We start from the raw sequence: 144,179 nt of genomic DNA, 5'->3' as shown, positions 1-144,179 counted from the left end.
TCATGGAAGTCAGTAGTGATACCTGCCCTCCAGCAGATATGACAAGGCAACTCAACTTTATTTATTTGTTTATTTTATATTTAACTGAAAAAAGAAAAATAAACTTGTGTATTAAAAATTGTATTTTCCTTTAAACCTAAAGAGTTTTAATGGGGTTTTATATCCAGCTGGCTCTCACGAGTGTAGAAACCTGCCATTGCTTAGAGATCCTTTGATGTCATGAACTCATCATTATGTTGTTTTCTTTTCATGCCTCTCCTTTTGTTTCCCTCCACTGCATCACTTTGTTACTTCACTTATGTTTCCTCTTTTTCCTCTGGCAGCGAGTGTCAGCAGTGCCATTGTCATGGTGATCTGAAGGATGGAGCAACAGAGACAATGAGGCTGTGGGGGAGAAGTTGATGTTGATGTAATTATAATGTTGTTCACACACGACACCCGTAAATGAATACATTGTAATGCATTTACAGAGAGAGAGAGAGAGTATATTCATAGACTGACCAAAATTAACTTTTTGTTCCAGTAGGGGATCTGGAATCAGTGTCACTTCAACATTTGCCTGTGTTCCTTCATCATGAACACACACACACTGTTTATTCTGACTAGAGAACCAAATGTGAAATAATCCGCCGCTAAAAATAGTACCTAACATATGGGCTATTTCCTTCTGTTTGTTTCATTAAACACTACAATGACCAGTTCTTGTAAAAATTCTTGTAAAAATGATTTATATATATATATATATATATATATATATATATATATATATATATATCTGTGCAGCATCTGTGTGAGACGTTCTGGGGCGTCTTGTACAGGCTGGAAGTGCTAGCTAGCGCTACGTTCGTGTTAAAGGTGTTGACAGCCCCCCGAAGCCCCCTACCCTTACAACAAACATCAGAAATGTTAGTACCCAGGGCTTGACATTAACTTTTTTGCTCACTAGCCAGTGTGGCTAGTGGTTTTCCAAAGTTACTAGCAACACAACATTTTCAGTAGCCACATTTTTGTAGTTGGGAAATTATGTTTTATACGATTTAAGTTGACTATGGTGTGCTAAAATTTACTAACATTAGTATTGGCTCTGATAAGGTTGTGTGTAAAGCTCCTTTTTTTTTGTAAAATATGTCTATTGAGATAAAGACATTAAAAGAGTAGCTTCTTATTTTATATAATGAAAGTGGTGCATGGGTGTAAAATATTTAAATCCTATTTATGTATTTATTACAGCAGTAGTCTAAGTACTGTACAGAGCAGAAAAAATGATCTGCGTTAGAAATAAGAGCAAAGATGAAAAAATACACAATTATCTATCTCATTTTTGTGCACTGTTGGATAGTTTGTTTTGCATCTGCATTTCCTCAGAGCTTTGACTGGATTTATGTTTATCAGTATGAAGCTCCAACTTTAACTGGAGATACGAAATGAGTATACAGGTCTTTATTTTCCAGATTATTCAATTTTTTCAATTCAATTTTATTTATATAGCGCCAAATCACAACAACAGTTATCTCACAGCGCTTTTCATAAAAGAGCAGGTCTAGACCATACTCTGTGATGTTATTTACAGAAGCCCAACAGTTCCCACCAAGAGCAAGCACTAGGCGACAGAGGCAAGGAAAAACTTCCTTTTAAGAGGCAGAAACCTCGAGCAGAACCATGGCTCAGGGTGGGCGGCCATCTGCCTCGACCGGTTGATATTATTGCCATATAAACGCATCTTCTGCTTTTATACATGGCATTACAACTTTTATTAAAACATAGAATCAACTCTGGAAAGGTAGTTGTGTTATGGCCATATGATGTGATATGAGGGCAGCCCTGCTCACCATGTCCCTTAATCATGAAGATCTCTGTAATTTACAGCATTTAACAGTACTTTCCTCCTGCATTTTCTCTCTCTCTCATTCTCTTGCGCATTTTTCTCCACACTGCTCGGCAACGCACACTCAGATCATACCATCAGGTTAAAAGCAGGCGGGAGGCTGACTCTCAACAGGTCAGAGGGACTGTGGCTGCCCTGTGACGGATTCAGCTTTATATTCTTGTTTGACAAAAGTCTGGATGTCGCCGACTTGGGAAGTCAGAAGAACCGCACTACCCCGACTTTGTGATCCAAGATGGCTGTCGGGGTATCAACAGTTAGTGAAAGCTGTAGTTTATACTGTTTATTAGCACTTCTGTGTACTTGTGACTCATAAATGTTCGTACACAAAGTGCTGTCCAACAGCTGTCTGTGGACGTGTTGCTACAGTGTTTAGTGTGAGTAAATACTGCAGTTTTTAATCAACCGGCGTATCAATGGCTAACCAGGCTAGTTGTAAACAAACAGCTCACCAAGCGAGGTCTTCCGACTTGTTAACTGGAACGCCGGCAACTCGGGTGTGACGTCATTCCCAGGTCCCAGCTCCGACCTCCGAGGTAAATGGAATGCAGCATTAATCTCTACAACGTCTTCTCGTTTACAGTGTTGTCGGTCAGTAGCACTCAAGTCAATAGGCTTCACTAATGGACCAATGAGCAAACAGGTTGTGCAGGGAGTAGTCATGGGAGATGTAGTGTCCTAGTGTCAAATTGCAATTAATTTGTTGTTTCAAATGCCTTTTGAAAAGACTTCAATTTTTCGACACGCCAAATTGGCTAGTGGGAGTGACTGTGTTACAGAGGGTGACCACACGTCCCCGTTTTCCGGTGGCCTGTCCCCGTCTGGAACTGTCCCCATTTGTAACTGTGTGTTAATCATACACTGTATAAGGTGTTAACAGACCTGAAATCAGATTTTACGTGGCCAGAAACTGATTGTTGTCCGCGGGAGCACTTGTAGCATGTATCGTCTTTTTACGTCTAGAGCTGCTTTTATCTGGATCAAACATCACTTTATGTTGCAAAGGTATGTCTTTGTGATACTTTCACAGTTCTTTTAACAGAAGAATCACAATTGTGGCCAATTGTGTTTGCAGTTCATAGCGTAATCAGGCCGGACATTTACGTGATTATAGGCAACAATAGAAGCCTGTTGTTGCCGATGGATTATGGGTTTGGTAGGCCTATGTCTAATATCCTTGTTTACATTTACAAAACGGACTGTAGTCTATAATTAACATGACTTACTGCTGAAAGTCATTGCAGCTTCTTATTGACTGAAAGGTAGATTGTGCCTCAAAATGACTTGATTATATTCATGAGGGTTATATTTGACCGATTATAACTCACCCAGAACTTTTTACCTGTTAAAATACCTTTTAAATGGCCAAAACAACACATAAAATGCAGTATTCTATTTTCCAGAAAGTGATTGAAGCCCCTACTTACTGACTGAAAGGTAGATTCTGCCCTGAAATGAGTTCATTATATTTATGAGGGTTATATTTGATAGATTATAACTCATGTAGTATTTTCATTTAAATGTAGTTAAATATCAGCAGTAAAAGTAGTGTGCAGTAAATGTCCCCTGTAACTGCTTTAAAGCAAAACACAGAGAAAAGTGAAGAGGACAAATGGGTCCAATAAACTAAAACTCACTTGTCACTTACAGCAACAGATACTAGATTGCTCTGCACTTCATACCAGAGAGGAAGCTGGTCGACAGGAGCAGACCACGTTTGAAACTTTCAGTGTTATACTGCAGACTGAAGTTAAACACCATGACTCAGACTGAATCATGATGTTTCCACCCTGTCGCAAATGTCAACACACTGCTGCAACAGGATGATTCATCCAGGTGGAAGTGCAGTCTGAGCAAACTTGTTGGTAATTATCATTTTCTGTGTCCTGATATTTCCAAGTAAGCACTGAGTTAATGACTTCCAGATCAAAAGATGTCCAGGTTCGAATTGGGCTAAATGAATTTATGATGTTTCATAAATGATGTTTCAATGACTGCATTTCATCATGAAGCAATATTGTAACAATAATTTAAATGTTTTCAATCAAATTTAGACCCCCATTAAAGCAATCTCCGACATCTCTTCAGGGTTTTTGTCTGTTAGTTAGCAGGAACAAGAAACAGCTGCAGATAGTTCAAATGTGGTGTAATGTTTGGCTGTGGGCCAAGAAATAATTGATTCGTTTGGGAGGGAGCTGGCTGCATCTATATTATAAAAATATTTCTTTATAATAATAAATGGCAACGGAAATCCTTTCCAAAAGGATGTAAGAAAAATGCTGTAAACATTTCATGGACATCTTCCCTGACCTTTGGTTATTGTGAAAAGACTTTTTAGTAATTTTTCATAAATTCTTCTTACTTGTTGATAAAAGGTCTGATTGTTTACCATTAACTGTAAAGCAAACAGGACATTCTCCACATTACTTTTAGTGTCTCTGTTATTATTTGACAGTTTGTACATAAATGTCAACTGAGTAAAGGGATGGGTGTAGGAACATAAATATAAGCTTTATATATATATATATATATATATATATATATATATATAGTGCAGCATTATAAAAAGTTATATAACAATGTATTATATATTATTTCCAAATTCAGAAACAGAAGTTTAATGGCTTCTCTATTTTCCAAATAGAGAGTCATTTGGCTGACAAACAGCAAACACCTCCACAGACCGTGTCCTCCTTTTTTAGTAGTGCAGTTGAGGTAATGATATTTCTCTCTCGAAAATTGATATGTAGCATTCTGAAAATGAAGTCATCATTTGTACGTTGGGTTCATTTGGGTCATGATGTCACGTCCCCTTATTTCCTGAATGAAAGAGACGTTCATGGTTCTTAATGACAGCAGGTGTGAATGTCTGCTGTTAGAGTGAGAGCGTCTCATGCATACTGATCAGTGATGCAAGACAGCAGATTCAGTTAATGCTTTACTGGACACTGGAAAGCTTTCAGAGGTTCAGTATGTGTATTTATAAGCTCTTGGGTTTTGTTACAAAACAAGAAGTCATCTACACGCATGATTGGACCCCTCAGTATGACTGCGGCTTTTTTATAAGTACACATAAATTTTTCTTAAAGTAGGTGATGAATAAAGCCAAATTTGTTCAGTTGGCTTGATACTCTTGCCAGGTCAAAAATAAGGCTGGTGTTGATGGCAAAATCATAAACTCTTCTTTAATTCTTCAGTATTACATGAAGACACTATTGGAGCCCAAAAATCCACCAGAGTCAGTCAGAGCTCAGTTATACCGATTACATAGCATGCAAATATATTGTATAACAAAGAATATACTAGGCATTCAAAACATACAATATTGAACAATATATGTATTTAAAGCAACATTCTTCTAATTCTACCAAAGTGTGTATGATAATTAAAACACATTGGGATGCAATTAATGGGATGCCACAATTTACACCAAAATGTACTTCTACACGCTACCAGACCCGGTCCAATATGGACTCTGTTTGGCTGAATGTTAGGTCCCGTGTCCACCAAAGCATTTTTTGCCACCTGAAAACGCTAGCTGCTCTTCTGAAAACACCCAGCAGGGAGTGTTAGCGGGCGTTTTTGAGGTGCAGCGTTTTTTCTGACTGCTTTGGTTGCTATGATACATAAAATCCGTGGAAGTGATGTTGCAAGAAGTTCTACTTAACTTTACTTGATGTAAAAATGTCAACACAGAGTAGAGCGCTTGCTCTGGCCTTTGCTCTGTATGAAGAGAAGGCTGAAGCAGGTAGAGAGAGAGGACAGTATGTGGGTTCATGAGATTTTGTGGGCGATGAAATATCTCGGCGAGTACCACCATTTGGGTCAAGAGCTGAGGTTGGACGAAGCCTGGTTCCAGGATAGTAACCGTTGCTATGGTGTGGCATTTGTCCCGCTCCTCCTCTACTGTAATTGGACAACTGGGTAAAAAGTGATAGTGACGAGCGCAGCGTTCTTCCCAAAGTTCAACTCTCGGCAACCAGAAAAAAACGCTCAGCGCCTCGTCACGCTGCTAGCGTTTTTAGCGGGTTGTAAAAACACGACGCTCCCATTGCAGTGAATTGAAAAAAGACGCTGGCGTCAGAAAAAAAAAACGCTTTGGTGTACACAGGGCCTTAGTTTCTATAGATGCTGTGCTCAGTTCATCCCAAATGTTATTAATGTCATATTCATCAGTGTTCCACAATCTTGTATGATTCTTGCTCTGAAAAGGAGTCTTATCTTGTCAAAAGTACCAATCACACCTTTGGAGGGTTCTTGGTTTATCTCTCTTAATGTTAAGACCAGGTCCTGTATAGTTTCAAGCTGTCCATCTACAGCTAATAATGGACCCAATGTCGAGTGATGGTTATTTGTATATCACAGTACAATGTCTCAGGGGGCATTGTAGGCCTACAAAAAAGATGGAAGACACTTTCAGAGGAGCAGCCAGGTGTGACAGTTACAAACAAATGAACAGAATGAACACATTTCCAAAAAGCACCTAAAGGCTAAGATGATCTTGGCTCAGATGTAAGGCCCTTAACGACTGTGCAGTACGTGTTAATTGCATGTCAAATTGCGTGAGATTGTCCTACAAAAGGATTGGTGTAGCGCAGACTGTAGGACCGGTAGGACTGAATGAGCAATTTTGTTTTTGGCACACTTATTGTGCATTTTCAGACATTTGTTCACATCCAAAGCAAGTATGGAAATTGATTTCCTGTTGCACCTATTAATGTATAAAAACTTGCAAATAGAAAGAATTGTGCCGTGTTTTTCATAAAGGCAGTTTTTATATTTTTGTGTCACAGACTGTATATAACACATTGATCAGTAAAAGCAAATAAATGTCTGGAGACCATAGATAGACACATTGTAAATATATGATGCCCGTCTGTCTTTCTGTCTGTCTGATCTCTGCCCACACAGCCTTCTCTCTAACCTCATGTCATTCTTTGAACTGAATAAATCCAATTTTCTCTCCATAATTGAAATCCGCTCGGTTTAACTTTCTTTCTCATTCTGCCCTGTTGGCATCTTCTCCACCTTTTCTCAGCGGTCCTACTTGGTAATGACTTCTCGGTGCATCTTTTCTTCATCATTAAAACTCTTGTCACTCTCTTTCCTTCTGACCATCCCTACCTCTCACCACACCCTCATCATCCTATTTGCAATTATCTTTTTACTCTTTACAATTCATTTCCACACTCCATCCCTCTCTTTCCTCTAAACTTCATACTTTTTCGCTGGTTTCTCAAAAGCTCTATTCCGGATTTTTATATTATCCTCTTCTTTCGCTTTTCATTTTTCCTTCTGCATCCAACTTTTTCACCCCGCTCCTTATTTTGCTCCCTTTTCTCATGAGGAAATATCATGTTAATTTCGGAGCTCATTCAATTTCCTGGATTGCTTATCAACGTGCTAATGCAGCCTGAATTTTGTGAAAACTCTGCAGCTCTCATTGTGTGTGCAAAGATTTCATTCACACTGAACAGAAGCTATGCGAAAGCAACGTTATCACCCCAATCTTGTCTGTGAAGATGCTCAGTCATCCAGGCCATAGTTAATCAGTCTTGTCTTTACTAGATTTCAAAACAAACAAGAGTCAGTATAGTAAACAAGAATTGGTGTTGGCTGAATATGATTGTCACGGTATGTTATTTACATTGTTGTGTATTTTATTTAAATTGTTCTACAGTTTTAGATGGAGACCAAAGAGATCCTAATATGGGAAGTGAGTAAAGCAATGCTGTTTGGAGAATATCGTTTATAAATTCCTTGTAGTTTTAGGAGGCTTTACATGTTCCCAGAGGACAATGGACAATCTTCCAAAATTTGCTTCGCCGTATCTCAGACAGTCGTCTCGTCATTTCACTGCCTCGTTTCACAGACATTGCCAATTAACTTATTTTTGCCAAATCAATTGAATTGTTGAAAGTCACAATGCTGTCAGTGGGGCTTTGTTAATTAAAACTCTGAAATGTCTCTACTTACCACAGCACTACTCAGCGCCCCTGGGGAGAAAGCAAATGTCGCATGGCCTTTTTAATTTGTGAACCCTATTCGATCTTTGTGAGGGAGAGAAAGACAGTCTCATTAAAGTCTTCCCTATTTTGTCTTTTGTACCATTTCTAATTTGTCAGTATCTCTGTGTGACTGCAAGCTGCTTTTGTTAAAGATTAAAGGTTGTTGGGCTCAGATAAACAAGGCCTCCATTTGTAATTAATAAGTCATTTCAAAAGTTTCAAAATCACAATCAGGATGTTGAATACAGGATAATTAATCCTTGGAGAGCATGAGAACCCCATGAGTGACAGCCTGTGTGGAACCCACTCAGACGGAAAAACAGCATGCCTTGGCCCTTATTGCACTGGGAAAAACAAGCAATCATGATTATCAAACTCTAAATCTCCAAAATAACTCATTCTGTCTTTTGGAGCTACTCTGGATCTAGTTTTGTTTTGTGGAACTCATCTGGGTATTGACAGAAACCAGTTCCATTTTTGTCATACTTCATCTGGTTCTTTACAGAAACCGGTTCCAACGATTGATCTCAATAGGAACAAGTTTCACCTGGATCAAGACACAAAATAGTCCTCTCTCTGGAACTGACCTGTTCACAATCTACTCGGGTCTTCTGCAAAATTAAATCATCTGGATCTTGAAGAGAACTAGTCATATCTTCTGGAACACAACTGTAATTTAAAAGTATCCAACGAAGGTTGAGGTCAAGGGCAACTGGACTTGGCAGAAGATTCTTCTCATCCAAGAGACTGCTTCAGTTCATACTGACTCGTAGGGAAACTCAGCTATTTAACCTCGTTAGCTAGGATCGTCAATACCGCTGGTTCGTTCGTGCTCCTGGCTGTGGTAACAACAGTCATCATGGTCGTTTGAGCCACCCATGGCCGAGTCTGAACGACCATCACTGGCATCTTCACCTGAGGCCAAGAGGAAATGCTTTTTAGTAGTTTCCTGGGAAGTGATGAAAGGACAGTATTGTGGTGGCGTAGACGCCCTCCTCTGTTCAATGGCGGCTTCTCGATCCGGGTGTCAGTCAGAACTGAAGAGGTCTCTTCAGAGGTGCTGTATTTGATGCTCTGTTGATGCTTGTATGTTGTTCCTCAAATGTAAGTCGTTTTGGATAAAAGCGTCTGCCAAATGAGTAAATGTAATGTAATGCAAATGTAGATCACTCTGAAAAATAGTCCTGTCTTCTGGAACCCATTTGGATCTCAATGGAAACTTGACTTCTTGACTTCTGGAACCCATGTGGATTTTGGTGGAGACCAGTCCAGCCTTGAATCTGGGTCCGGTTACAAAAAAACCTAATTAATTAGTAATAATAAGTACTTTTTTTTTTCTTAATTATTTGCTACATTGATAGAGAATTTACAGCAGTAAAATTGTACCGTTACCATGGAGACTCACCAGCACTTGACTTGCTACCACCAAGTCGGAAAGAAAAGAAGAAAGAAAGAAATGGAAGAAAAGAAGACGAGAACACCAGATTGGTCAGAAGAAAAAAAGATTGTACTGCTGGAGGAATTTCATAAAAGAAAGTAATAAATAGTACTAAAAAGTAAATTTCATCCGCAAATAACGGCAAACAAAAAACAACGGATTTGGGAGGAAATCGCTTTAAAAATGAATTCAAGAAGTCTTGTGAGGAGATATAGAAATATGAAAAGAAATGTGACATCTTGTCTGTTATCACCAGATAACCAACTATAGGAGGGAGTCCAATAAAACTGGTAAGAATAACTTTATTTTGGCTACAAACTAGACTGTGTTGGGCTATAACTTTGACAGCCTTCTTGATTAGACAGCAACTTCATCTATCTATCTATATCTATATTTATCTACACATCTATATATAGATATCTATAGATAGATAGATAGATAGATAGATATCTATATAACTCAGACTTAGCTTAATCTTAACTTAAGGTTTTTTGTGTGACTGGCCCCAGGATCTTAATATATACTGTCTTGAGCTCTTCGCCTTAGCGGTTTTGTTTTTAAGACTAGTACCAAAGAAAAGACAATTTCCCTTGTTACAGTAACTTCAAGGTTCCCAATCTCTGTAACAGACTTGTTGTGAAATACATTTTTTTATCTCAATCCTACATCTCTAATTGAAAATCTGAATAATTCAGTGAAGCAGCATAACAAATAAAGATGCTTCCATTCACAGTATGAGGGCTCTGAATTTTTGAATGAATGTAAAAAGAACGATGTGAATCATATGCTATGAATCCTTGCATTTAACACATTTTAACCCAATTTAACACCTATGGGAGATTTTGGAGCTTATTGCTCTCTACTAACGTCATCAAAAACATTAAATGAGGGAAAATCTTGTAGAATAATGGTGTTTATCCCCCTAGTTCAATCTAAGGAGCATTGAGGCTCATAGGCAACTAATGGAATTAGTATAGCCATATACTAAATGCATTAGTTGCAATACATGCAATACAATGTATTAAATGTACCTTGTCAGACCATTTACCTCCACTCAGATATACAGTATGTCTGCTGCATTAGTCTCCAGCTGCAGTAAGGTTGAGATCTTTCATCATAATAGGCTAAATGAGGCTTCACAGATATCCAAATGTACATATAACATGCATTAGCCTGAAACTCCAGGTGACATTGCTGACATCAGTGACCTCCTGTGTCTTTACTTCTGTGTTAATGGCTCTTAGTCAAACAGGTTGTAATATCAGGCTTCAGGAAGTGTTAATGTGTTGTAAGTGCATTAAAAAAGACTTTTTCATAAAGTTATGAATACAGTGAAATGGGACCCAGAAGCACGACTGTAGGCAGGGACTGTTCAAAGTGCAGAAAGAGCCATAGAGGGGTGTGGAGATGGTAACTGGTCTGAGCAGGGAAGGCAGTGGCTGGTGGTGGTGCTGTGTGCAGAGTGAGGCAGGGAAGCAGAGGGATCTGATCACACAGGAAAAAATACACAAGTTAGTCGCGCTGGAATAATCACAAGAGATAGCACAAAGAACTAAGAGCTGGCTGTTGCGTTAACACAACATAGGTAAACCGACGATCTGGCGAACACTGGAGCGCTAAAGTGGGGTTGATATTCTGGTGGACACCAATTACAGGAGCCACACCCCGCTGAACACCTTGCAAAGACAGGAGAAACTGACAAAAACTGACAGAAATATAAGGACAGGGAAAACTATAGAGAACACTGGGAAACAGTGCTGCTGGACTATGACAGCTGAATTCTCTGTAGCAAATATTATGTTAAAGTACACTTTAACACAAATGTTGCTCATTAAGATGCTACACCATTGGGCATTACAGAACTTAAATGTAATTCTGTCAGCGTGTGTTTGTGTTCATGGTATTTAGCTGTAAGTGGAGGATGGGATTATGTGCCTGTGGATAATTGGCCCATCATTAATGGAGCTTAAAGAGGTGACAGACAACAGCTATACTGTCCTCTCCCTACTATTTTTTTCATCCACTCATGATTCATCTTTACCTTTTCATGTCTTGCTGATTTGGAAAGTTTTATTCATATATTTTCCCCCCATCTATAGCTCCTCTATTCTCTTCCTTTTCCTCTCTCCATATTTGTCTCTGAAATTAATCCAGTTTTTTTTTATCACTCCATCTCCCTTTGCCTTCTCCCACTCATGTCTTCCCACCCCTATGACATTTCCATCTTGTCATTCTATCCTGCTCTGACATTTCTATTATGTCATTCTATCCTCCCACTCCTCCACTTCTGTCTTTTCTTGTTCTGTGTTTGCACTTTTGAGTTGTGACTTTACCTACTTTCTTTCCACCATATGTATCCATTAGTCAGCTAAAAAGCTGATATTTTTCACATGCTGTCAAGCCACACACTAATCTTGTCATGCAGTGAAATACAAATGTAATTATAACCGTTAAGATTACTCACAGAGCGAATCAACTCCGGCCATCTGATGCAACATTGGCGTACGCCCTGATAGTAATCAACTGAACCGCATCACTCGCGCTGTGAGTCCAGACAGTTGTGACGAGTGGTAACGTAGCTGGTAGAGTTTTGCAACATAAACATCTAAAAACTGAGATGCCACCTTGCCGTGTTTGCAAATTGTGAGCTGCACTTTATCAGAGCTGCTGAAGTTAACATGTGGATTTATGGTGAGATTTCTGCCTGATCTCAAGTGTTTCAGTTACTTTTGGTTTCACATGCAGTCTCAAACTGCGTCGCTCAAATAGTCTGAAGGGGATACTACTACCAGCAGATCAATGACATAATGCACCACAGACTAAAGGGCAGGTAGAATTTAGTCTGGTATTATAAAACGGGTAGCTGAAATCAAGCAATCTAATTGGTTCATAGTAGTGATATAATGAGCGTACACAACGGGTATGACGTCAGATTCCTTCGCACAGATCCGTATCACTCCTCGACAAACAGGGTTTGAGTTATAATCTGAGCTTCGTGGGGGTTTCACGCCACATTTACACCTGGTATTAAAATGCGATCTGATACAGACTGCATTTTATTAGCGGCGATAACTAAATAAATAAATGAGGGAGACAGAGAGAAATTGCTTATTACGTGATTCAACATTTCCCCAGCAGCACACCACAAAGCTTGTTCAATCATGTTTTTATCAACTTAGATCGAATTTTTGCTATATTTCTATGTTAACTTTTAAGGAGACCATTTTACACGCCTTCATCTCATCACGCCTGGATTATTGCAACAGCCTTTTCACCTGTTTAACCCAAAAATCTGCTGATCGACTCCAGACTGTCCAGAACTCAGCTGCCAGGCTTTTAACCAGAACAAAGAAATATGACCACATTACTCCTATTGTAGCTTCATTACACTGGCTCCCAGTATGTTATAGAATTGACTTTAAAATTTTATTGATAATTTTTAAAGCTCTTCATGGCCTCTCGCCTTGTTAACTATTGAAATTTCGCAAAAAAAAGAGAGATGCAAATCAGGTGCGCTTCCATCAACTAGTTTGTAGCAAATAACCAGGCTACGGAAAGCGTAGTTACATCAGAAGTTGACAGTACACGTGGCTGTAATAAACAAAAAGTATAGGTTGGAAACCAGAAACGAACGTCCAAAATGGAGAGAGGTCCTCATGAATGTGTTTCAAGTGGGCAAGAACATCCGGGAAGACACGGACAGTGGAAATAGAACTTATTCGGCAGAAGTGTTTTTATCTCCCATTCAGCGCATTAACTCTTTTTCGACAAAAAACACCTCAATTCAGTGTAAAATCTATATAATATTCAGTAAAAATGTTAGGAATTAAGGAAGTTTTTTTGAATTTTGCCATTTCCATCAACCTTTTCTACAAAATGAGCATTAAACAAGGTTGATGGAAACACAGCTATTATCTGCTGGTCTCTGTGGTATGTTTAGATCTTGACTGTTTCTGGTGTCTGTTCAAGCCCCGTGTCCTGTCTGCTTGATTAGCTTATCTGTGTCATGTGTGTATTTCTCTGCCTGCCAGAGTGAGTGTGTGTGTGTGTCTGTCTGTCTGTTTTCCCTGTCCTGATCATCTGATGTGTGTCACCTGGTTTTGCCCCGCCCTGCTTTTTGCTCTTGTTTAAATGGTTGTCAGCCCCTGTCCTGTTGTTGTTGTTGTTGTGTTGAGTGTCGCCATGTGTTCTGTGCAAGTTAATGTTGGATCTTCCTGCCTGGTCTGGAACTTGGATATATTCAGTTTGATATTTCCTCTTTGGTTTAGGATTTCTGTTTATGGACATCTACTGCTTGTGTTTGGACTCTTGCCTGCAACACATGACATTTATTTTTTTAACACATGACAATGCATTCAGTATGCCTGAAAGTATCGGCAGAAAATTGCCAGGAATGGATCAGACATGCAAAAGGACCTTCCCCAGGTGGATTGCAAGAGAGGACATGAGGTGTGATGTGGAAGAAGAATGCAGCAGGGTTGACTGTTTCATTTTTATATCAGTAGCTATCCTACTGAAGTATGTACAGTGAATATGTATATTTTTGTATTGCATTACTGGAATTAGTTTAGTTTACTTGTGTGCACTTTTTATTTACCAGGTGACAATCATGTGCACACCTTTAACTCATCCCACAATCATGACATTGCAATATATCAACCCCAGCTTTTTACCTAATTCTCCACCAAATCGTTCTCGTACGTGGTACTTACGCTACGACCATCATTGTAGTATCTACTAGTTTTGTTGCTCTTTGTGTTGCTTGCCTTGGATTTGACTCTGCTTTTGCTTGTGTCTCATGAGTGTACTGCCTGCTGTGGATTCCATTCAACCTGCGCCAATCTGAGTCACGTCAGCTCATTTTTGCCTTCCCAGCTCACATCACTTGCCTGGATCTCCATAAAACTCTAACTGCCCGTCACTACCTGCCCGGACCTCTTCACTTCCCCGGCACTCTGTGGTTTCCTCCTCACATTTAGGTTTTTTGTAATAATTCTGATTTATCTATTATTTCCCTCATCTGTGTCCTGCTTTTGGGTCTCTTGGATCACAAGTTATAACCCTGAACTACGTAACATTTTAGGCTAACTTAATTTATTACTGCTATCCGAGGGCTCTACCTCTGCTTGTCCTCCCATCCCTCAGTAGTAGAAGGGAGAATTATGATTAAAATATCCTGTTTATGGTATGCAAGAGCAGAACCTAAGAGAAGGCCACTATACATACTGCAAACTCTGGCAGAAGCCAGTTCAGTGACTGGAATACTCATTTATGAAGGTAGGCTATCATAGGGCTAGGAATGATGTGGATCACTGAAGCATTGAATTGAAGGGAATTTCTGTGGCTCTGGGCCCAAATAGATCTGACATGTTTGTGCCATATGAACCTTCTAAGACCCTTTGGACATCTGGGGACATCTCCCAAGAGTTAAAGCAAACACAATGAAGCAGCATTTTGTTATCACGCAACCCGACCTAGAATAACCTCCCACGTGATAGTAGCCAAGCCACAATTCAAGAAAAACATGGGATGACTCACAATGTGCTTCTAAAAGTGGAAGACTTTCACTTTTAAATTGTAAAGCTTTTACCTTAAAAACAAACCAAGAAAAATTAACATTTTTATTTTTTTTAGTTTATTAATATTTTATAAACATACAGAAGACAGGACCAGACAAAACAACAAAACAACTACAAGCCAGGAATAACAACACAAAAACCAAGAACCCAGATGGTTCCAGGTAGATGTGACAGGCACACTATGCAGTATAAAGTCAGATACAATGAGAGCTGAATAAGCAGAAGAAGAACGCAGAAATAAATAATCCAGTTTTTTATACAAATGCTCTTGTAAGTATATAGCAGAAATATTTACATTTATATAGTCAAATGGTTTCCATATTCTTTCAAAGGCATTAGCTTTTACCTTTTTAAAGTATTTATTACTTTGTAAGGCATTTTGAATTTCCCCAGTGTATGAAATTATTTATACAAATGAAGCTGACTTGCCTTCAACTATTGTCATTATTTACATTTAGCCAAATAACTCCTAAAGGTTTAATAAAGATGCTGACCATGTAATCTCAACATCCCCGGTCCGTGTCCGGCTGCATTTCACTCCTAATGTATCTCTCCTCTAATTTCATGAACATGTCTCATTCTTTACTCTCTGATGAAAGACAAAGTGAAAAAAATAAGTAAAATAGCCACCGAAATGGCTCTATCCAGGTAACCCTGCTGCGAGCTTATAGGGATGGATCTGGGGAAAAATATCAAACTGCTGGTTTTAACGGTTCATTACATCTAACAGCGTATATGTTAACACATCAATCAGATGAATCAGTGATGAAAGGATTATTCAAAAACGGATGGACATGAACCAGAGACAAGCAGAATGGCTGCCTGAAGGACGTTACATCACCTGAACTCTCTCTGTCCTGTTGCTCTCACCTCTCCTTTTATCTGTGAATTAGTTCTCTTTTTTCATTCCTCCATCTTATCTCCCATTCTACCTTTATTTGCCTCCCTCTTTCTATGTCTGTCTATCTGGCCCTGCAACTTGCGGCTTCTTGTATAATAGAAGCTGAATGGTAGGGCACAAAGGGAGGTTGGAGGAAGAGAAACAGCAGTTAATGGCGCACATATAGAAACAGAGAAAGAAAGAGAGAAACTGGATAACCGAAATATGACATTTTTAATGGTAGAATGTGGAGCCTTTAGGGGCCATTAATCCACTGCAGAGGGCCAAAACAGATTTGTGGAGGCTACAAGGAGGCTGGCACAACACTCACTAAGACTGTGTGTGTGTGTGTGTGTGTGTGTGTGTGTGTGTGTGTGTGTGTGTGTGAAGCAAACATGAGAGTTGTATTTTCTATCTCTACCGAAGGAAGACAGCTACTGAAGCAAACAGCCTGACCAAATGCCAAGAACCACACACACACACATTTTCTGTGCCGCTGTAGTGTAGTCAGGCTTCATTCTACGAGGGGAGGGTGAAGAAAAGGAAGCTATAGAGCACAAATGAGTGAAAAAGCCTCTGGTATAAGGGGACAAATATGTCTTTTTATTTTTATTTTCTGTCGGCAAGAAAACAGTGGATAGCTGGAAGAAGGGATACCGGTGTGGTCTAAACATGCTGCTCAAATATTTTACCATTAAACCAGTGCTAGAGTTTACTGGTGATCTTGTCCTTTGTAACCTCACACACAAGCACATTGTGATGCAATTTGTGGTAATATAAACATCAAATAACCAGGGGAAGACTACTGTGAAGCAATATGTCAATCTGCAATTGTCATGTGAGATTAAAGGAGCTGTGTGCAACAAAACACCATATTTTTCTCATACTGCACATTGCTGCAGTTCCTCTTTTCACCCTATGTGTTGTACGCTCTGCTCTTGAGCTACAGATTGATGCATCTTACTTGTACAAAATCTTTGTTGGGAGTTGCACATGCACAGTTCCCAGGTAAGGACTACTAGCCAATCAGAAGCAGAGAAGGGATCGTAAGAAACAAGGTAGTTTGATAAAAACCGCTTCAGACTGCGACCGTAACCTAGTAGATGGTATAAGTTACTCTCAAGTCCACAACCACACAACATCATTGTTCCACATCTTACCATAAACCACTACAAAAATCACCATATTTCAACTCAATTTTACATAAAAATTGGCCAAACAATTTGAAGGTTTGCTCAGTAGCTTTCACATCAGGTGTAACATTAGTATTATAGCTATAACTTTAGCTGTTTACAACAACTCCGCACTTGAACAGTCTGTGAAGTTACATTGCCGTGTTTATTTTAAATATAATTCACAACCAATAAAGCATACTTACAGGTTGTGATTGTGAATTTCCAGGCCCAAACAGAGTCGGAGTTGCATCGTCTCTTAGGATTAAACGTTGCTGCCTTGCCGAAAAATACTACCATAGCGCAAGTCTATAGACTGGACTGTACTCGGCCCTGCTCCGTTTTCCATTGCAGACAGTACCCAGAGATAGTACGTAGCTTGTCGTTATAGCGACGCCACACACAACTGCCGCGACGTAATGTTCAATGCGACACACACCAGTGATCCACACAGCTTTCTCTTTTTTAAGTTAAAACATTTCAACATTACTCAGAATGTAAAGACAGATAAGCGGTATGAAAACCTTACAGCTGTGTTTTCCTCTGCCGTTGTTGCTGCAGCGGTCTGTGTGACAGCGGGAGCAGAGGGCTCTGTGAGCGGGCGGCTGGCCGGCCTCATACGCTCCTCCCGCGGGTTGGCACAGGCTTCCACCGCAGCCACTTGCGGAGCTCCTCATGAAAATATTCAAGCACATTTTTGTTCCGCCATCACTTCTCGTAAAACTGTAAAGTGGATTTAGTGATGAAATTACATACGAAAACTGTAATATATAAAACTTTCTGTTGCTGGCCTCTGTCTGGTGCACGCAATGATGATGCAGTGAATAGTGAATATTCTCACCAATCAGCAGTCTGTCGTGTTTTCACGTTACATTTTAGTATCACTCAGCTCGCTTGGAACCTAGACGGAGGTGAGGTGTACCTGGAAGCAGGTACAGGTACAACATTTCTACAATGGAAAACCAAACAAAGGCGAGTCGAGCCAAGTTGAGCTGGTACTGTGCAGTGGAAAAGGGGCTTAACTAAAATCAAAGGGCCTCCGCTCAGACCAACTTGGTTTGAGGGCGTGTCTGACCCCGCTAGCCGCTTGGCAAGCTTTATGATGCGTTTTCATTGTGACGTCACAGTAAAGGAAGTGAAGGGCTCGACCACAAACGAGCTGTTTTCAAGCGGTACAAAGCAGAGCTTTCTGTGGGAGATGGGAACTCCTTTTGGGCTGGACTTTGGGCTTTTTCACTTTGCAAACCTATTACATGCACAAAAAACAGATAACTCAATAAAAGGAGAGGGGAAAAGCCAAAAAGCATAATACCACCTCTTTAATGAATAAGAATATAAGATGGGGTGTGGAGATATGGAAGGAGTCAGTGGCAAGGCATTTGGATATGTATGGATGAATGAAGGTATGTGTGTTGTATAATGTGTAAACTGAATTTAAACGACAACGATGTGAAGGCAATGATGCAATGTTGAGGCTGGCGAGCATCAGAGCACAGCTTAGGAGAGCAGCATGTGTGCTTGTGGGTCCACCCACCTTTCAGGTGCAACCAGTCACTCTGATGACCTGCCGAGGCGATTGCCACAAGAAACAACAATACAGGACGATATCGATACAAGGATTATGGATATTTTAGAATAAAGAAAATGATTTACAAAACATAAGATTAAGAACAGCGGATGGGGGAGTTTAGGTGTCCAATGGCGAGGAAGAAATAGGTGCTTGGTATGGTTTGCTTCTAATATTTCTCATGGAGAATCTTAAAAGATTAAGTAATTATGAATGAACTGTTATGTTAGTGTGAAATATAACAAAATGCTTCTGAAATAAATTAAATCAAGAAAGCAAAGAAGTAGTTAGTACCTCAGTACCTAGTCCCTCTGTGTTAACACTGTATTTATTGTGTGTCCTTGGCAAGGAGCCAGAGGAACAGCAGGTTCACGGTCTATGAGGTATTGAGGCTGGAGTTCTGATGTATCACCTCCATCATCTTAAGTTACACAGATGGAGGACTTATTTTCTTGTCACATTCAGGTACAATTCAGCAGGGAGAAAGAAGGAGAGAAAGATTTGTGCTCCAGTTACACACCAGCACTGGGTTGCATCAGTCAGACACGTGTAGAGGGGGGTGTGATGGGTGCTTGAGCACCTGCTATTTTGCCATTTCATGCCCAAAGTTCCCTTTTATCAATACAAAGTGTCCTTAATTTATTTATTTTTAAATTTCTAACTTTTGTGAAGGCCTGCCCAATCAAAGAGGGGTTTACCACAAGAAAGATGTAAAGAGAGCAGCACAGTAGTTGTGTACAGTGGGTACGGAAAGTATTCAGACCCCTTTAAATTTTTCACTCTTTGTTTCATTGCAGCCATTTTCCAAAAATCAAAAAAGTTCATTTTATTTCTCAGTAATGTACACTCAGCACCCCATCTTGACTGAAAAAAAACAGAAATGTAGAAATTTTTGCAAATTTATTAAAAAAGAAAAACTGAAATATCACATGGTCATAAGTATTCAGACCCTTTGCCGTGACACTCATATTTAACTCAGGTGCTGTCTATTTCTTCTGATCATCCTTGAGATGGTTCTACATCTTCATTTGAGTCCAGCTGTGTTTGATTATACTGATTGGACTTGATTAGGAAAGCCACACACCTGTCTATATAAGACCTTACAGCTCACAGTGCATGTCAGAGCAAATGAGAATCATGAGGTCAAAGGAACTGCCTGAAGAGCTCAGAGACAGAATTGTGGCAAGGCACAGATCTGGCCAAGGTTACAAAAAAATTTCTGCTGCACTTAAGGTTCCTAAGAGCACAGTGGCCTCCATAATCCTCAAAAGGAAGACGTTTGGGACGACCAGAACCCTTCCTAGAGCTGGCCGTCCGGCCAAACTGAGCTATCGGGGGAGAAGAGCCTTGGTGAGAGGTAAAGAAGAACCCAAAGGTCACTGTGGCTGAGCTCCAGAGATGCAGTCGGGAGATGGGAGAAAGTTGTAGTAAGTCAACCATCACTGCAGCAATCCACCAGTCGGGGCTTTATGGCAGAGTGGCCCGACGGAAGCCTCTCCTCAGTGCAAGACACATGAAAGCCCGCATGGAGTTTGCTAAAAAACACCTGAAGGACTCCAAGATGGTGATAAATAAGATCCTCTGGTCTGATGAGACCAAGATAGAACTTTTTGGCCTTAATTCTAAGCGGTATGTGTGGAGAACACCAGGCACTGCTCATCACCTGTCCAATACAGTCTCAACAGTGAAGCATGGTGGTGGCAGCATCATGCTGTGGGGGTGTTTTTCAGCTGCAGGGACAGGACGACTGGTTGCAATCGAGGGAAAGATGAATGCGGCCAAGTACAGGGATATCCTGGACGAAAACCTTTTCCAGAGTGCTCTGGACCTCAGACTGGGCCGAAGGTTTACTTTCCAACAAGACAATGACCCTAAGCACACCGCTAAAATAACGAAGGAGTGGCTTCACAACAACTCCGTGGCTGTTCTTGAATGGCCCAGCCAGAGCCCTGACTTAAACCCAATTGAGCATCTCTGGAGAGACCTGAAAATGGCTGTCCACCAACGTTTACCATCCAACCTGACAGAACTGGAGAGGATCTACAAGGAGGAATGGCAGAGGATACCCAAATCCAGATGTGAAAAACTTCTTGCATCTTTCCCAAAACGACTCATGGCTGTATTAGATCAAAAGGGTGCTTCTACTAAATACTGAGCAAAGGGTCTGAATACTTATGACCATGTGATATTTCAGTTTTTCTTTTTTAATAAATTTGCAAAAATTTCTACATTTCTGTTTTTTTCTGTCAAGATGGGGTGCTGAGTGTACATTACTGAGAAATAAAATGAACTTTTTTGATTTTTGGAAAATGGCTGCAATGAAACGAAGAGTGAAAAATTTAAAGGGGTCTGAATACTTTCCGTACACACTGTATATTGCTGTGTGTCGCCTGTAGAAGAAACGTTAGCTGCCGGCTAACACTATGCTGACAGCTAACGTTCTATCTACACACAGATAAACAAAGGTGCTCTGTTCACTTCGTTCTTACTGTTTGAGGGAGAAATGTTTCACGGGCGCCGAGAGGTCTGATCTTTTTAATGTAATTTGACTAAAAATGTTTCACTTGAACTAAGATTATTACAGTAACTTAATAGCCTTGTGCCTTAAAATAATTACAACAGCACTGGCAAAAAAGGCATTCTTATCAGCCCTTTCTTTACATTATCATTTAATTCAGAACAGTATTTGAACAGATTTACATTTTAACAGCAACAGTAGTGTTGACAACAGCAAAACTACTATAAAAACTCAATAACCGGAAATACATATAAAGATGTCAGTGTAAAATAAAAAATATTCCTGACATCAAACTAAAGAGTGAAGAAAGGACCCTATTAGATATCAGGAAAAGATATGAAATTTTAAGGTGGAAGATTAATGGTGGTTTAATTATTTAGATTTATGATTAGACATATAGTCAATAAAAAATCCAAATATCTCAGATTCACAATGCAATACATCACAATATTAGATACTGAAGACACACAAGCAAACAACACACACACACACACACACACACACACACACATACACGCGTACCTATCCAACAGTGCACCGTCGGAGTAAACTGCCAAGTGTGGACCTGTGTTTCCAGTCCTTTTGAAGTAAAATAAATATAATACAAAATTTACTTTTACTGTCTTTTAACATAATATTACTGCAAATTTGCTTTTTTTTGCTTTTTAAAGAAATTGCCAAGAGGGGACTTAGATCCTTAAACGATAGCTACCTATCCAAGAGGGGACCTCCATTGTTATGCAGTGGAACTGTCTGTGCTCATTCTCACCTAATGAGTGTTTTTACCTTCAAAGACTTTCTTTGTTTCTTTCAAAAATGGATAATTTAACTTTAATGTGAGCGATGTGTAAACATTTCACCGTGATCCAAACTTTAATCACTTTAACTGAAAATAAATAAACTTTAAACTTTAATTCAGAAGTAACTTTGCTGCATGCATTGATATCAAGCACTACAGTATTACCAACAAAAATTACTTGATCTAGGTTTCAAATACCGTTTAAATAATAATAAAATATCTTATTACACTAGTGCACTTATTTTAATTTCTCTTAGGGGAATTCATATTCTTCTGTGTGGGATGGTCATTTTTATGACCTGTGTGGAATGGAGATGTATGCATTTTAAAGAGTTACTTTGTATTTGCTCTTAATAACTGAATCTTAGACTGGTTTTGAATCACACATCCACTAAACTCTGTTAAGGCTATTTGGATATCTTTAGGGGCTAAAGTCATTTATGAATATAATGAGGTCAGACAACAGATAATGAGTTATCCTTTTTCTAATAAGGATAATTTGACATTCAAACTATAGCATGTATGACAAACGAAAGCAAAAACAATAATACTTATGAGAAAAATATAATCTCAACTAAGCAGTCTGTTGACACATGATTTGATAATATGCTTTTGAAACAAAACTTAAAGGCTCAGCAATAGTAGATTTCCTAACTAGTATTAAGCTTCAGACTGTAAGATAAAAGGCTACCCAAATAAATTGATGTCCTGATGGGTTTTCATCAGGAATGCATGGTATTTTCATGTTTGCATTAGGCCTACAGAAAAAAGGTCCACACTTGTATGGCATTTAATGACATGAATCCACTGTTGGTTGCTACATAACGACACATGTCCCCTCTTAGATAGTATGGAGCAACAGTCACACTCCAACATCCAGCATCAATAATTATTCCGCATGATTTGTTATGTTTTTGTAATGAAATATAAAGTCTCAGCTTTAATGGATGGCTTAAACATTTTCACTCTTGACACTGTATTATAATGAAGGGCTGCCCACAAGTTTGGGGAGTCATAAGTAAAACTTTACCAACTTAAACCTTCAAGAGCCTGAAGTTTGATCCTCCACCTGAGAAGCTGCTGTCCTTTGCTAAGAAATGTGTAACCCACATTACCCATGAGAAAAAGACTATTACCGATGACATGACATCCAGAGGCAAAGTCGATCCCTTGTTGAAGTGTGGAATGAAAATGCTGGTTTAGTTACAGACTTGCAAGCTTAAATGTACCTGTGTACTTTATGGACAAGCCCTAATATAAAGGGCTACCCAAATTAATTCATGAAGCATTAATGTCCTGATGAGTTTTCATCAGGAATGCATAATATTTACTGGTCCGCATTGCCTACAGAAAAAAAGGTCCACACTTGTATGGCATTAAATGACAGGAATCCACTGTTGGTTGCTACATAACGACACATGTCCCCTCTTAGATAGTATGGAGCAACAGTCACACTCCAACATCATTAAATATTCCTCAAGCATGATTTGTATTATTGTTTTGTAATGAAATATGATGTCTCAGCTTTAGTTGATGGCTTAACCATTTTCAATCTTGACACTGCATCAAAATGAAGGGCTGCCCACAAGTCAGGAGAGTCATAAGTACTTTAAGATAAATAAATAAAAAGTAGGAACAACATGGTCAGCAGCAAGATACTTTGTATTAATTTTTTATTAATTGCTAAAAACATATTTATTAAGTTTTACTAGACCTTTGAAATGGTTTAGCCCCCAAATCTTCCAAATATGATATTGACCAATTAGGACATGATTTTAATCAATTTTACAATGTACTTGTTTCTTTAATCTATATTTATAGGTGTGCATTTTGTTTGTTGATTTGCATTACAGAAATGTCCACTGTTGGCTGGTATAAATGACACAAGTTCCCTCTTAGATAGCATGAATCGACACTCACACTGCAACATGGATGAGTAAAAAAGAAATGTATGATTCTTAAAAGAAAATTATAATGTAACCTAAATAGAATCTTTAGTTATACTTGTAAATAAGGTCTATTGTTATGTAACAAGTAATAGTTTCCAAATAACTCTCAATTAAGTCTTTTCCAACTCATAATATGTTCTTCATTCAAAAGTATTGCTCATAACTAGTTCACTGGTATTTGACGCTTTTGACCCACACACATTCCCTATTCTGAACTTGCCTCCTTTCTCCAAACAAAACATTAAAGCACAAAACTTTACCAACTTAAAAATTCAAGAGCCTGAAGTTTGATCCTCCACCTGAGAAGCTGCTGTCCTTTGCTAAGAAATGTGTAACCCACATTACCCATGACAAAAAGACTATTACCGATGACACATTAAATGACAGGAATCCACTGTTGCTACATAGGGCACATGTCCCCTCTTAGATCCTATGGAGCAACAGTCACACTCCAACATCATTAAATATTCCTCAAGCATGATAAATAAATTTAAATTAGGAAGTAAATGGTCAGCAGGAAGATTCTTAATGTTCTTTTTTTATTTGCTAAAAACAGATTTATTATGAACTTTCACCAGCCCTTTGAAAGGATTTAGCCCCCCAATTTTCCCAGTATATTGACCAATTATGACAATCACAGGATTTCAATCAATTTTACAATGTACATGTATCTTTAATCTATATGTAACGGAATGCATTTTGTTTGTTGTTTTGCATTACAAAAATGTCCACTGTTGGCTGGTACATAATGACACAAGTTCCCTCTTAGATAGCATGGATTGACACTCACACTCCAGCATGAATAAATAAAAAAGAAATTGATAATTTCTAAGAGAAACTTATAATTTAAACTAAATATAATCTGTAGTTACTTGGGGTTTGAAGAGACACTAAGTTTACAAGACTAGGCGAGACACAATATTGGGTGCAAGTGTGAAATGTTAAGTAGTTCAAGTTCAAAGGCCTAACGATCATCATTGGTCGCAAGAAACCCTCCCCCACACTGCAGACAATCAGACACAGATTCTCACTGCAGACAATCAGACACACGTTCACACCCCTCACCTGCTCCAGGTCACCTCTCAGAGACAGCACTCACACTTTCTCCAGGATTTTGTATTTAGCTTAACTCTGCATTGGATGCTAATTCATAACACAGTTTCCTACAACCACAAAAAGAAAACGGTAGAAATATATGTAGACATATGTTTAGTAAAAGTGCCCAAACACCCAATTCTAATAAAAATCTGATGATGGTACAGCCAAAGAGAGAAAATAAATACAGGAGAGAGGAGATGCATGCTAATAAGCCACAGGTTTGATTAGAACTGGGCCACTGCAGTAAGAACTCATTTGTGTATGGTGCACATGCTCCTGAAGACACACGCTCATAAACTGAAAGTTTCTTGCTCTCTTCTCTCTTAACTTTGACCCTCAATTTACTGTATACTGCACTATAATGGCCACTCTACATTTTGGGTTTCAACAATACGCTTAAAAGAAATGTATGCCAGTTTGTATAGCATATTTACAATATTGGTAAGCCTGAGAGAAGTTCTCACCACTGTTAAATTATAGTATCCCTGACACAAGTGGCATGTAACACAAAATAAATTAAACAATCAATAAACACAATTAAGGCAAATAAAACAGAAGCCTTTTAACTACATAGCCTAAATACCTATGGTAGAAGCACAAAAAGCAAGGACAAATGACCAAATAATAAAAATCTGAGCAAGACAATAAGGCATTATGTTGGTTCTGAGACAGGCTGTAGGTAACTCCACCACTACACTTAATGTACGTAGAAGTTTAAATTCATCAGAAGAGAGTGACCTAGAATTTGAATGACTATGAATGCCTGGTTGACATTCATTGTAAGCCTTACATATTAAATGATTCCCACTGCTTGTAAACCTTTTCAGTGACTTTAAGCATTGTTGATCATGTGTCAGACCAATCAGAGAGACCATCAGTCTTCCTTCTTTTGAGATAGATTTCCATCCAAATACACTATATGGACAAAGGTGCTACCCCTGTCCTAATAAATTTGGTAGGGGCTGTGTTTTCATGGGTTGTTAAGGGAAATCTTGCCTATGGATTTAGAATGGGATGTCATAAAAGTAATGCGTAGGTGTTGCTGTATTTTTGTCCATACTAGTGTAATAAATTAACTCCATATTATACACAATCGCTTTAAAATTCATTTGGTGATATTTTAAAAGTTATTCAACCCCATTATTTGGGGGGTGTACTAAATCGCACATATGTATGGTTATTATACTAATTCTTAGTAGATGTTTTCTGGTGTAAAACACCTTATTTAGCTACTTTTTGTGAGTAGCTTGTAACATAGGGTACAATTTTCAACAAAAGTGGAGTATTGTACATCGCTCTTTACAGTTTCAAAATATCTCCCACAAGACTCCAGAGAAGTTGCATTACCAAAGGCCAAGTCACTGGTTTGCGATCTTGACGCCCTAACGACCATCGTCAGCAACAAGAAACCATCCCCCACGCTGCACACAATGGAGAACAATGACTGAAACTTCACAACCCTCACCCAAGATGACTTCTCAGAGACAGCTCTCAACATTTCAACCTTAAAACATTTGTGAATCACATAGGCTCTGGTCACTTAAATGTAGAGGATTTTTTTAAATCTACATCATTAACTGAAGACATGTGTAACTCTTTCTAAAAAATCCACAACAATACCTTCAAGCAGTATGTCTGACATGTCACAGTAAACAAAAGTAAATCAAACCTATATCTAATTGCCAGAGAACATTTGCATTACTATGCCAGCAGTAGTTAGCATTTGATGTCTTATCCTAAGAACCAATCACTGTCCAGATAGCTAGTCAGGATTGTGATAGATATTCTGGGCTCCTCAGAGAAGGTGCATGGCAGTCTTTGGTGTCTTGTGGAAGTGTTGACAAGTATGCAGTTTTTTGAAGGAGAAAACCAACTTTAAAATTTCTTTACTATTCTTACTAATCGTTTACCAGTCATCCATTTATCTATCTGTCTATCTTAACGGTATGTAGACATATTTCACCTGTGTTTTCTTTTGAAAAACTTTTTCATCTTTCCATCCTGAAGACCAAAGCGAGAGGTAAGTTGAACATTTTTACCAATACCCCTTGTATGTTTTCATCAAGGCTGTTTGTAACTAAACTATCAAATTTAAATATAAACATGTATATATATATATATATATATATATATATATATATATATATATATATATATAGTATAACATAGTATATTCTGACTGTATCAGATTGTACAGATAGTTTGTTATTGTATATTGATTGCTTAGTGTGTAAATATTTTTACACCTATGTAGAATGTTACCTGTATATTGTATATAGGGTGTATATAGTATGAATTTATTTATACTAATACATAGAATTTTAACTGATTCTACTTTTATTGTATTTTATTCCTTACATTCCTATATACATATATGTACACAGAAAAAGTACTGATAGCTTATATTGTTTTACAAAGTCACCCAAGTTATCATGTGTTCTTCTCATTGTATAAACAATAATCTTAAATTAACTTGTTATAAGTCAAGACACCATATGATGTATAATATATTGTAAAACATTTCACTGGAAAATGAGAACCAGAAGGGTTTTTCCTAAAAAGGAAGCCTTGCAACTTCACTGCATCTGAGAAAGAAAAAGCCAAATTTCAGAAAGGATTCATCTACAAGGAGAAAGGTATTAGATCAGAACATAAGATTCTCTATTCAATACTGTATTTAACTACAACTTTCTTGGTTGCTAATGAATTATAAGGAAATGGAGCATTGTTAAGTGTGTGCATAGTATTATACAATATATAGTTATATGTTGCCATGTAAGGTGCAACCTGAAAATGGTTTAAAGGCATAGCTTGATTTTGTGTTCAGATATGAGAACAATATTGATCTTGTCATTCAACTCTCAGCAAGTCAGTCAAGCTAAGCAGGCAACAATTAAAATAAGAAATACCCACTGCCATCATACATAGTGTACAATTTTGATGTGTATTATATAAATGTAGATACAAATCCAAACCCTTAGGGTGACATTGCATAAGATCCTCATCGAGTGTTAGAACTGCTGAGATAGTGTTGGTCGTTCATGAAATTTGATGACAGACAGACTGACAGATAATTCATTTATTCAGTATAAAAATCACCACTAAAAACACTGAGCCAGGAGAATTCTTGCAGGAATATATTTGAAGACACATCACTGACTCCAAAGAAGGGGCCCGGTTCTGAGAGTACTCCTTGTTATGGTACTAAAGAAGTCCTCAACGATTACACAGTGGCATTAAAGTACTATAAAACAAATGTCTGGGTTTGATAACAAACCGATTCTCTATTCCCTCAACAGCCCAGGACCTCCACATCCAGCATCTTCACCACCAAGATTGTCTGAGACCAGCCAGCCGGACAGCTGCTGCAAGAATCGTTTAGCATCCTCAAATAATTTCTGCACAAACTGTCAGGAAGCATCTCAGGGAATCTCATCTGCATGCTCGTCATCCTCTTTGGGGTCGCGACCTGACTGCAGTTTGCCATCATAACCGACTTGAGTGGGCAAATGCTCACATACGATGGCGTCTGGCACTTTGGAGAGGTGTTCTCTTCATGGATGAATCCCAGTTTTCACTGTGCAGAGCAGATGACGTGTGTATGGCTTCGTGTGGGTGAGCGGTTTGTTGATGTCCTAGTTGTGGATCGAGTGGCCCATGGTGGCGGTGGGGTTATGGTATGGGCAGGCGTGTTTCATGGACAACAAACACAGGTGCGTTTTATTGATGGCATTTTGAATGCATAGAGATACCATGACGAGATCCAGAGGCCCATTGTTGTGCCATTCATCCACAACCATCACCTCATGTTGCAGCATTATAATGCACGGCCCTATGTTGCAAGGATTACAATTCCTGGAAGCTGAAAACATCCCATTTCTTGCATGGCCAGCATACTCACCAGAGGAATTCGGGCAAAAACAAAAGTGTTGCGTTTATAATTTTGTTCAGTGTAAGAACACAGAAGAGGGTGGGCACATGAGGAACTTTCAGTTTAGGAGTTTGTGTGTGTCTTAGCTTAAAAGCACATTCAATAAAGTTTGCTTCAACATAGTTCTGTATATTTTGTACTGTTTTCTATTTGTGGTTGAACAACTTGTGTTATGAATAGCCATCCAACGTTGTGATGGTTCTGAGATGATCTATAGGTAACTCATCACTATTTCAATGGCTATTAAAATCACTAACACACATTTAAACTGTACATGCTAAAGAAAGAAGTTGAAAATACTGAGATGTAAAAATCTATAAAGACAAATACCTGCCAAATATCAGTGTGAACTTAATGCAGCACTGGTTGTGTGTTCTCCAGTTGATGCAAACTCTAAGTTCCATTTCCAGTTCCAGTTCAAATATGCTTCTCTATTCGCAACAAATGTTTAACCCCACATTTCAAAAAGCTACAATGAGAATATTGCTGGAGACACTTTTCTAAAAAACAAAAACAACAACACTACAGCTTATATATTTGGTTTAGATTATAATTTTCGAATTGTCCATTTTGCTTATTTCATATTATTTGTAAAGTGTGTCTGAATGTCTCTGTGGACCTTTCTCTAAGGCTAAGAACAAATGTACTGCCGAAGCATTTTAGAAAGATTTTCAGTTTTTCAGAGACAGGCTTCATTTAGCCCCTTAATTACCACATCATAAAACCTAAACACACACATATGAACTTGTTCATTTGTAGCTAAACTAACCTTTTCAACATTTCACACTTTAGTTTCGACATGATGTGATTTCAACTGTACAAAAGTAGCTCATCTCAGCCACAGCGTTCTAACTTTGACAGCTGTATTCTAAAACTAACATAGCTATCCTTATTAGCTAGGCTCCTTACATGCTTGCTGATAACTTTTTTGAAGGTGGGTCTCCGACATTGACAACATTGTGTTGAATAGATTTGTGCAGCGGTGTTTAGGAAACTAACTATTCAATTGACAGACAGGTCTGTTGTCAATGTGTTTGCGAGCAACAACTTCCTAAATATAGATTTAGGACACATACAAACATTGGTCATGTATCATGATAATTAACAGCATTAAATCCATTGATTAAAAATGAAGAGATCTTGCAGCTGACCTTTGTATTCATTTTGTTTTTACTTTCACTTTTTGTGCTTTTTGTGCTTTTAAAATACTCATTCTGCTGTCTACTGGGTAGTCTATCATTTTAGTAGTCTGAAGCTTGAAACAATTTAGGAATTTCACTAAAACTCAACCTTTGTATTTTGTTGAAAATAACTTCAATACAAACTCAGGCTTTATATTTTCTTACAATAACAGATTATACCAAATAAAGACACTCTGTAGTTAGTTTCTTCTCATAAGTATGATTAAATTTGCTTATTTATTTTTTTCTCACAAGTTGGAGTGTGATTATCGCTCCATGCTATCTAAGAGGGAACTTGTGTCATCATGTACAAGAGAACAGTGGACTCCTGTCGTTCCACACAGTACAAGTGTGGTCCCTTTTTCTGTAATTCAAATCAATAAATAAAATGCATTTCTGTAAGTGTAGACTAAGCACATAGATATGATGACAAAATGTATTGACATTCAGTGGTTGTGAAAACTGGTCAGTTTAGTGTTTTAGGACTGAACAAGTTTAAAGCTGTAGTCAAAGTCTGATGTGAAATACTTTTTAACAATTAATTAAAACTGAATAGAAAGTATCTTACCTCTAATCATTTAATTTATAATTCAACTCTGGTTGTTTTTCTATTTTTGTTCCTTTTTTTAGAATCTAAAATCCATTTTACTCTCCAGGCCTTCAGTGTAGCCCTTTATTTTAATACATGTTGATCTTAAAACACAAGACATCCACTAAAACTCAGCCTTTATATTTTGTTTTAAAAGAATGTATAGAAAATAAAGAGACTATTTAGTTAGTTTATTTTGTCTCAAAAGTATGATTAAATTTGCTTATTTATTATTTTCACACAAGTTGGAGTGTGATTATCGCTCCATGCTATCTAAGAGGGAACTTGTGTCATCATCTACAAGCGAACAGTGGACTCCTGTCGTTCCACACAGTACAAGTGTGGTCCCTTTTTCTGTAATTCAAATCAGTAAATGAAATGCATATCTTTAAGTGTAGACTAAGCACACAAATATAATGAAAAAAAAATGTATTGATGTCCAGTGTTTGTGAAAGCTGGCCAGGTTAGTATTTTAGGACTGAACAAGTTTAAAGCTGTAGTCAAAGTCTGATGTGAAATACTTTTTAACAATTAATTAAAACTGAATAGAAAGTATCTTACCTCTAATCATTTAATTTATAATTCAACTCTGGTTGTTTTTCTATTGTTGTTCCTTTTTTTAGAATCTAAAATCCATTTTACTCTCCAGGCCTTCAGTGTAGCCCTTTATTTTAATACATGTTGATCTTAAAACACAAGACATCCACTAAAACTCAGCCTTTATATTTTGTTTTAAAAGAATGTATAGAAAATAAAGAGACTATTTAGTTAGTTTATTTTGTCTCAAAAGTATGATTAAATTTGCTTATTTATTATTTTCACACAAGTTGGAGTGTGATTATCGCTCCATGCTATCTAAGAGGGAACTTGTGTCATCATCTACAAGCGAACAGTGGACTCCTGTCGTTTCACACAGTACAAGTGTGGTCCCTTTTTCTGTAATTCAAATCAGTAAATGAAATGCATATCTTTAAGTGTAGACTAAGCACACAAATATAATGAAAAAAAAATGTATTGATGTCCAGTGTTTGTGAAAGCTGGCCAGGTTAGTATTTTGGGACAGAACAAGTTTAAAGCTCTAGATGTCAAATGTCAAATATTTTTTTATTAATTAATACATTTTTTTTAATAATTAATTAAAACCGTAAAGAAAGTATCTTTATACTAACCATTTTATTTCTAATTCTACCCTGGTTGTTTTTCTATTTTTGTTCCGGTTTTTAGAATCTACAATTCATTTTACTCTCCTGGCCTTCAGTGTAGCCCTTTATTTTAATACATGTTGATCTTAAAACACAAGACATCCACTAAAACTCAGCCTTTATATTTTGTTTCAAAAGAATGTATAGAAAATAAAGAGACTATTTAGTTAGTTCATTTTGTCTCAAAAGTATGATTAAATTTGCTTATTTATTATTTTCACACAAGTTGGAGTGTGATTATCGCTCCATGCTATCTAAGAGGGAACTTGTGTCATCATCTACAAGCGAACAGTGGACTCCTGTCGTTCCACACAGTACAAGTGTGGTCCCTTTTTCTGTAATTCAAATCAATAAATGAAATGCATATCTTTAAGTGTAGACTAAGCACACAAATATAATGGGGGGGAAAAAGTATTGATGTCCAGTGCTTGTGAAATCTGGTCAGGTTAGTATTTTGCGACTGAACAAGTTAAAATCTCTAGATGTCAAATGTTTTTATTAATTAATTCATTTTTTATAATGAATTAAAACCATAAAAGTATCTTTATACTGACCATTTTATTTATAATTCTACCCTGGCTGTTTTTCTATTTTTGTTCCCTTATTTAGAATCTAAAATTCGTTTTACTCTCCAGGCCTTCAGTGTAGCCCTGTATTTTAATACATGTTGATCTTAAAACACAAGACATCGACTAAAACTCAGCCTGTATATTTTGTTAGAAAAAATTAAGAAATTGTGTTTCAAGAGACAGCTTTCTTTACTGAGTAGCTTGTATAATAGCCCCTCTACAGTCTGATAGACTCCCTGGGGCTGCAAGCCATTCACTCTATAGGGGAGTGTTAAGAACGACGTGTGTGAATGAGTCGTTAAAATCTTTGCTTGATCCACTAGAGGCACTGCTGAGTATGGACTTAAACACTCACACACCTGCAGGTCCCCTCTTGACAATAGTTTAAAAAATTTACCAGATGGTTTTAGACATGATTTTAGCATGATTTAAAGCATGTCCAACAGGGGACCTAAAAAATGTCCCCTGTTCACTTTTTAGTCCCCTCTTAGTGGGTGTGTAACGACGTCGAGGTCCACTGTTAGATAGGTTGGTAAGTGCACACACACACACACACACACACACACACACACACACACACACACACACACACACACACACACACACATCTGGTATCGCAGCTCTCGGTGTGCAGCAGTGTCTGTGAGCATCTCCCTCTTATTTTCTCGTAACAGTCAGCCTTGACAGCGGCTGCAGCACAGCAGGTCAGTGACTGTGAAACCAGTCACAAACATTCAACAATCTTTACACCTTGTCATGGTCACATAATTTAATAAGTTTAATCAGCTAATATATATCCTATGTTTGTTTTAATATCTGTAGTCACAGCATCTATATACGCATATCAGAAAGGAATACATAATATATTTCTGTATCAATATTTTGAGGACAGCCCCATTTAAATCCTTGTTCCATGTGCCCTTTTTATACTTTGAGCACCTGCCCTTCCAATGGTCTCTGCACGGCCCTGCTGTGTATAAGCAAAGTCATTCCAATCATTCGCTCGCACAGCTTCTCTTACCACTGGCACGCGGACGATGCGCAACTCTACCTATCCTTCCTGCCAGACGACCCACTGTCTCGGCGCGGATCACAGACTGTCTCTTGGACATATCTGCATGGATGAAGGCTTACCACCTTCAACTAAACCTCTCTAAGACTGAACTCTTGCTCATTCCAGCCAAGCAATCTATCCACCAAACATCAAACTACAAATTGACCCCGCAACCATCACTCCAACCAGGGTGGTGAGAAACATGGGTGTCATGATTGATGACTGCTGTCCTTTTTAAACCATGTTGCTGCTGTCTCTCGGTAATACCGCTTTGCTCTATACAACATCAGAAAAATCAGGCCCTACCTCACTCAGTACGCCACCCAGCTTCTGGTACAGGCCATGGTTATCTCTCACCTCGACTATTGCACTGCCCTCCTAGCAGCAGGTCTTCCAGCTTGTGCAGTGAAACCCCTACAGATGATTCAGAAAGCAGCAGCGCTTGTTTTTTGATCAGCCCAAAAGGACTCATGTCACTCCATTACTCAGTGACAATCCACTGGCTCCCCGTGGCCTCCAGAATCAAATTCAAGTCACTAATGCTTGCATACGGAGTGACTACTGGATCTGCACCAACTACCTAAACTCCATAATACAAACTTACGTTCCTTCTTGGCCGCTACGCTCCTCCAATGAATGCCGCCTGCCATCCCTTCACACAAAGCGATCCCACTGTTCTCATCTGTGACACCACAATGGTGGAACGAGCTACCACATGCCATCAGAGCAGGGGCGTCCCTCTCTAACTTCAAGAAGCTCTTGAAAACTCATCTCTTCCGAGAACACTTCCTCTTATAACACCTCTAACTCCTAACCTCTAACATGCACTTCCTGTGCTCTTCTTCTTCTATCCCCTTACAATTATCTTGTATTGATTGCACTTTTTTGTTAACTCTCATGTCTTATTTACCCCATTGATGCGATATGTGCCATTAGCTCTTGCTATTATTTATTGCTGCTCTTACTAGTAATGTATTGTCAGTTGTAGATCTCGTGCTGCATTTGATGCTTTGTTGATGCTTGTATGTTATTTCTCAAATGTAAGTCACTTTGGATAAAAGCATCTGCTCAATGAGTAAATGTAAATCCTTATAGGCAAGTCCTGCCACTTGGCAGCCATCTTCTTAACGCCTCCGGTCAGTTATTTCGGACTAACAAGACCGGGCCCCTATATGACTGAACGAAAATGTTTGATGCCTTTGCCCAAAAATAAGGTTTAAAAGTGTTTTTAAAATGCGTGGTAGTAGTGAAGAATGCATAGTAGACGCTAACATCTGTGGAACCACAAGACTGGCTGAAATATATTTCCTGTCTCGGCTGTTAAAAGCAAATTATTGGCTTTCTAGGGGTGGAATAACCACCATCTCTTTGGTGTTACGGGCTTTCGTTATAGAGTTGTTTTGGGGATTCTTGAAGTGGCGTGTGTCCTCTATAAAACACCTCTGATGTAAATTCTCTCCTAAGTTAGGGAGTAAAGTTGACACTATAGACGTTCAAAGTTAAGAGTACTATTAGCATGGTTACTGTGCGCTTTAGCTTTCCGGCTGACATAAGCCACATGGAATTGTAGCACATCATAGTAAAGCCAGATCGATAATGAAATAGATTTTACTATAATGCAAAATGACAGTCAACGAAAAATTATGCTGTTGGGCCAGAAATGGCTGCTTAAACTATTAGTGAGTATAATTCTATGACATTTTATGATTTACAACTCTGGGGCATGTGTAACTATTTCGATTTTGCTTAGAGTTATGTTATAACTAATCTTTTATTTGGTGTGAGAGCTGTAAGTCCTTCAGATTCAAGATTGAGGGATCAAATCAAGTTCAGGGCATGTTAACCAAAAGGAGCAAAACTGAACATATAGATTTGATGACCAAGTGTGTGGCATGATAGATTATTTTACCTGTAGGTGGCGCTACAGGATTTGAAAAATTGCCAATGGAACAGCAGTTTACAGCAGCAGCTCTCACACGCATTTTCTTCAGGAAATGCCAATTCTAGCTTAGTAATGGTATAAATTACAACTTAATAATAATTTACATTTGAACTTTTACACAGGTGGTGCAACAGCCTGTTGGACTATCAAGAGCATGTATATATTTTATATTTTTACATTTTGTGACAAAGTGTATGGTTTGGTTCTCTTTTCTCACAGTTTCCTCCTTTTTTGTGCTTGGTGTTTGGTTCTTATTTTTAATTATTCAGTTACAAACATCTCCTTCATCCTCTCTTGGCCCGTGTAATGCTCATCAGTTTAATTTTCCATATATATAAATGAATAGCGGAAAATTGGTAAATATGTGAGATAAAGAAACACATGCAAGTTTAAGGGGAAAAAACATGCCGATAGTTGCACAGTTTTTAATTAATTGTGAAAGATTATGTTTGGTCATGTAATTAAGTATTTACATGAGCACACCCACATTAATAAAAAATGTTACTCCTCAGTTCCTCTTTGCATGTTTGGGCCCTTTCTTTTCTCCTCCCCTCTTCCTGTTAGTTTATTTTTCATCTATTCTACTGCACTGTACTCAAAATGCTCTTTAATTAACTAATCTTTCCCTTTTCCACTCCTCCTGTCTTCCTCTCTGCACTTCAGTTTTCATCTTCTTCCCCTCTCTCATGTTTATATTCTTTCTCCTCAATGCCTGTTTTCATGCCTGTGTTCCTCTCATTCCTCTATTCCCCACTCTGTCTTCCTGATTCACATTCATTTGTCATCTTATAATCATCCTTTTGTTACTTTCAGACTTGTATTTCATTTTCATGGAGGAACTCAATTAATTTGATCAGCCTTTTTCATTTGCAGCTTCTCTGGCACACACAAACAAGAAAAAAATGTTATTTACCATTATTTGATTTGTTTCTTTTTCTAAATGTGATATCATTATCAAGCAATTTTCATTCTTCCATGTTAACCAAAGTACTGCAAGGAACTTGTTTTTAATTGTCCATATGAACAGGTAGTAACTGGGTTGTTCAGGTTTATAAATCAAACAAACTAAAGCCTTTGAGAAATAAGATGAATTAAAAAAAAAAAAAAAAAAATATATATATATATATATATATCTCACCAGTACAACCTCCCCGCTTACCCCGTCTAAGACGTTTCTTACGGGAATAGGCACTGGGTAAGCGCCCCAAGCCTATAGGTATACTGGATTAGAAGGGAGGGAGATTTGAAGTTTGGTCTCCCAGATTGTATTTTGGAAGCAACGATTCCACTGAGGCTCGGATGTTGAGAAGAGCTTGGCGATCATACACAAATAAGGCCGAGACATCTCTGCGGCATACACAGAAAAACAGCGAACAAAGCACCAAGCAGACGATTCGCCGCACACACTGGCGCCGTCTTGCTTCAGGTGATTCAGGTGCTTAACCATTTATCTTAGTTAGAGGTGAGGTCCCCTTCTGATCCCGTTATCTACAAATATTCCACATCCATGCATCACATCAAATGCAATATTAAAACACTTAAGGTCACCTCACAAAACATAATAAAACAGTACAGCAATAAATCAATACAATTAACTATAATTACAGTGCACAAAATTAGGGTACAAAACAACTGGAAACAAAGATTGAGAAAGAGTCATCACGTGGGACATGCCAGTTTAAAATGTGTTTTCAGGCGGGATTTAAAAATGGAAAGCGAGTCAATGTTGCGGATGTTTGGTGGAAGAGATTTCCAGAGACGAAGGGGAGAGCGGCTGAAGGCTCTGAATCCTATGGTGGTCAAACGAACAGGAGGTACACTAAGGTGAATAGAAGTAGAAGACCTAAGAGTACAGGTGGGTGTGTTAATATGAAGGAGGTCAGTGAGGTACAGAGGAGCGAGGTTATGAATGGCCTTGAAGGTCAGGAGCAGAATCTTGAAATCAATGCAGTATTTAACTGAGAGCCAATGAAGCAAAATATGTGCAAGTAGCCTGTGGAAAATCCCCTCACTGAGTGTCAGTGGTTGTTAAGTTATTTCTCTGTGCACAACTTAAAGACAGTCATCTGTCAGCTCAGGAGCAAAGGATGGATCTTCTTTTTTTTTTTCATGTCACAATGCAAAAACCCTTATCCTGCCTTTGTTTTCAGCCAATTGGACTGTTGTAATTTGTTATTTAGTGGACTGCCAAGAAATCAATCGCCTCAAGCTTGACCAAAACAAGTCTTGTTCGTGCCGATAAGAGCACTGGATCAGAAGACGCCCGTATTGGTTGGTATAGACGACAAAGAACAACATTTTTTATTAATTTTGGACATCTTGTACCCTACATGATGTTTATACACACTAAATATTAGTATTTCTATAATTTCCTTTGTTTTCTGTTCACACTGTATCACACTTTTTATTTAGTCTTTTTTTCCTCTCCACTTCTTTCTCAAGTCCTCCAGTGCTGTTTTCTATATTCCTCTGTCATACATAATTTAACTCTAGATGTAGGAGTGAGGAAATCCATTATGTTTCTTGAAGCAAGGCACAGCTCGATTTAAAGTTTGGCCATGAAGACACAAATACAACCCTGCAGGCATTCATATATCATGTTACAGTACATTTAGATAAGATGGTCTCTAGTGTACACACCACAAAAGGTACAGACATACACAGTATGAAAATCAACACGCACCCACATAGCTTGGAGATAAATTAATGAGGCTGAGTTTGATTGGGTTGAAAGGTCACTTCACGATGTGGTCAGGAAATAAAGCTGCAGGCACCAAAAGTGGACAAGAGCAGCAAGATAATGCAACAGTAGTGAATCATGCGGAAACAGAAATAACACTGACAGGACACAACAGGCAAAATAAAACAAACTGTGTTTTTGCATCCTCACAGCAAATTCAACATGATAACATAAAGACCTGGTCAAATAAAATGTCAGTTCAGCAAAATATTCATCATATTTTACTATAACGGACATGACTTTGGCTCCTTTCAAGAAACTGTACAGTTCAAACAAAACAAGGAACAGAAACCAGCTTCTGACAAAACTGTTGGTGACAGACCTACAAGCAAGGGCATAAAAATCTGCCTCATCGCTCATTTTGACAAGATTTGACAAAAACTCAGACATCATGAATTGCAGGTTGCATCTTGCACTTTTGATGCTGTGACACAGACTCTTCTCTCAGCTCACGCACCTCCATGATAGACTTCCCTCCCTATAGGCGAATCTTAATGCTGGCTGGTGAGGTTGAGAGGGTTAAACTGTAATATTGGGAGAAGGCAAAGGTGTGGTCTGAGCAGTGGTTTTCAACAGAAGGGTCGCCACCAAATGAGTTTGTCCAGAGCACTCCACTTGACTGTGTTAAGTTGATTACAGAGCCAGTTGCCAGAGTCCATGCGGTCCGTTTCTTGGCAAACGTACTACTTGAAGAACATGAAACTAGTTTTTGTATAATTATTTTTTATGAGATGAGAAAAGAGGAGAAAATACACACTGTCCATGAACCTAAAGTCTGTTTCCTGAAGAGGAGGGAACATCACAAAGAGAGGTGAAAGTGTCTCAACTAAAACCAAAACACTTTCCACTATGGATTAAGTAATTTGACCAGAATGTAACCTTAACTTTGAGCAAAATACTTTTTCCAAACAATAGTTTCACATACATACACGCTTATTTGCTTTGTCGATGAGAGTAACGTGAGAACATTGATACCACTCATGTCTGTGCGGTCAATTTTATGATAAAGCAAGCCACTTAACTTAGCTTAGCTTCAGGAGCTACGGACACTCCCAAAAGTCAGAAGAAGTAATATGGCACTAAACAACTTGTAATACAGAAAATTGTCCATTTTGTTTTTTGTACAGATTAAACAAATCCATAATACTGCTAACAACTTCATCAAATGTTGTAATGTGTTGATATGTCAATGTTGTGTTCTCAACTTTGCATGGCTGCCAAAGAAGTCATTTAGTGCAGGTTTAAGTTTGTCAACTCCTGTGGAATTGATTATTAAGTCAATATAGAATATGCATTTCACAGATGTTTGCCATCTATTTCTGACCTCATCACTCCCCAAAAGAAAGGGCAGGTAGTGGGAGTGACAGTAGCTCTTGAAATGGTATATGAACAGCGGCAGCAGCAAGTAATAGCATAGCCTTAGGCATGGCGGCAAAAGAGTAAGCAGAACGCCGCTGGCTTAAGTACTATAATCAAAAGGTTGCATCAGAGAATCAACATCTAAAGCAGTTTTGCATTATAGAGCCTAACTGTCCCTCACTGATCCCGACATTAAACTCACTCAGAGTCTGTGACTTCCCCAGCAGGCGATCCACTCACGGCCGACTCAGCGCGATTCATGTTCGGCCGTCAACCCTCTGACATTTTCAGTCGCTAAGCAGATTATGGAGACATATCCATGTATTCAGAGCCTTATTTAACCTGGCGGAGTCTGTGCGCTTTGCTATTTACAGCAGAGGAGGAGGAGGGCTTCAGTGAGACATGCATTTCAAAAGCTCAGTTGGAACCATTAGTCAATTAATTTGTTCGTAAGATGGAAGAAAATGAAACAAATTAACAGTTTGACAATTTATTAAACCAAAATGCCATTTATACTGTGCTTGCAAATGTGAACACTGAAAAATCATAAAATGAATATCTTTAGGCTTTGGGTGTCCTAAACAAAAACTCAGGGAAAATGTGACCTTTTCATTGTTTGAAGATAGATAAGGAGACATAGTTTGAATGGCACAGGAACTTAACGTTTATAACTTTAAGGGAATAATTCTGCATACCAGCACCTCTAAAGCTCATTATTAAACACATTATCTCTTGTTTGTTCAATCCGAACAAAAACAGAGATGTAAAAATAAGAGTTACTTCTTGGCAAGAGGTGGACCTGTAAAACCACAACATGTCAAGTTTTGTATGCATTGTAGATTTCCAAATTTCCATTCGTTTGGAACATTTTAGGGAGTACTCGTTTATGTTGGCTTAAAAGCTGAGGTACATCTTGTAGAATTAATTAACTTTAATTGGTTAACTTGATGTACCATGAATTCCTGAGATATGATGACTGTTTTTCGTCGTTCTGTAGAAAACCAACCAACCTAGGTGACTCAACCTGCCACTCAGAGTTTTCCAGCAGCTGCAGTGAAGACTGATGATGGGGGAACATCTAAAAGATCAAACTGTAAATGTCAAGCTTTGTAGGCAGTCCTGCAGAAAGTCAGAAGTCGTTCTGGGTAAATGATGAAAATCAGGACATGAAGTAGAGCCGGATCACTGAACATCACCGACTCATACTGATAACTGCAACATTTATTTATCTTTTTTATTACTATTAGTATGATTTTACCATCTCAAACTGCATCACATTGACCTTTAACCAGACCTGACAGGTCCATGTACTTAAAGGATACATTTCCAATGTCCTTTCTGCCTTCAGGGTGGATTCAGTCAGCACTGCTCTACTTCACACACAAACACACATTACAGTTAGAGTGTGTGTGTGTGTGTGTGTGTCTGGAGACCAAGAGAAAATAGACTGTGTGCGCCTTTTGTGTGAAGGTCTGCATTAGTGGGTGTTTCAGAAATCATTGTGTGTTTGGGCACTTTTCTATTGCCAACTTTGTGAAGACCGGTTTGGGTTTTAGACCTTGAGAGTGACATTTTTGGAAGTGTGGACCATTTGTGAAACTGAGGAAAGTTTCTTGAATCTAGAGGCTTTTTTTTAAATTGTAATGTCCTACACCGTTCATTCTCGTTTTTTCCTTAAATTGTATTTGAAAAATAGGACTAACAATGCTGTGTGTTACATATGTGTGGATCAATGTCCATCTTGCTTTTTTCTCTGCCAGTCCCCCGCCCCCCAACTAAACTGGCTTTGTGCAAACCAATCAGACAGCAGAGAGATTGCCTGTCTCTGCCAGAAACCATTAAAAGGCTGACAGGGACTGATTGTACATATCTGTGTAAGTGGTTGGTTGGGGAATGAGCGCTTGTGGCTGTATGTTTGCTTCCCTTATCGCTCCATTTCAGCGGCTGACAACATAAAGCTCTGATAAGGAGTGATAGAGTGAAGGAGAGAAGGAAAAATAGGATTGTATCTGCATACAGGCCGAGAAAACAGGAGGTAATGGAGGATGTAGGAACACTTGCTTGGTTTCCATCCAAATGTGTTTTTTCCCCTTATTTGCACATCATCATGTGAAAAGAATGAAAATAGCTAAATACAATAAAAACACCCTCAAATGGTCCCATACCAATTTTCACGCTTGTTAGATTTGAAGGAGATTAGATTTCTATTGTAATGGAAACTTGTGAAAAAACAAACAAACAAATGAAATGAATGAGTGGCCTGAAATACGTCGTGTGATGTTGTTGCATTTGGCTGCTTCTCGCATGTATAAAAGGTCTTACCTGTAGTTCCTGCATGGCCATTAGCTACTGTATTAGACAATCACACAGCATTTTTCCCTGTTTCCCTGAGTTAAAGAAGAGATGGCAATTAGATTGCTAATGCTGAGCCATATTGACACTTTAGCTGAAAAAACATCTTACATTTGGAACAAAACAGTAACAGGCTGAAAAGGGAGATAACACAAGTAGAAAAAAAATAATATTATGACCAAAGCCAAGGAGGGCTGAAAAACTGCTAACTGACAGATAACAGTTTTCTCAAATAATGGCAAGGTGGTGATATTTTATTGTTTAAAACGCAGCATCATTCACTTCATCAAATACAGTAGAAACAGAGAACGGAGACTTGACAAGGGCCAAATTTTGATGACTAAACAGCTGGGAGAACCTCCAAAACTGCAGCTCTACAAAAGTGGTCTAAGAAAGGAAAAGCGGTGGACAGGCTTATAGGTGATCGAGGCTCACTAATGCATGTGGGGAGCAATCCAACAAACGAGCTACTAATGCTGCAGACCAGTCAGGATGCCCATTTTGACCCTTGTGTGTGTGCCTACAATGGGCATGTGAGAATAAGAACTGGACCAGGGAGCAATGAAAAGAGATGGGCTGGTCTGATGAAATGTGATTTCTTTGCATCACGTAGGTGGCTGGGTACCCGGATACCTGGGGAACACACAGCACCAGGATGTGCTATAGATAGAAGGCAAGCTGACAGAGGCAGTGTGATGCTTTAGGCAATCTTCTGCTGGGAGACCTTGGCGTCTTGCCATTCGTGTGGATGTTACTTTGACACATACCCAAGCATGGTTGCAGACCATGTACTCTTTCATGGACAAAAGGTATTCTCTGATGGCAGTGACCTCTTTCAGCAGGATAATGCACCCTGCCACAAAACAAAAATGGTTCATGGCTTGAGGAACACAACAATGAGTTCAAGGTGTGTCCAAATTCCTCAGATATCAATCCAATCCAGCATCTGTGGGAGGTGCTGGACAAACAAGACTGATCCATGGAGGCCCCACCTCACAATTTACAGGACTATCCAACGAAGGTTACAGGACTTAAAGGATCCGCTGCTTGCAACATCTTGTTGCCAGATACCACACCACACCTTCAGGGGTCTAGTGGAGTCCATGTCTCGATAAGTCAAGACTGTTTTGGCAACAAAAGGGGGACCTATAAGATCAGACAGATGGTTGTAATGTTATGGCTGATTGGTATATAGAGGCTATAAAAACAAGGATAAATACTGACAATGAAATAATGTCAAATGTGACGGTGAACAGGGGTTAGTTTAAGTGCATACCATACTCCTACTGCATCACTCTTGAACCAACCATGTCTGCCACATACTGCCTCTATAAACTATATCTTTGCTAAAGACAATGCAGAGTCAGGCTTTGTGTGCCCACCATCCATGGTGAACAACTATCAACCCTCACAACCCTTGCTGTACAAAATGGCTACCTGAATGGTGACCATCTCCACTCATGGCAAGGGCAGTACATTATTTAAATGTGGTTTGTATATGAAAATGTTTGTTTATATAATTTTAGAGAGTCACACTATTTAGCCTTGGATGTCAGGCTTTTTTCCAACAGGTTCTGAAGGCAGAAACAAAGCCTTAAACTAAAAAATCTTCAACTCTTAGGAGTTTCATCACTATTTTCAAGAGTCGAGTAAGTTGCACCACACACCATCTGTTTCCCTTTGGTGGCAACAGAGTAAAACACAGGCTCTCTGTCAGTCGGGGAGAGATCATCATTCAGGATATCCCACCCAGTCTTTGGTCATAAAACATTCATTGTGATCACCTCAGCTTTTGTTCTTACCAAGTGCATCTCCTCCACAACATTAGTCATGAAACAATGCACCATTTAGCTTAACAAGACTGTCGGTGCTGTTGAAGCTGAGTCCATGTTTGACAGTGTGATGCAAATATGAGGCTTCACTTGCCGCTGTCAATTTCCACAGTAGCTACATTTAACGTTACTATACTGAGGTGCGTAAGGGGGGGCTGTGATTGGATGATGACAGTTGTCGGTGACCAATGTAAAGTGTCATGATCAGCACTGCTGCTGTTGCATCAGCCAGTGGTTAGATCAGTGTAGTAGTTAAAAAAAAGGGGACAAGAGGGGTCACGTATGGGACAAATCAATAAGGTTTAATATAAGGGATATCCTGGCTAATACGAGACAGCCGGCAACCCTTTCTATCAGAGTTGCCTGTGGCTGCAGTATGCAGTAAATGTGCCATAAACCAAAAACAAAATAATTAAAACATCCAGCAAGAATTATATCCTTTAATTAATTACATGTGTTTCATACACTGTGCAAGACACAAAGAACAGCAGATCTGGGGAATGTCTGCTAGCGGCTAGTTAATTAGCCAGCCACTTTGTTTTGAATTCTTAGATTAGCCAATAGCTAACATGCCAACTGTTTAAGTTTGTCTTCTAGTAAAAAAAAAAAAAACACTGGAAGGGCAGCTAAGGTCTCACGTGGAGTTTCTCTTTCACTGCTTATTACAAAAGACACCAAGAATAAAGTGCTGCTGCTCCTTTGATTACCTGAAGCCCACTTAGGTTTATAAATGCAGCCATCAGGGCTAACACAAGTGTCAGAGAGCAGGAAAAAGTAGGTGTAGTGAATATAATGGGTAGACGCTCAGTCTATGTACTAGTTCTGGGTTTTCACCAAGTTCACTCACGTGTGTCGGCCCGAACACCACTTAGGCCAAATGTTCCAGAGTATGAAATGATGAGCGGAGGGACAGTTCTTATTCTGTTTCTTTATTCCTCTTTCTTGTGTGAGTGAGTTTGAGGATGAGTGTAATGCTAAGTGTGGTTTCTATAAAGAGAGGAACAAATAAAAATGAATAAAGGAAATATATGCATTCACTCATTTCTCCTTAAGCACTAATATACATTACCAAACATAACAAAAACAAGAGTCAGAATATGACTATATATCTTTTAAACTCTAATAATACAAGCATAAAGAAAGGATTCAAACACTTATTTGGGATTCTCAGATTTTCTACTATGCGTGAAGTTCCCGCTAACAGACAGCAATTCCTGTCATCTTTGATACGCTTTATAGCCTCCAACTGACTAAACAGCTGGCTGCTCTTATTATGAAAACCCCGTACCGGATGCATAGACTGTATATAAAAATGGACGTTCTGAAGAGCCGTTTTGAAGCTCAAAATTGGCGGAGCTGGCCGGCACCAACTTGGCAGCGCGTCACCGCACGTCACTCCTAGATAACCAAAAATGGGCAAAGAGGCGGGTCGTAGGTGGAGCTGAGGTGACGTGTTGCTGAAACCACTCCCACCTAGCTCGACATGACCGAGTTAGCTCATGCTAAGGAGATAATGCTACATGCTATTCTGCGGTGCTGTACGGTGGAGGTTGGAACCTGCGACCAGTTTACTGACATTACCAGCTACAGTCAAGGTAAGACACCAGAAAATATTATTATTATATATTATTATTGACATTATACTTCACAAGGTTTTAAATGCTTTAATATATAACGTTAAATGTGGTAACGTTAATGTTATTTTGCAACACTAGTTAGATTTTGTTGAGACCAACGTTAACAGTTAATTTAACGATAACGTTAACTATGAATCCCTTATTAATTACCTTAAGTTTACTTAACGTTACAGCTCAAGCAAATCAATTTACATAACTTACCATTGGTTACGAGTCGTTTATTTGGACGTCACCTCAGTATGTTACTTGTAATAAACTAATAAGTTAGCGGTAGAGTCCTCAGTTACATGATGGAAGCTGTATATCTTGTATGTCTTTTCCCCCCTCTTTTGTTTCCAGCTCTGTCCTGAGGGAATACACACACAGATGATTGTTCCAAATATATAATATTTCATACAACACGACAAAATCTAATATCCTTTTATATAATTAGCAAAATCTGGTAATGGTGCCAGCTTGGTTTGGGGGAAAACCACGGTAGTAACTAAGACAATTAAGAGATAAAAGCCAAGAATACAAGGAGTTAGGAGCTGTAGATCTGTGTATTTGTTTGACAATTGCTTTTGTTAGAAGATGTATCTGCTGCCATCTCCAGAAATGCTCTCTGGGTTGGAAATTGCACCAAGTGGTAAAAGAGATGAGGCAGGCCTATATAGGGCCCTTTAAACTGGTTTATGGTGATTACACAATACCAGTACTTACTGATAAACTGGTGTGATCCAACTAGCAAATACTATACTTTACAAACAAAGAGACCAAACAGGGTGGGTTATTTAAATATATTAAAATGTAGCTGATGGTGGAGGCACAGAGGTGATATAAATATTGAGGAATAAAAATCTCTCAGAGAGCATTCCAGGTTGATAGACTGTTATAGAGCACAAGAGGTTTGGACCATCTTTAAAGGACTTCTTTCAGACTACTACTAAAAATCAGTCACGTATGGACTCCTACAAGAGAAGATGCCTCCGAAACAAAACGATCTGTTCCAGCTCAATCAACAGCAATGTGTGTGGAAAACCAGATGCGGCATGGTTTTAGGTCCCTTCACTGGCACATATTGGACATTTAATGTGAAGAACCCTGACATCTTTTGGCACTTTATTACTTAGCACCTTATATTATTACTTAGCACCTTATATTATTATAGCACCGTATCACTTTGTACAATTATGTATTTAATGCATCTGTGTTTGTGCATTTATGTATTTATGAGTCGTCCGAGTATGAGGTGCGTCACCATTATCGCAGGAGGAAAATGTGTTATTTAATGCAAATGGGGAGTGTGAACTGTAAAGTGCAGGTAAAAATGACATGTACTGCTGATCTTTTCTACCGCTGCAGCTCTTTAATTGGTGGAGCGTCATGCTGTTTGGACAAACATCTGGATCAAATTAAATGGTGGCCCCAGCTGTATTCACACAATTGTAGAAAGATAAACAAGCAGGCTGTTGCTGTGAGCTAATGTACTCTGGGTCCCAATGTCTTTTGTATTTGTTTTATTTATTTAAATGGGTGCACATTAATGAACATCATTGATGTAAATATGCCAGATTTAGCCAGAAGCCAATTTTTCATCTGTAGTCTGTAGTCAGTTAGTACAAGTCAATACAAAACATAGTAAAAACAATGAAAGAAACTCCACAATATCCAAAACGTTATTATGTTACAGTTGATGAACTGGTTACCAAAGTAAATCATAAGGTTACAGTAATATTTTGTAGGGTGCAAAATGTTTTTCTTATGTTACTAAAGTGCCATTTCGTGCATTCAAATCTAATTCAGTGTATTAAAGTGCTTTACTTCGTGTGGGACCACATGGCTGGGTGGCACTCTGACTGTATGATCCCACAACAAGGGGCCCCACTGAAGTGCAGAGTCATGGAGGGCCAATGTACATACAGTCCCCTCCAAATTCCTTTGTATTTGTTGTTCACAGAAGACATTTGGGTTTAAGATCAAAAGATGAGTAGAGAGAGACAAGAGTTCAGAATTCCAGCTCTCATTTCCAGGTATTCACATCTAGATGTGTTAAAGAACTCAGGATTTAAAGTTATTGATGAAAAACCCTTTGGCCGAGACTATCCACAAGCATGCTACAGAGCTGCTGGCCGCTAGGAAGCGGCTAGATAAAGCAGAGACCAGGCTGCTGGCAGTTGAAAACTCCGCCGCAGCACAGGAGCCGAGGATTGTGGAGCTGGAAAAGCAGGTCAGCGCCCTCACGGACAGCGTGGACATGGCCGAGAACTACAGCTGGCGCCTAAACATCTGAGTCATCGGCTTGGCGGAGGACACGGAAACTGGGCAGCCGGTGGAGTTTTTCAAGTCATGGCTGCCCCGCGTCCTAAAGATGACCTCAAATGCCGGCCGCATAAAGCTGGAGAGAGCCCACCGCACCATCACGGTGGGCACCACTCATTCAGAGACAGAGGGTCATGGAAGCGGCACGCCGAGCGAGCCAGGATGGTGGCTTAATCTACAGCGGATTTTTTTTTACAGCGATTTCTCCTCGATGGTGATGAAGAAACGCAAGGCATACGATGCAGTGAAACAGCGGCTGCGAGAGTGAGGGGTGCCATATGCTATGCTGTTCCTGGCTACTCTACAGATGACACACAGAGGCTCCAAAAAGAGGCTTTCCACTCCAGAGGAGGTACGCGCTTTCATTGACATCTGCCTGGATGATGACTTTACGGGGCACGTAGCTCCGTTTGCCTGGCTTGGGGCACTTCTTCTGCAATGACCGTAGTCTTGCCACTCAGGCTGGTAGGCCACGCTCCTTTTTCTTGATGTCGCCTATTTTTGAACACTCTTTTGAACATTTTAAACATGTTAAACATTTCCTAATCGAGTGGAAAGGTCGTTCTCTCCCGCAGCGAGGACCTCATTCATTTTCTTGGCATGCTATTCATCCATTGCCGTCAATTCTCTCTTGGTGAGTTTAAAAGGGGCTTGTATGGTGAACAGTCCCTTTTTATTTGAGGAAATAAGTATATTTTTCTCTGTTGTACATTTGTTATGGTTGTTCAATGTAGTTCATGTGTTTAGCTCAGGACGTGAGATGTGTACGAGATCTATGTGGGATATCAGTGTGGCATTTTATATCCCTGCTAAATGTATCTGACCTATGTATCTGACAATGTGAGTCATGGTACGCACAAACAGGGTGGTTGTAGGTTACTTATGGCTAATAGTGCCTTATGGCCATGTCTGGAGGACAATAATACTAAATTGCACAGGAGTTGGGTGGGGCAGGTATGCTCCCTCATACGCTTTTAGTAGGGGCGTAGCCATCTTGATTAATAAAAAAGCTGGCATTTAGTTTTCTTGATTGTATTAAAGACAGCCAAGAGGTAACATTCATGAATCTATATTGTTCCCCAGCTTATTCCCCATATTTTCTCTCCAAAGCTTTTGCAGTTTTTATGGAACGGACCTCAGGCGACTCTTTTGTGGGGAGAGATTTCAATTAATTAATTAAGCGAGAGTGCTCACCAATATGTCATGACATTGAATATTCTAATGTGTGGAGGCAGTTTAACCCTATTGATTCAAAGTTCACTTTTTTCTCAGCCCCACATCAGTTATACCAGAAGTGATTTTCATTGCCTCCTCAAAGATGTCTCTCGCCTTATCTTGTTCGATAGGCAACATTGTGTTATCAGACCACGCCCCCCTTTAGTTAGTATATTCTCTTGCTGAGGACAGGGCATTGTCACGGTGTTGGAGATTTCAACCTTATCTTCTTAAAGATAACAAGTTTATCTCTTACTTTACTTCAGAATTTAAGATTTTTTATTCTATCAATTTACCATCCACAGATAGCCGCTCTGTCCTCTGGGAGACATGTAAAATATACTCTTGCGGACTGATTATGTCTTTTGTTGCATCCAAAAGGCGTGGGAAGAATGAACAGCGTAACCTTCTCGAATCTCAATTAGCTGAATTGGAGAGAAATCACACATCTGGCCTGAGTCCTGATTTGCTTAAGGAACATACACATACACACGTGCTGCATTGAATACCTTTCTGATTCAGGACCCTGAACAGTCCCTTAAATTTGCCAGGCAGAAGCTGTATGAGTTTGGGGGATAAACCTGGAAGATATCTTGCTAAACTTGTCAGGAAGAGGGCAGATTCTCAAAATATAGTCTTTTACTGATTCCAATGGTGTTAGACCATTTGATACTAGAACCATTAATAAACATTTTGCATCATTTTATTCCAACCTATATAGTTCCTAGCAGCCTGACAATGCCCCGATCCTCATGTGTCAGTTTTTTTGGGATTTAAGACTTCCCAAAGCTACGGATGATCAAAAATAAAAAATAAAAAAACTAAATGCCCCAATTACTAGAGAGGAAGCACTACTTGCCTTGAAATCTATGCCGTCCGGTAAGGCCCCAGAGCCAGATGGGTTTGGATGTGAGTTTTATAAGGAGTTTAGTGGTATTCTTTTAGACCCTGTATTGTCTATGCTCAATCATTCATTTGAAAACGGGATCCTACCTCAATCTCTTAGGGAGGCCAACATCTCTCTCATCCTTAAAAAAGGAAAATGCCCAGATAGCTGGTCCTCATACAGGCCGATAGCCCAACTTAACTCTGACCAAAAACTGCTCTCCAAAAGTTTGGCCTTACGACTAGAGAAGGTTCTGCCCCATATTGTTAAGGAGGACCAAACTGGTTTTGTCAAGGGCCGGAACTCCTGTAATAATATGAGGAGGCTCCTAAACATCATCCAATTAACACAGAGCTGCAAGGACGCGGCCATAGTGCTGTCTCTCGACGCTGGGTCGAGTGGTCGTATTTGTTCTATGCTCTGGAAGAATTTGGCCTAGGAGACAACTTTGTGAACTGGATTAGGGTTCTGGACTCCAAGGGCAGCAGTTCTGACTAATGGGCTTAGATCCACCAATTTCCCCCTCCTCTGCGGGAATAGGCAGGGCAACCCCCTCAGCCCCCTGCTCTTTGATTTTGCTATTGAGCCGCTGGCCCAAGCAGTAAGACAAAATACTTCAATTTCTGGTATCTTTGTTAGTGAAAGGGAACACAAATTACTTAAATATATACGCGGATGACATTTGGATACACCTATTGCAACCCCAAACTTCTGTTCCCTGTCTGATCAAGGTCGTTTCCTCATCCATTGTCTTTTCGGGTTATAAAATTAACTTTGCCAAATCTGAGGCTATGCCTCTGGGGTCGTTAACATGCGTTCCAGATATGGTTGTGCCCTTCCCGTTCCGCTGGTCTCCCACTGGTTTCATTTACTTAGGAATGCAGGTAACACTCACTTTTGGTCAGATGTCCAACTCCGCCCCCCCCCCATAGTCATAAAGTCCTTTGAAAGACTGGCCCACCTGACGGACATTACAGGCCCCTTGCTGGATGCCCTGCAGGGCTAACAGGTCAGTGGATGATGCAGTCAACTTAGGACTCCAGGGACATATGCAAGGATCCTGTTAGCGGACTTCAGCTCAGCGTTTAACACCATCATCCCGGACATCCTCGGCACCAAACTCACCCAGCTCACTGTCCCAGCCTCCACCTGTCAGTGGATCACAAACTTCCTGACTGACAGGAATCAGCAGGTGAGGCTGGGGAACATCACATCCAGCACCCGGACTATCAGCACTGGCGCCCCCCAGGGGTGTGTGCTCTCCCCACTGCTCTTCTCCCTCTACACCAATGAGTGTACCTCAGGAGACCCATCTGTCAAACTCTGAGAACAACCTGGAGCTTAACACACTCAAAACTGTGGAGATGATCGTGGACTTCAGGAGGAGCCCCCCCCCCACTCTGCCCCCATAGTATGGTGATACTCAACAGTCCTGTGTCTGCTGTGGAATCCTTCAGGTGTCTGGGATCCACTATTTGCCAGGACCTGAAGTTGGAGCCCAACATGGACACCATCATCAAGAAGGCCCTGCGGAGGATGTACTTCCTACGCCAGCTCAGGAAGGTCAACCTGCCTAAGGACCTGCTGATCCATTTTTACACAACTATCATGCAGTCTGTCCTCTGCACGTCCATCACTGTCTGGTTTGGATCTGCTACCAAAAAGGACAGGGACAGACTACAATGGACAGTCAGGACTGCAGAAAAGATCATCGGTGCCAACTTGCCCTCCATTCAGGACTTATACATTTCCAGAGTCAGGAAACAGACAGGAAACATCACTGCAGATCCATCTCACCCCAGACACAATCTGTTCCAGCTTCTCCCCTCTGTTAGGCGTTACAGAGCACTGTACGCCAAAACCAACAGACTTAGGAACAGTTTCTTCCCATAAGCCATCACTCTGATGAACTGCTGATTTCTGGATTTCTGACTCACAGTGTCAGGAACAATTACTATAAAATAACCCAGTAACTCTGTCTCTAATCAGCGACCTGTTTACTGGTTACCACTGTTTATTTAGTCACCATTCTCTATTTCAGTGCTGTTCATACTGTTATACTGTCATATTGTAGATACTGTATACTAATCCACCTACCTCAAGTCATAACTCCTGCACAAAATACTTCTACTTGATTCCAGCATCCTTTGCACTATGCTTCATCGGACTGTATGTATGTGTACCTATATATCACATCCACCTCCGACATGTACATATTCATCCTTGCACTCTGCTCACTGCACTATTTGTCAATATGTCTATATTATTTTTGTTCATAGTGTGTAAATTTGTGTTGTCTACTGAAGTCTGTGTCTGATTTTATAATTTTGTATGAGTAAGCACATCGTGAGCAATGTACAATCCTGAGTCAAATTCCTCGTATGTGTACACATACCTGGCAATAAAGCGGATTCTGATGTATTCATTCAGTCTCAATTTTAAAAAAGTGTTACATTAACCATTTTAGTATTTACATAGCTATGATTGCTTTTGTGAATAAATCCTTCTGATCCTGGTGTTTTAAAGGACATTCTGGTATATAATATAAAATAAAAATCTCTTCACCATTTTCATTTAAATAATTAAAATGAATAAAATAAGCACACAGCTTTTTTTCATAAAACAGAATAAATACTATTGCATTCAAACTTAAATGTTCTGCACTTGTAACGGTAGTTACGTACTGCAACTCCAGGTTCTGTGAGTATAGGCGCAGCCCTCTAAGGCTACCGCTATTAGTTTTACCCCTCCGCACGCCTCCTACGTCCGCACCTTGTATACACACACACACACACACACACACACACACACACACACACACACACACACACACACACACCGGTGAGACCTGGCCTTCGGATCCCAAAATGCCTTCAGCACTGAGAACCAAGGTCCAGTGAGGCCTTCAACTTAGAGGGCTGCGCCTATACTCATACAATCTGGAGTTACAGTACGTAACTACCGATCTATTTTGTATAGAGGGTATGCATTGATGTCACTTCCCCTTCCAGAACACGCTGGACTGAGTGGCAAAACATATATTAACCATGTCTGCGTTTAGCAAACAGGAATAAAAAAAGTGATTGTTTGCTCAAGGCAGTTGGACTCAACAGTGATCCTGACTGCTTACAAAAGAACCAGTGATCCAGCTCTTTTCTATTTTAAATGTGTTGTTTGTGTTTTAGCTGATTCAGGATAACACTGCTGCTTGTCTTTCTGACACTGAGTGAGTGTAACTGCATTCTGTGACATCATGCACATACCCTCTATAGGCTCCACCCTCTAAGGTTATCGCTATTGGGTTAGAGGCGAAGCAGCATGAGTCAATGCCTCACTGGCCCATATGGTACCACCAAGCACAAAACCCACCTGCCCAGAGCCATAAATGAGCCACCCAGTCACTCGTTATCCACAGCATTGGTGTCGGTGTGCACACAGGCACCGATGGCGCAACATGGGAGGCAGGGGACCGACCCTTGTGTAATAGTCGGGGAACTGGATGGGGGGCCAAGCAGCTGTACAGGGGTCACGACAGCGACTGCATCAGCTGCGCACAGAGCAGGGCCAGCATGAGCAGTGGCTCACAAGGGAAAATCACTCAGTACTGCGTGAGTCAGAAACCGGTGACATCCCGTAGAAACAGACAAAAGAGCATGGGGAAGACCAGGAAGCCACCTAACAGATGCTGTCCACCGTGCAGCGCCACAGAGGAGGAGACAACTCTGTGCCCTGATGCCGTCCAGAGGGGACTCACCGGCTGTCACATAGGCCCGTGAAATAGCCTCGCACAACATGTGAGACATGCGCTGCGCCGACAGGGGAAGCCCCTTGGACTGCTCCCTGTAGTGCATAAACAGTAACAGGATAGCGCACGCACTGGGCAAAGGAGGTGGGACGTAGCGTCGTCCTCAGACCCATGTTGGGGAGGGCCCGAGAGATTAATCACCCATGACCGAAAGGAGGCACAGGACAGCCGAGCTGCTGTCACCCTGAATCCTGATACACGACGGAGTAACAGAGAGGGCAGCCAGATTGCTGACACTATTGGCTGATGTCAGAGCCACAAGTAAGGCGACCTTGGCCAAAAGAAACTTCTGGTCCACCGTCTCTAAAGGATCAAAAGGGGCTTGGGTTAGCGCTCCTAAGATCAGCACCAAATCCCACTGTGGAACAACAGGCCGTGCCTCTGCACCTGCCTGGCAGGCAGCAACCTCTGTGTTCCACCGAACAGGAGAGCTTAGCACCTGGCGGGGGGAAGAGAGCCAACACACGCCACCATGCAGGAGGGTGTGTATTTGCAGATCTTTTTACATTTGTTTACAAATCTTTATTTTGTGGAAAGTGTTTTATTTTTACAGATTACACATTTACACGCAGATCGCTTGTCTGTTCACACAAAAATATTGAAACAAAATTAACTCCATAGTAGACAAATAGAGGAACAAACATTCTCTGTGTCCTAAATATGGGGTAAGTCGGACATTCCCTTATGGCAGCCATTAACTTGTTCCAGATCTCTGTGCTCTTAAAAACAATACAGATTGTCCAAAAGTTGTATGTCTGTAAGGCACCATAAGGTCATCTCTCATGGAGGCCCTGGTTACAGTTCTGCCACCACCATTTGATTTCAGTTTAATGTATTCACTTAATGGGAGTGGAGCTTAAGTTATGTTTCTACAGGATGAAGCATAAAAGTCAAATGAAGGGATCTTCCAAAATGTTTGTTTTTGCACCTGGTAACGATACTTTTCAGAAAACACAGAAAGTCGACATGCACGTATTTACTGACTTAGGTTTACTAACTCCTGTGACGGTTAAGATTCGGGTAAGTTGCCTCGGGGGACTGTCAACACGTTAATCACAAACTTTGTTAGCTAGCAAGCTAATTAGCAACCGGAAGTGCCACTAGCGTGTCCGGTCACCCCAGGGCATCATATACAGACGCGCCTGGAAGCGTCTCAAACACACGCACAGAGGGGCAAATGAAACCTAAGCCTCTGAGGAACTAAAGTGTTGTCCCCTTTAAGTTGCCAAAAAAAGTCCCTTAGGAATATATAAAGTCCCTCAGAATATGTTTCAGTAGTGATGGAGTGCAATTATATAGCTGTTATGCAGGACAATGCATTTTCTTTGGACAGAGCCCTTCAATTGCTTGTTGCAAAACTGCCTACATTGACACTGTTTTCAATTAACATTTCTAAAAAATAAATTTTCTTTAGTTACGTTAACATGTACAGTAGAGCATGCTGTTATGCCTTATTTTACACACACACAGTTTTTCTAGCCTACAGGCCACTCTGTTCAATTACTTTACAGGAACACGGATAAACAAAGCACAAACACAGATTTTTATTGGTAAACCGCATCCGACAGTGAACACTATGCTGTATTTTTTTATGTACACTACCCACTTCATATACACATGATCACAGAGAAAGAGTGTTTCGGGAGATAATCTGTTTCCTGCAGATAAGTAAATGTGGGTCAGGAAAAGTTCCAGGGGCGCGTTGGATTTACGCTTCCCGATGAGGAGCAGCAGCCTCTATAAACTGCATTTATTTGCTCTAAGGCGTCCAGTGGTTTAAACAGAAACACACCTCCCTCTCTGGAGGGCTTCATGTATGGACAAACAGGCTCCATTTAAAATAAACTCTACATTGTATGAGCTCCGCATTCTGCCTATTACACAGCCCCACTGCTCCACAAAGCTATAGATTTTTTGGTTTGTAATGAATCTCAGCTTTTCCCCCCGGGATTCGTCAATCCAACACATGATAAAAACTTTTATCCCCATAGCCAATAAATCCAACACAGTTATAAAACAGTTTCTTGTTGCCTTGGATAACAGCCCAAATGTACTGTAGATTATACACTGATCCTCCTCTGCTTGAGTACAAGCCTAGAAAGCTCAGTTAAAAGTCTTGGTCTTCCTCCTATCACCACCACCACCACCACCACCATCTTGCTCTCCACCTACTCAGGAATACAAGGTCAGGCCCCTTGGGACGTCGAAAGACATTCTGGGTATCCTCGGAAAATAGCTAAGTGCACTGTTACAGCATGTAATAACTCCTAGAACACATTTAACATTATACATTGATGGTGAAAACGCAGCATATTCTTCAAGCAGTGATTTAAATGTATTTCATGTATTAAAGAACAGTCTCGAGTCAGTGTTAGCACTGCTGGTTTGTATTACATCAGTTTACTGATAAGCGTTGAATATATTCAATTTTGTTTATATAAAGCAAATTCATTACATAAGTTATCTCGTTGCACTTTTTAAAGAGCAGGTCTAGATAGTGCTCTTTGTAATATTAATATAGAGGCTTTTTACATTTTGAATACAGCTACAAGACGTCAGCGTATCTAATTGGACTGCACTTCCTTTTGTGTCATATGGTGTAAATAAAGATTCAGGGACTTGAGTAAAGTAATGACTGCTAGAAAAGTATCAAACTATTTTATTATTTAAGGTGTAAAAAAGTGTAAAAGATTGAATGTGTATAGCAGCAAGTCCATCAGTTGATTACTTGGGCCAAAATAGGATTATGAGTAGGGTTAGGGTTAAAAATGAATGTGGCCTTGTGGAAAAGAGATGGTTTGAGGCAATTAAGCAGCAAAGTGGTTGCAGTTGTATGTTTTCTTGCTTGCCAGTAAACCAGGAAATTCCTTATTAACGAGCAACTGAACAACCGATTTTTGCTTGAACGTGACCCCTCTCAAAAGTAGAAGAAATACAAAAAGAAGTAAAACCCAGAATGTCTAGCTTAGTGGTATTATACTTTTAATGTGATGCTGCCTTGTAGTTTGGGGCTTGGAGTACAAGGCAACTTCACTTAAGATTTTTAATCCATGCTAGGGGCATGGCTGTATGTATGGCAATGTTGGTCTGTCTAGAATCTAGAAATACCTAAAATATTGGATGGATTGCTATGACATATTGTACAGATCCTCACGTTCCCTAGAGGATAAATCTTACTGACTTTGGTGATCGTCTGACTTTTCCTGTAGTGCCACCTTGAGGTTAACATTTGTGTTTTGTTGGTGAAATATTGGATGGATTGCTAGGAAATGTAATTCAGACATTCATGTTCCCTCAGGATGAACTGTAATACCTTTGGTGGTCCTCTGGCTTTTCATCTAGCGCCATCAGCTCAGGTGTGTTGCAGCTACATTTCAACAAAACAAGAATATTCTACAATTAAAATATCACATTGGGGGAGTTTAAGTCGAGCAGCAGTGAGACTAAACAGAAATCCTCATGAAGAACCTTGTCTGTTGCCATGCCAAGTGGTTTAGTAAATAAGAAGCTGGTTTGAGATAGTTCTTCTTTTCCCTGCTGATTTTAGTCACCACACATGTTGCTGTAAAAGCCACCGCACCTTGAAGGCTGTTTTTTAAGCTTTGAATATCGGTGCTGTAGAGGAGCCAACAGCATTTGGCTGCACCTTCTGTTCATCATTAGTCACACGAGGAAACACGCCTTGTTAGCTTGCTTCATGTGCTCCACATGCTGTCTCATCACATATGTTTCTGCTGGTCAAACCAGTGTGGAAACAGGGAATGGCAAGATGCCTGCAGTGCAGGATTTTGTGTTTTTATCCTTGTGAGGACCTTTGCTGTTCATTGACAGGTTATTTATGAACTGTTCCTTGAGCCATCAATTACATGTGTTACATCAATTACATTATGTTTGTTAGTGCTTTTTTTTGCTGCTGCACACAGTAACAAAGCATTTAGATGTTGTAACTACTGGCACTTGCAAAAGCTGTATAGACGGATATAAACCATTGAACACATTTTGTGTAAATCCCCTCTGGCTGGTGTTTTTACTTTTGATTTGGTAATAACGCAGATGTAAATGTGTGTAATCCTTTGAAGAGGTGGTATTATGCTCATTTTCAGGTTCAAAATCTTATTTAGGGGTTGTACCAGAACAGGTTTACATAGTTTAATTTTCAAAAAACACCATATTTTTGTCATACTGCACATTGCTGCAGCTCCTCTTTTCACCCTATGTGTTGTACGCTCCGCTCTTGAGCTACAGAATCTTTGTTGGGAGTTGCACATGCGCAGTTCCCAGGTAAGGACTACTAGCCAATCAGAAGCAGAAAAGGGCGGGTCGTAAGAAACAAGGTAGTGTGATCCAAATCAAAGCCACTTCAGACTGCGACCATTACTCACAAGTCCACAACCACACAACATCATTGTTCCACATTTTACCATAAACCACTACAAAAATCACCATATTTCAACTCAATTTTACATAAAAATTGGCCAAACAATTTGAACGTTTGCTCAGTAGCTTTCACATCAGGTGTAACATTAGCATTATAGTTATAACTTTAGCTGTTTACAACAACTCCGCACTTGAACAGTCTGTGAAGTTACATTGCCGTGTTTATTTTAAATATAATTCACAACCAATAAAACATACTTACAGGTTGTGATTGTGAATTTCCAGGCCCAAACAGAGTCAGAGTTGCATCGTCTTTTAGGACTAAACGTTGCAAGAAGAAAGGCAATGCTACCATAGCGCAAATATAAAAATACTCGGCCCTGCTCCGTTTTCCATTGCAGACAGTACCCAGAGATAGTACGTAGCTTGTCGTCATAGCGACGCCACACACAACTGCCGCGATGTAATGTTCAATGCGACACACACACCAGCGATCCAACCAGCTTTCTCTTTTTTAAGTTAAAACGTTTCAACATTACTCAGAATGTAAAGACAGATAAGTCGTATGAAAACCTTCCAGCTGTGTTTTCCTCTGCTGTTGTTGCTGCAGCGGTCTGTGTGACGGCGGGAGCAGAGGGCTCTGTGAGCGGGCGGCTGGCCGGCCTCACACGCTCCTCCCGCAGGTAGGCACAGGCATCCCCCGCAGCCACTTGCAGAGCTCCTCATCTCCGAAAATATTCAAGCACATTTTTGTTCCGCCATCACTTCTCGTAAAACTGTAAAGTGGATTTAGTGATGAAATTACATACGAAAACTGTAAAATGTAAAACTGTTGCTGGCCTCTGTCTGGTGCAGCAATGATGATGCACCAGACATTTTAGTATCCCTCAGCTCGCTTGGAACCTCGACGGAGGTGAGGTAGAGGTACAACATTTCTACAATGGAAAACCAAACGAAGGCGAGTCGGCCTCCGCTCAGACTAGCTTGGTTTGAGGGCGTGCCTGACCCCGCTAGCCGCTTGGCAAGCTTTATGACACATTTTCATTGTGACGTCACAAGTCAAGGAAGTGAAGGGCTGGACTACAAACAAGTTGTTTTCAAGTGGTTCAGAGCAGAGCTTTCTGTGGAAGATGGGACCTCCCTTTGGGCTGGCCTTTGGGCTTTTTCACTTTGCAAACCTGTTACATGCACAGAAAAGATATATAACTCAATAAAGCAGAGGGGAAAAGCCAAAAAGCATAATAGCACCTCTTTAAAGTTGCAGTCAGTGACATCTGAACACAGAATACAAAACCTTCCGCATCTCTCTGCTGCTCATATCGTTCGCTAAGCTTTGTCCACCAAACCCACAAGCAGGAGCCGGTTGTCTTTTGAAGCCACAGCCTGAGAACGGCTTCTCCCCGATGAGAGCCTCTCCAAGACCCCGGTCCCTTTTGCAGCGACTTGTCTTCTGATAGACGCCCCTCCAATTCTTCCCCGCATTTTCCCCTCTCAAAAGTTATTCCCCACTGTTTGTCATCTGCCTCTTTGTCACTCGTTGATTTTAGCTTAATAAGCATGAAGCGCTGTGTGCAGCCAGGGCGTGATCACACGTGTTTTGTACTGTACATAGTTTTTGGATGAGGGATGGGCTGTTGGGGTGGTTGTTTGAGCTTGAACTCAGTCAAGCTTTGTGTTGAGCTTGACTGAGTGAGAGCATGTGCGAAGAGAGAGAATGTGTTAATTTAAGCATTTAAGCACATTTTCCAGAAGTTAAGTGGCTGAAATCAAAATGTATTCTGGTCTGTTAACAAATTACATTAACAACTTGGGATAAAAGAAGAAAGGCAATTACTTTAGGCAAAACAGTACAGTAGAAAATACACTGTATAATAGCATTAATATATTTTACAGTTAGAAAAAGTGTTGGCTGAAGCTACATCTCATTGCACCTGCCCTTTATACAATACACTATGCATTTTCTGCTTTTCTATCCTGTTGTTCTCCTCGCCATACCTCAGATTTATCTTGCAACCTGCTCCCCCGTTGGGAATCCCTGCTTTGTTGGAAAGTGGTACCATAACAATATTTACCTTTAATCAGATTCTTTACACTCTAAAATATCGTTATTCACCTCAAAAACCCAGTCTCAGTCATGTATCTACAAAATGGAGCCCAAGTATATCAAATGAAAATGTACAAACACAAATGAACATGCAGCACAAACAATTCTGAGAGACAAAAAAAAAAAAACAGCTTCTCACAGACACTGGAGTACTACTCGATTTCTTCAAAGCCCCAGACCAGATTGAAGTAGTTTTCTCTCAGCACTACAACGGCCGTTATGTAAGAAAACCAAGTGTGCCAACATGTACAAGTAGGACACACAACACCGCTTTTAAATGCAAATTGAAGCCCCCACACATGTCTTAAACACACTCTCTATCGCTCTCACACACACACAATTAAAAAACAAATTGGTGGCATCCTACCAGCTTGTTAATTATAATATTTGCTGCAACACACCAACATGCTCCCACAATAACTGATGCAAAAAATCAGTGTAAGTATTGCATTGTATAAGTAATATATATGTATATAATTATATATTTATAATATATAATTATAGAATTAATATATAATACATATGTATGTGCTCCAGTGTAGTGTATGACAGCTGTGGCTCTGTTTTTTTGCTTCTTTCTTGTGAGACATCATCAAAAAGCACACACACGTTTCTCCGTGATGGATGGTGGAGGAGTGATCCAATGTTCTATGGAGGGATTATTGGGTAAGATTTAAAACTAAGTCTAAAACTAAAAGTCAAAATCAGAAACTAAAAGTCGAAGGGGAAAATTAATTTTGAATTTAGGATTGGGCATTTTGTATTTAGGATTGGGGTTTTGGGGAATGAGTTGTGCAAGCAAATGAGGAGGCGTGGCCCAAAGGCTGCAGGGAGAGTTTGGAACGGCTGAGGCGCAGAGGCACTTTGTGGACTGCAGGGTGAGCTCTGACTGCCAGCACACTGTCATGAAAGCAAGCAGAGGGAGTGAGCAGGGCTGGAGGGAGGACTGTAATTTATAATTCCATAACTAAAAGTGTACAGCATTTCTGTCCATGTGGCGTCACACACAAAGTCAACAGTGAAAGGAATGCTATCCGTCTGACGAGAAAGCAGCAGACAGTACAAGTACAGTGTGTGTTTACAGTGTTTGTGTGCTCTGAAAAACAAAACAGCGCAGCTATAAAGTCTCAGCCGGCAGACCTAGCATGGTATTATTACTACGTACACATATGGATTTAATGTTGAGGCCTGATAGACATCCGCTAATCAGAAACAGAGGACACTACCTGCATCACTGCCGATGTCATTTGACCAGGGAGTGAATGGTGATTCGTACATATTGGCAATGTACAGTGTACATACCAACATTGGGTAGCACTTTATAATAACTACACATTATAAAGCATTAGTTAAGTATTAGTAAATACGATATGAAGTATTTAATGACAAACCATTTATATATGAGTTGTTAATGGTTCATAAGATCATATGGAAAGTTTAAAAAAAATTATGACGTAGGTTAACTGACTGTTTTTTGATACTTTCCCGAGAAAGAATATAAACAATCTCAGCATAACGCCTAAATCTATCAGTGGCAAAGCCCAAAGGATGCTAATAAGACTACCCGAAAGATGCCCCAGCTAACTTTACTGGGTAAAAGCCTCACCGTTACAGGCCTGGTATTGTTTCTCTGAGACAGATCATCTATCACTACCAGCTCATCAATGATGTGCTTAATGATTGTATTTGATAAAAAGTGTTATTCAAATGAAAAACCATATTTATGCGCCTATGGTTCATATGATCATGTAGAACATTTAAGGAAATTATTAATAAGTATTTTGTCTGTAAAGTAAGGACTAGCTAGGCCATACAAAACATTACAAGTGAGATTGAAAAAAGTCTCAGTTAGGCTTCTTAGGTCTCAGCTTTATTAGGGCCTGGGTTAACACCCCTTTAGTGTCGTTTTTGGACGTCCAAAACGTAGTCTCCAGTAGTCTCTGCCGTGTGCGCTCACTTTAGCGCCAGACCGCACCGAGGAAGAACTTAAGAAGGGTCTTAAGTGTAAAGACACCATCACTTGGGATTTTTGAATGCTGTCATTTGCCGAAGGAGTTTTTTTCCCCCTTGAAACTCCAGTGAGTAAAGTTTGTAACCTTTAGGAGAGAGCTAAAAGTGCAGTGTGATGCAGCTTAAATAGGTGGGTTAAAACCATATTACTGTAAGTTAAAAGCAGTCGTAGGATGTTGTGAACACGATGTCGTGAACTGTTCAACAGTATTTTGTTGTGTCGTGGTTTCAAACTAATCTCTGGAGGTACTTTTGGATGTCTAAGCACATGTAGTACCTTCAGAGGTATTTTTATTTACAGTATTTGATATTACGTGTTAAAGATAATTTCCTTGACTAAAATGTGTAAACTATGTTCAGTATTTTTTGGTTTTAATTTAATGTAATGTAATGTTTAGAGAAATGGATGTTTGAATGTGATGAAATGTTTGGAGAAATTTAATTAATTCATAGTAGTGATGTCTTGCTTAAATGCTACCTGGTAAAGTTATAAATCTTTGGTAACATAATAATGTAAAACTTAAGAAGAGTCCCTGGACAACAGGGTGATGATATTGAGTTTTGACAAATGGGATGAGATCTTATTTGAAGAACATTGACTGTGATGGTTTATCTGATTTATTCGTGCACACTGGTTTTTGAGACCCTGGATTGTAGCTTAGAGGTCAACTCTTCGCTGGATGCAGATGGCGAGCGAGTCCCAGAGATGATGCACCTTGCATAATGAGTTCGGACAGCGGTGTGGCCAGCTGCTTCGGATCCCATTCAACAGGACTGACACTTCAGATTACAGGACACTGGCAGATAAGAAAGATCCACCACACGGTCATTATCCTGCCCAGGTAGAGATACAAATAATTGAAAGACACCGGACACATTTTAAAATGTTTTTTTTTTCTGAAAGAGCTCTTCTTATTCTGCGGATTATTTCAGACATGGTTGGTGCACTATTAGAGTGTTAAAGGCACTGTAATAAACCTGCCCACTGTTCTTTAATCACACACAGTCTGTGTGTGATTAATTTCTTTCCCCTACACTACTTCTCAGAACCTAGGTTGGTAAGTTAAAGTTCTAAAGTTCTACACTGGTGTTAAATATTCTAGACTCTGTCTATAGCATTCAAAAACTACATTACAGGGCTTTCCCCAGTACATTGAACTATGATGCTTAGGGGCTCCAAAGTGTGTTATAAAGTGACAACAAGGGGTCTTGACCATTGGTCCATATGTGACGACTTGGGAGTGAGAACGGGTTGGGTTGTAGATGGTTCATTTTATATCAACAGTTGTACAGTTTATGCAGCAATAGTCTCTCGTGTTGGTGTGTTTTTTTGTGAATGAATGGGTGAAAGGCATTTTGTAATAAATAATATGTTCTGTATCCCTTTGTGTTGTCAGTTTCCTTTTTCTGTTCAGAAGATAACTGATTCTTGTGTGTTACAATATCATTTGTAAATGCTTTGTAAGGCATAGATAGCCCTCACTTTAGATGAGCTCACACAAAGTACTTATTAACAACTAGTAAATGCTTTGTAACTACCTGAATTAATCATGAAATACTTTATTAACAAATGTTTAGAGAATATCTATTGATTATATATATAAGATTGGTGTCTTTCAACGGACCATCAAAGCAACCTTTTGCTGGTTCCATCACAGCAGATCTCTGGAAGCGCAGATCTTGGAGTTTTGATGAGGAGTTCAGAGAAACGGTACCAGGCCTGTAATGGTGAGGCTTTTACCCTGTAGTCTTAGTAGCATCCTTTGGGCTTTGCCACTGGTAGATTTACGAGTTATGCTGAGATTGTTTAAAGTATCAAAAAACAGGCAGTTATTTAATAAATTTCTTTCCAAATAACTTTCCAAATGACCTTATGAACCATTAACAACTCATACATAAATGGTTTATCATTCAAATAATACTTCATTTATAAATAGTGAATCGATCATATATGAAGTAAGAAAATACAAGCATTAAGCATATTATAGATGAGCTTATTAATAAAGAATACAACATGTATAACTATGTTTATAAATAACTTACTAATGTGTATTAATGTAAGAACAATGGCTTATAAATGATGAATTAAAATGTACTAATACTTAACTGCTTCATAGTGTGTAGATAAAGAATAAAACATTTATAACTGTTTATGAATGACTAACTAATATGTATTAATGTATGAATACTTTATAAATGATGAATTCCTTATTTACCAATGCTTAACTAATGCTTTATAGTGTGTAGTTATTATAAAGTGCTACCCAACACTGTAATATTGGTGTTCCCAGGGGACAGTGCTGGGCTCAATCTTGTTTAGCTTGTATTTGACCTACCCTTAGCCTGTCCCTCTGTCAGCATACAAATGTATGCTGATGACACAATTCTATTTGTGCATGCAAAAAACAAACAACAAGCTGCAAATAAACTAACTGCAGCCACTAACTGGCTAAATAATTCATGTTTACATCTGAATATATACAAAACTGTGTGTATGTATTTTTCACTGAGAACCCACAACCTGATGTTTTTGTTAATGGTGAGAAGATCACGGTGGTGTCTTTAAATACCTTGAAATCATTATAGATTCAAAGATGACATTTAAAAAAAGGTAAAAAAAATAAAAAAAATCACCAACATGATTAATTCAATGTGGTTAATTTTAGACATATCGGACCATATTTAACAACCGCGGCAGCCAACCTCTTTATGCATGCTATGATCCTTTCCCATATAACATATTACTTTCCAAGCTGGTCTCAAACGAACACTACAGCTCAACAAGGGCAGTTAATAGAGGGTACTGTATTGTACAATAAAAAAGTTTGGACAGACGGCATTCTCGGTTAGAGCTACCCGCTATTGGAATAGTTTACCTGTTGAATTGAGAGAATGCAACAACTATTTAACTTAACTTAACATAAACTTAAGACATGGCTTAAGGCACAACAGACTTGTAGCCACTAGCAATTTATGTAATTTTAACAGTTTTTATATACTGTACTTCTGTCACTTCTGTCATGCATTTCATCTTCTTGCAGTATTTGATTAGGCACTATACTGATGATACTTCGAACTAAATTGTTGGTTTTTGCTTTTTTACACATGCATTTATCTCTTTTCTAATGTAGTTATGCATGATCATTTTAAGGTATTTTTCTTGCAATATTTGTTGAAGCACTGTACTGTTGTATTGATGATGTTGGACATTAGTTAGTTATAACCTGCTCAGGGACTGCGGATGAAAATTAGCTATTTAGCTAACTCCGGCACATTTACATTGAAGTTTAACTACGGTGTTGATTAATGTGCACTGTCCCTGTTAAATAAATAAAATAAAATAAATAAAAAGTAACTTCACAGCAGTTCGAAAGCTTGTTTCTGCTGACCTCCAGTGGTTTAACTTATCACCTTGCTCCGGTGATGTACAAGTGTACTCCATGGTGTGACAGTACACCGGACATCACTGTTGGGTGTGTTTATACATGCAACAGAACAGAATTTTGGTGAAACAGAGAGATAAGTGCTTTTCAGCCTGGTGTTAAATAACTCAAGTGATTTACAGCTATCATTTATTTATAACACTGCAGCGTTTCATCCTTAACTGTGGTGAACACCAGAGAGTACCTTTATTCCCTGTCCATTTTACTGATAGTGGAAAATGTCCTGTCTGAATTTCTTTTAAGTATATTTCATTTTTACAATGTTTTATATTTTGTATATTACTTGTAGTCGTAATTTCAGTTTCACAACAAATTTTAATTTTGCGTTGCGTTTATCCAGTGAGTTTGACCTCAGGACTACTCGCACGAGTATTCATGTACTAATCGATAACGTGAATAAACACAAACTGCCATTACTACAGCTGTATGAACATTTTGGTGTTTTAGTTGCAATTCAAATCATGATGCCAATTTGTTTAACATATTAAGTCATGCTTTGTCAGGTCCAGCATGAGGTTAAGGGGAGGGGCAGACTCTCTAAACCTTGTAGCGGAGGATTGTCAAAATATCCCAAATAGGCTGGGCGCCAGACAGAGAATAAACTGTCACGGTCAATTAGTAGGATATTAGATAGCCCTGATCCCTAGCTACCTTTGCTACAAACATACACCAATGTAAGAAAGAAAACCACCAAACACTAATTCAGTCACTCCAAATAAAGTCGATTGTATTCAAAGTCAAACAATAATCCACATATTACGCAAACACAAGATCTTACATTTCTATTAAAGCAATAAAGAACCTTTCAAAATATATCATTCCTATACAAAATTAAATGTCAACAGACAGACAGAAACAGAATAGTCCTCCAACTTGAGGAGGATGAGTGGTGTATGTGGATGTGTGTGAGAGGGATGGGTGTAGTCCAGTTCAGTTGAGTTCCATTGAAAGGGGAATAAGGATGTGGAGGTGTGTGTAGTTCAGTTCAATGGGGGGCAGAAGGTAAGGTCCTGCCTATAGCTGGGCAGGAGGATAGAGTAGTCCAGTAGCCTGGAGAGTTACAAGAAGGAAGACTTCTTCTTCTTCTTCTTCTTTAGAGTTTATCGGCAGCTTGCATCCATTATCGTTGCACTACCGCCATCAGCTTTATTTCCTGTCATGTCCAGTTACATCATATTCTTCTCATCATACCTATTCTTGATAAAAATAAGAAAATATTTCCTCTGCTTTGTTCATTCTCCCCACTTTCCAGTATTTCCTTCATTCCTGTCCCTATTGTTCCAACTATTCCTAACTCTTCCATCATATTTTTCCTCTGTTCTTCATATTGTCTGCAACTCAAAAACACATGCTCTATAGTTTGTGCAACCTGACCACAACCACAAAAACCAGTTGGGTGCTTCCCTATAATGTGTAATGTGCTATTCAAATTACTGTGACCTATCCTTAATCTGGTCATAACTATTTCTTCTTTTCTATTCCCTCCCCTATTCTTCACCGCCCCAACTTTACTTTGTATATCATATAAATGTCTCCCTTTAGTTTCCATATCCCACTGATGTTGCCATTCTCTAATGGCTTCTTTCCATATTATACTCTTTCCTTCAGACTTTGACAACTTAATATTTTCTTCAATACTCTCTTTTTTAACAGCTTGTTTGGCTAACTTGTCCACTCTCTCATTACCCACAATGCCAATATGAGCAGGAATCCAAGTCAATTGAATCTCATAGCATTTTTCCCTTATTCTTGTGTATATTATCAATATTGAATACAGTAAATCCTGATGACTATTAGATATACCAGTCATGAGACTGTATAAAGCTGACACTGAATCACTTCCAATTAAAGCTTTTTTGATTTTGTTTTCCTCAATCCATTCTAGTGCCATCTTAATAGCATATAATTCAACTGCATACACACTCAGATCATTTGTGGTTCGTCTGCTTATCTCACCTCTTTGGTTGAAAATGTAAACTGCAGATCCAGTCTTTCCTGTTTTTGGATCCTTTGATCCGTCTGTATAAATCTGAATATACTCTTTATATTTAAAATCTGTATGTCTATAAAATTCTGCTACCAGATCTGTACTATTACTTACTGTTTTAACTCGAAGTAATTTAAAATCAACTTCCATGGTTTCTAGCTTCCATACCGGTGTATCAGGCCATATTATAGTTGGGCAGAATTCCTTTTCATACACTCCCAATTCTCTAGCCGCCTCATCTCCGACCCACCCAAAACTGAACTTTTGTGCTCTCTCCCTTTCCCAATTATCTTGTAATATTATTTTAGTTGGATGACTATCTCCATGCCCTTTTAGATTTACCCAATAATTTACGTCGGATGTTCAATGGCATTTCTCCCGCTTCCACCTGTAGAGCACACACTGGTGATGTTTTAACTGCCCCTAGACATAATCTCAGTGCTTTAGCCTGTATTACATCAAGCCTCCTAAGTACAGATTTGGCTGCTGATACATATACCACACTTCCATAATCCATCCTTGATCTTATTAGACTTACATATATATATTTCAGTGATTTATAATCTGTTCCCCATTCTAGTCCTGTTAAACATCTCATTAAATTTATTACTTTTTACATTTGTCTTCTACATTTCTAATATGTACTACCCATGTTAACCTTGTGTCAAAGTATACTCCTGAAAAACGGAATGCTTTAACTCCCTCTAAGTTACTTCCATATAGTTTTATATTAATATTTTCATTGATTTTCTTCCCTGTGAAAAACATTACTTTAGTTTTCTCTATAGAAAATTTAACACCCCACTTTATTCCCCACTTCTCAACATGCTGTATCCCTTCTTGTATTTTTTTAACTACATGTTCTATATTTCTTCCTTTTTTCCATATTGCCCCATCATCCGCAAAAAGTGATCTTCCCATACCTATTGGTATATTCACATATATATCATTAATCATTACTGAAAATAATGTGGGAATTACAACACTCCCCTGAGGAGTTCCGTTTTCTATAACATGTTCACTTGATAGGTCTGCCCCTATTTTAACCTGCATTGTTCTTCCTTCCAGGAAATCCTTGATCCAGTTAAGAAAATTTCCTCTAATTCCCATATTATACAATTTAATCATTAGTCCCTCTCTCCATAGCATATCATATGCCTTTTCTACATCGAAAAATACTGCCACTGCTGTCTCTTTATTTACTTGTGCTTTTCTTATGTTATCTTCCAAACACAATACTGCATCCATAATATTCCTACCTCTTCTAAACCCACTTTGACATTCAGCCACCATACTTCTTTTTTCCATAATATACATTAACCTCTCATTTATCATTCTTTCCATTAATTTACAGACATGAGATGTCAGAGCAATAGGTCCATAACTTGTAGGTTTACTAGCTTCTTTCCCAGGTTTCCTTATCGGCACAATAATTGCCTCCTTCCAGCTCTTTGGAAGTTTCCCTTCCTCCCACACTTTATTGTACAGCATCAACAACTTATTCTTCCCCTCCTCACTTAACTGTTTCAACATGCTATAACAAATGTCATCTTTTCCTGGTGCAGTCTTCCCAGTTTGGGCCATTTCTCTCTTTAATTCTCCCATGTTAAATAGTACATTTTGTTCATCCTCCACTTTCCCCATCTTCATAAATACCTCTACATTTTCAGATTTAGTCTTCTCTCTGCCTCTCTTCCCTTCTTCAGATAAGTTATTAGAACTATGCACATTGACAAATGTACAACATTTCAGCCTTTTCCTTATTTGTCACTGCAATTTCATTTCCACTACTCAAAACTGGATAACTCCATTCTCTCCTTTCACCACCCATCTTTTTAATCATTGTCCACACCTCTCCAATCTGAGTTGTATTCCCAATTGAGCTACAATAGTTCCTCCAATATGTTCTTTTTGCCTGCCTAATTGTTTTCCTTACTATTGCCTGAGCATATTTATATTGAATCATGTGCCTGAAGTTATGAGTTCTTTTCCTGACTGCTTCTTTACATTCCTCATCCCACCATGGTACGATTTTCCTCTTTACCTTACCTTTACTTTTTCGAATAGACTCCATTGCCGCTGTTATTATACCTTTCTTTATTTTATTTTCCAGTGTCTCTATATCATCATTATACTCAATCTGGCTCAAACATCTATCACTTTCTCTCTGAAAATGTTCCCAACATTTAAACATACTAAGTTTTCCTCATCCAATAACTCTTCAATTACTTGTCCATTACTATCCATCTTCTCACTACCCCACAATGCATTATGCGCATTGAAATCCCCACACCATACAATATTATTATTGTCTTGCCCCTCTGTTTCCTCAAGATTATTATCTAATTTTCTACACGGAATGTAATAATTTATAACTACAATTCTTTTCCTTTCACCCCATGTTTCTACCACTACATATTCTTGCTCCTTTCCTATACCTAACACCCTATGCGGAATCCCTTGTCTTATAAATGTTATACATCCCCCTCCACCACCATTTTCCCTATCTTGTCTAACTGATACATATCCATATATTATAAAGTCCAAATTAGGCTTTAACCAGGATTCCTGAATGCATATAACATCTGGCTTTTCTCTTCTACTCCTTATAAATTGCTTGAAATCCTGCCCATTTGCGATCAAGCTTCTTGCATTCCATTGAAGGATTAGCATTACAAAAATTTTTAACCTATACATGTTGTCTCTTGACCCGACTGTACACTGAGTTCATCCCTCACTTCTTCCCACTTTAATCCTGCCATATCTAAGTGGTGTATTGCTGCTTTAACAATAATCTGGATTCTTTCAGTTTTAGACCTGACTTCAGCTGTAGCATTTATCACCCCTGCTATGAATGTCACTATTTTCTTCTTCTCTTCCCATTTTTCCTTCTTTTCTTGGTGATCTTCCCTGCTCACCCTTTTTGTACTTTCTCCACTCTGATTCTTCTTTTCCTGCTCTGTTCTCTTAACAGCCTCAGCATAAGAAATGTTTTCTTTTAATTTTATCTGTTGTACTTTAACTTCTTTTTTCATCACTTCACATCCCCAAAATAACCCTGGCAATTATAACATCTCATTGGCTTAGGTACATACTCTCTTACGCTGTATCTCATAAATCCATAATATACCCCTTTTGGTACCTCATTTATTTCAAACTCAACCAATACAGATTCTGTTTCTACTTTCTCCACTCCCCGTGTCATTCTTACTGCACTTTTAACTGACCTATTCTTCATTCTCAAGTTCTCCACCAACTCTTTCATATTTACAGTAAATGGAATTCCATATATCATTCCCTTACTTCCGCCATTTATTTTCTCCTCCACTCTTACAACTTTTACTATTTTTATTTTTCCAACACAACTCATCTTCTTTGCTTTTTCCATCTGTACTTCATTATTACATCCTACCAGTAGATTTCCATCTCCCAAAATTCTTGCATACTTCACTTCTCCTACCTTTTCTCTTATTATTTTAGTTAACTTAAGTGGATCCATTTTTTTTACTCCTCCTTCTCCCTCAAATCGTACCACTACATTAAGCAATCTTATTTTAGGTTCCTTCCCTTCATCTTCTTCACTTTCCGTCCCATTTCAACTAACGCAACCTTTTTTCTTTCTTTTACGACTAGCCTCCTTCTTATCCCTATGCATTCTCCCTACTTCCTCCCAATCACTTTCCCTCCTCTCATCACTACCATTTCCCTCTGCCTCACTGTAATCCATACCATCCACCTGTCTCCCTGCCATCCCTATCCAGATTATTGGTTTAATGAGCAACCAGAAGCTGTGAAATAGCACCGCTACCGGACCTATACAGGCCGTCGGCCGATGCTATCCCACACCACCTCTTAATCGACTCACCAACCAACAAACTCGCACTTCGTTCTCCACCCAGTGCAAAATTCAGACAGACCACAGTACTCGTTTTTCCGGAATCCACTGTCGCGTGTCGCGTCACTGTCAAGACTTAGCTGCCTCCACAGCAGGCCTCCACCCTCCGTCTAGTCTTCACTAGTTCTGATCAGAAGGAAGACTTAGCTTTGCCGGTCCACTAAGACAAGGAAGCACCCAAGCTGCAACCGAGCAGGTTGAAGAGCATGTTAACATGGTTGTCCACACCCACTCCAGGGTTCAGCACAGTTTCCCACAGTCCTTTGTTGCTCATTTAACTTCACAAAGTCTGGGCAGTTCTTGGTACCACTGCTTCTCCAGCACTTCTATATGCATCTCAATTTCATTCCAAGGCCAGGATGCTTCAAAACTTAATTAATTCAGAAAACTTCCTATTTCTTCTAAACCTCTCACTCCTCTGTTCTCATCCATGCATGAAATGTTTGTCCTTCCCCTCCCCCCAGCTCACAGGTTCCTAATTTAACTCCTCCTGCTCAAAGCTCACCCCTAATCAAAAGCAAAAGGCCCACTCCGACACTCTCCGAACTCTCTCTGCTACAACCTTGATGTACACATCTACACATAAGTTATCTCAAAAAAGAAACGAAAACACTATATATTGATTTTGGAAAAACTTTGTTTTCAGTAGCTGGTGTGATTAACTCAAGTGAGAACAATGTCCAATTTTTCTAGCATAGGGAGTGTCAGCTAGGAGGTATTTTTGCGCTTTTGTTCTACAACCCACCTTTGCTGGCTGGTGGTTCCTTACAAAAACTTGCCATAGCATAGCTACTGGATTAAAGTCTGGATTTAAACTAAAAAAACAAAACAATAGAAGATGGGAATGGATGAGTTAGTCAAATAAAGCTTAGGTTCGGACAAAAAAAACGCCTCTCCTGTTGAATTTACTAGTAAGGGTTCGTGCGTTTTCTTTTTCTTCCAGTGATGACAAGCCGACCAGGTCCTGAGGCAGTAAAGGCGCCGCAAACAATGATGCTGCCACCATATATTGTAGCTGAAATGTTTTTGCTGGACTGCAGTTTGTGGTTTTCAATCATGGTTTTCAAACATGGCATCTCTCATTTAAGTCAGAAAGTTCTTGTTTGGACTCATCCGTCCACAAAACATTTGTCCAGTAGTCTTCTAGCTCATTCACCTGCTCTTTATCAAACTTTACACAGGAACCGATGTTGAGAGAATGTGTTTTCTGTCCAGTGTTTGGCTGATAGTGGACTCTCCACTGATATTAGCCAATTTAACCTTGTACCATTGAGTTACATCCACTATATGACCGTGACCTCCGCCAAACTAGAACATGCGTTTTTGCAATAAAACACCGACATGAACATGCTGTTCTTTTGTCACCACCTGAAATATTATAGTATATAGAGTGATTTTTGTTGGACAATCATGCCTGGGGAGAGTAACAAAGATGATCAATTTCCTCTGTTTGTATGCTATGTGGATTGAAGGAGCCCGCACTTCATAGAAATAGTTTTGTAACCATTTCCAGCCTGGTGAGCAACAATAAATTTCTGAGAATTCTCAGAAATCTCTCTTGAACACTGCATAGTACTCTTACATACACTTGTTGGGCGATGACCAACTCAAATGTTTTCAAACACAATGCAGTGGACCTGAAGTGCTTCACGGTGCGTAGAGAGAAACAGATCATGTGAGGAAAAGAAAACAAACAACAAAAATCACATGTTCATGTAAATGCACACTGAGATGAAACTCGAGAGAGAGAGAGAGAGAGAGAGAGAGACGGCGAATGATTCAAGGACTCAGGAGCTGATTAGTTTAAGCACACAGTTAAAAGCCAATGTGTAGAAGTGTATTGTAAGATTACTGAGGAAGGGGACTCTTTTTTCTATCCCTGGATAGATGGTGAAGGCTCAGAAAAATAGGTTTGCACAAACCGTGAAACCAGGCTGCTAAAACAAAAGACCATCTTGCGGAGAATGAAAGCAAGTGGGTCAGTATGCTACTGGGCAGATGGGGAAGTGGGAACAGGTGTACAGGTGGGCGGGGGAAGACAGGTGATAGGGAATGGCGGCAACACAGGGGTTACTGCAGGGCGTGTGGGGGTGTCAGGATCTGCAGTGACATAAGAGAAAATGTGAGACTAGTAATTGGCTGACAGTGATGCACGAGTCTTTGCTCAGAGGATTTTAGGGCTCTGTGTGATATGAGAACAGGGGCTGGAACATTTACTGATTTGTATGCAAAAAAAGGGACTTACATTCTGTAGTTAATAGGATGTCAGTGTAGGGAGGTGGAAATGGTTTTAAAGAGTACCTCTTTTTGTACTACTTTCTCCAGGTCTGAGGTTGAATTTGGAGACGGAGCTGATTGAAACTTAGTCTCAGTTTGTCGGTAGGTGCTAATTCAAATGTGCCAATATTGATGATTTTTTCATATAGACAGACCTCGATGAAGTCTCAGATTTATGTTGCACCTGATTGTCCCTGAACATCCAACTGGTTCATATAATTGACACTATACTTCTTCCAACAAGAACATTTAATATTAGATCGTCTTTCTCGGGAAATAAATGAAACATTACAATGTTTTTGTTTTGTTGGTTTATTTAGGTGACACCCCTGGCAACATAGCTCCTAGAGTTCTTCTTTGTTGTTGCTATTTTCACTGAACATGAAGAAAAAATATAACGTCAGTCTTTTCCTCTAAGTGCTGTCAAAAGAAACCACAGGGCAACGTTTGGAATTGAGTCTTTGAAAAAGTTCTTCTGAAAGAATAACAAGATAGTTTAAAGTAGTTACTTCCCGACTTTCTTGTGTTTTCCGGAAGTTTTATTTAGTAGGTTTCGTTTTTCAGATATTACAAATAATGTGGTCAGTTTTTTTCTCAATAATGCAGTAAGTGACATTTCAAATACAACTTCAGTTTACACAAGACTTGTAAGACACTTAGTAAGCTTTTATTTGAGATATAATAGACATGCCAGAATGGCAAGCATGCTCTGTGACTGACATGACTTTGACATCTAATTAATCCTAATTAAACTCAAGTATTAGGATCTATAACTTTTCCTCCAGTGCCAACAGCAGGTCAAAGTTTTTACTTTTCCTAAATTAATAAATCATCATGACCTTGGTGAACCTCTGACTTCTGAAGAGTAGGTAAAAATTTTGATTTGTTTACTACTTTGGTTTGAGACTAATTACCTGACTTGAGCCTTTTGACTTGAGCTGACGTGACACTCCCCATGCCTAAATAAAGCCTAAATTATTATGTATCAACATAGCACAGTGCAATTAATAAAATTTTAATCTCAATTAGACTGGAGTGTGTGGCTTCCTCCAGCAAGAGGGAACAATCACCGACCGTCCGAAGTGCACCCAGCTCCGTGATCCCCGGTCCCTGGCCCTGTACGCCATAGTGACCCACTCCCTCTCCGGTACCTACAGTGTGTTGTGTATTGTTACCAACTCAACTTCTCCCCTTTCCGGTAGTCTTGTGCTTTCTCGTCTCTCTCCTCTCTCCTATCACTTCCTGCAGGTGTTTCTGGCTCTGGAGCTGTGGAGTCTGGATCTGTGGCTGCGGGTCACCTGCTGCCCCCGTGTTCCTGCTCGACATCCTCTGCTACAACTATTGTTACTAGTCCTGTTGTTATTATTGTTATTATAATCATTAACATTCGATTATTATCATTAACACTACTGTAAATATCTGTACCATTTTTCATTTAGTCTATAGCAACATCACCTTTTCTGTCTGTACCTCTGTGTGTGTATATTGTGTAGGCTGCCTCCCTCCCCTTTCTCTCTCCTTCCATCTCTCTCTCTCAATTCAATTCAATTCAAATTAGCTTTATTGGCATGAATGTGTAACAACAACATTGCCAATGCATCATACATGCATCTCTCTCGCAATCCTGTTAAATAATTGTGATCTCAAAATTGACTAAACTAATTAGCAGCCCTACATGAACATTTAATTCATGAAATAATAGAACATTTGTTGTGTGAAACTTCACCTCTAGCTTCTTTCTGTACAGGCTAATGCTTCATTCAATACATTTTTTTATTTTTCACTTGAAAAAACTTTTTAAATGGTTTTAAATTTGATGAAGAGCGCATTATGACTTATTTAGGACTCAAAACTAAAAATTTAAGACTTGGGACTCGACTTGGGACTTGAGTGCTAAGACTTGAGATTTGACTTAGGACTTGTGAAACAATGATTGGTCCCACCTCTGCTAATATGCAACAGTAAGATGGTGACGATGGTAAACCTTTTTCCTGCTAAACGTCAGCATGTTGTTACTGTGAGCATGTTACATGAACATTTAGCTCAAAGCACCACTTCAGCCTCAGTACAGTCTCACAGAGCCGCTAGGGTGGCAGTTTGCGGCCTGGCTTTAAACATGCAAAATACATGGTCCAGCTTTACATAAAAGTGATGTTTGTGGTTTCAAAATATATTTAATCCCTTCTGCATTTTCCTGTGAAAACCGTCTGAGGTCTTACCCTACATGCGTGTGACAACAAACCTATAAACCGAGCAAACATCATTCATCACTGCATCTTATATCTAAGCTTCTTTTCTAAAACTCATCTGAACATTTAGTCATCCATGCTTTCAACCATACATTTACTGCACATTTTCAGATGATGCACAGGAAGATTATTATTAACCTTTTTTATTAAGACCATTACCATCCCTCACCACCAACTTCCATGACATTTGACACGTTACATCAGCAGCAGCAGCAGCGTCAGCGTGACCTGCCATCATATATAACATAATATCATATATAATATAATGTAAGCTGCAGGGGCTGAATGCTGCCAGGTATTTTTCTTGAACGGCACCTCATCAGTAACAGTAACCCAGGCATAGTATATCACTGATTTCCGTCATGACACCCTCAGACTGATCGACAAAACACCCTGAGCAGTACATACTTAAATCTTCTGATGGCAAGGCCCTAAGCTGCAGAATCATCCTTCCGTACAATCATTCATCTAAAAACGCTCTACGTAGCTGACTTGCTGAAGCATGAGCTGACAAATGTGCAGTATATATTTAGGACGCAGATCAGGAGAAAGCCTGGAAAGTCTTTTGGTATATGGTTGTGTGTGTGTGTGTGTGTGTGTGTAGAATGGAATGAAAATTTGCACTCTCGCATATCCATATGCAGTCATTAATCTATGTCTTTACGTACTGTGAAGATTTAAAGGCTTTGTGAGCAGTGATTCCAACTTTGTGAAGCAGCTATAGCCTACAGGTTCACTCAGCTGCTGCACAACAGTAATCATAATTAATCATGTGACATGTTTTGTACACTGCTTCAGCAAATCTCCATTTCAATGTTCAGACTAAATACCCCACAGATAACGGCTATCTCCACCGATATATAAAGGAGAGGCGAACGGTAGAGGACAGAGAACTGAACAATGCACTTTTTAGACAAACTATCATTTGTATCAATTTGTCATAACCCCTGATATTTGCAAAAACACTAATTCTTTCATGTTCCTGTACCAAAGCAGATAATACAATGGATATTGATAATAAAACATTTTGTTTGGCTAGTTTATGCTTTGCATGCCAAATGCAAAGAAACCGCAGAGAAGTGATCAATTTGGATGAGAAGGTAGGTAGAGAGACAAGAACAGTAAGGGCAGTGAACTATGCAAATACAGAACTTACACAGGATGAGATGAACTTCAGCTGCAGCTCTGTCCTCAAACCTGGAACTTGAAAGCATTCACACTGCTGTTTTGTTACATAAACATTTCCTGCCAAATCTAAACTACAATTGTGGGAACCTTGTTTTGTTTTTATTCTCAAACTGTATATTTATTTTGTATTTTATGTTCTGGTATGTACTTGTATCTTTCTTTATCTGTGACTCATATCTGTAAATCACTTTGTAAAGCCAGTGTTTTTCAAAATTTATATATAAATAAAAACGTAGTTATGATTGTTGTTGTTGATATTAGGGGTAATATCTGTCCTTCTTAACTACACATGTACCTCCATACCACAGAGCATTCAAAATTCCAAGATTCATTCAGGTCCGTTGACTCCGTCTTTCCACCACAAAGAGCTAAAGAAAAAAAAAAACTCTGACTCTTTGATAATCCACTTATCTGCTTCCCAAAACACTCAGCAGGCAGACGGAGATATAGAGGTGTAGTGTGTCAGATCACAGCTGACAGGTAAAAAGGGAAAATGCAAACATCACATCGAGAGTAACAGTCAGCTTTTCAGCGATTAGGAGGAATTGCTTTTTGTGATTCAGTTGATGCCCACGCATCAAAATTATGCTCCGTTGGTCTGAAGTGATGAAAGGGCCCAGGGGCTAATACAGGTTAGTCAGCATGAAGAGCTGCATGAAAGAAAGAAAAAGAAAGGAATGAATAGTGAGGAAAAGGAAACGCAGAAATGTAAGAGAGCAAAGAAAATTAAAAACTAGCAAGCCAGCATACTGTCGCCCGATAACCACGACAATAAGAATCTATTCTCTGAAAGGGCGCTCAATGGCAGCATGAGGCCGTGGAAAGAAAACTAATTTATTTTATTTGGTGTCATTTAGAGGACCATATTGGTGCCCAGTAGCTTTAACAAGGTAATCCTGGAGTGTGTTTGTGTGGTTTGTCAGTGCCTTTTGAAGGTTTGGTGGTTGTTTTTGTATTTGATTTATTATATATTCATGCTACTTGTTGTATGCACTTAAATTTTAATGTTGAGTTTACATCTAATGAAATGTGTTTTTTAAGAGAAAGGTATGACACTACCACCAATCCCAGCAATGTTTGTCAACAATTTAGCCTCTGGGGGACAACTGCCAATGTTTCAGGGCTTCTAGTCTAGCCATCGTATATCCAGATATCGAATATAACAACCAAGACTTTATGTTTTGTGTGCTAGACATTGTTTACAGTCCAATTAGTAATCTTGGTTGATGAAGATTTGAATGTCGACACATTTAAAAAATAAAATAAAATAAAATAATCGAATCTCTAAATTCCAATAGTTAATTATAGCAGTAAATTCCAAGATCGATTAAAAGCTAAATCACTCTATCAATCTATCTATCGTCTATCCAGACTACAAATGGAAAGCAGAATGCTTGTATTATCAAAATCCCTTGTCTGCAGATCCTGCATTCACATGCATATCTGTTTATAGAGATTACCACCTAATACCACACAATAATGGGGGGAAAAGATCCTTTTCTTCCCTCCAATATTATGTGAATAATGGGAAAAATGAGGGTGATGGATGGATTGATAGATGCATGTCTCCACGAGGACAGTAATAAGGGAGATAGAAATATTACAAAAAATGACAGAGTTGAGGGAAAATGATTAAAGTTAGAAAAGCGGTGAAGATTGATAACCAGAGGAAAGAGTGGAAAGAGATCAGGGGAAGAAATTATGCCCAGGGGGAGCAGCAGAGGATGAGGTGAATTATTGTGATTATAAGAGCAAGACCATGAGAAGAAGGTGTGCAGTTGAAACTATGAGAGATGTAATTTTAATTTTTTGTAATTTTCAGGCGACAACCAACTTTGGAAAAAGAAATCCCCACCATGCTGTTTTAATGCAGGGAACCATGGTTGAGATGAAACTTTAATGCTCCCACTGGGAAATCAGCTACCTGATGTGCAAGCCCAATTTTACACATTCATCCTGGATCTGACATTAGTATTAGCATGGGTTATATTGTCTGTGCAGCAGAGAAGAACAGATAACAACACTTCAGAACATGTATTTCATATAAACAAATATAACTTCTAATTTTCACAGAATAAATTTCCTGAACCTGAGAAGCAAAGGATAAAGTCTTCTAACTCTTTCAGCCTTGCGTATGTCAATATTGGACAATTCTGCAAAACTCTAGATTGCGTTTAGTGAAAAAGGTTTTAATTAGGGCTGGGAAAGTTAATGTGTTAATTAATTAATGCAGACAATCATTTTATCGCACGTTAACACAGTATTTGTTTTTATTATTATATTTAAAGTCCTTTGCTCACTGGCTCTGAATACACATACAGTCAAACCATGGGTCACAGGAGGGGTGGGGTGTTGATCAGCCTGCAAATCACCAACCCAAACAAGCAGCAGAGGGAGGCTTCGGTAGACTACGTTGGATGCATAACTATGTGATTAATCGCAATTAAAAAATTTAATTTTACCTTATTTTAGACACTTTGTGGAAACATGTTTATTTTATTGCATTTTGTCTGGATATTGTGTGTTTTAGTGTGTGACAGTTGTGTTGGTCTGTTTATATGGTTTGTATTGCTGTAAAAAACTTCCCTCTTAGGCAGGTCTCTCTTGACAAAGAGATTTTAATCTCAAAGAGACTTTTATCTACTTAAAAAATCAAATGGAATGAATGGATGACTCAATGAAATATGGTTAAAGTATGGTTAGGGTTAGGTAACTAGAGCACTTGGTGAAATTTAAGAAAAGATTGTGGTTATGTTAAAAATATATTAATTATTGGTCTGCAACAGGATGCAAATTCAGAACTCCAGAAGTCCAGTGCACTACATGCCCATTAACTACTCTGACCTCCACACCTTTTCCTGCATTGGCTTTAAACATGGAGCTATATAACTAAAGTTCAGGATTAGGACCACGCCTCTCTCTTTAACTAATTCAACCACCTGCACCTTTCCTTAAATCCACTTATTTCATCCACCTGTGCCTCTATAATCCAATCACCTGCACAAAGGTATATAAGCCTGTCTTAGCCCTTTCTCTCCTGTTTCTCAGTTCTCACATCCCTGCCACCCAAACCCCGTGTCTCACCTCTTCCAAGGGGCAGCACAATGCCCCAGTGGAGAACACTGTGGCCTCACAGCAAGAAGGTCCTGGATTCAGACCTTGGTCAGCCCAGGCCTTTCTGTGTGGAGTCTGAATGTTCTCCCTGTGTCTGCGTGGTTTCCTCCCTTCAAAGAGATGCATGCAAAAATCCATAATTCTGCCAAAGTAATTGTTCTCTTTCTACCACAGGAACGTTTGGGGGGGTGATAAGCAAGCCGCTTATCGAGATGATCCCCCCCCACCCTGAATCTCGACCCCCAGGTTCCTAGCCGCTCTGGCCAACAAACCCTAAACAACCCCCTTCATCACTCCATTCTCGACCCCTCCACCCCTCTCCACTCCATCTCTCCATTATAACTACTTATTATCTGAATAAATTAAATTTTTATACCTCACACTGATGTGGTTCTTGTTAGTGAAATTGGCATTGGATGTAAATTGTGCATTGCAGAATTAAAACAATTTTCACTGTCCAAAATTATTCTTTTGAGTTCTTGGCCAGGTTGTCTGTCACACTGTTATGGTTTACAAGTACACTTGTCAATGTAATCATATCAAAGCACAGGCAGAGCTGGCTTGTAAACATCATGACTGTGTGACATCATTGCTTGTAATTAATTACTTTCTCCACACCTCGCAACTGTCCTACAGTAAACCAAAGCTACTGAGAGCATCAGCGGAGCTTTTCCTAATGTATGTAAATCTATTTAAACCAGAGGCAAACCAGGACATGACTGGTTTTCCCACCAAGCATCAGAGGGATGAAGATGATTATGATTCATTAACACTGCCAGTTTATACTGTTTGAATACATGGGGAATGTCCTCCCAAAATGAGATTCTACCACTCCAACAGAATGATTAAAACATTAATAAAAGCGGCGGATTGGTTATCTGGCAATTCTGGCAAATACCAGAGGGCCCAGACCATTTGTTTTGGTGTGGGCCAGTCAGATAGATAGATATAGAGGGATAGATTAGAGGAGGGGTTGTTCTTGCTTACACAATTTCACTATGGTAATAATAGTAAATATTAAGCATTTGGCCCAGTCGGTAATGGCTGGCCTGGTCCCGAGATGGGCGGATGGATCAGAGGTTACTCAAATTGAGACATTCAACACGTCATCAGACCGTGCAACAGAAGCTGTTTGTCATTAAAGCAGAGTTACTCTTGTCACTACAGAAAACCATAGCTTGCGCAGGTTGTCTGTCACACTGACAATTGACGGTAAAAAAAAAAAAAAAGGAAAGGCAGTGCTAAAGTTTGAGAAAACAAATTTAATGAAAGGGCTCTTAAGTCTGAAGCTGCCAAATGTGCAAAACCGAACTCCTTTCTAAAAGTTAAAATTTGTCTGCTGAAGCTGCAGTGGAAGACAGCAGTGCCACAGAGGTAAGAAGAAAACATAAAACATAAAACATACCATCCATCCATCGTCAACCGCTTATCCTGCGTACAGGGTCACGGGGGGGCTGGAGCCAATCCCAATCGCCAGTCCATCGCAGGAACATAAAATATACATCTAGCTTAATACATTTTCATGCAGTTCACGCTACTTATGCATGTTAGCTCCAGTGTTTTTTTTGACAGTAGCCTACTTTAAAATATCATTGCTTCGTGATCATTAGTTAAGTGTTAGCTAGCCTGCTACTGAATCTCATGACTGAAACCTCAGCAGATAAGGTGGGTTTTAGGGTAAAAAGACTGCTGTAGGCTGCCAGCAATATAGTCTAACACATCGAACACCAATATCCATAGCCATCCGATGCATTTGTAGCGAACTTAAATTTAAACACGTTAATATATTTATATTGAATACATGCATATATCGGAACCAAATTAACCATTCATTGTGTAGACATTCTGTGATTTATGGTAACAAGCTATCAAATTATTTTTACAAACATTAAAAAATGCCCTCCTCTCCAGAGATTTTACACATTGGTGCTTGTTTCCTCATTAAGTGTTTATGCTACGGTAGTTGTTCTGAATTCTGTAGCTCGACAATTGTTGTTTGTCATCTTCATTTTCTCTTTTATAATGTGGCTGTTATGCAGCTGTTGATTCGTCACTGTGATTAATGGCTACACAAATAAAGTTTGACATACAAATCTGAGACGACAACAACAACATCCCAAGGACAGACTGAAAAAAACCCAACAACATTAAGTGTTGAAGTGGAGCAGAGCAGCACAGTTCAGTACCAGGTGCTTCTGAGTCATTATTACTCTGCGTCCGTCTGCTGTGATGAGCCCTGTCTTTTCACCAGAAATAAAGGGATCATATTTGACCTTGTGAAGTTGGTAGAAGTTCATGTTTGATCCGTTCCTAATTGTGATGCAAGACAGCTCATGGAACTGACCTCTAACTCACAAACACACATGCTCACATTTAGTAAGCAGCAGGTTGTTCGCAAGGAGGTCAAGTAGCTATTCTAAGGATAGAGGATGCTATATATTAAAGGTTAGAGAAGATTTTGGCCCAAATTTGTAATTTAGGATGTATGGATAAAATTGACTGGGCTTCACATTTACAATTAGGTATGTCGCTGCTACAAATCAATATAACAAGAAAAGGGATTTCAATCAGGAGAGACTCTATTTGGGTGAAAGAAAATTATTTATTGACATTTGTACAGTGAATTTTAGAAATGTGAAAAGTAGTTTGCAGTTAAACCCCATCGTGACAATGTGGTATTGAAGGGGATGGTGAAATCGTAGTGGGAAAAACAATCCCTCAATGAGGTCTAGACACTGGTGGTGGTGATGAAAGCGGGGGATGTGATGAGGAGAGGACTTCTGCTGTGCTTGAACTGGGCCTGGGTCTGATGAGCAGGAGGTGTATTGGGTGGAGGTGGGCAGCAACGATATTTATAAGGAAACGACAGCTGACAACAGCAGAGAGGAGAACAGATTTAAATTTTAACAGTGATTACATGATTGGCTGATGGAGACTGTGGCAAGAACCTGATCGATGAATGCCCATGAGTGGCTGACTGGAGAAGCACTGGATGAGTCACTGGATTTACACATAAGCTGTTTGAAAGAAGTGGACGTAGTCATTGTGACGTCACCCGTTGGTTTCTGGACAGCCGTTTTCAAGCCTTGAGTTTGGCTGATAGGGCGCCGCCATGTTGATTTTTTGCAACTAGCGGCACCAGATGTGACCAGATTTGAACTGTCATTTTAACAAGGCTGACAAGTTTGTCTAGCGAACAACAGGCTTAAAACTAAATGTACTCACTTCTTTTTGCAACCAGAGGAGTCGCCCCCTGCTGGCACAGTTTGTGTTTAACTGCCACATCAGAAAAACATGTCTTTGTTAAATGATAACATTATTCTATATGTTTGTTAAATCCCATGTAAAGACAAATTATTAGTGTAATATTAGTCCCAAGCCTATTTGCTCTTTAAAGAGGCTCTCAAATATAAAGTCTTTCTAAAAAAAGTCTCTGTAATTTCCTAAAACAGCTGGACACTGTCATTTTTTATCAAATGTTACTCTGACAGGAGGAAATTGTGCATTTGTTGGGGGCTATTTGCAGTGGTGGATTAATAAACATTTATTGCTCTAGTAGGTATTTCTGGCAGCAGGACGGTGTGGGTTTTTTCATGGGATTTGTTTTTAACATAGCCTAGCCTGGCTCTGAAAACACACACACACAGTAACCTTGCACCTTCAGAATAAATAAGGTTTCCATTTGCTGTTACTTGTGAGGACGCCTTCTCCTTCTCTCAATTCTCAGCAGGTCAGAGTTGACATTTCTCAGCTGAACTCTGCCACCTCCCTCCTGCTGCTGCTGCTGATGACTGTTTCATCGACAATGTTCAGAGACCTGCTGGGATCTGATGAAAAAACTCACGAAAGTCTAGATATGCTGCTAGAGGGGAAAAAACTCATCAACTAGAGTTAAAGACGGATGTTTTGTAGAGGAAACCTCATGATCTCTCGATTTCAAAGGGGTGAAGGTAAAATAGAAGACAAGATTAAAAGACTAAAGCCTCATTAACATCTGAGCCACCGAGGCTGCCATTAGACTACAAACCAGAACAACAAAACTGTTGGATGCATGTTAAATTCAGAGGCAACTTTGCTATGGTAGCCAGAAGAAAAGGACATATTGTTTACTAAATGAAAATGGTTTATCCTTTGCATGGTGGTTATTTTAGTACATATGGGGCAATCTATGCTATCATTATGCTCCACATAAGGCATGCAAAATTTAGCTTGTTAACATACTAACTTTTATCATGTTTTGTTTGGTACAGAGGTTCAGATTAATATTTAAGTACATGCATAGTGCAACATCCCACTTAAAGGACAGACTTACTGATAACGCTCTTTAGGGCCACGGGGAGCTGCAGATTCAGCTGATAATTCTCTGTAGGTTCATCTCCACAAGCGAACCCTTTCCACATTGTTATTTCATATTTTAATATAAAACATTTATTATACTTGACACTGCCAGAATCATAATACTTATATGACAAAAGGTCACAGTAATGCTATTTAGTAAAAAACAAGAATAAAGCACTTGCCACTTGAAAAAGTCTTGTGTGCAAACTTGATCAAAAATAGAGGTGATCTGATCTTTCCACTGTCTTTCATTCATTGTTTATGTATTCTGAGAGTGTCTGAAAGGTAGTTAAAAGGTGATTTGATCTGAAGCTTGCATTTCAATTATTACTGGGGCTTCAAGATGAAATTTGCTGTGATATGTTTTATCATTTTATGTAGTTTACCCCTACTCCTCAAACAATCTTTTGCACCTCCATCAGCAAACCAAGTCACATATCCAATCCTGCATAACCTTCAACATTCACTCCAATGTACGTCAAACAGTACTGCATTCCAGGTATGTGTACACATACGAGGAATTTGACTCAGGATTGTACATTGCTAATGACGTGCTTACTTATATAATAATAGAAATAATATGATAAAATAAAATCAGACACAAACTACAGAGTAGACAACACTAACATACACACTATGAACAAAACAATATAGACATATTGACAAATAGTGCAGTAATCAGAGTGCAAAGGATGCAAGATTAAACTATTCTCATTATGTACATGTTGAAGGTGGATATGATATACAGGTACACATACATGTACATATGTACACAGTGTGATGGAGCATGGTGCAAAGGATGCTGGAAAAAATAAATAAGACCTATGACCTGAGGTAGGTGTATTGGTATACAGTATATACAATATGACATAGTATGAACAGCACTGAAATAGAGAATGGTGAATAAATAAATAATAAGTGGAAACCAGTAAACAGGTGGCTGATTAGAGACAGTTACTGGGTTATTGCACAGGAATTGTTCCTGACACTGAGTCAGAAATCAGCTGTTCGTCAGAGTGATGGCTTGTGGGAAGAAACTGCTTCAGTGTCTGTTGGTTTTGGCGTACAGAGCTCTGTAGCGCCTACCAGAGGGGAGGAGCTGGAACAGGTTGTGTCCGAGGTGAGATGGATCTGCAGTGATGTTTCCTGCCCGTTTCCTGACTCTGGAAATGTATAAGTCCTGAATGGAGGGCAGGTTGGCACCGATTATTTTTTCTGCAGTCCTGACTGTATGTTGTAGTCTGTCCTTGTCCTTTTTGGTGGCAGATCCAAACCAGACAGTGATGGAGGTGCAGAGAACAGACTGGATGATGGCTGCGTAGAACTGTATCAGCAGCTGCTTAGGCAGGTTGAGCTTCCTGAGCTGACGCAGGAAGTACATCCTCTGCTGGGCCTTCTTGATGATAGTGTCAGTGTTGGGCTCCCACTTCAGATCCCAGAAACTGAAGGATTCCACAGCAGACACAGGGCTGTTGAGTATGGTGATGGGGGCAGAGTGGGGGGGTTCCTCCTGAAGTCCACGGTCATCTCCACAGTTTTGAGCGTGTTAAGCTCCAGGTTGTTCTGACCGCACCAGAGAGCCAGCTGATCAACCTCCCATCTGTAGGCCGACTCCTCACCATCCCGGATGAGGCCGATGACCGTTGTGTCGTCAGCGAACTTCAGGAGTTTGACAGATGGGTCTCCTGAGGTGCAGTCATTGGTGTAGAGGGAGAAGAGCAGTGGGGAGAGCACACACCCCTGGGGGGCGCCAGTGCTGATAGTCCGGGTGCTGGATGTGATGTTTCCCAGCCTCACCTGCTGACTCCTGTCAGTCAGGAAGTTTGTGATCCACTGACAGGTGGAGGCTGGCACAGTGAGCTGGGTGAGTTTGGTGCTGAGGATGTCCGGGATGATGGTGTTGAAAGCTGACCTGTCCACCAACAGGATCCTAGCATATGTCCCTGGAGAGTCGAGGTGTTGCAGCATGTGTTGCAGACCCAAGTTGACAGCATCATCCACTGACCTGTTAGCCCTGTAGGCAAACTGCAGGGTGTCCAGCAGGGGGCCTGTAATGTCCTTCAGGTGAGCCAACACCCGTCTTTCAAAGGACTTCATGACAACAGATGTCAGGTCCAGTCATTCAGTCCAGAGATGGAGGGTTTTTTAGGCACCGGGATGACTGTGGAGCGTTAGAAGCAGGAGGGAACTTCACACATCTCCAGTGATTTGTTGAAGATCTGAGTGAAGATGGGGGCCAGCTGGTCCGCACAGATTTTCAGGCACGATGGTGAGAAACCGTCAGGTCCAGTAGCCTTCCTGATATTCTGCCTTTGGAAGAGGTGGCTCTCGTCCTCTTCACAGATCTTGAGTGCAGGTGAGAGGTCAGAGGGGGAAGGTGACTGTTTGAAGATGGCGTTGGAATGGGGGAGAGGTGTGACTCTGGGCTTTTCAAACCTACAGTAGAAACCATTCAGCTCGTCTGACAGTCGTTGAGTACCAGCAGTGTTGGGGGATGGTCTCTATATATCCCCTCAACAAAGGAATATGAATTAGATATGTAATGAGAAATATATATATATATATGTGTAATATATTTCTCATTACATACATCTCCATCATCAACCACTTATCCTGCGTACAGGGGCTGGAGCCAAACCCAGCTGACATCAGGCAAAAGGCGGGTACACCCTCGACAGGTCGCCAATTCATCGCAGGGCCACACATTGACAACCACACAGAACATGCAAACTCCACACAGAAAGAACGGGGCAACCCGCGACCTTCTTGCTGAGAGGCCACAGCGCTATCCACTGGACCACCGTGCCGCCCCAAATGATAAGACCAACAGGCTAAATAAGAGAGAAAGATTTCATGATATTAAAAACTTTAATATTGAGGGCAGAAAACAGGATATTCGCTTGCACATTTGCAATTTGTATTTGGGTTAAAATCTGCTTTTTAAATGAGTAAAGAAATTGGCCATGCTGTTGCTAAATGCTGAGCTGCAACATCTAATTTAAATCTTTGCTAACAAGTTTCCAAATTTTACAAGGAAAAGGGGCCCGCACTTTGGGGATTTGGGGACCTTTGACTCTGAAAAGTCAATCAATAAATGTAAAAGTATAAATTTTTATGCAAAGGCTGGTGGCCAAGAACACCAAGCTGATCCCTCCTGACTAAGAAAACATTCACATTCTCAGGGCAGTATTGCTGGGAGGCAGTAATGTTGTTGGCAGCAGTATTAGCAGCTGTCATTTAGTAAAAAAACGTTCAATATTATGGGGCTTTTAAAGGTTTGATGACCTATACAGATGTCCTGCAGAGGTTATCAGGGGAAGAATGATTCATTAAAAACTGCTGGAAAGGTTTCTGGTAATGCATTTAAGCTGATGTTTAAGTAGTACTAATATTGAGCTGGCAATAAAGGAAGAATTAGGCTACAGTGACACCAACTGTAAACATGTAAACATGTGTGAGTAAACAAATGATCAAAATAAAGTAAAAACAGTGAAGAAAATCAGGGTTTGGGGAATCTAACCTAACCATAATTATACCTGCTACATCCCTGACCCCAACACTAAACCTAAATTCAACCTGAGTTAAAGACGTACAAAAATTGATACACCTCATCCACAGTTTTGAGCTTTAGCTCCTTTCTTCCATGTAACTAAAACTATACACAGGTGTGAATTTTATTCAGGTAAAAACGTTACTTTCAGGGATTGATCCATGCTATTTGCCCTTGTTGAAGCCACTATTTAACTGTACTTTGTTTTAATTTCAATTTTATTTATATAGCGTCAATTCACAATAACAGTTGCGCTTTTCATATAGAGCCTATAGGTCTAAACTGTACTCTTTGTGATATTATTTATAGAGATCCAACAATTCCCACTGTACTTTAACATGTCATGAAATTTGGTGCAGGCATCCATGGTCGCCAAAGGGTGAAACTTATTCGGCGACCCCGACGTTCCTCTTGCGCCACTATGAGGTTGACAAAAAATTTTTTTGTGAAATGTCTTGAGAACTATTGGATGGTTTGCAATGAAATTTGGTAGATATCCAGATAACCCAATCCAAATCCCAATACCGTTGTTGATTCTCTGATTTATCCTCTAGCTCCCCCAGAAGGTCGACATTTGATTTTATCCAGTTCTTTGATTTATGACCAAATACTTGCAAAACCAGTGACATTCCCTTCGGCCACAGAACATTGTGTTTAGTGCTATTTAGCATATGTTAGCATGCTAAATTAAGATGGTGACTAATGTAAACATAACCCGCTAAAAGTTGCAAATAAGTAATAACTCACAATGCTACATTTATTTGCAAAGTTTCAGTGCTAGACCTTCACAAACATTGACAAACCATTTGCCTGATGGTCTAGCACCAAAACATCGCAAGTTTGACAGTGTGCGTTTTAGTGTAACTTTTAATCCATCAGTCTATCTTGCACCTGCCATATGAAATATATGTACAAAGTGTTCGTCTGTTCCAAAACATTCCCTGATAAACATCAGCATGTTAGAGTTGCCACTATGATTATGTTAGCATGCCGATATTAGCATGTAGTTAAAAGCCTGTTTGAGTTTATACGTAACATTTTAGATTTTGGAGTCAGTAACATTTGCTTTAAGTTGTGTAATAACACAGCAGTATTATATGAATACAGAAAAATAATATATCTAAGTGGAACGGTGTCGCTGAAGAACTACTCAGTGAACTTTACATTAAAAGTGAGTTTTAAAATAATATAGCTGCATGTTGGAAGTCTATGTAACCTGACAAACATCCCACTCGTCACTGGAGCTGCCATTGACTTTCAAAGCTCTGCTGTAGGCGTGAGCCTTTAAGGAAAAGGTTTCCCTTTGAAATTATCAAGCTCAATAGCCGCCTGCCTTGTGTTGGTTTTCAATCATATCTGATAGATGAGTTTAAGCTCAGTGCAGTTTTCCAGTGGCAGGCACACACACATCCTCCCTCGTCTATTACATCAAAATAACAAGGAATAAAGTTGATGTTAAATTTCCTGTGTGTAGGCCACATAAAACAGCTTCGATGAATGTCGATCCACCTACACTTTGATGTCTGACTAAAAAAGCCTACACAGTTAAGCTGATATGTGTGATAAAATTAAAGTGTTGTATATTTGTACATACTGTGAAAACATATACAAGATGCATATTTGTAAGTGCCGGAGCTTTTCCACATCTGCTACAAAGAAACTGTAACTGCTGCTGTCGACACATCACAAACATTGAGGATTAGCTTGATGTACGTGAAGCTTCTCTCCACCACAAAGCTCTCTGTGGGGTGTTTCACATTGTGTGTCATGTTTTACATTGCGTGTGTCGGGTTTAGTGTAAGTAAACCACTGTCCAAATGATGGTAGTGGTGTGTAGAGCTGCAGCTTTGTCAGTCAATATTAGAAAATCTACAAATGTCAAGTCCAATATAATTTCCAGTGCCTCAATGTGATTTTACAGGTCGATGGTTTGTGGGGACTGATCACACACACTGAATTGTGGGGACTCAACTACCATGTGGGGACAAAAAAAAGGAGGTCGTCGGTTAGAGGTTAAATGCCTATGCATTAAGTATTGAGCTGAATTCAGGGTGTGGTTAGCTTAGCTTAGCATAAAGACTAGAAGCAAGTGGAAACAACTGTCCTGGCACTCTCCAAAGTTTAACAATACACCTACCAACACCTCTAAAGCTCACCAATAAAACATATTGCAGTTTTTTGTTATATCTGTACATAAACAGAAATGTAAAAACGACAATTTGTTGTGAAGTCACTCACTCCCAAGTTGTCACATATGGATGCATGGTCAAAAGCTTTTGGCATCAGTTTGTAACGCTCCGGGAAGCCTCTTAGCATCATAGTTGAATGGACTGTAGAAAGCCCTGTCACGTCATTTATGAACACTGAAAGCAGGGGTATAGTAAATAAAGAAAAGTCCAAGCAATGAGGTGGATGGGGTGGCGGGATGATCCAGTGGTCCAGAAACTGGACTTTTCCCCAGGAGACCAGTGTTCACTTGCCATGTGAAACAAAAACTCAACAATGATTGTTTTTAGTTAAGTTATGTAGTTACGATCCAGTTACGTAGTAACGCATAACCCAAACCATGATCTTTTCCTAAACTTAACCAAATTGTGATGTTTCACAACATTAACCACTAGTTTAATATGAAAGTGTAACTGGACGTTGCATATTTGTTATTGCCAACTTGACCGCAGAGCCCTTCATGTCCAAAATCAATGCAAAAGGGGTACCTTATGTCTTGTATCTTGACCAAACATCCATATGTGACGAGTTGGGAGTGAGAATGTGTTGTTGTGTTAGGATTTTTGAAATGTTGGACATTCCTTAGATTTCTTTAGGTTTGCTTTAGATGGTTGTTAAGTTGATCTTTTAATTGACAAAAAACTGTTTATTAGCGTTTACAGCGGTACAAATCTGTAGAAAATAAAGCAGTTTATTTGCTTTTTACATATTTTGGTTTCCTTCCTGACTCATTTGATTTGTACTGATTCAATAAGAGGTGAAATGCAGAACCAGCCAGCCCTCATGTTTTTCAAATGGTGTTATTCCTCTTTGCCAGCCACACACCACCAAATAAAAATTTTATGACGCCTGATTGTCTTTAATCCCAACTGTGAGAATCTGGGAAACCCCCTCACCATCCAGTTGTGCTGAATTTTGTGATGCTGTTAGCAGAGCCAGAGCCCTGAAATAGCTTGCAACGAGCCACAGAGCTCTGCCAGCTAAGCCCCAATGCCATGCTTGTGCCATGTGCGTCATGCTTAAACAGCAACACAAAATGAAACCAGAAGAAATAAGGAGGCTGAAAAAAGACTGAAGGACAGTGAACAAGAGTAAAATGCTGATACTGACTGCATTATATTCTCAGTGGAAATCTATTAGATTATAGCTATAGAATATCTATAATCATTCAAAACCTTTGAAGTGTCATACTGTAAAGGGTTTATAATGGATTAATAATAAGTGCGGCGGCTGTGGTGCAGAAGGTGGAGTGAGTCATCCACTGATCAAAGGGTTGGTGGTTAGTTCCCCAGCTCCTCCTGTCCACATGCCAGACACTGAACTGCAAATTGCTCCTGAAGGTCAGGCCAGCACATGGCATGGTAGTATGTGTGGGTGAATGAGAGAAACATGTACATATTGTAATTATTGGAAAGTGTGCTACGAAAATGCAGTCATTTCCTTTTTACCCCATTGGTCCCTTTTAATGATTAACAGTTATGTTGTCATTGGAGACCAGTGGACATGGACGCAAAAAGGAAGAATTGATTGGAAACCATAAATGTGAGGCAGTGGAATATATATATATTTTTTTATTTCTAGATGACATGCTCTCATGCTCATGTTAAACTTCATGGAAATGAAACTGCCTCTGCTTCACACACATCATTTTAATGGCATAATGTTCGGATCTCACACATCCTCCTCTGCTTATTCTCACAGAGAGAGTGCACACGCTCAGCAAAAAAATTGCCATAAATTGAACTTCAATTGTGGAATAACATCCATCTTATCAGCCTGGAAGTAGATATTGCAATCACACTCACTACAGCATGTTAACAGCATACATTGATACGGCTGTCAATGCAGAAAAACTGGACTGGCCAATAATTGGTGAAAGCAAGAAAATACACCTTTCAGCCATTACATTATGACCACTTGCTGGACCCGTTGAGGCATGGACTCTGTGTATGCACTGTGTGTTCTGACACCTTTCTTTCAGCATTAACTTTTTCAGCAATGTGACCTACAGCAGTTCATCTGTTGGATCGGACCACACAGCCCAGCTTCCGCTCGCTACAACCATCTGTGAGCCTATGACCCTGTTGCTTTTCCTTCCACGGACCACTTTTGATAGGTACTAACCACTGCAGACCGTTTTTGAATGCTCTGATGCTGTCGACTAGCCATCACAATTTAGCCCTTGTCAAAGTCACTCAATTTCTTATGCTTACCCATTTTTCCTGCTTCTAACACATCAACTTTAAGGACATAATGTTCACTTGCTGCCTATTATATCCCACCCACTGACAGGTGCCATGGTAACAAGATAATCAGTGTTATTCACTTCACCTGTCAGTGGTCATAAAATAATGGCTGCTCTGTTTATCTTCACCATGACAAACAGAAAAAGTAAGTAAGTAAACCCCTTGAGCACCCTTCTATTGAATTTGCCTGATCAATCTGGTTTGTTTTAGCTTTAGTTGAAACTCTGGTGTGGTTTGAACAGACACACGGTTTCCAAGCAGTTTGCAAAGAAGCCCAAACACAAGATGTGTTACGGAGGATATGAGAGAATTTGAAAGCTAACCAAATTTTTTGAGCTGCAACTAATGATTATTTTAATTTTGACATAAGTGTTTAAGCTGTAAAAATGTGTCTGCTGATCATTAAAACTGTCAAACAAGAGATTTATTTCACAGTTATCAATGATCTTCATTTGATAGAGCTTATGCGTTACCATATTATTCAACATACTAAGTTAAGCATGTAGCAAGCAAAACATTATATGCTGCATGTTACGATGTGTGGGCATTTCACCATGCTGATTTATTACATGTTACACTAGAAAGTTATTGTTATATAACATCTTTTAGTACTTACTGTAACACCAGCATACTAATATTCCAAAATTACCATACCAACCAGTTAACTAAGAATATTCTCGTGTTAGAAATAAAACTGAGGCACTTAAAGCCTCAACTCCACGACACACAACCCAATGTAGGAATTACATTGGATGATTCTGCACCTCACCATAAATAGTAAGGATGAGGAGGTCAGGTGGGTGGATGGGTGTATACAAGTATGACTTTAATACAGGAAACAGGGGTTACAGTCATAGACTTGAAATGAAACTTCCCTTAACCTTAAACATACCGTAGTGACAATGTGCAGATATTATAAAAAGTGAGATGTTTAAAAAGTGGGCATTGCCCAAAAAACGTCACTTAACATAATCCTGGCTTTTCCAGAATTAATCCAATATTCATGTTCTTGTCTGATGACAGAAGTGTCATACTACAAAATTCTTTCCTATGATGATAGTTAAAAAGAAGTGCTTTATTTTCACAGCCTACACAAGCTGTGGTGGTCCCTAAATTACTGTTGTTCAGCTGAAATTAAACCATTTTTTGCGGGTTGAATTGTGTGAAAAGTGTTTCATATTTTTAACATGTATTTAAGTTTTGTCAGCATTCAGGATATTCATTTGAATATGGAGCAACTGAACTGCTGTGTTTTCCAACACATTCTCACTCCCAACTTGTTACATAATGATGCTTGGTCAAGGCCCTTTGGTGTTGCTTTTCAATGCCCTGGGTAGCCCTCTAGCATAATTTTTAGACATCTATGGATCCACGGTCAAGTTAGCAATGCTTAGCAACAACAAATATGCAACGTCCGGTTAGACTTTCAAAATAAAACACTAGCATTTTGAGTTCTGAACCGTTGCAATTTGTTTAGGTTTTGGCACAATAAGTACTTTGTTAGGTTTAGGCAACAAAACTACTTGGTTAAGGTTATATATCATGGTTTTTACGTAAATTGCCTAAATTAAATAAAAATATTTAATGTTGACTTTTTGTTTCACACGGGACATGAACACCGATCTCCTGGTTCAAAGTCCAGGTTCTGGCCCTCCATCTACCCCAACCACCTCCTGACTCTTTTCTGTTAAATATCATACACCAACCTTTACAGTCAAAAACTGAAGCTAAAGGGATCCCCAGTGCGTTACATACTGATTGACCATATGTCCATATGTGATGAGTCGGGGAGTGAGAACGGGTTGTATATTCAGTTCTGGTTTTTGGCCTTGACTATAGCAACATCAGCCATGACGATTTGTTTTTGTGTGACATCTTGAGATGAATCACACTGCACAATGTATGTGGCTCAGAATTAAGTTTGTGTAGAAACTAACTCCCTACAATGTGACTAAACTGTAGTGATTTGTACAAGTCATTTGATATATTTTTCACCCTTTTAAGCTGTAATATCTTCTGATGCTCCACACAAGTTTTTCCCCACAGTGGCCAAAACCAGCTTTAATAAGGAATATGTTAGCATCAAGATCAAAGTACAGCTGAGGTTGATGAAGTCCAAATTTGATGAAAGTTGATTTAAATCTTTCAGTGTAAAGCTGGACCTGGCAGGCAGAGTCTCGTTAGAAAATGGTACTCAAGTACCAGAATAAACTGTACTGAAGTACAGTAGGGAATTGCATTAAGTTACTTCATATCCTCTGTTTAGTGCATTACCAGATAGGAAGCTCTCACTTTCACTTTTCCAGTTAACTTTGACTCCTCACTCTCTCAGATGAGTGGGAGTAAGGACTGAACTTACAAAACAGCTCACTGCCTGCAGGCATAAAGTTGCACACTGTAGCTCTTGAAAAGTCTAATTTTTTACTTTTTTTCCCCTCTGTACTCTCTCAGGCAGCTGTCGTCATCATGATCATCATCATCTGTACTGTGTCTTCTCTGTTTTAATCCCAGACGCTGTGACTGGCAGGCTCATTACAGAAAAGCTTCAAACACTGACGAGGAAAATAATCGACTGCACTGCTGTGGTGACAAATATAGACCATGGATACATTACAAAGTTTTCAACAGCGCTACCGGAGAGGTTTTCTGTGTGTGCTTATTAAAATGTGTGTGGAGATAGAGAGAGTGTGTGTGTGTGCGTGTGTGTGTGTGTGTGAGGTAAAGAGGGTGTTAGTGTGTGTGAGTGTTTGCATGGCGGAGCTTTATGACAACCGTGGGAAATGAAATTCCCTCAGACTGAATGATGGATTTTAAAGCATCCAAAAAATTCTTAGTTTGATGGAAAGTAAGACTGTGTTGACCTATGTTATGTAACAGAATGTATGTGTGTTGGTAGATGACGCCTTAAGTCTGCTTTTCACACTCTGCTGGTGGTCCTGACAAGTGTAATCTGTTTTCTGACAGGACGTTCTGCAGCAGAAAGTATCCAGGCCGCAGTAAAGTCCTGCAACTTTCTTCAAAATAGGAACAGAGCATCAACGTTTCACCACAGTAGTTTTGTTTGTGTTTGTGTTCAAAAATCTGTTGTGAAAGTGATCCAATACAGTTAAAACCATACTACTGCAATTTTGGTTATAAAGACAAGCTTTTTAAATGTCTGTTTGCAATGAATTTTTAACAGCAATTATTTATTTGATCAAAGTAAAGTTCTGAAATATACTCACTCTGTCAAAACTATTAAAACACATTTAGCCCAGTTTTTACCTGCAAATCACCAAATCAATGCTAATGGAATACATTGCAAAGCTAACTTTTCTTGAGTCATCCAGCCATGTCTTTTTTCTTTTTCGTGTGGACGCTCTGACGTGTTTTCAGTTTGCAGCATGCATGGACACAGAACTGGGGTATAGGGAACCGTTGTTTGTGTGTTTGTGGGAAGCAGAAGGCCAGCTAGCTGCAGCTCAATTTGGACATTAATTTAAATAAGGTAATTAATACAAAGGTGAATAAATAAAGAAGCTAATTAAAATTATGTCTCATTGTATAATTTATATAATTTGTATAATTTTCAGGATCCGCTTGACATGGACAAGACAGAAACTAGTTTGGCTAAATGTACCTTTTCACATTTTTGGAAACAGCAGTGCAGAATAGAAAGTTACCCCTGAGCTGCAAGTAAATTGCTCTGATTACGCTTCCAGTGGACACCCAGGACTGAAAGGCTTTGATTGGTTTCGGGCACTTTGAGGTGCTTTTTTGTGTGTGCATGTGTTGCACAGTATCATGATTAATTAAGCACAGTGGCGCTGCTCATTTGAAAACAACCAAGAGTGGTGCTCCTAATAGGCAGTTTAATGAGGTCAACTCAACTCACAAGCTGTTAAATAATCTATTACAGAGTAATGTACGCGATAGATGTCCTGCACCATCATGTTGGATGCATGAATATAAAGACTGAGATTATTTGCTGAGCTGGCTGTGTATTGTTGTGCTGTGGGTGTGAAAGGTGTGAAAGTTACTGTGTGACAATACACTGTTGGGATTTTAGCTGTTGTCGATACATCAAAACACTAGAAGTTGTGACAAGCGTCAGCTGATTTGGCTCGGATTTACAATGTCTCATTAGTCGGAGCTCAGTGCTGACATACATTTTAGCACACTATAATAGCAACATTAGCATTTTCCTATATCACTGTGGTGGACGTTTCCTTGTGAAGAATTGAACCAACAAAGTTACAACAAAGTTACAACAAACAGATAGATGTCTTTGTGATATTTAAACAGTAGTGGTAGTGAAAAGAGCACACTGTATCATGTCATCCTGCTTATGTGAAATGTATGCAGCCACACAGCTGGTAGCATTACAATCACGACAAGACAGATCACAAGATATCAAAAACTACGGATAATTACACCAATGGTCCCTCCAGGCCTCAGTCAGAAACGATAAAAACAGTCTGCGGCATGATGGGAATCTGAGTCCATGACATAAATGTTCTGGAGCGCCACTGAGGTGTTTGTCCTGAATGCTCTGCTGACTCCATCCTCAGAGCAATTTCTTCAAACTCATAGTCACACACAACTCTGGCATACCAAGACCACTCTGCACAGTTCTTTTCACTTTGAATTAGTGCCCTGCCAACACACACACTTTCACGCTTACACATAACAGCTATGCACACACTTATGCATCATCAAACTCAATTCTTACACACAAAGTTAGCATGCGACAAACTCATCACAACATGCAACACATTCACACATTACATATGCACAGCATAAGCTCTTGCAAACACACTTTAGCACACATGGCCCTTACACGCACACACACACACGACAGAGCACAGTAGATTTGAGCCAGCCTCCCTGACAACACTTACACATGACTAGTTGATGTAAACTGTGACCCAGAGCGGCTGGTGTACTCCAGATTCTTCAACGAATGTCGCTTTGTCTGTCATCCCCAGGGTCTTCAGGACTCTTTTATTGTGAAAGGGCAGCACGGTGCAGCTTTAATCTCACTCATCAATAAACATGAGTATGGCTTCATAGAGATATCATGTACATTATGCATGAATGGTGTTTTTATTGGATTTGCTGTACCTCATTTATAAAAAATATTCTGTTTTTATTGTGCTATTCTTTTATAGCACATAGTTTTTAAGCTTTAATACAGGCCACCTCTGTTTTTAAATTGCAATAAAAAATAAACTGTATTACCATTTATGCGATGTTGAAATATTATTATAGGATTATTATTATATTATATTAATATATTCCTTATGACACCTGTGGGAAGCAAACTCACCTTGAGCAGCTACTTCGACAGAAACGCAACAGAAGAGCAACTGCTCTGTGTTTACAGAGTAAACAAACAAGCAGGAAACTTCAAAATGTCACTAAACCGTGTTTCTGTGAACACACCAGGTTATTATTGTAAAATTGTTGGTGAAAACGCTCGCAAATGACACTTGTAAACAATTGTGTGTGTCCTGGTGCTCCCTTTGTTTCCACACGTAGGGAAGATTTATCTTGGCACAGCAGCACAGGGGAATGTACTGCAAAGCATACATTCAACATGCATCAATTGGAGCCTGACTGTTGTGATGATTGGTTCCCTGGCTGGAGGCATTCCCAAGCAATGGGCTCCTTCAAGCTAACAGAACTGTCCTCAACATTTGCTTTTGTTCCCATTTCTTCTTTATATAATCAAAGAGTAGGTGAAACTGTCTGCAAACAATCTTGCCTTTGTACAAGAGTGTGATGTCAGATCACATTTTAGGCACATGAACAATTAGGCCCTATCCACACTAAAGCTTTTTTGTTTTAAAACGGAGACCTTTTGCTACGTTTCCACCTCCTGTCCAGACTAAAATGGAGATAACAAAGACCCAAAAGTAAGTTTGAATCGCTCCCAAACCCGATTTTAAAAACGTTTTAATGTGGACAGGCAAAAACGGAGGATAAGTGATAAGACATCTTATAAGTCATGCAAAGCAGAAACACGATTCTACTGACAGACTTTTTGATTTAGTATTTTTATTAAAATATTTTGTACCGTGCAAATAACTCTTACAGCCTACACTTGTACTGTGCATATCGCCGTATTTACTTTGCGGCGACTCCCAGTCTGTTTTCCGCCGCCACAACCGCTTTTAACTGCCATGTTACTTTCACTAACAATCCCAGCTTGTTATTGGTCCATGCAAAAAAAAAAAATCTGCTGCGGTTCTTCGTCTCTTGTACTTTCTCCAAATCTTCTGTAACTACAGACAGCATCTGCTTCATGTTTACACCGGCACGCGCATGCCCAGTGTACGTGAACGGCCTCTAGATGTGCATTTTCATCTCTCACCTCTAACATGAGCTATAATGTGAAAAACACTAGTATCATCCTTTAAATTACAGACCTGTTTCAAACATTTAGAGAGGCAGCTTATATAAATATTAATCTCCCAGATATACTGGGATGACAGTGGTGAGAAGTCACCTGTTCTGTACAAAACAAATGTGTTAACTTCCACTTCTACCTCGTGGAGTTTGTCTTTGGCTGACAGTGGACTGCTGGGAAGCTCCCAGTGTGATTGGGATGAAGTATGTGAAGCAAACAGCATGAGTGCTCTGCAGTTCTTTCAAAAAACAGGACTAAAGATGCTTCCTGTGTAGTTGTACGCTGATGTAGACGTATTAAACAGGACTGATTGCTCTGTTAGTTAACTTGATACTCAGCTTTTCATTCAGTCTGTCAGGAAAATGACTCTGTTGACTGTGATTTCTTTATGCTTTCTGTGTGATGAATGAAGTCATAATAACTTCATGCATGACTGGCAGCTATTTTACTGCACAGAACAATTTAACCAGTCAGGCTGAAAAATGATTTATTGTGGTTCCTTGAGCTGTATTAACTGGAGTGTACTGTACCGCTGCTGAGGTAAATAAATAACTGGGGAATTTATGATGACATCATGTTCTTTTTTTATTATAATAGTGTTATTTTATTTTATGTAAAGACGTATATCAAATGCACTCTGCTGACCTTAACTCTGTATTGTTAGCTGTGCGGTTTGTCGGTTGAGTGAGAAATGTTATTAGCGGTCCCTCTCAGCTCTGACTCTGAATGCTAGTGAAGTCAGATGTATTGCAGAGTTTATCACTGAACTATGAGCAAGACGAATAGTTCTTGTCTCACAAAGACCTTGGACCACCATCTTTGACTGATGAACCTGTTTCCTTTCACAGCTGTCAGTTTTCATCTGGGAGACAGCCCAGTACAAAGGCGCCTTGAGACTAATGAAAGTTTAGTTGTGGCAGTGAGATCTTCTAAAATGATCACCATGGTAAAACCTTTCCTCTGTTGCCCCCTTCAGCACAAATTTGACACTTTTAGCCAATCAGAATTTCTTTTATTGGCCAGATATGTGTACACATAGAAGGAAAGTGACTCCAGTTTTACATTGCTCTCAATAAACATAGACAAAATAAGCATAATTAAACAGGTCAAGCTCAACAAAACAGACGTAAACTTCATACAGATGTACATAAAATACAAAACAACAACAACAAAAAAAACCTTTGTAGGCAATTAGTAGTAAAGATCTAAGTATGGCAGAACTATACGCTTTTAGTGTTGTTTACATGGTAGCAGGCAGTGCTGTGCAAGGCGAGTGCAAATCCATGTCATTTTTGACAGAAAAATTGCTCCATGCTGCTTGATTGTTGCAAACACACCTCCTGCCTCACCACCACAAACACACCCAGCTGGAGTGGAGTCATCCACTGGTCTGTTTTCTGGCACCAACATAAAGAAACTCAGGCCAGATAGGAAGGCTGCGCACACACACACACACACACACACACACGCATTAGACTTGATGCCAAAAGCAGCATGTATGCAGGTGATAGTGTGGGCAGATGTGCTCCAGCTACATGATTTAACACATCTCTCTCTCTCTCTCTCTCTCTCTCTCTCTCTCTCTCTCTCTCTCTCTCTCTCTCTCTCTCTCTCTCTCTCTCTCCACATTATGGGGAATTGTGTGTGTGCGTTTCCAATAAATGAAGCCTGAGCTTGACGCTCTTACTATTACCCTCGTCCGTAGCCACATCAATAAATCCACAGGACCTCTCTGTAAAAATGTAACTGTTTTCTTTTTAAAACAAAAATCCATCCATCCATCGTCAACCGCTTATCCCGCGTACAGGGGGGGCTGGAGCCAATCCCAGCTGACATTGGACAAAAGGCGGGGTACACCCTGGACAGGTCGTTAAGGTAGTTTTTTTCAAGCTGCGGGCACTGCAATGCAATATGGCTTCCTGTGGGTCTCGCACTTACATGTTTACATCATGCGCACAGCAGCCGAGCTACTCTTCTGCCACTGTGACCTGAAAACGACTCGGCAATCCACCAGCTTGCTGCTCTCAATACTATCAGCTGCTGTTTTAACAAAACGTCCATCCATCCATCCATCGTCAACCGCTTATCTTGCGTACAGGGTCGCGGGGATAAAACGTCCATTTGGTGTTGTTGTGTTGGGAGATGCAGTGACTTAACCAGCAGCGAGTAAGACATTTGCTAAGCTGTGAGGAGAGGAAAAGTCCGCTAGCCACTTGACAAATTTATGCAGTGTAAAATGCCATAGGCTTAAGCTAATAGTTGTGAATATAAAAAAAACAAATCTTGCAAATTTTATGCTTATGTTAAATGTTATTGTTATTAAGGCATGTTTTAGTAGTGTTAGTGGAGTCAATTTAAAGTTAACTTTACTGCACTTAACCAGTAACAATTATTTTGTGTGTTGTTGTTTTTTTCATTTTTTTTGCCAGAAACCAGAGAAGAAAGAGGAGGTAGCATGAAGTGGCCATGATTACTGGCATCTTTGTCAGAGGAGGATAAAAAGAAGAAGGAGAGCACCACAGAAAACCAAAAACAATAGAATAATTTCCTTTTATATTTCCCCGTACACGCCTTGTTAGTGTGTAAATACATAGTAAGAATGGGAGAACAGCACATAGCTGGTTGTTACTGTGTGATTAGAGCATGGGAGAACAGTGGATACTTAAAATACAGACCACACCCCTAATATTACTGTGTAACAACAGAATAACAAGTGGAGAACATTCAAGGGATTTTACAACTCTCTGCTTACCTCATTAGTCTTGTGTAATGTGGGTAAAGAATGAAAATAAATACTAGGTTCATCTGTACCCCATTCAACATTTAAGAATAGCTATGTTTGATCCTCCTTCATGTACAGTGTGTGTGACATTATTAGATTACTGTGGCCTATTACTTGAGACGGGTCCCTTAGCTGCAATGCAAGATTAACCATAAATAATTTTATTCATTGCAGCCCAGTGCCACTGCGCTTTATTCTGGATTTGTTGTAATAAAAGGTTTGTCACAGCTGAATCAGATGATTGTGAGAGTCATTCTTTTTTTTTTTCATTATTGCTAAAGTAGCTGCCTTTACATCCAAGGTCTTTGAGGGTGAACATGGCAATTTGTTAATGATCACTGTGTGTGTTCATTCATTGTAGACACTGTCAATGAACTCTAGGATGTAGCTGTTCACAAATCTGTCTTTTAGCAGACTTAGACCATTGAACTGGTCACGTTAGCCATCATTGCAACAATTGCCCCTCCTGAGAGATTTGGCAGGAGCTGCCACTGTTTGCAAAGAATCCAACAGTTAACTTGGTGCATTACTGGAATAATGAACGATAAATACAACAACTCTAAATATTCTGTCCAATTCTTTCTAAATAAGTGAACCATATAAATAACAGTTTTACATAGAAACTTGCACTGCATGCAAATTAGTCAAATATAATATTTTATCAAAAAACTGGCTAATGCCAAGGTGCTAGCTAAACTAAACAGTCATCACAAACAGAGCATTCAAAATTATCAGGGGAGGCGCCTGGAAACAGCTACTTGTCTCTCTCTCTCTCTCGCTGACGGTCCCTGCACTTCCCTGTCGTTTCTCTTCTTTCTGTGGATCCCTGCTAGAATGGGGGGGGGGGGGGGGGGGAGGATGTAATTAGGGCTGAAAGTTTACAACCAGGAAAAAAAAGGTTAAGAAACTGTTTAGAAAAGTTTTCTAAGCAATTTTATTTATATAGCACTTGTTTCAGAATACAGTTACATACATAACACCAAATTTAACACACCTGCTCCCCATTCACACCTGAGACCTTGTAACACTAACAAGTCACATGACACCAATTTGGGCATTTTCACTTAGGGGTGTACACTGTTTAGACATTAGTGGCTGTGTGATGTGTTATTTTGAGGGGACAGCAAATTCACACTGTTATACAAGCTGTACACTCACTACTTTACATTGTAGCCAAGTGTAATTTCTTCACATATAGGTTAAAATACACACTTACAAATAGAAGTATACATCCATACGTAAATACACACATGCATTGTAGGTAGACAAAGGTTAAAGCATACAACACAAATTAATAAAACTAAAGGCAACAGAGAGTGTTTATGAAAAGGCTAACCTGTAGAAATTAGAAATAGAAATCTTTCAAAAGCCGCTTAAAACAAACCACAGATTCAGCAGATCTGATGGAGTGAGGAAGTTTAGGCACTAACACTGAACAAAGCAGGGTCACCTCTGGATTTTAAAATATGTAAAGGGAACAGATAAAAGCCTTTGATCAGACGAGCGCAGTGGTTGTGAGCTGGATAGGGGCTCAACAACTCTATGTACTGTATGTGGGGTCCAGGTCATGCAAGGCCTTGTATGTGATCATTAGATTAAGAAACTTTGCACTAACTGAAGACGGACTAGAGAGGACTGAGTAATGCTAGTAGAGAGGGAGTTGCAGTAGTCTTAACAAGAAAAGATTATTCAATTCAATTACATTTTTGTTATATAGCGCCAAATCACAAAACAGTTATCTCATAGCGCGTTTCATAAAAGAGCAGGTCTAGACGGTACTCTGATATTATTAGATTAGGGTGCGTACTATAAGTTACATGTGAATGTAGATTTAATTTTGGGGGATTTTTCTCAGCTGAAAGAATATTCAACATTTAAATGTTGGTCAAAATTAATACCAAGAGTCTTGGAGTCTTGACGTCAGGCCAATATAGTGACTGACCTCCTTAGTAAAACAATCAGGGCTGATTTTTGAGACATCCAGTTTATAACAGGCAGTCATGAAGAGTGGTGAAGTTACCGAGATAAACAGGCATAACAATTGTGAGCTGAGCACATAGAGTGAGAACTGAACAGGTCCAAGGATTGACCCTTGATTGTCATTGTGAACACTAATATGTCTGTCAGACAAGTATGAGGATAAACATTTGAGTGCAGTACCAGAGATACCAACCCAGTTCAGTTATCTTATCAATAGGGATGTGACGAGACACTTAGCTCACAAGACAATATACGATATTGGGTTCATGAGATCGAGACAAGACAATATTTTAACACAATTTTTAAGATATCTTTAATGCTGAATTATATGAATTATTATATGCCCGTTTTGGGCATTCTGGTGAATTTTTCTGCACCAATTTATGCTGAAAATGTCTTTATTCATGTAAAGGGAAACACAAAATTCCACAGAATCTAATGAAGTGCAGCTCTCAGGCCTTCTGTGGTGCTTTCAAATATGTTTTCCCCTGTAGTTAAACTTTTCTCATTTAATATCATTGCTGCTGATCACATGCAGGTGTGATTTATTCTTCCCTCATCATTTGTGTCTTTGTTAGGGGAAGTGAACTCTTAAAATGTGGCACCTTTTCACCTCAGTGATTAGATTATTTCATTTTAATTCAATTATAAACTCTTGGACTTTAATTGCTCCTGCATTTCAGCAGGTTTTCTGCTCGAACAATCTGCATATTCAAAATCTATCCCACATATCTGTGTTCTCTGATATTGTTACGGCCCTTGAGCCGTGTGTGTCTGTGTACTGCTGCTCGTCTGTGCTCTGCAGGTCCTGCCCTTCCCCCCCCTCTGATGTTGCAGCCAGGAGGCTAGGGTGCACACCTGTCCCCAGTTTACAATCAGCTGGAGCGCAGGAGCCGGTATAAGGAGCAGAGAGCAGGCAGACTGGGTGTGGAGAATGTGTAGTGCAGACGGCATGGAGAGCTGGGTGAAACTGCAGTGCAGCAAGTGATAAGTCTGAACCTTGTGGTGGGGTTCACTCCCTCAGTGGAGGGAAGGTGGAATTCATTATTGTATCCTGTGTTGTTTTCTCATTTGTGGGCGCTTCCTTGTTTTTGGGAAGTTGTTTTTTGTAGACCCTCCCTGAGGGTACCTTAGTTTTCTTTTCCTTATTGTAAATAAAATGCCGTATGTCCTGTAAAATCTGTCTCCTGGCTTCCTTCAACCTGGAATGATTCTATTATTGTCACTAACATCCTCATCACCTGGATTTTCCACTGGAGGTTCGTAACAATTTGGGGGCTCTTTTTCCCAAACATTCCGGGTTCTAGGGAAGCACTTATTGTTTGTATTTGTGTCGGAACTGTTCACATTGTGTTGCGTGTGGGTTTCCACTGTCCAGTTTTTCCAGGGTAGACCTTTCCCCAGCTAGTTAGAAGTGTCCAGCTAGGCTGCCCAGCAGTCTTTCCATCGGGCGCTTGTTTGTTATTTTTCCTTTTTTATTTTTTATTATTTTCGGGGCGAATCCTGGGTGGGGAGCGAGTTCCCTGTCGGAGGTAGGCTTTCGGGGCCCTGGCTGCCGAAGTTTCGCCTTTAAAGTCGCCTCGAGCCCGGCATGCCCCAGAAGACAGCTTAGGCTAAGTTTTGGGTAGGCAGGGCCCTGGGGAAGGGGTTGCTCTTTTGAGGAAGCTGGTGTGTGACTGTTCTGTAGCCGATGCGGTTGTATTTTGTCTGCGTACACTTGTTGTTGTTTACACTGTTGTGTGGTGTTACTGCTTCCGTTGGTGTTAGCCAGGTAGCAATTGCAGCAAAGATGGCTGTGTTTTGTTTGGAGGGGTTTGTAGCCAAACCTACGCTAGGGCAGCTGGATGGATGTAAGAAAGCTGATCTGTTTGCTATCGCTAAACATTATGGGTTTTCTGCGTCTAGCTCTCTGGTTAAAGCAGAGTTGCGGGCCGCTGTGACTGACGGGTTAGTGCAGAGCGGTGTCTTGAGTTTGACAGATTTGCCCGCTGGGGCAGCAGCGAGGCAGTCTGCTTCCGTGGCGGAGGATGTGGCCACGCCACCTGATGCAGCGGACACACTCGGTGTGAAGCCGGGCGGGGGGAAGCAGTTCACCCTGCCGAGATATTATCCATTGTCCGTGGAGTCCTCCCCTACCTCTCGCACGGTTGAAGGTTCGTTTGGCTCGGCTCCATTTGGAGCGGGAGGAGCGCGAACGCGAGCACCAGCTCAGGAGGGAGTTGGAGCTAAAGAAGTTGGAGGCAGAAACCACCATTAGAAAGCGCGAGTTGGAGCTGCGGTCAGCGCAGTTCTCAGCCACCGCTGCCGGTACTGGGTCATCAGGATCTGCCCTCTCTAGTACCTTTGATGTAAACACATTTCTCTAGTCCCTGTCTTTCGTGAGACTGACATTGAGAGCTATTTCACTGCTTTTGAGCGCATTGCTGTTGCCCTGAGGTGGCCAAAAGACGTGTGGGCCATCCTGCTACAGTGTAAACTGTCAGGGAAAGCTCAGGAGGCTTGCTCATCACTGTCTGTGCAGGATAGTCTCTCCTATGAAAAAGTTAAGAGCGCCATCTTGCAGGTGTATGAGCTGGTGCCCGAGGCGTACAGGCAACATTTCAGGGCTCTCAGAAAAGGGGTAGGCCAGACTTACATTGATTTCGCTAGAGAACAAGGGATTTTGTTTGATCGGTGGTGTGCTGCATGTAAAGCCGATGATTTCTCCTCAGTTTGCGAGCTGATGCTGTTGGAAGCGTTCAAGAACTGTGTGTCGGAAAAGACTGTTGTTTATCTCAATGAACAGAAAGTAACCACACTGCAGCAGGCTGCTACGCTTGCTGATGAGTTTGCCTTGACACACAAGAACACGTCTATCAGACATTACTCATCCCCTTGTGATGATGCTGTAAGGAAGCCCAGCACCACTCAGGGTACTCGTGTTGGCTCAGGGGCACAGGTGGACAAGCGTTGTTTTTGTTTTTTTTTGTCATAAACCTGATCATCTTATTGCAGAGTGTGCTCTCTATAAACGAAAGCCCCAGCCTCCAGTGGCTAAACCGCCAAAAGGAGTTGGGTTGATTAAGACTGTGTCTCCCTGTGATCGTCAGCTGGCTGTAGGGGAACCTGACGAATGCTTCAGGCCTTTTATTTCCCAGGGACTGGTATCCCTCACCGGTAAACCTGATGATCAGCGCCCGGTCACAGTGCTGAGGGACACGGGTGGCTCACGCTCATTTATCTTAGCTAGCGTACTGCCATTGAACCCTCAATCTGCCCATGATGTGAGTGCTGTAGTTCGAGGTATCGGGATGAGCTTTGTACCTGCTCCTTTACATTCTATTCATGTGCAGTCCAAGCTAGTGTCTGGTTTCTTTCCCATGGCTGTTCGGTCTCATTTTCCTGTTGATGGTGTAGATTTTATCCTAGGAAATGACATTGCTGGTGGAAAGGTTTTTCCAGACCCAGAGGTGGTGGATACTCCTATCCCTGAAGTTGAATCTGATGAGTTGGTTCAAAAGCACCCTGGAGTGTTTTCGGTCAGTGTGTTGACTAGGGCGCAAGCGCGTAAGCAGACCCAAGGGGTGGATCTTTCAGATTCATTGTTCCCCTCTGTGTTTAGGGAGGACCAATTGCCCTCTAGTGGTGGGGCAGAGAACTGTCTAACACAGGTGCCTGTAAGTGCTGCCTCCTCAGTCACTGTTCCTGAGATAACCTTGCCTTTAACCCGCGAGGTCCTTATCAATGCTCAACAGAGTGATTCCTCCCTGGCGAAATGTTTTGCTGCAGCTGGGTGTGATGCTAGTGAGCGAGCAAGTCAGCAGCATTTACTTGAGGATGAAGTGTTAATGCGCAAGTGGGTTCCTCATGGTGGGACGGCTGACGATCTGGCTGGGGTTCGCGACACTGTTTATCAGGTTGTAGTTCTGGTGGGGTGGCGCCGGCATGTGCTAGAGCTAGCACATAAACACTTGTGGTCGGGTCACCTAGGCGTCGCCAAGACTTACAACCGTGTGCTTAGACATTTTTTCTGGCCAGGCATGAAGGCCGATGTAGCGCGCTACTGCAGAACTTGCAGTACATGCCAGATCGTGGGGAAACCAAACCAGATCATGCCACCTGTCCCACTGCATCCAGTTCCTGCTGTGGGTGAACCATTTGAGCATGTCATTGTGGATTGTGTTGGTCCCTAACTAAGTCAGGGAACCAGTTTCTGCTAACTGTGATGTGCGTGTCCACCCGTTTTCCTGAGGCTGTGCCCTTAAGAAAAATTACCGCTCCCGCCATCATGAAAGCTCTCACAAAATTCTTCACCACCTTTGGACTGCCGAAAGTTGTACAAACCGACCAAGGTACCAACTTCCTTTCCAAGACTTTCCGTCAGACGTTGCAAGCACTGGGAATTTCACACTCCGTTTCTAGCGCTTACCACCCGGAATCACAAGGTGCGCTTGAGTGTTGGCACCAGACGCTCAAGTCCACGTTGAAGAATTTCTGCTATGACACAGGAAGAGACTGGGATGAGGGTGTGCCATACATGCTCTTTGCTGTGCGCGATGCTAGGCAGGAGTCTTTGGGGTTCAGTCCGGCTGAGCTCATTTTTGGTCATAACGTGCGGGGACCACTTAAGGTGTTGAAGTAGCAGTTGGTGTTTGGCTCCTTGACGAAAATGAATGTATTGGATTTTGTGTCCCAGAACAGAGAGCGGTTGCACCGTGCCACCTCCCTGGCAAAGAAGGCTTTGGCTCTGGCACAAGAAGGCATGAAGCAGCGGTTTGACAGAAAAGCAGTCGAACGGCAATTTAAACCAGGAGAACAAGTGTTGGTTTTACTGCCTGTGCTTGGAGCTGCCCTCACTGCCCGTTTTTCCAGACCCTATGTGGTGGAAAACAAGGTTTCAGGGACTGATTATATCATTCACACACCTGACCGTAAAAGAAAGAGACGCCTGTGTCACATTAATATGTTGAAGCCCTATCATTCCAGAGAAGCGGCTCAGGAGAAGCAGGAAGAAACTCCGGAGACTGCTGCTCCAGGCAACCCCTCCGTTTCCTTGGTTTGTGGCGGGGCTGAACCTGATGATGGCTTAGCAGGGCTCGATGAAGGTCACCAGGGTGGTAGGTTGCCCAATTCAAGGCTCTTGTCTTGCCTAGAGGCACATTTGTCCTACCTCCCCCCGAGACAACGTGATGATGTAATGGTGTTGATAACCTCTCATCTCCCTGTTTAGCGATGTGCCATCCCAGACCACTGTACTGCGTCACGATATCGACGTTGGGACAGCTGCCCCCATAAAGCAGCATGCATATCGTTGTCCGCTGGCTAAGAGAGAAATGATGAAAGAGGAAGTTGATTACATGGTACGAAATGGGTTAGCCCGACCCAGCTGTAGCCCATGGAGTTCGCCATGTTTACTTACTCCTAAGTCCGACGGTACACCACGTTTCTGCACAGACTTTCGTAAGGTAAATGCAGTGACCGTCCCAGACTCGTTCCCGTTGCCCAGGATGGAGGACTGCATAGATGGTATTGGTCCCGCGGAGTACATCACTAAGCTAGACCTGCTAAAGGGGTACTGGCAGGTGCCATTAACCCCTCGTGCATCCGATATCTCTGTGTTTGTTACCCCAGATGACTTCGTGCAGTACACTGTTATGGCCTTCGGAATGAGGAATGCGCCTGCAACATTCCAACGAATGATGCATATGGTATTGGGGACTGTCCCAAACTGCAATGTTTACTTAGACGATGTGGTAGTGTACTCAGCCGACTGGACTGGTCACCTGTCTACTTTGGCTGCGGTGTTCCAGAGGTTAGCAGCAGCGTCACTAACACTAAACTTGGCTAAGTGTGAGTTTGGAAAGGCCACGGTGACATACTTGGGTAAAGAGGTAGGCCACGGCCAGGTCTGTCCTGTTAACACCAAGGTTTCTGCTGTGTTAACCTACCCAGCCCCCGCGACCAGACGTGAACTCCGTCGTTTCCTTGGTATGGCTGGATATTACAGGTGTTTTTGTAGGAACTTCTCAGTAGTTGTCGCCCCCCTGACTAGCTTATGTAGTCCCACAGTCCCGTTTGTATGGACGGATGAGTGTCAACATGCTTTTGAGGCGGTGAAATCTCTCCTTTGTTGTGCCCCAGTCCTGGCCGCACCTAACCTCTCTCTCCCCTTTAAGCTCGAGGTTGACGCAAGTGCCACCGGCGCTGGAGCTGTGCTGTTGCAGGATGGAACAGGAGATGTGTGCCATCCGGTTAGCTACTTCTCTGTCAAGTTTAAAAAACATCAGCTAAACTACTCCACCATAGAGAAGGAAACCCTCAAGCATTTTGGAGTCTATGTTGGTTATAGTCCCTCGCCAGTTGTTGTCTTCACAGATCATAACCCTCTAGTTTTCCTGTCCCGGATGTATAACCACAACCAACGCCTGATGAGGTGGGCTCTGTTGGTGCAGGGTTACAACTTAGAGATCCGGCATAAGAAAGGGGCTGACAACGTAATAGCCGACGCGTTGTCCCGCGGGTGAGATTTCTTCGTCTTCTGGGGAAAGATGTTTGAGAGTGGGTGGGAGTGTTTGTTTCTTTTTTTTTTGCCAAGTGGTAGGAAAGAAAAAAAAGCAAGTGGTAACTGAATTAGTCAAACCCCTAGTTTGATTTTATGGGGGGGAGTGTTACGGCCCTTGAGCCGTGTGTGTCTGTGTACTGCTGCTCGTCTGTGCTCTGCAGGTCCTGCCCCCCCCCCACCCCTCCCCTTGTGGTGGGGTTCACTCCCTCAGTGGAGGGAGGGTGGAATTCATTATTGTATCCTGTGTTGTTTTCTCATTTGTGGCATTTGTGGGTGCTTCCTTGTTTTTGGGAAGTTGTTTTTTGTAGACCCTCCCTGAGGGTACCTTAGTTTTCTTTTACTTATTGTAAATAAAATGCCGTATGTCCTGTAAAATCTGTCTCCTGGCTTCCTTCAACCTGGAATGATTCTATTATTGTCACTAACCTCCTCATCACCTAGATTTTCCACTGGAGGTTCATAACAGATATGTTGAGGAAAGAGTCATATTGACAATTATTATTTTTTATGTCTACCTCACTTATACTCTGCTGTGCATTATGTTTTTGCTCCACTGGTAGTAACTTTACCAGCTACGTTACTTGATTACCATCACGGCGTACACTGGTGTCGAATCAGCTGGGCGTCATTGATTTCCTCCAAGATGCGACGTTACCAGTTATACATTTGTTTTTCACTGCGTGAGAAAATTGATGTATGGCGTGAGAGCCTGTGGAAACTGTCAATCTGTCAGGTTTGAATCTCGCGAGATCTCACAGCATAGGATCTCTCACACCCCTACTTGTGAATGACAGTGGCATGGTCAGTTGTGTCAAAGGTAGCAGATAGGTCAAGTAAAACTAATATGGGGCATTCCCCTTCACCTGCCCTTCTCTGTCAGTGTTTTTGAAGAAGCCAGATTGAAATTTATCAAAGATATTGTGTTGCTCAACCAGTTGGAGGAGCTGGTGGGTGAAAAGGTCCTGTAGTCAGCTAAAGTGCTCTTAAATGTCTGCTGTGCAGCCAGAAGAAAGAGTGACAATAGCGAGAGAAGACAGGGCGCAATGACTGACGCAATCTCTTTAAGAAATTTAGTAGGAATTTTATCAGTAGGACAGGAGGACGGACACATATGAGAAAATAGGGCTGGACTCAAGACAGCATGAGGGGCTTGATTCTAATAGTGATAAAGGAGGTGTCTCATTCAATCAAATAGTTGCCAGTCCCAATCTGGGAGATCCCAAATCCTGATCCAGCAGGATCACGTTACACTCAGCAAATTCCATTATTGCTGTGATGTACTTCTTATACTTGACTGCACTCCAGCTGACAGAGTGACTGTGTTGCTGTACTGCTTGTATGTCCTCGTTTTTCAGTGGCACTTCGTTATGAGGTGGTGAGAAATGCGTCTCTGTCTCTCTCACACACACAGGACATCAGATCTTTTTTTACGCCAACATTTGAGTAAATATTTTCCCTCCCTTCCCCTGGAGCCATTATCTAATCATCTTTCTCCTCCTCCTCCTCCTCCTCCTCTCTTATCCCTCCTTCTCTTACTTTCTTTCTTTCCTTTTTTCCCCCCTTTCCTTCCTTCTCATATGCACATCTTCTGTTCTTTTTGCTCTTCACTTCCCTCTTATTCACCTCCTTTTTTCTCCTCATCTTCCTTACTTATTTCCTTTCCTTTTCTCCTCACTCATTATTTCATCCTTTGCTTTGCATCTCTTTATCATCACCTTTCCATTTTCCTCCCCCCCTCCCCCTTCCTTCTGTTTATTTTCTTTTTGATTCCTTCCTTTCTTATATCTCCACCTCCCTCTGTCCCTCTTCCTCCCTGCTCTCCCTTCTACTCCTTGACTTTCCTTGTCTTCTCCCTTGCCCATCCTTTGCATTTTTCTTTCTCCTCTCATTTCCTTTCCCATTTCCTTTTCTCCTCTCCTGCTTCCAATCCTCCTTATCTAAATTAACAACCACTACTTAATAATTTTTCCGTCATATCTTACCTCATCTTTTTTACACCTTGTCTTTTTTAAGCCATCTCTTCTCTCTAAACCCTCCAACCCCTGCTCCCCTCCTATTCCTCCCTCAGCTCGCCTCCACCCCCCAAAAAACTCCCCTCCCCTGATCCTCCACTTGGCTTTTACGCGCGGCGCGTAAAGCGCTTCAATCCCGTCTCCGTGTCCAGAGCGCACGGACGGAGACACCGACGGCGGAGAGAACAGAGAAAAGACAACAGGAGTCGAGCGTTCACATTTTTAATCCTGAACTAAAAACACTTTTTCTGTTCCGCTGTTGAGGGCGGTTATTTCTTTTCACACAGGACACATGTACCGGCTAGTTCCGTTGATCCTAAGTGACAGCTGAGAGGATGTCAGCGCTACTCTTAGGCGGAATTGTTTGATTTGTTTACTAAAAAAAGCGTAAAAATAAACAAAAAGACTGTCATCTTGCTCAGCTTTGACTGCTATTTTAATAATTAGCAGAGAGGAAGAGAGGTCCAAGGAGAGGAGGTTCTAAGTGGACAATCGCGCGGGGATCCAGAGGATGGGCATTTAAACTCGCAACCTCGCTTCATCCATCTTCAGACAACAGACTCGTTTTTGAATGTTTTATTCATCTGTCTTTTTTAATGGAAACCGGGAGCCTGTGACTGAGCCGGGATCTGAGAGAGCTGCCGGGAACCGAGCTCCGTGTTAACGACGCGCAGACACGCAGAGAGACAGAGGTCAGTGTGTCAGTCACCCTCACGCACACGCAAACACTTACTTTAGGATAGTAGCTGCACATTTCCACGGACACGCGCGGAGATATGAGATGCATCTGGAAGAGAGCGCACATCGGTGTTACAGTAACCACACGCGCCCTTTCACGTGTGCATGCATGGACGCACGCGCATGCATGCACTGTCGTCTGAGTCTTCTATGCGACGTACAGCACAATAAGCCTACTGTAAGTGGAAAAACGCACGTGCATACAGAGAAAAAAACAACAGATAAGCGCCTGAAATGTGAGTGTCCGACGAAAACCATGTATCTCCAAGTTTGGTGATTAAAAATTACTTTTACACGTTTACGTTTATAACGTTTTCAGATAGATATATAGAAAGATAATACTGTACATTAATTATTCCCAATGGGAATTTGCAGCTAAGCCACACGTGAATCACAAAACAAATATCATAAGGACACTTAAAGAGGCAGATAATGCTACAATCATAAACCAACAAAAAAAAAATCTTAGGTAAAACAGATTTAAAGCTATAATAAGTGACCATACTCTAATGCTAAATATTATAATATAGAATTATAGTGAATTATGCTATACACAGTTATTGCAAGTCTAATATATATATATAGTATATATTGTCTTGTAAGGATTGAAATGGATCTCCTAAACTAAACTTGTTGGAATATAATTTTGAAGTGCACAGTACCACCAAGCTACATGGGGATACGTGGTTTTCACAGGCTGTGTTAATATTATATTTATTGAGCAAGTAACAACAACAACGTGAGTCCCAGAGACACATGCACAGTACAGACAATCTTTTCCTCTCCATGAGATGGAGAAACCCAGGAGATGTCGTTTGAATATTTAACCATCATTTCCAGCAGAAATGTTCTGTTCTCTGAACTTCTCCTGAGATGACAATTGATTTACTCACACAGTTGTGAAACTTAATGTGTGTGCATGTGTGGGCAGCAGTTTTTCTGTGGCAAAAAATGCCAGTATTACATGCAGAAATGACGTGTACATAAGTGTTTCTGTGCCTTCACTTTTAAAAGTCCAGACTTCATCCTGCAGTTTGTATGTCTGTAATGGAGAGTAAAGATCAGGCCAGAAATAGCCTAAATTCTAATTAAATTTGGAGCTCTTACCTTTAAAAATGGTATCAGAGGCATAATAGGGCATAATGTTTCCCTCCGAGCTGACAGCTGGTGACCCATTTCTGATATTTTTTCACTATGATGTTGCACTTTGTTCCAAGAAATTGAATCTATGACTTACAGGGTTTGGAGGATTATTCGTTGGTTGATATTACAGTATTTTCAGGGACTCATCATGACATACTTTTTGTTTTCTCAGAGCTCTGTGGTCAGATTTGCAGACCTGCTGATTCAAAAGCCTCTAAAACATTAAGCCATTATAATGCATTAGGTTTGGTGCAAGTCATATCTGTTAAAACTGCTCTTATTACATGGCCAACTCCTGTAAGAACGTGTCTGATGCTGCTGGATCGATTGCAGATTATCAATGCCTGAGTTTGAAATATCGTCCTCTATCATCAGAACAATTAGTAATGAAGGGAATGAAGGGAACTGAGTTGTACTTGGTGAGAGCTGTTCTCTTATCTTTGCGCCCAAATTTCACTGCCTACCCTACATCCACTCCTCTTTATGTGAACAGTGAACCAGTAACTGTCTGAGACTCACAGCGCGATGGTGAGTTCACTTGAGCTCCCGCCGAATGATGGCGTCGCTAAACCTTGTTCAATGTATAAAACATGGGTGTAGTCTTTGTGATGTCACCCACGGGTTTCCGAAGAGCGATTGCGAAGCTCAAAGTGGGCGGCCTCGGACGTTGCCATCTCGGCAGTGCCTGAACTCCTGGCTCTTAAGAAATGGGCACAGAGTTGGAGCGCTGAGGTAAGTCCCTGGGGGCTTGGCTTAGTGTTGCCCCCCCGCCTCAGTATACGTTAAATAATGTTAAATGCAGCTACTGTGGAAATGAAGTGGCAAGTGAAGCCTCGTACGTGCATCACACTGTCAAACATGGACTCAGCTACAACGGCACTGACAGTCTTGTTAAGCTAAATGGTGCGTTGTTTCATGACTCTAAAGTTGTGAAGAAGATGCACTTGGTAAGAACGAAAGCTGAGATGATCACAATGAATGTTTTATGACCAAAGACTGTGCAGGATATCCTGAATGATGATCTCTCCCCGACTGACAGAGAGCCTGTGTTTTACTCTGTTGCCACCAACGCCTCAAACAAGGGAAACAGAAAAATGTTTCCAGTGTGCGTGAGATATTTTTCTGTGTCTGATGGTGTGCGGTGCAACTTACTCGACTTTTATGAAGATAGTGATGAAGCTGCAGATGGTATTCATCAAGTTCTAATGAACTGCCTGAAAAAAAGCATAAACTTGAAATAAAACACATCACAAGTAGCTATGTTCTTTTTAGTTTGTCATATATACATGAAACGGATAACCTTTTCTAACCTACAGTGCAAGAGTCACAAGTGTTTTGTATTAGACAAATAGTAAAGGTAACAGGTAGTGGTTTAATTGAAGGAGTGTGTTAAAGGTACCTGTTGCAAATAAGCTATTGTTAAACCTATCAAATATTTAATTAAGAGATTTGCTATCATTATGACAAATTGCTTAAAACAACACACTGAATATTCACACAAAACCATACCTGCACTGCTACAGCAGGCTACTTTGTCCCTTATTTCATAATGACAAAGTTGGCAACACTACGCAGACTACATGGCAGCCCCCTCACTCTGACAGCTCTCCATATGTTAATGCGTGTGTATAGTGTGCTTAATATGTTAATGCGTGTGTATAGTGTGCTTCAAATGTTAATGCGTGTGTATAGTGTGTATAATAACAATAACAGACTGTAAAAAAAAAACTGAGTTTCCCTTAAAGGGATTAATAGTTGTTTTCTAAGTCTGGTTGCTGCAGCTAGCCACCTGAGAGGGCCCCCGCCTGTCACTCAAAGGGGCCATATCCTTAATTATGCATAACTTAAAGACTTCATTTAATGTATACAGGCGGGTTATATACAAATTCACCCCAAGGCTGTAAACATGTTTATTTATGGAGCCAGCCTCAAGTGGCCATTCGATGAACTGCAGTTGTTGGCGCTTGTGCGTTGGCTTCATTTTTCAGCCCCGGAGATTGCCGTTTGGCTTCAACCAGCGCTGCTGTGGCAGCTGAAGCAGCAAGAGAGGGTTAGGGAGGGATAGCTGTAGCTTTCTATCTCTCTAATGAAGAGAGATGTAAGAGAGGAGGAGGAGGAGGAGGAGGAGGAGGAGGAGGAGGAGGAGGAGGAGGAGGAGGAGGAGAGCAGCCAACATTCTGATAGATATGGCAGAAGCAACAGCTGAGATTGACAGAAAAGCTGATTTCTCAGGAAAAGGGGCCTTATTTAAATTCTTCACTGTATTGACTGTATGTGTTTGACACAATGTGAAGCAATGGAGCTCTATTTATTGTTCAGTTATTTAACGGTACATGGACATTTTAAAATTTGCTACTAACAACTCAAAAACATCTGAAACGTAACAAGTAACTAAGCACTGAGTTCTTTATTGTATTTTTTATTTTATTAGCTTATTGTGTGTTTTTTCCTATTCTGAAAAGGAACTATTTAAAGTAAAAGTATAAAGGCACATAAAATAGAAAAGTACAAGTACTTGAGTAAATGTACACAGTTAGCTACCTTACACCACAGTCCACTGTGGGTTTTAGGACTGATCTAATGAGTGCTAACTGATCTGCTTATTAAATCCTTTATCAAACCTACTTACACTAAAAAACCCAATTTGGATCATTTCTGTATAGCACCAACACATTTTGGGAGAACTTTAAAACCAATGGTACCCGTATTTGATTATTTTAGGTACATGAAAATATTTTGATGGCTGCTCCACATATAGATGTATGTATGAGGAGTATAAATGGTAGTAGAAAACAATTAAATGAAGGTAATGAAACTGCTATATAAATCCATCAAAATTGCGGTATACATAGGACTAGTTTTGTAAACTATTACTCAGTTTGTGACAGTTCGTATCAATGATTTTTTTTGGTGTGATATTTAGTCATTTTCCTTTTTAGAAATAGAACATCTCCAGCTGATGATGAGGATTACTCCAAAGCCGATGTGTCAGTCTGATCAATCAATCGGTCAGTCATCTTCATTCTGCTGTGGGAAAAAGACCGAGACAGACCTTTCCTCCAGCCTTGTAGTCTTTTTCAGGCTGTTTTTTTCTTCTGCCTGTGCCCTGTGGTCATGAACAGAAGCAACACTGCCTCTTACTACATTGCTACTAAAATAAATTTTCAGAGAAACATAATGCCGCCCACACTAGATCTTTAATCTACATAATGGAACAATAAAAAAAAAAAACATGAATTTGAAATGAATAAATTTAATTTGTTTTCATATAAAATCCTCTCACAACAACAAAGGCTTGATTAACATTTATACAGGTATGTTTGGACACTCACAGCACTTAAGGTTCAGGAATGCGTTGGTTAAATATTGAAAAAGTCACAAGTGAGTTGAAGCCCAATGTGTTTAGTAACACTCGTCCAAAACCACGATATTCTCCTAATCTTAACCATTAACAGTCTTTTTTTTACTAAACCTAACCTACTAAGACTCAGGATGTCCTGGTGTCCTTTTCTTCCTCTGCACATTATCTGACAACCATTACGTTTTATTTTAAAGATGTAATATACTTTGTGGAGAACTGTGACTAAACAATCCATTCTCACGCATGGTCAAGACCCATTGGCATCAGTTGGTAACGCCCTGGGCATCCCTATTAGCGTCATATGTCAACGCAGTCGGGGAAGCCCTGTGTCTGTGCCTAAACCTAACCAAATTGTTAAACGTTTCACGACTTTAATAATGTGCCGCTTCAAAACCGGGCGTTGCATATTTATTGTCGCTAACTTTACCGGACGTTACGTTTGTTGTTGCTAAGTGTTGCTAACTTGACCGCGGAGACCTAAATGTCTAAAAATTGCGCTAAATGGGTACCCAGGGCGGTAAAAAGCGACGCCAATGGGCCTTGACCAAGCGTCAATATGTGACGAGTCGGGAGTGAGAAAATGTTGGTCTAAATCTTTATTTTATGTTATTTTATTTTTTTAAACCTGCCCAGCAACCTGGTATAGAGTATGATGAACTGGATACCATGTTGTGCGAGACAGATTTTATTTTAACAAGAGAATATTAATATGCTCCTTTGTCTGTTTTATTTTTTATTTTATTTAATTATGTATTGATTTGTCAGAAAGAAAAGAATTTGAAAGAAAAGCATCAAGAATTATTCTACCAGGGACAACCTAAATTGGTTTGTGTCTGTGTGTGAGACTGTGTGTGTCTCTGTGCATATGGGTGAGTGTGTCTGCATGTGTATGTGTGTGTGTGTGTGTGTACATGTGTGTGCACATAAGCCTGTTAGAGAATGTAGTTGTTAGTGAGAGTGGGACGCAACAACTGTGCGGCACCGACCCCAGCAACAGGCAGCCAAGAACCCCAGTAGGGGTTCAAAAGGCCAATTGACAACACAATGTTGACAGAACGCAAAAGGTGGAACCCGCGGAAGTGCCTGGACCGAACCAAACGCCAGTTGTATATAGACGAAATGTTGATCAAAAATATCTCAACAACTGTTTGATTGATTGACATGAAATTTGATACACACATTGACGGTTCTTAGACGATGAATCCGGAAGATTTCGGTGATCCTCTGACTTTTCCTCTAACGCCGTCATAAGGTCAAAATGTAACGTTTACCAGTACGTTTACAATCAAATACCTACAAAACTAACGATTTTCCCACCACCCTCAGTTGTATTTTGTGTTTAATGTTAACATAGATGGTGAACATGGCAAACATTATACCTGCTACACACTGATGTCAGCTTTTAGCATTTACCTCAAAGCAACACTGTGCCTAAGTACAGCCTGTGTCTAGCATCTGAGGACTGTCACAAAACTGAAATCCTTTCTCTCTGTTAAGGACTTAGAGATTGTCTTGCATGCTCTTATATCCTCCCGAATTAATTACTACAGTTCTTTGTACTCTGGTATCTGTCACTGATCATTATAACGCTTGAAGCTTGTTCAGAATGCAGCTGCTAGATTGTTGACTGATACAAGAGGCACCATATCGCCATCATATTGGCTTCTCTTCACTTGTTACCAGTCAAATATAGAGTCGATTTTAAGGTGCCATTAATTGTTTTTAAGGTGTAACTTGGACGTGCTCCATCTTATATTTCTGATCTCCTAATGTTTTATTGCTCTTTCAGGCCCCATAGATCGTCTAACCGAGCGATCCCCCTTCTACATCTTGACCAGGTTGCTACACCCCCAAACTGACTGTCTTTCTCTCTCTCTCTCCCTGTTTAAAATACATGTGTACATATATATATATATATTTTTTTACTTATTTATTTAATTAAAATATTTATTTGCTCAATGTCACGCCCACAGCACTATCTGATTGGTTACACGTCTCGAATAATAGCCTATCAACACTTACACAGTATACATGCCCAAAGTCACAGCTATGGGGTTTCACTCAGTGACACTCTTGAAAGTGACGGCTTTTAAATCTGTGGCAGTCCCCTTACCTACTCGCTGTGCTTAAACACAGCATGCATCTGACTTCTCTGTCTTTTCACTCTGCATAACTATGTAACGTTATATATTTATTACTTTAAAAAGTAACAGTGGCAGTTAAACTTTACAGTATGGTTAAACGCAATCAATCCACAGTTCATGTTTCAAAACACCCCACCTCCGTTTTAGCCTCAAACAGATAACATTTGAAATTTAAGAGGATCCATTTGAGGATTTCTAAGTACAGCGTGGACGGCTCAGCCTGAGAGGGAGGGGAGAGAGAGGGAAAGAGGTGCATGAGTAGCCATTTCCTGTGAGCCGTAACTTCACGTAACGTAACTTCATTAAAAGAATTCAGCGTTGATGTTTTATTTCACTCGGGGAAACAAACACCGGTCTCCGGGATAAAAATCCAGTTTCTGGCCCACCGTTCACCCCAACTACCTCTGTACTCTGACTTTACCTCTGACTGTAGGATATCTGTTAAATATTCTACACCTGTCTTTAGCTTAAAAAGTGACGCTACAGGGCTTCTCCCAGTACGTTGAACTATGACGCTAATGGAGTGAGAACGGGTTGTTTTTTTTTATTGTATAACTTTGTTCAGCACTTTGGTCAACATTGGTTGTTTTTAAATGTGCTTTCTAAATAAAATTGACCTGACTAGACACCATAGCCAAAAGACATAAGCAGAAATCTTAATTAGAAACACTGGGAGACTTTTAAAGTTTCTTATTTTTTGAATGAGTATGACGGTGCAGTAGTGTTAGTCTAATTTCTGTGATGAGTTCTGATAAATATTAATTTACCTAAATGACCAACGTGTTTTGTCTTTCAGCTAATAACCATAAAAGTATTGAAAGATTTGATAGGAACCATAACTTAACAGATCCGGGTGTTAGCACCAAAACATGACCAATCAGAAGCCAGCACAGTGTGTGACGGACAACATCACAGCGTGCAGCGTGGCTTTCTATAGCAGACACCTAAAAGTGAAGAGTGTACGCGTTTACATGGTTATGTAATCACAAAAGCCTGCAGCTGTCCTGCTGTGCTGAGGCCTTGCGACAATCACCGTGTAATGGCCCCCTACTGCGGGTGTGTGTTGTTGGATACCAGCGCACACACAAATCTGCATAGATGCAAACACACACACCAGGATTCAGGATGTAGAAATATCAGCAGTCACTCTGTATGTCTGTATTAGTCTAGTCTCTCTGGAGTCTTTCTGTGTTTTATTGTCTCACTATCTCTCGCTGTCTTCTAATGAGTGTACCATGGCTACAGCTGTTGGGCAATTAAAGTCAAAGTACTGTGTGAGCTGTTTATCTCCAGCCACACACACACACACACACACACACACACACACTCTGAGCGAGGTTAATCCGACGGCTGCTGGCAGCTGAGCTTCAACTTTTCAACAGTTTTATCTGCGCCTTCCGTCACGTTTCATCACTTGTCAGTCATTATGTGGTTCCGCCTCCTGTCCTGAAGGGTTCAGAACGGCCAACATGTGTTAAAGAGGCAGCAGATGAAGTGACGCTGACGTTCGTCATGCTTCCTCATTTGTCTCCTCTCGAGTAGTTAGGGAAGGACGAGATGGAAATAAAGAAGAGAAGCAGACAGAGTTGAATGACCGGAACAAATGTGATTCAGTTATGAGTTTAATCATTCAAAAGAAAGCAAGAATTGTCTCTTTTTATTTCTTTATACATCATGATTTTCATTGTTTTCGGCAAACTGTTCTCGCGGGACAACAAAATGTGTAACAGCAGTTTTTGAGGAAGGAAAGGACCAGATGATGAAGGAAAAGGAGACAATTGGGAAAGGAAAGTAGGAAAGAAAAAAGGAGGTAGATGGTATCTCATGAGCAGTTTAAAACATCAATGGAACATTTCCATCATTCATCCATTCATTTGCTCAAGTCCATGTTACAGAAATGTTTGTGAGTTCTGTTCAGTTTTATCTCTCTCTCTCTCCCTCTTTCCTTCATGTCTGTCATCACTGTCTCTCTCTCTCTCCCTCTCCCTCTATCTGCCTACCAGTCTGTTGACCTCCTCCCCCGTGCGTCTCTCTCTTTCCCTCTCTCTGTTTTACTGCCCTCCAACTGTCGACAACACGTGTCCCCTATGTCCCTGTTTCACTTTGTGGACACACACACACACACACACACACACACACACACACAGGCGAGCATGTTCGACATTGATTTCCCATTCTGCTTTGGAGCCTCTGGGAACTGTAAAGGTTTGATGGGAGGAGACACCAGTCCTGCCAGGATATTTTTATTTTTTTTGAATCAGGGAAACCCTATTTTAAAAAGGTGCTGAATGTTGCATTTTCACGCATACTAATTAATTGTGATGCCTTTGTACGGCTACATTGAAATAATGAACAGTCTGTAGCCTCTATCGCACACATGTTGTGCTATAAGACATTTCATATTATCCTGCAGGTTTCCACCCTGAGCAGGATAAACAGGTTGGATGTTTTTGTCGGCCAGTCACTCCTTCAGTTAAAACTCTCTTGTCCTCTTCTAGTTTTCCACAATACATTTGTGCAGTAACGTAATCCAGCAGGGATTACGTAATCTGCACAAATGTATTGTGGAAAATGCAGAAGCAGCTGTCTCACGGATTTGGACATTGTTACAGAATTAACGCGGTATAGTGCTGTTGATGTTAAAAAGCTGATTGTAACAGTTGCATGTAGCCGACTGTAGAAAACCATGGACATAAAATCTGAAACCTAGCTTTTGTTTTAAACTGCTGCTTCATTATCCTCACACTTGTGTAAGTTCTGTGGTTTTGTGAAAATAATCAAAGTGGCATGTTGGCATCTGTATTGCATTATTTACTCAGAGTCCAAAATGGTGACATACATGAATTTTTTGATCACTAAATTCAAAAATATAATTATGACAACTGAGTGACTACATAGTGATGATAGTAGATACTACATGTAGTACAGTAGATCTACTGCACCATAAGAGCCTACAGCCTTCCTAATAGCTCTGTGAGACTCTACTTAGGCACAGTGGTGCTTTGAGCTAAATGCTAATGTCAGCAACCTGCTCATAATGACAATGCTAACATGCTTTATAATGTATTCACCATGTATTCAACATTTGCTAATTAGTTCTATACACAAAGTGCAGCTGAGAATGTGATGTTTCGTACGTATTTGTTCACCAACCAAAGTATTGGACCAATTTATTATTATTGAATGTATTAATTCTAAAAAAACGTTTTTACAATTCACCCCGAGAAGAACATGAATGTGTGTAGAAAATTTCATGGCAATCCATGAAAAAGTTGTTGAGGTATGTCCATCCAGCCTGTTCTCATCTCAGGGCGTCCAATACCAACGCTTTCAGAAACAGGTAAGGTTAGCCTCCCTTGTGTTGCTGCAACGTAGCAAACGAGGGGAGTTTCATACAGACGCTGAAGGGTACCTTTAGCGTAAAATCCTTACGCTTTGTCATGCTGTCTGAAAGTGTCAGTTATCACGCACTGAGATGAGAATGCGTTGTTCCATCTCAAAGTGGTGGACCGACCCATGTTGCTATTCCTGTAGTCATGATTAAAACCAAACACATTTGTTTAATTTAGTGTCCGTCATGACAGCCAAAGATCTACAAAGGCAGTTGCCATCTTGACAGTGCCTAAATCATGCTAATCCAAAAATGGGCGTGGACGTGGAGCTGAGGCGGGCTGAAAGAAGTCTGGCTGTTGAACCACCTCGCGGCTAGCCACTTGAGAGTGCACCCACCTGTCACTCAAAGTGGCCATGTACTTAATTATGCACAACTTTAATCCTTAAAATAATTTAGGTGACTTATATAAAAATCCAAAGACCACACAGTTGTCATGAAATCAGCTCAAGAGACCAAAACTGTTTTTTGTACCAGCCTGTAAACATGTTTATTACTGCTGTAAAGTTGGGCATAACATGGGGGTCTGTGATGATTGACCCGCTTTTGGGGCCAGCCTCAGGTGACTATTTGATGAATGGCACTTCCACTTTAGCTTCATTTGTCAGCCCCGGAGGTTCCCTCGAGGTACATTTTGTTTGTTTTGCTCTCCTAAATAGTGTCTGATTTGACTCTCCACTGACAGGAAGCCACACTGCCCTCATTAGTGTTTCAGCAATATGATAATTATAGTGCAAGGGATGATTCAGGAGTACAAGAAGGCAGACCTTTTCAAAACATGACTGAGTGGCAATATTACTTTCACCAGACTCACAGAGCAGACAGAAAACAGGAGAGTCTGTTTACACTGTGTTTATGTCTGCAGTTTAAACACTATTTCATTGTTCAGCTATTCCTGCTTTGTCTACATTTCGAGACAAAGCAGGAGTAGAGTCTAAGTCGTGATGTTTGTGGTATTAAGCACTGAACAAATGGCCTTTCATGTGTACAGTGAAAAGAAAGAGGAAAAAAGACTGAGTCATGTTCTTGTTTAGCTTCTAGCTGCCAGAAATAATAAACTCTTACTTTGGAGTTTCTCACGACTCAAGTAGCATTTTCACTAAATGCATTATCACTCAAGTAGGTGGATGTGGTGTTATTATAATCTAATACTATTTTTGACTTTACAGTCCATCAGGACATTTTTAGTGAGGCCATTTGGGGTAAATTCGGACTTTTAATAAGGGTATTTGTTAAAAGGGGAATTCATTTTGAGACAGCGAGGGCATATTTGGAAATTGAGAACATTTTTGGAAAGTGGGGAAAATTATGAAACATGTTGAAATTGGGGGTGTTTTGGAAATGTGAGGATCTATTTGGAAAGTAAAAACATTTAGGAAAATGTGTAGATTTGTGTGAAGAGATGACAGTTTGAGACGGTGACAACATTTGAGAAAAGTGTAAATGTACTCCAAAAAGAGACATTGTAGACAAAGTCTCTTATTCGCATTAACATGTTGTATTTCCTTTGTTGTGTAATCCTTTTTACCAGCGTGTTTTATGCACTACTTGATGTACAGTTATATTTATATGCACGATTATTCATTTATATCATTTATTTTCTCTGCATGTTGTTTGGCATTAGACGTGATTTAACAATGTATTCGTTCTGCTCATTGGAGCGAGTCAGAGCGTATCAGCAGTCTCAACGAGGAGAGGGTGAATCGAGGCAGACAGATTAATTAAGAGGTCGGGTTTAATACTGTACAACAAATCAGCATTTTACTAACGGGTCGTTTCGCCCACACTCTTCTGCTTCAGTCCTTCCTCTCTCATCTTGTTCTCGTTTAATCACTTCTCTCTTTCAACTTTGTCCTTTTGTCTTTCCATTTTTTTTGTCATTCATCTCCCTCATTTGCGCCCGATGTCAGCTGGGATTGGCTCCAGCCCCCCCGCGACCCTGTATGCAGGAAAAGCGGTTGACGATGGATGGATGGATGGATGGATGGATCTCCCTCATTTCTCTCTGTGCACTCTTTTAATTTCTTTCCTTTTCTACCAAACAATTTCTTTTTCTCGTTTTCATTTCCTTCCTTTCTTTCCATCTTTCCCTTAGTGTTCCTCACTCTTGTTTTCACTCATCTTACCCTCCTGATTTCTCCTAATCCTTTACAGTCTCTACATTTCTTTCTACCCCCCCACATCAGGAGATTTAATTAAAGCTGATTTTATCATTAAGGTTCATCAAACTTGGCTGCAACATTCAGCCATAAAATACAATCTTCATCTTCTTATCAACAACCTATTACCACACACACACACTGTGTGTGCTATTAGCACTATTAGTGCTATCTATCAGTGCTCTATTAGCCATATGGCCACTGGCTTTGCTCTAGTCCAAATATATTGATTCATTATGGTGCTTACTGGAAGAAAGCAGCTACACATCATGTTTTTTATAACTATTAACACACACACACACACACACACACACACACACACACACACGTTCCCCTCCAACAAAGCACAAACACAGTATATTTTCCTCCTGGCAGAGGTCTTCTTTGGAAGCTAAATGAGTTTTGGAGCAGAGACATTATATCTTTGTATGTGGTGTGTTCTCTGACTAACTGGAAGTGTTTTATATTCACAACATCTTTATGTCTGTTTTATCATTTTTGTTTTCTCTGATGCTGAATGTTACAACCTGTGGGCAAGGAAGATAACATAAACCAGATAGATTTGGTAAAGAAAAATGTATTTGCAGGGTGACTGACATGCAGTTAACTGTAACAGAAAAAGGGCTGATTGGATGCTGCTTAAACTGCTTAGCTTATTCATAGCTTAGCGAGCTTAACCTATGCAAGGTAGCAAAAACAACAAACAAATTCAAAACCAAAACACATAGAGAACAGCACCCATAGACCTAGTGAAACTAACACAAAACAACTACACGGATGTAGCGAAATACGTTTAAAGCTAAACCTGTGCCCTATTTTCATAAACAGGTTTAACATAAGTTATCTCAAATAACACACTTGTATTCTCAGACACAACCTGACACAGCGAGGCAAACTGGTCAATGAAAATCACAGCTGCCCCCAGTGACAAGCAAAAACTCTATTTCACTCGATTGGAGGAATCCACCGCAGGCCGCGCCAATCATCATCGAGTCCAGACAGACAGCAGGAGGAGTCAACGTCATTTAGTCCAATCCTCAGCAGACAATCCTACAGCTCATTAGCATACAGCAACCTGTACACCTTCACTCAGAACACAGACGGCTACTAATACACAGGGTTGGAAACACTGAATACAAACAGCAAAATGTGACAAAAGTCGGTGATAAACACGGTGGTTTCATGTTCTCAGAGCAGACGCGTTCACACAGATGTTATGCGCGATCATGTGTCGTTTTCCTGGAAGAGATTTTGAGCACATTTAACCACTAGCGACACTGTGATGTAAATGGCGAAACTGTCCAGTGTGTACCCTGCTTCTCACCCAATGTCAGCTGGGATTGGCTTATATATAGCCTAATGTTATAGATAATGGATGGATGGATATACAGCACCTTTCAAAAGAAAGGAAAAACAATATTAAAACAAATAGATTTTTAGATTTTAGTTCTGGTCATACAGTCTGACATGTGATTGGACAGATTTGGTGATGGTCATCCTGCACTTTAATGCTTGTAATGTGTGTTTTGATGTTCTCTGATGTCACACAAGAAATAAGTGACTGTAAATCCACAACGCTGTGATTAATGACAGACAAGAGAAGAAGACATAATTCTTGTTCAGCATGCATGGGGGTGGGGGGTTAATGTAGGATCCCAGTCACACACTTTTTAATGGACTTTAATGAACCGCCAATGTACACAGAGCTGGACACAAGCACAACAGCGTCTGCTTGTCTGATCGAGGAAGTTACCACGGTCACCAATTAATGTATTTAAACATATACATCACTTACACAGTTTTTACAGCCCAAATAAATCACACTAACCAGGCTAACGCAGCAGGGTTCACCTGTGACAGATTTACAGAGCCCTAAAAAGGCAGCAATGCATCAACAGACTGTAGGAGACCATTAGCCAATGTAAACACTGCATATATACACGCTATGTCCTTTCACATTGAACGTAATACTTTAAGACATGCGATATGTCTTTGCATTTGTTGTCAGTGATTGGTTTGTTCAGAAGTCGATTTCCACCACGAGATGAATCTGTCTCCTCTGTTATCTGAGTTTGAAGGATTTCTCCTGGCAGGGAGAATTGACATTTATATCCTGCAGCCAGGATCACCCACACCCGCCCCCCTTCCTCATTTAATTTTGCTTCAGTCCATCTCTGCTTTATTGCCTTGATAAATCCCAGTTGCACACGCTGTCAGCCAGATGTCCTGAAGGTGAGACAGTCACTAATCGCAGGTGTGAGACACAAATGGTTGCAGAGATGGTGACAGAGAGACAGGGAGCTTTTACCTGCTCACACAGACTGTTTACAGGCTTTAGGTTATTATTACTGAGAGTTTAGTCCTCCCTTTATTTCTTTATTTTAGTTCCTCTTCCTCCCCACTTTCTTCCCCTCCTATCTCCTTTACTTCCTCTCTCCTTCCCTTCTGGCTTTCTTTATTTGTCTTGCATAATCAGTGATGTATTTCTATTTGACTACAACTTGTAACACTTCTTTCTCATTTCTTGTTTGTCTGTATTGCTACAGCCTCTTTTTACTGCCTCCTTTTTCTCTTCCTGTCTGTCTCACTTTTTTTCTTTAAAAAAAACTGTATCAAAGAGTTCTTCCTATGCGTCACACTCTTCCCGCTGCTTCAATCACATGCATTTCTTCCTGTTTTGTGTTGGGTGTCACGTGCATTTGCTGCTTTATTTAAAACATGTTTACTTTTTGTGTAATTCTTTTAGTTTAATTTGCAGTTGGAATATTTTCCCTCAGGGGGAGTGTATGTGTCTATTTTGAAAAGTGTAGTGATTTGAAGTCCAGAGTTAGCAGCTTGTGTCTGCCTGTAGCAGGAGCAGTGTAATACATTAACATTTAATGTAATGTGGAGCAAAAGCAAGAGAAATGTGCCCAAATGTATTCATCGTTTTAAAGTCTGTGCACAGTTACGGCCCACCCACATGGGTGCTTTTACTTTACCTGATCAGAGCTCTTCTGAGGACTGTGTAGACGTGTATGACCTTGTGACTGACTCGTTTGATTTGTTGCACCTGTCAAAGCGAGATGACTTTCTCATTAGTTCATGACTTTTGGTGTACCACGAGCAGAAGTCTTACTAGCCAGAACAAGTGAAACACCTGGATGTCAGTGTATTTCTCAGAAGTTTACTTTCTGAAAGTTGTCTGTGAGAGTTTATTTCCCTGAGTTAGCAGAAGCAGAGAAGACAGATTTGTCTCCCAGAATGATCAGTGCTTTCGTCCTTGTCCTCGCTCACTCACTGTAACTTACTGTGAACTGGACCTTCTGCTGTGTATCAAAGTGTCAAAGAGTTCTTGAGTTAGACAGTGAATCATACTCACGGTAAAGTTAGACTTCATTAGTCAGTCCGTGAAGATTCCTCAACTGAAGTCAAGTTTATTTATAAAGCCTGAACTCACAAGTTTGTCCCAGAGGGCTGAAGATGTACAACATAAAACTCACTCTATCCATAGATGCTTGGTTTGGATGAGGAAAAAAAACACACCAAAAAAAACACACCAAAAAAAAAAAAAAAAAAGGTTAGGCATAACAGCCAGATATGCAAGAGGTGCTGTATATACACAGAAATGTAGGAAGTCATCAGCCACAGTGCCGCTTATAGAGGCCAACTCCAGTGCCTCGCTAAAGGGCAAACCTGGGGACTCCTTTTAACGTGTAGCCAGACTGGATTTCACTTCCCATTCATTTTAATAAGGACTGGGGAGAGACAAATTCACTGCTTTCATAAACTGACTTACCTATAGATTTCGCATTTTTTACCTCATGGATTATACACACACACACACACACACACAATTAACTCTGCCCCGCCAGAAAAGTCATTTCTGTTTACAAATAACATTTAAAGATCCCATAATATGCTCATTTGCAGGTGCTACTAGATTTTGAGTGTATACTAGGACAGTTACATGCTTAATGTTCAATTAACATAATTTTTCCTCTCATACTGTCCACTGCTTCAGCACCTATTCATCCTCTGCCTGATCACTCAGTTTGAGCTCTTGTCTCTTTAAGACCCATCCCTTAGCATCAAAGAAAAGCAGTGTTTCTCATTAGTAGCCTATATTAAGTTTGTACCAATTAGCTGGACTCATAATACAGGGGCAAAAATAGCAAGGTCAAAAGGTTTATTAAGCAGATACGTGCAAGGGGAGCCGGCAGGTTCAGGCGGGAAAGTTGCCAAGAAGGAAACATGATTTCCGGGTGTCCTTGGAAGGGGCGTGAATTCCAGTGGGAGAGCCAGAGTCCATGTACAGCAGGAATCTAGTTCAAATAAAGAGTTGAGCAGTTTTAGTCTAAAATCTAGCTACGAGTTGCAGAGGTGACCGGGTATATAGGGGGCATACTTGATTGTGATGTTGAAGAGCAGCTGGAACCTGATTACCGTGCACCTGCCTCCACTCCTGCAATTAAGCACAGAGAGGTGGAGACAAAGCATACTCACAGGGCTGCAGCTGCAGCAGACCTGACACTATAGGCGTGACACTGTTTTCTTATTTGTAAGAGTTAATGGGTGAAAAGATGTGGCACAGGTGAACTGATAATTTGTGTGTTTGAAGTGAAATAATACATTGAAGATGGAAGAAAGGAAATGGAAGAAAACATGAAAGAAGGATATAAATGTTCACAGGAAATGGTGTAATGTAGCTCATTAAGAGATGTCAGAATTTACCTTATTTCGGGAGCTGTATCACACATTGTGTGTGAAAGAAAATTGAATTAAGCACTTGGCCTAATTACTTAAAGGTTCAGTGTGTACGTTTTAGTGTAATCTTGTGGTGAGGGTTTTGACTTGCTCCTCTGATGGTCCCATTTCCCGAGTTGTGAAGTTGTTCTTCCAACTTTGGTGAGTGTTCATTTGCTCTTAAGTCAGAATGTGAAATCAACATGGACGCTCCTACAAAGATGTGTTGGATTAACATTATCAGAACATATAAACACACAGACATCTAGTTCACTCTATATGGACAGCAAATTAACCGTTATAACCATATTACAAATTACATGTTTTCAGAATATGTATATGCAATACGTGATTTTATATGTTTACTTCTTTATGTACCAAGTACACCTTGTTACTCTTTTTACAATAAAGATTTAAGGAGGAAAAATGATTCTGATTGTTCCGACAACAAATAAAAGGAGTAGTATGTAGCTGCAGTACCGGAGGCTGCAGTTTCAGGACCACAATCCTAGGACCAGAACTGCATTTCTAGGACCCTTGTTTACTTTGATACTACCAGCTAGCTGGCTGGCTAGGTGTTACTCTTGAGAGTCCCCCAAAGCCAATTACCCTTACCACAACCATCACAGAGTGTGCCCTTAACTTAAGTTGTTGATTATATGCACGTCGACTGGTTAAAAACTGGAGGTTAAAACCTCCTTTGTGTCGTTGTGCACCACCACTCCACTAGATGGCGCTGTCACAAAAGAACTATGGTACTAGAACTGCAGCCCCAGGATTGCAGGGGTCCTGAAACTGCAGCCTCGGGCATTGCAGCTACATAATATATATATATATTATTATCATATTATAATATAATATGAAAACACCATCAGTCACCACTCACCCCTCCCTTTCCAAGCTCACAAGAGAAGCGACGGTGGCCGACATGCTCTGTTGACTCTTAATAATAATATGCTAAATAATATGTGTGGTCCTCTATCCAAATTTCTCTTCTTACTTCTAATACACCAGATGACGACGACGACGACTACGACTACTACTACTACTACTACTAGCCTACTACTAAGGTTACATCTTTTTCATCTTTTCGTACATATGCAACTTAGTGACGAAACGCACTCTGTAGAGTCATTTTTCCATCTGGGTTACTGTGGAAACATGAGACCTCCATGTAAGGAGGAACCTGCGGTGTATGTAGATAGAAATGGCTCATTCTAAGGTAATAAAAACCTAACAGTTCATTATGTAAGGTATGGAAGTCACTGGGCACAGGGCTTGTAATGCATGAATTGTATGTTTGACCCCCACTCACCCCTTTTTTTCTTCTTTTGTGTGCTTTTTATTATCCTCTGCAGCAACGTTGTTATGAAGAGATTCAGGGGAATACAATCACACATTTCCCAACAGCTATTTTAAAGGGTTGGAAATAGCCATCAGGAAATGCGTGACGTTAAATGGATTCCCTTGAATGAGAAGTGCAGGAATTTCCTCTGCCTGGGAATGATGGGGAAATGAAAAGTCCATAGGCTGATGGATGTGGACCAATCACCGGGACGCACACAGTCCAGCACATGTTTTATTGTGAGCATGTGAAACACTCTCTTCATAAGAACTTTCTTGAAAAGGATTATGTAAAAGATAAAAAAAGTCAGTCTTCTGTGCGGTTCAAACACATAACCCTGAGACTTTGTGTCCAGTGCTCTACCAACTGAGCTAATCAGTGACAGTATAAACCACACTGAAATTACCATTAAGAAATGTTCATGCCCACCCCTGTGTTAAACTACTGTTTTGTTATCTCGAGATCACAAGAAAGTTATCTCGTTATCACGGGAAAACAGAGTAAAAAACATATTTGAATGGATGGCCGCTTAGAGCTTCCGTAGTAAGGTCTTTATACACCACTAAAACATAGTTATGGATCTTATATTGCATTTCTGTCAATAGATCCTCCTAAATGTTGCACACTGAACCTTTAAAGAAGAGCACCGATTTGTGTATCTGTTTTAGTTTTTGATTAAGCTTCTGTCACCATACAGTGAAATGCAGGTTTTTGAAATGTGGTGCCGCATTGTGTCAAGTATACATATATAATGAGAATAACATCTCAGGGAAACATCTGGCCCTCGGTGTTGATCTTGGACAGCGGCCTTTTTAAATCAAATATTACATGAAATATTCCAGGCGGAACTGGAGCTTTTTTAAAGTTTTTTTTAAGTGTTTGTTGTGTGCCAAGAACATTTCGGGTCATCAAAGTTGTAGTACGCAAGAGCAACTCTATCTGACAACAGCCCTTTTATTTTAGAGGATGACTCTGCTCAAAAAGGCTGAATTTGTGATTCTCTTTTCATACATGTAGCAAAAAACCCAAAGGTCCTCGGTCAGTTTAGCTCAGTGTCGACTAAATCCCTCAAATGTTAGACATGCTCTCATTTTTACTGGCATCCACTGGTACACAGATACTCAGTCACTCTCTCTGTAGCTCCCTTGTCTCTCTAATGCATTCTCTCTCTCTCTCTCTCTTTCCATTTAGCTGCGCATCACCATGCGCTGATTTATTCATCACTCCATTTTCTCACTTCCCTGTCACTTGCAGCACCTCTATTTTTGTCCTCGTCCCAGTGAGCGCGAGCAGAAAGACGCAGAGATGAAGCATGCTTCACTGAAAGCTCTCTGTTCAGAGACATCGAGACTCCAGCTTTTCATTCACATCTGTCACTGAAACCCTTCAAAGTCTGAATGAGAAAGTAAAGGAATTTTCTCCTCAAATCATTTGGAATAATCTTCATAATTGTGTTGTCACTGGCAAGTGAAATTTTCATCAGATTCAGTCAGTAGATTTGCCTGCAGAGGCAAAGTCAACACGTTCTCATTTATGACTTGTTACTTGGTCAAGGCCCTTTGGGGTCATTTTACCTCATTTTCATACGTCATACGTCATTTACCAATCTGCGGTCAAGGTAGCAATGCTTAGCAACAATAAATATGCACGTCTGCTTAGACTTTCAAAATAAAACGGTAGTGTTTCAAAACATCGCCATTTCGAAACGGCACGTTATTAAAGTTGTGACACGTAGCAATTTGGTTTAGGAAAAGATCATGGTTTCAATTAAAATAACTATGTAGGTCAGTTAACACGTAAGTTAACTAATGTTACTCGTGTAACTTAAATAAATATATTTAATGTTGACTTTTTGATTCACACAGCTCACGAACCTCACTCTCCTGGTTCAAAGTCGGGGTTTTGGCCCTCCATCCACCCAAACCATTCTTACTATTTTCTGTTAAATATGATATATACCTACATTTACCATCAAAAACTGATGATACATGGCTTCCCCTAATGCGTTGAACTATGACGCTATAGGGATCCTCAGTGCGTTACAAACTGACGCCGATGGGTCTTGATCATGCATCTGTATGTGACAAGTCAGAGAGTGAGAACAGGTTGGCAAAGTAAATCCATACTGAAATTTCACATACAGTTCAACTTTCCTAAACATTAATACACGAATTTAATATGCATATTTGAGCTGTTGACCCTCTCGATAGTACTGAACGTTGAGGAAACAGAAACCTGGAGAGTCCAAATAAGACTTACTTACTTAATCCTGTTTGTCCCAGGTGGGACTCAAGGCCACAACTATCTTCTTCTGCCAGTGGAGTCTGTGTTTGGCCCTAGCTTGGGTCTCTCATGGGACCAGGTACATCTCCTTCAGCTCAGCATCAACTGTTCTTTGTCGTTTTGCTTTTGGTCTGCCTGTATTTTGCCTCCCTGCAACTTTGGGGATTCATTCTGGTGCCGTCCTCAGTGTGTGTCCAAGCCAACAACGCCATAATTTCTTTGGCTATGTTATTACAGCCTGTGTGGCTTTTGTGTTTTCTGAGATCGTGTCAGGCCAGTAGATATTAAGGATTCTGTGGAGGCATGTGTGGAACGCATCAACATTGTTTGGCTCATTTTCTTCTTTTGTTTTTTTGTCAGAGAACTCTAAGCATCCCGCTGCACAAACGCTGTAATCTCACTGAAATTAATGCGGAGCCTGTATTTTATGATGGAGTACTAATGTCGACCCAATTCTGTCTTCTACAGGATGAAAATTCATACTGTTGCACCTAGGGCTCATTTTGGTTCCCGATGCTCCATTACTGTTGGATTGGATTGTTTTTGGGGCTGATATCATGTTGTCTGGTTCCAAGACTGAGAAGTCTAAGAAGACTGAACTGTTTAGGTTTTGGACGCGACTGCAGATCCCAGCTGTCATTCCTAAAAATCTGCCTTTGTTCTTCAGACAGACAAATCCAGACAGGGGGCGTTTGATAACCAGCTGTTTGAATAAATATGTCAAACCATCTGCAATCGCCATGCAGGGAGAATCGTTTTATTTTATTTCAACCAGCAGGTGATTTTTGTTAAACTGAATTTCAGTGCTTGCGTTAGACAGAACAGATAAAAGAGGCTCTGATGTGTCAGACAGCAGCTTGTCTGTCCATCTGTAATCATTAGTCTGACACTAATCGTCATCCTGCCGAGAAGAGATTCTCAGTCAGGCCCGTAACTGAAGAGCCCGAGCTGCTGGATTTTTCTCTCTCTGTCTTATCATAGAGTGATAAGACACCTGGACAAAAGGTGAACACTTTTGAACTGAAAGCACTGTTCAGTCTGTTGGATAATTGCTTTTTCCAAAAGTGTTTTTACGTGGCGAACTGCAGTTTGAATTTGTTTGTATCTCTGTAGCTCAGAGCTTGTTACACTCATGTTTCTGCATCATGTTACCCAATGATCAGCTGTCAGTCAAACAATGTGGGTGGGACTTGGATTTTCTGTTTCTGCAGTTGGAGTTATTGAACATTGTGCTCTTTTGTTCAGATGGTGGCCATCATTGGTTCATTACAATTTTTTTTTCAATCATGTCAAAATACAATCTGGATTATGTAACAAAATAAAACATTTTATATGATCAAAAAGGAGCAAATCTTTCACTTTCCCCACTAACAATAAATAAGTAACGTAAATGGCCATGGATGAAATATACATCTACTGTAATGATGTAGGTTTTAAAAAATATATATCCTTCAGTGATCACCACCATCCAATCTTTACAAAAACAGCTTCTGCAAAATCTCAGGCAAAAATCTGTTTGTACATGTACGTACTTAAGATTTTTAAAGTCAGTTCTACTATGCATTAGTTTTCCTTCCCTTGGATCCACATTATTTGCAATTCTCATTGCACTTTTGTGGAGTGTACATAGTGGTTTTGTATTATTCATTCATTTCAATATTCATTATTGAATATGTGCTGCCCCACACCACAGAAAATATGGCAAAATAAGTAAAAAGTACAAAAGTCCTCCAAATCAAACCAAAAAACATGCCATTTGTAACTGCCTTCTCGTCATCAGTAACACATTTTAGCGTCATCTGATCAGACGCCACTCACAGCAGGAACACATCATTTTGTCCAGATGGAAATGTCAACATCTACTGTATGAATTGCCATGACATTTTGTTCAGACATTCTGGGTCCCCAGAGGATGAATCGTAACTCATATTTCATCAGGTCACCGTTGTAATTTCCAATATTTTGGTTTATGACCAAATAAACTGCAATTGTTATACTCAAATTTAATGAGAGGTATTTTAATGAAAAGTTTTGTTTTCATTCTTATCCAAACCTATTGTTACGGAGGAGTATGTATTGTTGTGGTGTTTTGTCTCATCCTCTCGTTGCTAGGTTTCGTGTGTGTGGTGATGCTGACAGAACCCACCTGTACTCGCTCAGCTGCAGAATAAAGGAGGCGGTGCCTCCACGGATCGCTCTCTTGTCCCTTCGTTGTGCTGACCGGCGGCAGACTGTGTTCAGAGGGGAGCATGTGTAGCCGTTTGTTTTCTATTAAGTTTTGCGGAGTAATGACTGATTTTATGTTTGCTTTGGTTCTAACAAATAAACGGGCAGTTACCTTTTTCATCACTTAACATGTCACTTAACATAAATGGCTACTCCCTAATCCCCTATCACGTATATTTTAAAATCACCTTGAAAACATAAAAGAAGTGTACCATCTACAAAGAAAATAGAAACTTCACATTTTAAAAATAATGTTAATATACAAAGTGAAAAGTTTAGGGCCAAACACCGACCCCTTTGGGACTCCACATTTGACCTTCCGATTTACTACCAGCAACCTGTACATAGTGGATTCTGATTTCCAAATATCTACTGCTTACAGTACTTTTTCTTTCTTGTTGCTGCTGTGATTTCTTACATCAATTCCATTAATGCTCAAAATCAAATTGTTGTAAACCCGCTCAGTCCACACATTAACTCTCAGGTCTTTATTTGCTTTATTCTGAACACACCCCAATGAAACGTATCCCTGTCTTACTAGCTGCCAGACACCTGACTGTTACAAACAGCAAATCTGGAAAATAAAGGTAATTTATTCATTGATATGAAAATGTCATGGATAATTACTTTAATTTCACCAGCTCCATTCTGACATTTAAACAATGTTGGCATTTGAAATCAGTGTTACTGAGAAGATGATGTTAAATGTTAAACTCTATTAATCCTGAGCCCCAGGTTGTGAGGCAGCAGAAAACCATTTAGTTGCAAATCAGAAATTAGTAGGAAAAGTGATTAGTTTTTGGAATTAAACCATCATTTTGCCTTTTGGTCATTACAAAGTTTCTAGTGAGGCACTGTTATTGCTGCTGACAGAAAGGAACAATGTGAAATCTAATTCACAATCAATTCTTAATAAGCAGAGGAATGTCACTTTTCACAGTTTAATGGGCTGCTGGGATTAGTTGGGAAGCTGGTGGCTGCTGCTCCACTTTTCACCAGTCTGGGAACATGTAATTTCTTTGTCTTGTTGGTTGTATATGCTTTTCCCTGACCACCACTTTTTATTCATTTCTCTTTCCCATTTCCTTTCTGTTTGCCATTTTTCTTTTTCCTGCTGTGTTTAGTTTATCTGGACCAGAAAACTACAGAACAATCCATCTACAGCAAATGTTTGAGATTTAATTCTACATGTTTAGTAATTATTAGCGATACCAACAAAACAAAACAGGTCTCATGAAACATTGCTCCAGTTACTAGTAGTTAAAAACTAAATATGGTAGTTTTAAGCTTCGGTATAAATACATATCTTTCGCTCAAGCCTAAAACTTATTCTGAAATGCTCCATGTGGGATATGAAGCTGTGCAAACAATGGAACAACACCGGTTTACAGAGAGCTGTGATCAGTAGTAGAACCACAAAAAGGACAAATTAACAAGTCCACAATAATGCACAGCTGCTGAACGCTTCTGACATGCTTTCACCATGAGTTATGTGAGTCTGAGGTAAGATTTCTCCACCTTTTAAAATGTGCTTTGAGTTTACTCTCAATAAACTTTTTCTGGTCTTTTTTACCAACGAAAAAAGTTACTTGCAGGTGCATGGTCAGATGTACAATGTAAGATGTGAGATAATTTGAAACCAGACACTGGTTTGTGTCCCCTCTTCTACCAAGTATCAGTGTTCCTTTTATGAGGGTCAGTCCACCACCTGAACGATCCCTTTTTATTTGTGACATGCTTATGAAATAAAAAATAAAAAAATCTTTCAGTATTCAGCTGCGGATGTTCCTCATTCTTCACCAGCTAGTGTGTAACTGTCTGCTGTCTGGTACTGAGCAGGTAGGGAACAATGGCTTTATCAGAGAGTGTTTGATGAAAGCAGCTAACTGCTGCTGCTGGAAACTCCTGAACTATTGAGTAAAAATTACATTTTCCCAGAGGTTTTTGGCAATCCACAGAGCATATTCTTGACTAACACAGAGCTGTGCCGGTTGGGTTATTATGTTGACGTGTACCCACAAAGCCTGACAGGCTTTGACTGACAGGTGGATGATCAGAAGTCACAGCATTAAAGTGTTGGTGAATTATACGCGACTCATCTGGCCCCAGATGATGAACTCACAGAGTTTTAAATATTTTATCTCCTATATTCTCTCTACTCTCTGATTTTTCTTAATAATTAAAATACAGAGGGTGTGTGAGCTGCTCTAAAAAAGGGTTCAAAAAGGGGTTAAGCAGGGGAAAAATGTAGGCTTTTTAGTGTTTTTCCCCCTGGTTGTTGTAAACCTTGATCACTGGATTAATCAAATCAAATTCGGGTTAGGTTGAAATTTTTCTTGACATCTCGGGATCACATCTCCGGACAGAGGGCTCCATTAGTTATTTCAGGAGAAATGTAATTCAGAGACCCTTGGCGTGCTGCCTTCAGTGTTGCCTGCTCTCCTCCCTGATTAAATTTTAAGCACTTCTGGCCTCTCCAGCTCGCTTCTCTCCCTGATGCACTTTACTACTCATGTTGGCCGCAACCGATCAGTTAGGATGCAATCTACTGGCATTTAACTCCATGGAAGTTGTTATGTTTCATGCTGTTGTGTTGCTCTGAGAAATATTTAGTGTGCTGAGCGGTCGGGCGTCAGGCTTCCTCAAGGTGAAGGAGTGATGAGATTATAGACTCTTAAACATACCTGTCAGCATTGAGATTTGAAAATAAGGGAAATTTCTGCGGCACCCCATCTCACCACCCCTTCCACTGTCCACGTCCCGCTTTCGTTTAGACAAAGGTACACACAGTAAATACTAAAATCACCACTAGGCAACCACTTACTTTAAAATATGTGCAAGAATGACTGGGTCAACTAATCCCTACATTAAGTAAGTGACTACAATTGGGTGGTCAGAATGTGACACCTGGTTGTAAGTGAAATGCTGTGAACATCCGTGCAATATATAAATTAATAATAATTAATAATAGACACAGAAGGTCGAGATTCAGCACTTAGACTTGTATTTGTTTATCACTTAATGTCACTTAAACATTATGCTATAATTGTGAATCTGAGATAGGTTAGAAAAGAGATTATGGTGATTTCATAAATTAGGATTAAGACTACTCCCATTTGGTGAGAAACTTGCACAAAGTTGTCTGTCTTTTTGGCAGGTACAACATCCCTCTCACGTTCATACATCCTGGCATCCATGTGCTGCTCTTCTTCTTTTTCTTCTTCTTCTTCTTTTACTGCTCTTCTTCCTGATTTTTTAGCAGCTGCCTTTTGAGTGAATGACTTAGATGTTACAGCTAATGTGCTACATACTGCCACCTTCTTTAGGGGAGTGTAGCAAACATGTCAAACACCCAGCGGTTTAATTTAATTTTTTAGAAAGGTTAACAATACGGTAGATTTATGGGAAAATATTTAAACAGGAGTACAGCAGGAGAGAATGGTAAAATAATAATAATAATAATAATAAAAAACAGGAGGGTTCCAAGTCTCTGAACATCATGGGTTATGTATGACCTGCAAAACTAATGACATTTCCATCAGCCTCAGCTTTGTGTTTTCTGCTATTTAGCAAATGTTAGCATGTGAACGAGCTAATCTAATCTAGTCAACATGGTAAATATTATACATGCTAAACATCAGCATGTTAAACTGTCTTTGTCCACATGTTAGCATGCTGAGGTTAGCATTTATCTCTAAGTGCAGCCCTGCAGAACAGATGTTATCACTATAGACTTGTCATAATTCATGAGAAAATAGCACATTTTATCTCAATGCAAAGACTTAAAGGTGAGTTTTTACATCCATTTTTTTCCACCAAAAAGCAAACATGTTGAAGTATTTCTTTTTTTTTTTTTAAAGCTGATTTTTTTTGTAGTTTGTTAATAACTCCCGATTTAGCTCTAAATGTACACTGTAAGTTACAGTGTCAAATGAATAAAGACTGCAGCTCTGCAGCTTCCCAAGATTAAAGAGGAGCTACTGTGTGGGACTTGACAATTGTGATTCGACCATGTAAATTCTTAGACAGGGATCGCCCTACAACTTATTGAGATGATATTCTGAAGTAGACATCTGGCCTCGGGTGTAGCAGCCTGAGAATGCCTCCACAATGATGTGATCTCATTAAATCCACTTTTAATGAGCAGATCTCAGAAGGCTTGAGTTAATGGTGGCGTTTCACTGTTGCTGCAGTTATTGATTCTCACTCAAAACTGGAAAGACACAAAGTGAATAAGAGACACTGGTCGATCCCTGAGCTCTCACCCACACGACCTTGGACAAGCTGCTTTACTCCTGATTGTTCCAGCGAGACGTCTGGGTGTTAAACAGTAGAGGTCTGAGGTTTAACTGGGCAGCTCCCTGCTGTCGAACTCTTCACAAGGGCATCGACTTCAAAAAAGAGCTGCTCAGTCATCTTTCCCTGGACACATAAAATATAGAAAAACTGACCTGAAATATGATGTTGGCCTGAATTTTTGATTCGACTCAGACCATTTCATTCCCACTCTGCAGTAAAAGTAAATGGTTGGTCCTCAGCGTGGGGTGACTTCCTGTGTTAAAGCGCAGCGGGCCGCAGGTTGACAGAGCTGTTGATGCCTCCGTCGACTGACTCTTTTCTCCTTGCTCCAGTTCCTGTTCCACCAGGCTGAAACCGAATGAGGCACGGTTGATGTGCTGCTGCAGGCTGATGCTTGGTGCTGACGCTTGGTGCTGATGTCCAGAGCTGACAGCTCATTGTAACTGTAAAAAAGACTGGGGTTGCTTTTTTTAAAAAACAAAAACAGATACTAAAAAATGATATACCAATTTTTCATTTTATTTTTTATTAGAAAATACAGACTTATGTTACTGTAAAGTAGAGTGTGGGGAGTAACTTAATGTATGGGATAATTTTATTTAACGTTTTTTGCAAGCTCCCTTCCCTGTCACATCACAGGAGTTGCGTATCTTTGGCTTGGTAAAGAGCTGTGATTTTGTAAGGACCAAGTGGAGAAGACACATACCTTTGGTGTGAGAGACCCGGATTCAATTCCCTCTGTGACACATCAGCCAATGTGTCACTGAGCAAGACACTTAACCCCTAGTTGATCCAGAGGCGTGCGACCTCTGACATAAATAGCAATTGTAAGTCGCTTTGGATAAAAGTGTCAGCTAAATGAATACATGTAAAGTGAACAGACTTTCACATGCTCCTATTCATACTCCAATTTTTGCCTGTGCAAACACCTTTCACAAATGTTTGCTGTATTTGGCTTAGCAGCAAAAAAAAAAGCGTTTTTAAAAAAAGAGAAATGAGAGAACAATAACAAGAATAGGACCACGGCTGGGGAATACAGTACATAAATAAAACTAATATTATACTAATATGGAGATACAGGGTTTTCAGATTAGTAGTAATTTGTTTCAGCTGGCAAGGTTTTATCTGTTTGATTCTCTCTTTGATTCTCTGACCAAACTCAGACCTCAAAGTCCCTTTTGCACCTTCCTGTTGTTTCTTCTGACAATACTGGACGTAAGTCTACCAACCAGGGGTGTTTTTAGGACCTTGAAACATCGGAGGCTTAGCCCAGCCCATAAAACTTCATATCTTCACATAATAATTGACCCCCCCCCCACTTATACAGCACAACAAAACTCAGAACAACACTATTAACAGTCTCATTTTGATGTTGCTAAATTGTAATGTGTCTAATTATAATAATATAACAACAAACTGTGACAGTATGGACGGGGGGTCTGGGGGTAATCCCACAGAAAATTGTGAGTGTTAAAGACTTAATTTCCTGCATTCTGGTGTTTTTCTGCACCAATTTCTGCCTTTTATGCATCAATTTATTGTGGAAATTATTTATGGAAAGGGAATATTTAAGAACATTTTGATATTTTATGACCTTGTAACTGATTATTTATTTACATCTTAAATGTGTAATTGTACTACTGCCTGCCGTGGCCAGGACACTCTTGGAAAAAGAGTTTTTTTGTTTATTAAAGGTATCATAAAACAATTTAAAATCTAAAACTGTAACAGAATATAATGCAGAGCAGCTCTCAGGCATTCTGGGTTGCTTTCAGATATGTTTCTCCTGTAGATCAACTTTTAATATCATCACTGCTGAATCAACACACAGGCAGGCGTGACTGATTGAGGTAACCTCCTTAAATGTGCATGTGGCACCTTTTTACGTCATCAATAATAAATTAAATCATTTTAATTCAGTTATAAGCTCCTGGATTTTAATAGCTCCTGTGTTTCAGCAGGTTTACTGCTCATGTTCAAAGTTCTGCACATTCAGAATCTAACTGGGTCTCTGACATTTCCAGAATAAAGGATATTTTGAGAGGTCAAACAGGATAAATCTAAACTTTGCAATCAATCCCCGGTCCACCTGTGTGCCGTACCATGTGGACCGGATCCATACCACGGATTCTGCAACCTGTTGCACCATTACTATCCATGGTAGTGTGGGGATTTAATTCTTGCATGTTTTGTTGTGCAGGATCACAGCCCCTATGTTTCCACATGAGGAAAGGTCAAGATAGATTTAAGTAGCCCATTAAAATATTCCTGCAAATGCAGTGAAGAAGCTGATTATATGTAATTTAACTATTTCTACAATTATTATCCTTTTTAAATCTCTATGAAAGTGTTTATAAGATCACTTTAAAATCTCACGTTTGCTGCAGCCAACTTTTGTTGCCTGTGCCTTTTATTAGGGAGATGTAGCCAACCTAACCACTTGTTTTGCAGTAGCACAGGCTGCCAATACAATCTGATTATTCCTGAAGCATCTAAATAATCTTCACAACACAAATAATTATTGTGGCAGTAACAGGAGAGCAGCTCGTTGTTGAAGCAGGTAAACCTGCACACAGAGGAAGCTGTGTGTCATGCGAAAAATAAATAACAGCCAGCTGTTAGCTGCTGAGTGAAAGTGTAGCTTCACCAGCGCTTTACAGATTACAGACTGGTTAAGTTATAAAAGGTATGAATGGAAAATGTAGCGAAATTAAGAGTAGGCCTACATTAGATGCACCCACCCCTGCTGCAGACATCATCACTACTGCCTTCAGCTAGAAGTAACATCAGCACAAACGAAGAAGCTGCACCGGCCTGGAGCAACTTTTTTTTTTCTCCCTCAACATTTCTATACATGTGAGTGATTGACTGGTCACTTAATAAACCGCCTCCTATATGAGCCAGCTCTGAAATCGCCTGAGCCGGGAAGGTTATGAGAAATAAAGCTTTACATTTGGAAAGAGGGGGGGACAAAACATAGATTTTGAAATGAAATATGTATAATGCCTCCTCTGCCCATCAGGTGATGAACCTCACCACATATCCACACAAGTTAATTTCAGCGCCTCTGATAAAGTGCAGCTCACAGCTTCATGTGGAGCAGAGGGGACAGAAGCCGGGGCTTTTCAAAAAACAGACGGGGCTATAGCCCCGGATACCCAGATTAAATCTCTGTTTGTACATGTCTCCAGAGTAAAGGAACATTATTTACTGCCTTATTGTCATTAAACATTCAGCACAGCAACTCTGCTCTGATAGGAGCTATGTTAGGGGAACTACATTTAGACCTTGGTTCCTGTGGTGGAAACTGTTGAGAACGTCAGTACCAGATGAAGACCAACACACAAAGAAATAAAGTTGAACTTTGAACTGTAAAAGTGACAGAGGAGAAAAGTTATTCTAAACATTACAGTAACAGCACAGAAGAAAAGACGGGAGTCACTTTTTGAATCTCAGTAGCTTCTATATCACTGCTAAATTGATTTGTGTATTTTTGCTGCTTTGATTGGTATGCAGTGGTGCATAACTAGCATCTATTATATGATAATCCTGGCATTATTGCATCATTATTACCCATCAGGAGGCACTTTCCTGTTTCTGTCAGCTGTTATGAATTGCTTCCTAATTGACTTACCTGGTTAAAAAATGCTTAAATTACTGATTCCCAACCCTGTGTGGATACAGTAATCTTACATCTTGTACTCTGAATCAATAAAAAATCTTGCTTATTGGTCCATTAAAAGCTTGTTTTACCCACATCTGTAAAAAACCACTTAGAATGATTTGTGTCCTTCAATAAAATGGAGATGTATGTGTGCTTTAAAGCTTGGCCAGCTGGGTTTGTGCTCCATTATTAATCATTAACATGCATCCCTCTTCAAATGCAACAGACTGAGTCAATTAGACCCCGCTTAATTAGACAAGCAATTATACATTGAATTAGAATGTCATTTGGCCATTTAATTAGTCACTGAACCAAGGAGTATTCAGGTTTATCACCAGCTTTCACATTAGTCACATTAGAGCAGAGGTTTTCAAACGGTGAAGCACACATCCCCAGGGGTGTGCAGGAGAGTTCAAGGGGGCTGTGGAGGTAAAGGCACAGACGCATAGTGGTATTGTAAACACAACAGCGAGTTGGTTATTGTAGTTTGGCCCATATATTTG

General features: G+C 40.1%; 1 long non-coding RNA gene across 1 annotated transcript; it reads left to right on the top strand.

Annotated features, from left to right (window-relative positions):
* Positions 1-94,949: 94,949 nt before the first annotated feature.
* Positions 94,950-95,751, top strand: LOC119913060. Its single transcript, XR_005446354.1, has 2 exons — positions 94,950-95,158; positions 95,457-95,751. It is a non-coding gene; the product is annotated as an uncharacterized LOC119913060 (long non-coding RNA).
* Positions 95,752-144,179: the final 48,428 nt, after the last annotated feature.

The sequence above is a fragment of the Micropterus salmoides genome, unplaced genomic scaffold (assembly GCF_014851395.1).
Source record: "Micropterus salmoides isolate LMB-PRFRI ecotype aquatic unplaced genomic scaffold, ASM1485139v1 Ms_hic_scaffold_2, whole genome shotgun sequence".
In the NCBI taxonomy this organism is placed as follows: domain Eukaryota; kingdom Metazoa; phylum Chordata; class Actinopteri; order Centrarchiformes; family Centrarchidae; genus Micropterus; species Micropterus salmoides.
This window is presented reverse-complemented; position numbering and strand designations above follow the sequence as displayed.